The following is a 144,179-nucleotide window of genomic DNA, read 5'->3' as shown; positions in this document are numbered from 1 at the left end:
TTTTACCAAGAAGGCTCCATTTGAATTCCATCAGAATTAGGGCCAAAGAAAATAAAAAGATTACTCTCTGAGGACGTGCACCCACTAACCTCTCTCCTCACATTGCAGAGACTCAATCCTTTGCCGTTGCAGAGAAAATGAATAGGGACGGCGGTCGCAGCCAGAGAGGAGGAATCAGACGGACGAGGGCGCGTGTGACAGTTTGTAAAGAAGGAATCACAAAGATCTCTCTGAGCCTCGGAGCTTCTCGAGAGACAAAGCCCAGACATGTGATTACAATCAGGGAGAACAGTGTTGGGTGTAATAACTGGTTGGATGTCGGCTGTTCCTCACCGTGTCTGCGAGATACCACCCCCCCCGTCACTGACAGTACATCCACCACCCAGCTTGATAAGGACTGTCCACGGCGACGGGCGGAGGGGGTGGGGGTAGGTGCGGGGGGATGACTCATGACTGCTGTGCCGTCCTCTGCGTGTAAAAAGAGAAACTGGTGGAGATTGATGGTTGTTGTGGAGCCGGGTGGTGGTAATAGCAGGCTATCTCGGGGGTCCTGCCCACATTCTATTCAAACACATCCCTCCCTCTGGTCTCCAGATAAAAATCCCATCACGGGCGAAGGTGGCGACTGATAAAAACAAAGCGCGGGCCCCGGGGTCTTCAGGACGCCGGGAGTCTGCTCCACGGGGGGGCTCTGTGTGATATGAATTCAGCTTTAAGTATATGGCACACTTCTAATCATCTGCATGTAGTGCAAGAGTCCATTATGTTGTGCATGGTTCGATTGATTCTGACGATAATGGCGTATATATCGCCTCTCTTGCATTCATCCCAGCATAATTAATGTGTGTAATTAAGATTTCCATTACAACAGAGCAGCTGTTGTTAGCTTCATGCTGATAATGGACTTAGATCGGACTGAGATAAATTTGCTTTGTTGATTGGGTTAGGAAGGGCTCAGCTGTTTAGTTTTTTAACTTTGAGCTTCCTGTTTTATGTCGCGCGCGCCGCCCGGCTCCGAGCGACAGTCGTTGTCTTTGTCGAGCGCTCGACTGCTTTCGGAGGAGATGAAGTGGATGAAATATGAAATCGTTAAGCTCAGTGATCGTGTTGTTCTGTGGGAGCGGCTGCTGGATTATTAAGTGTTTGACTGCGGTGGAAATTTGGGGAGAAGGTTGTGGGGGAGATAATGGAAAAAGTGACACAGCTCTGACCTGGCCTGCACGTCTCTCTATAAACCTGTAACCCCTAAACTTTACTAGAAACACTCTGACAGCTGCAGGTTAACTGGTAAATTGTGGGTTTTTACTGGGATCTGAGAGGTTCAACTGAAATCACAGATAATCAATCAACCGTTTACAGTCAGAAACAGCCAGACCCATAATTTAGCCATGAGGGCTGATGTTAGCTGGCTAAAGATATATTGTTTTGGAACATACCATCGACTGTATATATAGTTTATATACATCACAGCTTCCCTTAAAGTGAAGCCACATCTTCTGGATCACCCCCTGGTGGCCGGCTGCTGTATAGGTGTCAAACACCCTTCCTCCATGTTAGCAGATGGGACCTGCGCCAAACAACAAAGATGTTTCCTGTCATTTAAAGTGTCTCTTATCGCACCAATATATGTTCAAGTGCTCATTTTCCAATGACTTTGGCTTTAGTGTGGTACAATATATATATATAATAGTAATTGAAGTACTTTAGAAACAGTATCTACATTACATTGTTTGTCCCGTTAGAGCACTGACTGGATTTATAAACTGTAAAATGTCCATGTTTATTTTGCCTGTGTCCTCTTGTTCAGGTAACACTGGTTACAACTGAACCAGCTCCCATCATCTCCACCACAGTCCCTCAAACGTAATTGTTTCTGAGGATCCAAATAAGATTTACTTGACAATCCAAATTTGTGCATATTCACGAGCATCCTGAATGACTTTGACTCGCTGGTGGGAAGAAAAAAATAATTTAAAAAAACCTACTAGTCATAAGCTCCAGAACGCATCATTTCCAAAATATATTTCTGTCAGATTCTGAGCCATTTGCACCGAAATACACGAGGAACTTGTGTTTAGCTGTCACGGGCTGTCAGTCCGACTGTCACGGGATTTACTGTGCAAATACAAAGATAAATATGAAACTGTACGTGTGGGGTGGATAATGACGGGTTTGCTGTGACTGTCAGACTCTCCCAGATCTCAGCGTGCACACAGGCGATTATTCCTGGGGAAGTGACATGTCAATGACATGCAAATCTGTACACAATTACTATTATACAGACTTCAAGCGGACAGTGGGAGTCAAACATCCCGAGGAACGCCGTCGCAGTGAAGAAAACAGTCGAGCGATACTCTGCTTTGTTTTATTTAAAGTTATTATCTCAAAAGAGACGAAATGTCAATAAGAAAGGAGACAAACATTATTCTAATACTGTAATAATAGTAAATGTTCACATTTCAGCTCACAGTGTAAACAGTGCTGCTGAAATTGATTCTTGAATACTATAATTTATCACCACACTACGACCTACATAGTAATAAAAGCCTATTAAATCATAGCGTTATGTCAAAATTCAGTCATCCAGTAAAAACCTGTACTGGTGACAAAGGTGCACGATTAAGGATTTGATTTTCCTTTTTTCAAAACAATATCAAACATGTCAGTGGTTTGTTAAAACGTGTTTAGCCCCATTATTTCGAGATAATGATTTAATTAACTAATCCTACTGCTTGATATAGCCGGATTTATCTTATTGTTTAATCAGCTTTAACATGATGGCACTTTTATCTTTAGGGCCTATTTATTTCATCCTCTTACAATTTTTTTTTTTCATTTGTCCCTTTTGGGACCCGGCTCTCTGATCATCAAACTAAATTAGGAGGCATTACTGCCGAGCAGAGACAATTTAATTTTAATTTCACTTGTGATCTTGAGAAAGTAATATTTAATAAGATAATGTCGTTAAATTGTTATCTCTGGATAACAGTCACTGAAAAGTCAATATCCGCTCGCGACTGGAAGACGACACAACAGAATAACGGAGGCAAAATGTCACTGAAATGCCAAGTCCTCGTAGCTAATTAAGAGAAAGTGGGATTTATTAAATTGTGCTGCTCCTTCACACCATTACACACGTTTATATGAGAAGAGTCCAAACACTGTTGATTAAAATACCACCTGATGGTGAGTTCTGATTTATAATTGCATATTTTTCTCAATAGAAAAGTAAATATCATACGGATACTACGATTACCGATTGATCTGCAAAAACTCAGATTGATCCAGTTGTGCTCATATAACAATTATGCAACTTATTCCTATTAAAGGGGAAAGACAACCTGACAGAGCGTTACAGAGCTCATTAAATTCTGAGTGATTCATTTTCTAGAAACCTGCCCAATGAAATAAGCATAAAGTACATGAATATCTTGTATATCCACATTTTCATATTTCTCCAGAATTTTAAATTAATATTTGAACATAACTAATGTATGCGTGTGTTTTATCATGACATGGTTTCTAATCGTGCTGACATTTCTCTAAATTCAGGCATCTGACCAAACAGTATTACACAAGATGTATAATGTTTCATGTAATAATCTGTGTACTCAAAGAGCCTGTTCAGTACTTCATAAGCTCATTAGTTGGGCTTGTTACAAAAAACGGATTGTACATCCATTAGATCCGACTTGGATGAATCACTGTCTAATACGGGTATATTCAAGAGTAATTACAGTGTGCAAACCCCACATAGGCAAACTACCACCATGACAACCGTAGCCAACCAGAACCATCACAGGACTGAACGAACGCTGATTAAAATGCGCCCAGAAGAACTGGGAAATTATGCTCAGGACTATAAAATTACCATTAGAAAAGTATAGTATTAAAATATGGTTAAACTGACAAGCTAACATTAAGGGACCGGTGAGGACAGCGAGCATCATCAGAGAGAGAAGACGGCTCCCGGAGATCACCTGCCTCTAGCTGCTCATTATCTCGTTCAGTGTTGGGTCCTGAGCCTATTAATGGTTTGTGGTTTATGCAAGATGAGGAAACACGTCTCTCTCTCTCCTCGTGTTTCCTGTCGTTCACCGTCGACTCTCAGATGAATCCGAAATGCAAAACAAAGATGACCACTTTCACTAGACTGTCCAATTTCCATATGTTACACCCTTAAACAGACAGGACGCTTTCAAAAAGCCAGTTTAATGACACTGGTCGTCTCCCCCGCGTGCAAGCGTTCCAGTTCCCTGGACGCTTCTTTGCACCGTTGCTGGATGCTGGACTTGTTGCTGCCCAAGATGATTGTGACTGGAATACATTCCCCTTGTAGCAGAGTGATAGTGCGTGCAGCCAGACTGTGGAGATATGTCTGCCAGACTAATACTCAGGGTCGCTGTGTGCATGACCCAGTCAGTGGGACTCCTTTTGCACTAGATTCACAAACTGGCTCCGACTGCTGCTTCAGACTGTTTCCTTCAGGAGGTGGAGCTCCCTCGGTGAAAAGTGTTATTATTTAAAACTTCACGCTCTGCTGAGCATTGCATGTTGCTGTCTTGAAATCCAAAAACCCATTTACGGGGAACAACACAGAAACCTTTAATTTTCAGAGTGAACCCCCGCTCTTAATAATCTGACGTCTCTGCCATTCCATCGCTGGCTTGAGTTATTATTCCAGTGACATTTTGCCCTTTTTTTCCTGAAGGTAAGTGCTGAGGGAAATCGAGAGGAGAGAGTTAAGTGTAACACTGAGACACGTTTGAATGAAAACTGAACGAGACCTGGAACAGTTTTTTTCTGGTGACCTTCTCTAATTGAGCGGTATGAAACTTTTGGATGGGGTTATACTATTACGCTGTAGATGACATTTACATACACACGAGGCATTAGATTGGTCTTTGGACGTTAAATGGAATCCACACTGTATGTAAAGTGGGTGGAAAGCGCGCGGGTTCCCTCTGGCCACAAAATAATGTGCCGAGGCAGAAATTACGAACGCTGCCAGGTAGATTTGGAAATGGTGCAATGCAACTGGCTTTTTCAGATCAATAACGTGAAGGCGACATCTGAAGAAGCATGTTGAACATCAACTAAATAGCATCTTTAGTTGATTTTGAAAAGTACAATCTTTCACTAAACTCGAGTTGTGTTCAGGTACCACACGTGTACTAATCGCAACTTTTAAAAACAACAAAAAATCTCCCTTCTCTCTCCCCCTTGAAATCAAGCAGAGCGGCACCAATGCTCAGTCTCATTTTTTGATTTAATAAACTGTGTCAACATTTATTTTGTGACCCAGCCAAACTGCAAAATGAAAATATTGATCGTTCGCTTGTAAACGTGCTTGTTAAGCCAATTTCGGTTTGCAGACTTGTGTGTGTGTGTGTGTGTGTGTGTGTGTGTGTGTGTGTGTGTGTGTGTGGTATATATGTTTTGATATAAAGAAATATGAGAAATGGTTTTTACCGTCACAAATACAAACAGAGTGATGGGTCTGTCTCTGGATAAACAGTTTAGCATTGACTGCCAGCGTTGAATATGGAATCCCTGTTGTACGTCACGTATTTTAATCACTTTAATCAGGGACTGGGGACATTTAGGGCCTGAGATTTACGCACACTCATCAGGGCGTTACGCACGTGGACAGTAAGGGCAGGGGACAGCAGGTCACCTCCAGCGCTGCCACGTCTTCTATTTACAAAATGCAACTCGGCAAGTTCTATACAGTCCGAGTTCTGTGGTGGGCTCTCTTTACACTCACGACACATCAATCAATCAACCAATTAAAATGTCTTCGTACAGCCCATATTTACAAATTACAATTGGCCTCATCCTCTGTTCTTAACCCTCGACTGGAGCGAGGAAAAACTATGAAAGACACAAAAGGCTGGAGCCTCAGAGAGAGAGACGCAAGGGAGATGTCGCAGATAACAGAGCACATCAGTGAAATAACAGTGTTTATGAGAAAGGACAGTAAATTGAAAGGTGTCAGTGTTTAAAGAATTCGGACAAAAGAAAATCGCTGTTAGAGATGAAGGGGGGGGGACATGGAAGGTAGAGCAGCATTGATAGTTGTCATTATAGCAGTATGGTGAGTAGTACATGTGAGTCTGTATATTGTGTATCAAAGCAATCTAGTTGTAATCATAATCTCACAAACTAACTCCACCACGATCCACAATCCTCGATCCAAGCCGCCACCGTCCTGGATCTTTAACGAAGAAGTAAAGTCGGTAACATCCGGTTGTCTACGTGAACACGAGTTCAGCTCCGGCCTTGTTACTATTCGCTGTAACATTAGCTCAGCAGCTGACGTGAGGTTGGGAGCTCGACCAGGATCAGTTAAGATATTATCCGATATCTTCAGCTTCATTTCTCTGTGTCTTTAAACCATGAATGGAAAATACTACACAGCTGTAAGCACTAAGTACAACACTACTTCTGAAATGTAATAATCAGATGAATGCAGGTTTAATGGGATATATTGGCTGAATTAGCTGGTTAACAGGTCCAGTTTGCGCTGTGTCATGGATGTAATGAATTGCTTTGACGTGAAGAACAATAATGAATGGCTCTGTGATTGAAAGGAGTATTTGTCTCTTTCTTGACAGAGCTCACGTCTCACTGGGAAATGCAAATCACACTGAATCTAAAAATACGACTCGGGTACTTGGTTCAAGCTGCTGGTCTCCAGCAACCACATGCTAAGTACCTGTATTGCCTCCTCGAGCCGTGTGTCACACCCGGTGGTTATTATCATAATTTTCTTTTTATACTTCTTCTTTCTCTTCGGATGGCGATGAGCTGAGACTTTATTCCGTCGTTCTTCTCTCCTTCCCAAGACGAAGTGTTGAGTCGGAGAGAGGCTATCAAATCTTTATTGTACCCAAACGCACCACATGCACTTCAATTTATCACGCCGTGTCGGACATGGGGAAGTTAGCGTGAGGATGCATGTGACTGTGCGTTTATCAGAATGAGGTGTTAACACAGAGTGAACACACGGAAACACGGGGACGTCTGATACCTGTCGTCCAACACAATTTGTTGTTTGGATGATGGATCATTCTCGTTTCTGGGCAGCTCGCTGAAAATACCGAAAGCTGAAATGGAAAATATGCAGCCCAGCAGTGAATCTATGATGCAATGAATAAGATGGTTATGCGCCACAACCTCACGGACTAACAACTCCAGCTTCAGTCTTCTCCTCGACTCCACAGTTTTCATTCCTCTCTGACATCTTCTCAATATCCATTTTGCCAAAATACCTTAAAGTGTCAATCTGACAAGGGAAATTCGAACAATCTGAAAAGTTGGACTGAGTGAAACAGAAGTTGTTTTTCTCTTAAGACTTGCGTACAGCTACACTTGTCTTTGGAAAGTGAGAAAAGCAACAGAATAAAGTCACTAACCCTGAACGTCTTTACCGTAAATGTCAGAATACAGACGCACTCCAGAATTTAGGGGAGTCTGGTTCGACAGCCGGACTTCGGGGAGGAAGGCTGATCAACATATACACTGATTTCTGTATATTCACCAATTTTCTGCACACAAATGAATAGAAACATCAGAACATGGGGACACCTGTGTCTCGTGTGCATGTCAAAGCATTTCAAGTTGTGTTCAGCATCGTTTTGGGTTTGTTCTGATTCTGGTGAATAAACAGAGCCTTTTTAAAAAGCACAACAATGGCCTCTTTATTCTTCTCACTTACTGTTAACAGTTAAAAGTACACTTATCTTAAATATACAAATAAGTGCAAAACTCTACAAACTCACATAACTAAATCACACAGTAAATAAAACTTAACCCAACTACTAGAATTTAACGCAGTTTCAGTGTTAAGTCGTCGTTAATCGTCTCCTCTGCCCCCACGCTGCCGACTGAGGGGTTTGTCTCGGGGTCACGGCGGCAGTCAGACTCCAAGTATCCCGCACGTCTCCAGGTGCCTCATTAAGTTTTTTCCATCTTCCTCCCTTTACACACGTTGTTTTCATTTGCTGCCCGTCCCGGTGTCGAAATCCTCTCACGTGAAATACAGCCTCGCTTGGACCGTTCAGCCTCAGACGTTTTGTTGTCGTGTCGAATAGTTTTTTGATTTTACGAGCTAACTGCAGGAGAGCGTGTTACCACCAGACGCCTGGAAGCAGGGCGACTATTTCTGAACAGATTACACTTAATTATAAATAATTACAAGCGACCTTTACATTGTGAAACTTCCTCCGATTTAAAAAAGTCCAGAATCGATTATGTTATTTCTTTTAATTTTTATTGCGCAGCACTCACTGTGTGTGTGTTTACTGCTTCCTTTGAGTTGCACAACACACAGATGGGAACATTTCAACCCTCGTTGACAACCTTTAATCATAATGACGTTATATGTGCCACATGTTTGTTTTTTTTCGCCAGAAAATGATCCCTTCACTCTGACGGTTCCTTCAATGAAAACAACTGCTGAATATTATAATCAGCTGCAGAGGTTTTGTCGTCTTAGGGTCTGTTTACTGTCACTTTTTTAAGTGAATTCAAACTGATAAAAATGAAAACTTAACCAAAATGGAAAATTATTCATGATGCACACGCCTTTTTTATTCCATTTATTTAATTCTAGGGGGGAGCGCAGCTGTTTCAGCAGGCGGCCGCCATCAGTGTCACTAGATTTAGATTTAGGGCTTTTTGTTATTTGCAAACAGAAACTGTCTGAGAGCAGGAACTGTAAATACCTCTTCTTTTCTTTTTTTGTCGAGGACCATTTGCATGTGTGAACCCCCTTGAGAGAGAGAGAGAGGAAATATATGCGGTTGTTGACTGAGCATCTGGTTTCAGTGTTAAAGGGATGTGGATACAAATCATAACCCTCAGTAAAAATAACATCGCTTTATTTTAATCAGGGTGCAGAGGGAAGGTGACATGTTTTAATTCCTCTTTTTTTTTTCGCTCATTATCTCCCTCCTCCCTCCTCCTCCCCTGCTGCAGTGTGCGGCGCCCTCCGTCGCGGTCCTTTCATTTCTCCAGCGACGGCCTCGTAAGTGTGCGCCTGCCAACATCTTGGATCACACAGGCAGACCGACGCCTTCACTTTGGCCTTGAGTTACGTTGTCACACACTGAGCGTCAGACCTGTGTGAATTTCCGCTTTGACGTAAAGAAGCCTTTTGTTACCGTGTGTTTGCATTCTGTAACTAAAAGGGACAAATGAGGCATAAATCCACTCCTGACTCCGCGTGTGACCCTCGGCTGCAGCGCGTCGCTTCAGCGCTCGCAGCCGAGTGAAATGAATGTCTTCTCTGGTGAGAGATGAAGATCAAGTGGGCAACCTCCAGCACTTTGTGAGGGGAGAAGCATCATTTGCTTTAAAGGACGTTGACAGAAATCAATCATTCACACTGTTCCCGAGAATATATAACTGTCCAAGTTCTTTAGAGTGAGCAGTAAATGGAGGTTTTCAGACGCCGTTTAACCATCAGTACTGACGTGTGTATACGTCGTTTACACATCATGGTACTGGGAGATTTGTAGTACATGGACACACTAGAGTGCATGTGTTTTACAGTTAAATGATAAAATGGTAGCAGACTGAGGGCACTAAATATATATATATATATATATATATAAATAGGGAAATGACATTTGACTTAATATTATCTGCATTTTTACCTCATACATTCAATGCTTTTTTAAAAGTTTGAGTAAATCTGCACTGGTTTCTAAATGTCATGTTGTTTATCTCTAAACACTCATATTTACAATACTACAAAAACAACAGGGCGAGACACACAAAGGTAATAATGTAATAATGTAAAATAAGTGTACTGTTTAAATTCTGCATTATTCCACCCAGCTCACAGTCAGTCAATGGGACAAAGGGGATGTGATCACATGATCCACTGGATGGAGGAAACATGATGGATCACATTTTGTGAACTGCAGCAGTTTGTTGGTCAGAGCTTTTCTTTCTTTGGATTTGTTGAATCTGTGACGGGGCAAAAAGTCATCATATGTGTTATCTCGTGTTTCTTTGGCCGATCACTGCAATTTTTTGAATATTGCCGAAAAGAGGGATGTGATTTTTTTCATTCTCCCAAGTCGTGATAAAGTCTGATTGGTGCTGTCCCAGATATTGCGTTTCTCTGAGTGACAGGCAGACGAGCCGCCGGTGCAGACTCATCGCTCTCACCTGATTTTTATCTGAAACACGGAGCTCCTGCGCGGCGGCTGCTGTCTCCCCGCCATGGTCAGCACCGTCAAATAACGAAAAACCCTTGTAGATTCACCGAGGGTGTTCTCTGTTGTTCACTGGAAGTAGATGACAAAAAAGTTAGCTGACTCCTGCGGTGGCAGACTGTCTGAAACAATGACACCGGAGCGGATGTTTTATTAGCTTCCTACTGATCTCATTTACAAAGTGATTGGTTTTCGTGTGATGCCTACGTGCCCTGCTGAGATGCGCAGGATGAGGCGCGGTGACTCCGCGCTCTCCCTCACATCCATCCTCACGCTTTGTGCACAGGAACCCGGCGATAACAAGATTCCACACCTCAATGTGTTGCTCAGAGAGCTGACGAAGTTATTCTCGCCCGACGCCCGAAGTCAGGAAGTGCCAAAGTTTCCACGAGTCTGAAGAGCAGTGAAGTGGATCAAGGCTTCAGGGGAAGGAAGTGATGAGGGTCAAGAATATCGTGTTCATTTCATAATTGCGGGATTGTCGGATGTAGTTTGTAAAATGGAAACAAAGAACATCTGAAATGCTGTGAAGCCTCTGACCACACGTTTCTGGTCCCATGTGTTTATTACCTCTACAAAGTTATATGTTCATGCTCATGTGTTACTTATTGTAATAGTCGAGCATATTGAAATACAAATTTGGATGAAAAGCAGTTTCTCATCAAAAAAACACATTGATTAGCGAGGCCTAACCTACATTTTACATTGATAGATATTTAAAGTATATTTCAAAAGTATCAAGTAGGTGATAGATTCATCAATCTGGATCGATATATAGAATCAATTAGCAACCATATACTGTATTGATGCAAAAGTGAAAACATCGATAGACATGGATTCATACTTCCCAAATGTCGATGCATCATTGTTTTTAAATGTCTGTGTGTTACCGTGACTGTGTCCACCTCCCTCGACATAGTTATGTTAATTGTTATGTTCATTTTAAATCACACACTTTAAAATGAACGTGACAACACCGGCGGTTTCCCTTAGCGACACTCGCAGAAACTATACCTGCTTCTTACTTTGGAAGAGACGACCTGAGAAATGGACAAAGAAAAAGACAAGTGGAGCCCAGAGGGAGAGAAGGAATAAAAAAGAGAGAGAGGCCCTCGCTACCATGTCTGTAATTAGAGTCAAGACTGAATTTATACTTAAGTTGCTTTTTGTGAGATGATATTACTTCATTACTTCCTGAATATCATGGAATCAAAGGTTTTGTGATATCAGAAAATATCGTATGTTTATGTTTCGTTATCTAAAGAATGAATATATCACGTTGTGATGAAACTGCTGATTTACACATGTTTAGTTATGGAAGCAGATAAAGTTTCCCACTGTTGATACTCTCAGAATAAGGTTTGATTCACTCATGCCAGATGGATGCATCATTTATAATCAGACCACGTCACGCTTTAATTACATGTGTGTGATTTTAAATGTGGTGGTGGGGGGGGTATGTGCAGGGTGAGTCAGGCTTGTGGTTCAGGTCTCATTGGCCTCGTCTCCGCGCGGAGCAGAACATTTGGAAACGTCTTTCTCGGATGTGAAGGAGAAAATAACCGAGTCCTTCTTCAACTTCCCTCTCGTCGCCTTCACTCAAAGAATCTCTCCCCGGCATCAGAACCTCGTCGGAGGAAAAAACACACGAGCTGAACAATTCCTGCGATTCCCACGTGATTTCTCTGGAGCTTCTGTAAAGTCGTGACGTGCACATCAACTGCAGAGCGAACACACGTGCACAGATAAACAGGGCTTTAAGGGATAGTTCTAACCAAAAAATGAAAATTCACTCATTATCTACTCACCACTTTGCCGATGGAGGTGTGGGTGAATGTTTGAGTCCACAGAACACTTCTGGAGTTTCAGGGGTAAACAGCGTTGCGGCCAAATCCAATACAATTAAAGTAAATAGCAGCGGTTGCAAGTGAAGGCGTCTCTCGTTAGCTTCTCCAGTATCACCAACCTGAGCTTTAAGCAAATATTTATGCGCGGGCACAAGCCAATCAACTCACATTAATACAAACACAGGTACTTCAGCATCGCACGGCCCGTTAGCACTACAGCCGGAAGCTGTGATTGGTCAACGTGGTTACCGCGCCAGCACTTAGCGTCCAGCACGCCGTTACATCGTCCTTCTGATGAATCTACCTGCACACTCTTCACTGTCGCTAATCAACTCATATCTTAATTCTGTTCATTTATTTCCTGGAGCTTTTTTAAATTACTTTTTTCCTCCTTCTCTAATGATGTGAAATTCTCCAGGTTATCATAATTATGTGTAATCACCGAACTCGCAGAGGGAAAAGAAAAGAAGACGTTTCACTCTGTTTCTGATTAATCGCCAGGAAATAAAAAAGGCGACACTGAGTTCATTTATCTGTTTTTCGTAGTTTGTGTATCGGAGTGAATTGGCTTTTTTTTTTGTTCTTCCACATCAATTTTCTATAAAAGAAGTTTGGAGCAGAGGTAGCTGCCAGTCACCGTGTCCCATCTGAGCGCAGGGTCTCTTATCTGTGACCTTTTCTCAAGGCCTTGTGCTCCCAGATTCTATCTGCTTCATGAAAAAGGGGACAAGTGGGCAGTTTAAATTTGAACTGAAATTGCCTCGATATTGTCTTACCCTCTGGATGGGTAATGCAGTCGGGGAGCGGAGTCGGATTCATTTCTCTGGGGTGTTTTTTCTTTTTTTCTCGTAGGCAATTTTTCATTTTGCCGTCACTGCCTCGGCAACTCTTTTGTTTTTCCACATCCTTGACATTTCTTTGTGCGTAAGTGACTTTGTATTTCCAATTTGTCGCACAGCCACAATCAGAGCGTCAAACAAAAAGCGAGCGAGGGAGAAATACTGGACTGACGTGTTTTGCAAAACCGCGACTAAAAATGTCATCAGTCTTCTCTCACCTCAGATAGTTTTTTGTTCTTTCTAATGTCTCCTTTTAATTCTTAAAAGCAGGAAGCGAAAAAGAGGAAGGCATGGAAAAGAGAAGCGAGAGAGAGAGAGAGAGAGAGAGAGAGAGAGAGAGAGAGAGAGAGAAAGTAAGAAACGCAGAAGCAGAAAGGGCCGTCGAGAGTAAACAGGGAAACAGCAGATGAAAGCTGAGAGATGCTGGGGGATTTTCTGGAAGTGATTGGCTTTCTTTGTGGTCTCAGGTTTTTTTATAATCCCATCCTGTGATGCTCTAATCTCCCCCTTTCTTTTGTGCCGAGTAAATACCCTCATTACAAGGGGCAAAGCTGACGACTTGGTATAAAAATGGAAATGAAGAGCGAGAGGAAACCCTTTTATTAAACGCTCTCCGTCCTATATGGGCCCACATACAGCAGCCTGTCAGGCCGGCAGCACCCACGAGATCCCCATTAACGATAAAGCTCATTCAGGAACTTTGATGCACTTGTGAACGAGCAAAGCAACGAACGGCGTCTCTCGCCCCAGCTGCCGTGTCAAGATTCGTTTGGGGGGGGCTATAAATAAATGAGAAAATTAACCGTGATTGTACATTATACGTATTTCCCCCATCTGCTCCATTTTAAGTCAAGTCATTCATATTTCTTTTTCCTCGAGAGAAAAAAACCCTTCTTTATAATAAACCGTTTCCTGATCAAAATGAAGCGTGAGCGCGAGCGGCTTCGTGGGATGAAGGTCGCAGGACCTTGCTAAAGGGAAAGACTGGCCGCATTTGCATAATGTTTCATCTCACATCTCTGGGCGTATAACATGAATTGTGAGTGTTAAAGCTCGGGCACCTGTGGCCACAAATGCAGATGAGAGCGTATAGAGGAGCATTAGCATGGTTATTGATTCTCTCTCTTTTTCCATTCGTTTGAGGCGTCGGAGCCGCGGCGCATTTCGGTTTGAGGTCAGAAGCTGCTCACGGGGTTTATTCCACAGATCTTTTCCATTCATTATCATGAAGTCCAGATGAACAATAAATTCATATAACACCGAGAGCAGAATGTGGGATTCGGTATCATGAGGAATTTAGTGAGTGTAGAATGAGACGCCTGTTAATTGAAAACCTAATTAATACTTCATTATGTAGCGTGTATACTGTATTTAAATATGTTCAACTGTATATTCTTTTATTTTGGTGCATCAACTTTATCTATGTTTTTATTTGTTATTTGTTGGGTCACAATATAAAAGTCATTACATTTTCCATTTAAAAAACACTTTAAAAATCTTATATATTTATGTTATTTATCACTTTGGCGACAGAAAACTCTGTGTTTATTTTAAATGTTGTTTTTCCCAAAGAATATTTTTGACAATTGTAAGTGTCAGTGCTCAGGGTGACATGAAAAGACTGGTGCCTGTTTCCTAATCAGACTGGTGCCTGTGGGTCAGGACATAGAGCGGGCCGCCCACTAACCAGTAAGTCAGCGGTTCAATCCCCGTGTCCATGGGCAAGATACCGAGCCCCTAATTGCCCCTGATCACATATATAAATGATCTCTATGAATGTGTGTGTGAGTGGGTGAAAGTCATCAAGTGTAGAAAAGCACTATATAGATAAAACCACCATATATATTTGTACCATAGTACAATGTACTATACAGAGTTGTGTGACTTTCTGTGTTTACATGTTCTCCTTGTGCTTTCTCCATGTTCAGTTGTCCTCCCAAGCATGTTAATTGGTTAATTGGCAGCTGTAAATTGCCCATGAGTGTGAATGTGTAAATGGTCGTTTGAGTGTCAGCCCTGTGATTGGCCGACCCTCTGAACCCTGCCTCTCATCCAGTACCAGCTGGGATTGGCTCCAGCCCTCTGCGCCACTCAGAGGAGATAAGCGGTATAGCTAACGGGTGTTTGGAAACACAGCACTGTGCAGAAGGCACTGAGGATGCACTGATTCCTATGGATCACACAACACCACCAGGGGGCGTCTGATCGGTCCAAAATCAACTCTGCAGCCGGACAACAAGACCAAACATTCAGCCGGAGTTAGAACTATCTTCAGAGACAAGAAGAACAAGGAGTCCTGCAGCAGATGGTGCGCCACCCCCACCCCCCCCACCCCCCACTGTGACTCCTGATCTCAACATCATGGAGTCGGTCTGGGATCAGACTGAAGACACTGATCTACATTTGATCTGCCAACTATTAGCCCTGTGTCTGTTTCTTGGTTTATTTGTCAGCAAGATCTTTTAAATTTCAACCAGACAATCATGGGAGGATTGTTGGGCCCTCGGCTGACGTGTGCACCATGTGTGCCAGTCCAGTTAAAACGTTTCAATCGTCTATTCAATCTCTCTGTTGAATTTGCTGCAGGTCCCTTTCACCACAGGCAAAGCTAACATGTTGAGAACGGGCTCTGCTTTAGTATTTTACAGTGCAACGCTTCCCGCATGCGACAATATTTACGATACAAAACCACTTGTTCAGGGAAAGCTCATGGATTTCTTTAAAAATTAAGAAGTCAACATGTCCTGTCTCCTGATAAAGACCATAACTCACCACAATCCTACCACAGTCCTCTGTGCGTTGCCAAAACAAACTCATATACACCTTTTCTTATTAGCTACAGTGAACATATTGCAGGTACTGCAGATTTTTTAAACTTGTCAGATACAGCAATTAAAACATTCAGAGGAAAAAAGGCAGCCGGTGCATCATTACTGTCAAAATCCAATAGAATATATAAAGTATATATAGTGTGTATGAATAATACACATGGTATATTATATAAGGGGTATTTAAGTAGTCTTTCAAATGTATATTACAATACAGCACATCATTGTTGTGATATATAATGTAATATAAGACTCTAAACGCATATATAATATAATATAATACATATAATAGATGCACTCTAAAGCACATGGTCTCTTTATGTCTGTTATTACCCTCCTTAAAACCTCTGTGCAACACTATTCTTCCAGGGGACTTTTCTCTCCTCCACATTAGCCCTGTATTCACGCTTTGCAGAATGTATTCACGGTGAAGCTGCTTCCCAAGAGAGCAAAAAAGAAACAGGTTTAAAAGGTTGCGATTGCTCCTCTCGTCTCTCGCCGCGGTAGAAATGGGAAAAAAAGATGCACTGACGCCTCCATTCATGTGCAGGAGGTTTTTATTGATTCACTCATCTGGTGGGGGTTTGTCTTATACGCTGTTTGCATGCACGCCGTCATCAGAGCCCTCTGCGTTGATCAGGAGAAGGATTCCAGCAACAGGAGTTAATATTTTCACTCAATCATCCCCACTGCGGTTTTCTAATTCAATAGATTTGACACATAATTGCTGCCCTATAGCACACGAGCCTTGCCAATCATTCCCCCCTTTTATAACATTATCACATCTTCCTCCCTCCCTGCATATTCCCCCAGAAATGATTCATCGCTGCAGGGGCCGAGGAGAGAGGGAGTTTGTGGATGTAAATACAGAGAGGGCTTGAAAAGACTCGTATGTGGTTACATCTTTACAAACTGCTCCATAAACCGCGGCGCTCGACATCGCAGTGCTGGCTGTTAATGCTCTGAATATGTTTCCTAATTGAGGCAGCATAATTAGATTAGCATGTGACGTGTGACAGCGCGGGGGTCTACCTCACCATTCTAATAATCACGTTAAACATCAAAGCGCTCGTGTAACGGCGCGTATGTGTGCAGATGTCTCCGAGGAACGCCCGCTCCTGTTGAATTGGACATATCTGTAAAAAAAAAAAAAAATGCCGAGCTTTACCTCCCACAGCCAGGTTTTCCCTCAGGCAAAGTTATTATGCAACAGAAAGTGGACGGCTGAGCGAGGCAGAGTGCGCTCTCTCTCTCTCTCTCTCTCTCTCTCTCTCTCTCTCTCTTCTCTCTCTCTCTCTTCTCTCTCTCTCTCTTTTCTCTCCTCTCTTTTCTCTCCTCTCTTTTCGGAGCTACGAGTAATCATGTGCACTCTAATTTGAGGCTTTGGCGACTGGCAGGGGGAGACAAGGCCACTTAAAGACCCTTTCACCCTCTTCTGACGGCATTTTGTTTTCTTTCCATTACTCTGAGCAGCGTAACCAGAGGCTGCAGTGACCCTGCTCCCTCCATGTGAAGTGCCATTTGTTACACACAGAGAAAAACTGTAAGAGAGAACTGAAAACATAACGGAAAAAAAAGAAATTCCCTCACCCATGAGCAGCAGCGTTTCTCTGGTTTTTTGTGCAGTTGTCTGTATATTTAGCAGGAGGAGCCACTGGTGCTTATTATTATTCCATCATGGTGTGGTCCAGTCGAGTCTGCACTGCACTGTCTAACATATTCTGTGCTATTCTGCTCTGAATTTATTAGATTATTTAAAATAACGCTTTAAATTCACTGTAAACTTAATGGTTTACTTGTTGAAATGATCTGAAATCATCTCTCAGAACATTTCATTACGTTGAACAGTTTCAAGTTTAAATGATTTTCAAATGGGATTGTTGTATTTTGCTCATTTGTATTTGTCCTCTTTGTAAAGCACTTAGTATCAGCAATTTTTTTGAAAGGGGCTATATTATTATTATTATTATTACTGTTATCATCTCAGGGTTTGGGATTTTGATTTTAAACAAAACAAGATATTCTTAAGAATTTGCACTGTGTTTAAATCTGTTTTCCAGAAGTTCATTGGTAATTACAATCTAAGTGAAACTGAAAAATATTGATCAGGAGATTCAGATTCAGTTGTGGTGCATTTTACTCCCATGCTGTTCTGTTCTATTGTGTTTTATTGCAACACAGACGATTTTGAGAGAAGTTGACTTATCAATTTGTTGATCCCCAGAAAATCCATTGACTCTGATCATTTATTATATTGATAATTCATTGTGAAATAGATTTATTATTATTATCTCTGACTGTTGATCAGACTCAACGAGCTATTTATAGACATAGATCAGATAGAAGAGGCACTTTTCACATTTTATAGCTCAAAAAACATCTTGTGAGTTAATTCAGAAAGTAATCAGCAGATTAATCATCATCATGAAGATAAACATGATTTGCACTTTGTTCTTTGGTCTGCTATTGTTCTGTAGTGCTGAGAGTATATATTTAATTTGTATTTATTCTACTGAGGCGTGGGCCAGAGTTGACTCCCTCCTGCTCTCCCCTGTTCTCGTCCTTGCTCAGGTCTGATATAGGTCAGGCTGTAATCTGGGCTGCTGCCGCGCTCCTCTGCCTGTGCGCAGTGTTTGTGTGTGTGTGGGCGTTTGTTTGTGTGACGCGGGGAGGAGGATATAAGAGAAGCTGACACTGTAAACTTGGCTGTTGTTTCCAGTAGACGTGCTGTTAATCATGCATATTTTTTGCCAGCATCTGCCAGAGCTGCACCTTCTCTTTATTTTTTGTTTGCTCATTATTCTGTGAAGCCGGTCCTGGGCTTCATCACGAGTGAACCCAGTGCTTAGATGCCGACTCTTGTGCAGCTCGTTTATTTGCTGATCACAGGATGTAGTTTCATCAAAGGCTGCTCGTTGGACCCCTCCTGCTGGAATGTGTTCCTGTCACACTCTCTGCTAACTTTTACTATAACACACACACACGGTGTAGTTCAACTTTTCATCTCAACACTTAAAACAACCTTTTTAATTATTGATCTACAGTCAATTCAGCTCGCGTGCCAGATCTTTAACCTGTATAAACACTGGCCTCACTCATGAATCATCAACCGGAAGCAAACTGGTGTTGGCTAAAGGCACCGGTGACTGTAAATAACCACGTTGAAAGGTTCCCTGTGGAGATTTTCACCTCTATACTATATATTATGTGTTATTATGGAACAAAGTGCATCAGCTGATATATCATCCCCACTTTTTATTATTTCTGAATCAGCCTCACTGATCCAGGATCAGTTAGACTCTGACTTTTTAGCGTGAACATTCAGTCGTCAGAAGAAAATAACTCAGTGGTCCACTTACCAGCTTTTTCATCACCTCGAGAGTTTCTATTATGAAAGTGTTTTTTTTTTTCTTTGAAGACTCAAATTGGATCATAAGTGGATCTTCCAATGTCAACCGTGAACTTCATTACTTACATGTTCACATTGAGTGTCAAATGCTCGGAATCTTTCATGTAGACACTCACACACACACACACACACACACACGTGCACACACACACACACACACACACCCACGTCATGATGATGTGACTCTACTGATAAGAGACAGTTAATAATGATCATCTATTGCAGTAGATGAAGTCTCTCCAACATGTACAGAGAATGTTTTCATCTGGATTTGAATGTGCATCATAATTAATGCAGTTTGAGGCAAAACAGAAAAAATCCTGGATCCAGATCTTCAACAATAAATGGATTAATTGGTCTTCACACTAAATTGCTAAACACTTTTATTAGGTATCATGAAAGGCCGAAATAAACAATACCATAAATATGATCACCTCCTTGGTGGAGGAAATCAATTTGGGGCTTGGGACATAATAGGATTACACAAAAACCAGTAAACCAAGCGATGGGGTCTGGGAAGAAGAATTGGGATAACATGTTTTAGGATTGTTAGTCTCAGCAGAGGTATGAGTTCTACTGAGAACCATTCTAATGTTGTTTGTGGTTAAAGGAAATAACATATAATATCAGATGTCCTTCACATTGGTCCCATCAGGTCCTGGTCAGGGTGAACACAACACATGTAGCAGTAACATATCCATCTGACAAGCAGCACGGTGGCTGCAAAGAAAAAGGAAAGGTGAAATGTTGCACTTCCCGTATTAAATTGATACGCAATATATTTTTTGTTATGCCCAGTTGACAGAGGCACGGTTGCAGTGATGAAATACAACAATCTCAAGCGTCGTTACAGCTACGAACACGCAGCTAAACCGGACGAGTTACAAGGACGACACTCCGAGCTGATGGCTGAGAAGCTGACGCCTCATTTGAAAAGAGAAAATCTGTGAAGGAGAAACGTTGCCACTGGACGAAATCAAATAGTCAGTTTATTTTGAGGAACCGTCGCAGAGTACATCACTGATAAAGCAGGAGATATTGAAAAAATACTGAAGCAAATAACGTATAAATAACATTTCTGTGGATGGATCTGTCTTTGCGAGCCTCGCGCGGCGGTAACCAAAGTGAGGATTTTGTTTGAGCGAGTTGTTTATGGCTAAAAATCCGCTGTGAATATCATTTTTATCATCTGACATCAGCCGCATTACGATAAAAGAAGCCGTTTCACAGTGCAATATATTTGTTCATTACTTTTGTTTTTCGGCCCTCCAGGGGATTTTTCTAAAAGATTGAAATGGCCCTTGAAATGAAAACAGAAAAAGAGTTCCTATATCACAGTGATAAATGAAAGCGTGGCTGGATGGAGGGGTGGGGGGTGGGGTGGGGGGGTCATGGCCACAGATGTCCGGGGCCAGATCCTGTGCCCAGCCTGGTGTTATTAGTAGTGGCAGAGTGTTACAGGGCCCTTTCTTAATGCCACACTGTCCCTGCTCTCTGTGTCTGGTTCCCCTCCAGTTCACTCAGTGTGTGAGGGGCCCTTCCTCCCCATTTGGCAGTGCTGTAAATTGTTTCTGTCAGCTTAGATAAACGGACCCCTGGGTTTGTCCATCTCCCCTCCACACACACACACACACACACACACACCTTTACACACAACATGCACACACACACACGCTTGCACATATAGATTATGCTGTAATCAACCAGGAGGGTGTTATTCTTTCCTCCCTTGTTTTCAAGACTTGTTTACTTGTTTCCCACACTATTAATATTCCAACCCCTTCGCTGAGGTATCAAAAGGTTTTTCCATCCTTGGAGCAGATGAGGATGGATTTTTATTTATTCTTTCCATTTATGTGTTTTTTTTTTTCAAATGATCGTGCAGTGGCTTTCAAAAAAAGCGTGAAAGACGCCGAAATGGATTCAACGTTTTGGAGTGTTGATAATTGTCTCGAAAAATCTCCTTCGCAAATGTCTTGGCTGCGAAAGTGGAGGAGATGAAGAAGGAGGAAAAAAATAGGCTCTTAACACTGAGAAAGAATCTCTCTGACACCGGGAGAGCGAGAGGGAAACAGAGAGCAGGAGGGATGGAGAATCTCTAAACTGAAAGTATCCTTCAGTTCTATCATTTTCAGCCAAAAATTGATTTTCTTTGAAACAAGGATATCATCTTGCTTCACGGTTTGTTGCCAATGAACCATTGTGCCATCTGATTCATTTCTCGTCTGATACAGTGCGATGGCAGTGATCATTCTTTCTCGTTGTGTTGTTTTTTTTTGTGGGGGGTGTGTATTTGTTTAGGGACTTTCCGATGTCATTTCTGCTGAGATGTAATTTAGTCAGACAGTTTTGTTCCCCGTTGATTCGATATAATGAGACAAGGCTCTTGTTTGTTGAAGCATTTTGCTTTTATCCCAGATGTCTCCCAAAAAAAAAATAATAATAAAGAAGAAGGAAGAAGAAGAGATAAACAATAAGAGCACTCATGCAAATCAAATCTAATCCAGAGTAAGTGAAACAACACAATTTAAGAGCGGACACGCCGTTCAGCATATTCAAAATATCTTGGGATCATAACGAGTTTTTGGGGGGGGGGGGTTTGCTCTGTACATGCATTAAAGATCGAAAAGTCAACGGGTGGTGTGAAAAAGAGAGATGAACCCATGATGAGTTGCAGCGTTGTGCAACACTCTGCCTCTCTGGGAACAACAGGAAGCAGCAGCCTCCGCACACAGATGACAGGGTTACACTTGATTGTCTCTCAAATTGCTTCGCCCATTATTTTATGACTCCACATTATAATTCCTTTTCTTCCAGGCTACGTCTTGGGGTTTTTTCGCAGGGTGAATGCGGCTCGCAGCTTATTAATTAATGCCGAGTGTGAAAACATCGCAGTTAGAATAAAATGAAAGAAAAAAACAAAACAGGGTGAGCCATAACATAATGATAGCCAGAGGCCACGAGTATTGCTAATCACCGGTCCCTCGTCAGCGCTGGTCACAGGAAGTAAATCCTTCATTAAACCTGCAGTTTCTCGCCGAGGTAGCATATCAACACGTGTTTACCGCCGGCCTGGAAGCGCTCGGTAGCAGAGGTCTTCAGCAAACAGGAAGTGCGAAGGGGCCGCTCCGTTTTCTGAGGGGAATGAAATTGGAGTTATGAAAAATGCTGTTTTGACACTGTCGCTGCCTTTGTTTCCCTCTCATGCATCGACACAGACCGACTCTATGACTACTGCTAGTGTATATACACACACATACTTCACCTGCACACACACACACACACACACACAGCCTCCAGGTATAGAAGATGAGGCAGAGAACGCCGGTTTCTCCCGGTGAACGTAGCCGGGCTAAGTCGAACTGCACAGGTGGATACGAGGCTAATAACAGCCCAAATTATGGCTGTTTTGCCTGCAGAGATATCCCAGCGCTCTCTCTCCCTCTTTTTTCTCCATGTAGTTGTTATGTTTTGTCTTGAGGGGGTAGAACCCAACGTTTTCTGTCTGTATCTCTGCCACAGTTTTCTCTCCGACGCCCCGAACACAGACTCTGTTAGAGCCGAGATGAGGAACGAATTGGAAAAGGTGTGAATATTATGTCCCGCGGCGAAGGGATCATTACTTTGAGCACGTAAAAGGATTTGAGCCACTTTTTTCCCTTCCATTGCTTTATTATACGGTTCTGCCACTTTGCTGATATGTCAGTGCCCGTCATTTTGTGTTTGCTGTATTTGCATTTCACAATCATTGTGATAAATGATCGTGCGTCTTCCCCTCAGAGGCTGATGTCAGATTTACGACCAGATCCTTTTCCCTATTTTACTGTGATTGTGTTTGTTTAATTCTTCTCGTCAAATATCCTGATACTGAGATGAAGTTTTAATTATACAACAGTACACAGAACAACCTTACAGAAAAACATCTGAGGGCTTTCCAGGAGATTATTGTAAAAACAAAAGGTTATCAATGGTAATGGTAGAAAAGATAATAAAAACTAATCAGTTAACAAAACAGTAAGATACGATAAGATAAGATAATCCTTGATTAGTCCCATACAGGACTAATAAAGGGCTAATAACATATAAACTAACCACTAATAAAGTCTCCCCATGGATAGAAATTACCATTTTAAGTTAATTTAAACTGAGCAGTATATTTTAAGTATATTTTAAACTCTCATCTGTCTGATGGGCAAACTTTGCCAGATTCTAAATGACCTCTTTGCCTCTATATTGGATATCGGTTTTAGCTTTGCAATATAATGTGTTTCTTCCCTGTTGCACATATTGATTCCAGATGCAACACTAGAACAGAAGCGTCACAGAACAGTTATCATGTCACCTAGTCTATATTTATCCACTGTTATTCAGCTCGGCAGATTATTTACTCAAGGTTTAATTGTATTTGTTGGGTTTAGAGTCTCAAGCAGGCGCCAGGTTCCATTAGCTGATAAATAAAACTAAATCTTTGATGAACGCTGTCACTGTTGTGAGATACAACGCTCACGTGCAACACAACACTCAACATGTCCGTTGGGGGGAACAGAAAAAAAGAGAAACACGCTGCCCGGCTTCAAATGGGGAAGCACTTGTGGTTTTTCAGGGGATTGAATCGAGTCAGAGGTATTGACTGGTAACTGGGAGAGTGGAGGGGAACCTGGGGGGGGGGCCACTTCTAATCCACGCTGACCTACTCTTATCACGCACAGCCAAGGTCAAGAGTCTAATGAGGATGGGACGCCATTAGAGCAATTAGACTGAACTACCTTGTTTCTGGGGCATGCAGAGCCACGGGAGAGGGATGGGAGGAAGAGGACGAAGTGGAGGAGGACAACTACAGTAAGAGACAGACGGATGATCTGCCCAGCAGCCACCTCTCTCCCTCCGCCTGTCTGTCTCTCGTCCCCCCCCTCCACCTCAGACTACAGCACAGGGCGAGCAGGGAGAGGCAACAGCTCAGTGAAGCAACAGTGACACTCGGTGGCTGCCGGCACTTTCACATGAACGACGCTCCGGCTGTTTGAGGAGACGAAACAGTGGAGTGGACATTTTTGTAACATTTCAGGGCAAATAATTCAAATTCAGATGTATTTTTTTGTGTTGAAGCTCAAACCTGGCACAATGTGAATGTATGAAAATAGACGAGTGTCTCAAAATAGCTTAGAAAATATAGATTGTAAGGCTCCTCCAATGTAGAAATGGCTTAATTCTTTAAAAATGAACAGTCATTTTAATAGTCAATGCATCATTTAGGTCATTTTTCATGCACAAATGTCAAATATTCACTGGTTCCATGGGGATTTGCTCCTTTTCTCTCATTCATGTTATTGCAAAATGAATGTTTTGGGGGGTTTAGACCGGTGGCCAAACGTATAATTGGAATTTTTCACAATAAGTCTGATATTTTCTAGACAAAAGTACTTACTGGATAACCACAAAATAAACAACAGATTAATTCTTCATGAAATTAATGAAATTAAAAATTAATCGTACCCTCAATACATCTCTAGAAACTACAAAAAAGCTCATTCTATTGAGGCTTCATGGTAAAAGAGAAACCCGCTAATGACTATTACTACAGTATCTTTGTGTGCAGTAGTGTCTCATAATGAATTATTGATTACTCAGAGTTAATTCACACTGCACGGATTTATGTTGGGGTTATTTTATTCAATGTTAATTTCCGTGGCCTTGAATAATCCCAGAAACAATCACCATCTGAGGTGTGTGTTGTTGTTGCCGCTGACAGATAAGAACAGACTCTTCTCCACGGAAGACAGGAGCTGCTCACCGCTGCAGACAAAGCCGTCCTGAGGGCATAAGAATACATTTGCGAGCTCGAAACCGGCTACAACACAGTAATTGTCACCTTTGGTGGTGGATTCCTGATGCGCAGGAGCCCCTGATTCCAGGCACCATGTGGAGGAGGTCCAATCCTCTGAGCACATGGGAAACCACGTCGGTGGAGAACTGGATCACCACCGACTCTTAAATTCATGAAATGAATGAACAGACTGTTCTCGGTGAGGTGACTTGGACACAGGCAGAGCTGCTCTTCAGGCAGAAATAATACATTTCATTGTGTTAAACCTCAGTGTGCAGAAATACACAGTTTTTGCATGAATATTTTATTACCCCAACCAACTGAAAATGGTCAATTTTGTAGAGATGGTGAGATTATTACCTATTATAACTTCTTGTGCCTATAAACTGAGATGTACACTTATTAAGTTATGTTTCCAAACCACACTGTGCAAAACCCAATAGATAATGAGTGCAGCAAGTAAACAAACAGAAATCTAGCAGCTCTGAAATGTCTCAAAGCTGCAATAGATTAAACCAGATAGAAGGCGATGCATCTTCTGTTGGGCTCCAACTAATGATTATTATCACTTCATGGAGTCAATCACTGAGATTATTATTATATTACAGAATATCAAATAATCCTTAGACCACAATTACCCAGAGTTCAAGATGATATCTTGTAAATTGCTTGTTTTGCTTGAACAACTTTCCAGAAAGCAAATATGTTTGATTTCATAAAGTGAAAAGCAGCATGTTATATTTGAGACAACAACAGTTTGAATGTTTTTAGCCACATTAGCATGTCTGCAAGCTAATATGTCCATTATCTATTGCTGTGTTCCATTAAACCTCGGAGAGCTCGGAATTTCCAACCCCCGAGTTCGGAAGCTGCAACTGAAACGTCGTCTCTTGTCGGATTTTTTCGACTTGGAAGGTTCGGAGGACTTGGAAATCCAAGATGGCCCCTCCGTATATCAACAGCAGTAAAAAGCTGTAGTCTTTACTGTTTATTAGCACTTCTCTCATTTAATGTGTCGTACACATAATACTGTTCAATTACTGTGTGTGGCCTTTTTTGTGTTATTGTGTTATTGTCCTTGTAACTACGTGAGCATGATGATATCAGCTTTTAGCTCTTAGCACCACTTTGCCTCACAGATCTGTGGGTGTAACTGCAGACTCAATTAGAAATGACTGTTTAATGAATCACTGAGAAGATTCATCATTTGTGCGATTAAATAAAAAAACAGTCGATCATTCGACCAGTTGTTTCTGCACCAGTCCTGCATCTGTCACACTGTTGTGATTTGAGTGCATCAGCGTCTCTGACAGGATTCAGTGTGTTTGTTTGCAGGATCATTCCAGGGGACACTCACTTCTGAAGCGTTGAGAGAAGCCGGTCCTGCCGGGGGGGGGGATGAACCCGACTCGCTCAGGGTATTGGTGAAGAAAACAGTGTCTGCAGTACTGCTATTACCAACAATGTCCCTCCACCCTCTCGGTGACAAAATGTCAATGGAATGGAGCACTTTGAGCCGCGGCTATTTCCACTGAGGCGTGCCAAGAAGCACTTCACGGGTTCGACTGACTGCCCTCCGCCACAATGGCTTCTCCGGCAACAACATCCACTGCTACAGCCCCTTCGTTTGCCTTTAATCTACTCGCCTGCAGTCTGTCATTTTCTGATTGTAAACACACACACACACACACACACACACACACACACACACACACACACGTAAGCGGCTTCAAGAAACATGTCCACCCCCGAACACAAACCCGTCTCTCGGACCTTGTGACGCTCTCCTTCTTTCCTTGTCCCCTTTGCTTGTTGTTTTTTCCGCAGAGTCCCTTGTGGAAGTGAACCACTCGCATAATCGTTAACGAGGCATTGACACGCGCACATCATTAGTCAGTCTGCCCCCTACTGCCCATTAGGGGGCATAGTATGATACATCTGCACACAAAACTCCCCGAACCAGCATTATTTACTCCCTGCGTCTCTTCGTTGTCCTTGTTTTTACCTGAGTTTATCGTCTATGAAGCTCTTTGTCACAGTTGCTCCTCTGGAAATTGATTTGGAAATAAACTTGACTTGACTTGATCAGTTCCCACCATTTGTCTTGTCCGGCTGGGGAGGTTGTTAAGAGCTGTTTTGTCATGTGCACCAAGCAGCTCTGTCTCTTTCTCCTCTGCCTTTCAACCAACGCTGGACGAGGAGGAGCCGAGACCCGTCAGCCTGCAACTCCAGCTGGACGTGTTTCTGCACTGTGCTGACAAATGTGTCTTTACGACAGTTAGAGTTATAAAGTCTTCATCAATCCTTCTTCCTCTTTTTCGCAGACTATTTATCTATATGTCCGTCCATCCATCTTTTCTCTCTGATCTATCTGACAAATTGTGTTGTTGAGCCCTTCAGATGCACGATCACATTGCACATGAATTATTGTGTAATGACGACAATATTATATATATATATATATTATAACTCCTTGTACGTGTACTTGGAAATAAACCACAAATCTGATATGAACAAAAAGAGCTAACAATGAAAACAAGATTACAAATTAGAATATATAGAAATGTGATACAAAGGTGTAATAATAGCAGGTAAAGGTATATAGAGTATATAGCCATGCTAGTGAGGCTGTACCTGCACATAGAGGTGCTCTGAGCTAAATGCTAATGTGAGGATGCTAACACTTTGATGTTTAACAGGTATAATATTTATCAGTTATCATGGGTTTCGGTCATGTACCAGATTTCATGGCAATCTTAGAGTTATTAAGATAGGTCAGTCATAATCACAAATATAAACCTACTGGTGCAGTAGAACTTTTAACCTGCTGGTGGCGCTAGTGGAAAAAGTCTGTGGATCCCCACATTTGGTTGCATTCATCCACTAAAGAGCAATGAATACGTGTTTTAAAATAAGTGGCGATCGAACCAACAGTTATTGAGATATTTTAGATCAACAGACAATTAAACGTGGTTAATTAAAAACCAGTGGAAAAGCAGCTTTGTGCTTTTCAACAATCACGTGAAGGAGCTGCTGCACTTGATTCTCTTACATTCATCAGGATGAGCTTTTTCAACACATCTGTTTTTCCCGTCTATGTCACACTCCATCTTTTTTAACTCTCTGTGAATATACGGCTAAATATCTGAGTGGATCTTTATTCAGTTTTAACTGTTGCGTCTCAGACAGAGCGTCGGGCCGCCGCGCCTGAAGCCGGCTCCGCAATTGGCAAATGATTGAGTGCAACCGAGTCTCAGCGATGACCAGTTTCACACAGGAGGAGGATATGCACTGATTTGCATCTCATCTGCATTAGCAATTTCTTTTTTTTGCGGCGACAATTAGTGCCAACACATGAAGCAGTGGGGTTTTCATATTTTGCAGAGAATATGTGTAGAATGTGATTTGTCGGGGTGGAAGATGGATGTGCAGACCAGAGGCTCGGGATTCAGTGCTTTGATTATTCAGTGTCGTACCAGTAGTTGTGGACATTTTCAAGTTTTAAGTTTCAAGTTTTATTTGTTTTATGCAAGTTAACACAGGATCAACAGTACAATGAAAGGTGTTGGACAAGAAGAAACCAGTCAGCTCAGCAGTGCAATACTTAAATTGAAATTTAAAAAAAAGCAAGGTAAAAAGAGCTTAACTAAAATTATATACTTTCAAAGGTGCTTGAACTTTAACTGCATGAAGTGTGTATGAATAATAATTGTTATTATGTGTAACAGTGGTCAACGTGTGCATTTAATCTGTCCTAAAACGTTTTCTCAACTTATAAACATGAAAACCTAGAATCCCCTTTTAAGATCTGATCCTTCAAACAAACCTCATAACTCACCTGTGCATGAATGGTTGTATTTTGACTATGTTTGTATTTTAGTATTTACTTTATACACTTTTATTTTATTCTCTTCATCATTTTGAAATCATCTCCCTCTAATTCATTTGCATGGGGAAGAATCCAGATCGTGGGCGGTGCCAGATGTTCCCCGGGGCGACCAGCGCTGAAACTAAACAACGTCTCAACATCTGTGGAGGTGTGCCAACTGAAAGGGGAGAATGTTCCACAATAGATGTAACATCAGCTCCACGTTGGCTGTTGTTACGTCTGCTTGTGAGACCGTTGAAGCTCTGAGCGAGTTGAGGTTGTACCAGGCAACGATAGGTGCTGTAGGTTTAGAGCAGCAGCCAGGACCGTGTGCCGGTTCAGAGCTGTAACCTGTCGATACACTGGAGAAGTCAAACATAAGAGTTGATCCCTGCCTGTCAAAGTGTGAGAGAATCTGTATTCAGTGCATGTTTTGTTGTGGCCGCCTGACCACGGGCGGCTGACCACTAGCGGCGTGTCTCTCTCCCGTTCATTGGCCTTTCTTCTTCTAAGCCCTGGCCCTGCATGTGTTGGCAGCGATTCACCCGCCGTCCCACAATGCTGCACATCTCAAATTAACTTTTTTTATGACGGCAACATAGTGTGGGTGTGTGGCAAAGCTTTGCCAGCTCAGAAATGATGCAAGCTGGCACTGAAGGCACCGCTAGCTCCCTCTTTCTTTTTTCTCTCTCTCCGTCGTTCTGTCCCACTGCAACAACCTTGAACCAGTTTGTCAGCATCCCAAATGAACAGCAACGGTGGTGAGATTTGAATAGCATAAATAAATGAACGAGCAAACAAACCGGCACAAGGCCGACGCTGCTCCAGTGGCAATCTAGGGCTTGCACTCCCTGTGTAATGATCTGCAAATAGCTGGCTGCCGAGATAAAATTCAATTGAAAGTACAAACTGCCACTGTTGGCCACATGGCAAATAGGCTGTTATGATGTCAACCAAGAGATTTGCCACGCACCTGGTAAAATCCAAACACTTCAAGTCAATAGGGCTGCTGGGGAACATTATAACAAGACCACGTGTTGCCTCCCTGCTACGGCCTCGTCAGCCGGGAAACACACATTTCCACAGATATAGGTGTGAAGGAAAAGAAGTAGGTTTTTGAAAGGAGAGATGTTTATTCTGTGGGAATTCCAAAAAACAAGCGGCTTTACATAATGAAGTGGGAATTATTGTAAATATACTTGACGTGCAACCTTCAAATTGTCTTGACAGATTCATTTGATTTACCTTTTTTCGAAACCCTGGGTTGTTTGTGTTTATTTTGATCCCCTTTGTCCACAAGATTATCATAATCACGAGGCATAACGAGCACTCGGTTTCAGATCTTAGCAATGTGGACTTTAAGAAGGGGACTGATGAGAGACAAATTAAAAATGATGGTCAAAACTGAGGCGAAATTAGCATCGTTGCACATTATAAGAATTGTTTCTACATATGATTTATAATCCGATTTAAAGGCTTTAACGATATAATCCAAACTAAAGGTCCGGAGCTTTTAATCAAAGGCTCCTTAGCTTCACTGCAGCTACACAACATGTGCATGTGTTATCTCATGTTTGTGATGCTGGGGGGGGAGATCGTTGCAACTCAAGACAACATCTGGTTCATCTCCTCGATTACACTGACACCTCAGCAAATCGGTTTCCGCTGCGAACTTCGTGCTCACGTCGACCCGCCGCTCTCTACCGCATGCGAGTGGAGCTACTGCAGCGACCGCTCAGATTAGTCTCATGTGCAGTAATGAACGAAGGTGGACCTCGCCGCTCATCACATCGCAAAATAAATTAAAGAGCGTTAACACAGTGTGTGGGCAGTATATAATTAAAGCAGGACATGGCCCCATTAAATCCTTCTAGTTATGAGATGGAGCCATAAAAAGCACACAGTCCAACAATTAATAAACCAAAGCGTCCACCTTAGGTATCTGCGTCCAGACTAAACCTCTTCAATCAAGTTTAAATGCAGCTTGAGTTGTGCTGGTTCCTGCAGAAAGTGTGTGACGTCTGGTTTGGCTGAGGATTGACTGTAGGGTCAACGGTGGATGTTTTTAAACGAGCTATGGACACAAACTTTGACTTGACTTGAAGAGTAAGATCTCATTCGTGCTGCCTTTACGTATGAAAACAGACACGTCCATTTAAAACGATGTAGAAGTCACTGGCCACATACTTCCAATGCGTCTTTTACATGGCCTCGAGCAAAACTTCCTTAGTATCCCTTGAGAAAAAAAGAAAATTAGCCGCTGTTGAAACTTCTTCTTCGTGTCCTCTGGTCATCTCGTTTAAACCCGTTAAGACGGTCATGACGATGTCGTTTCTTTCACAAAATCCATCAAATCAGGATCAAACAGTTCATCCTCTATTGATTTCCGTCCGAACCCGGAGGTGACCTTACACAAATAGGTCACATTTATTTTAATACGAGCTATTATACAACATATTACATCGTGAAAGTGACCCTGGTGGCTGCGCCTGTCTAAAATGGTTATTATTGGCTCTGAATACCTCTTTAAACGACGCGGGTCGGTCTAACCTTGTGATTCATTGAGAAGACGACACTGAGATCGCTGTGTGTGAGGATGAATGTCGTTCGCATGAGCGATGAAGGAGAAGGACCTCTCAGAAAGTCCTCTAATGATGGTCAGCACCTTACAGACGGGTTTGAAGCACAGCATCTTTCAATTATTATCATTAAAAAAAGTAAACAGCTCACATAGGAGTGCAGTTATCCCCATGTCTGGCCTTTGTACAAAAATAAAAACTCGTTATTCTTTTATTTCCACTGAGCTTTTCTTTCGCTTTTTTCCTATTAGTGTTTCACAGACAAAATAAGTAAGATTTAATTTCCGTCGGACTGAAAAAAAACAAAGAACACGCCGTTCAAAGTGATAACGAATGTTTGGCGATGGGAATCTGACTACAAATATAAATCTGTGAATTTCAGCCTCCTCGTCTCGCTCGTGACAGATTCCAAATTATCCTCCCAAATGGGCCCTGTCATTATTTGCTGCTTGTGACTCATCACTTTCCCCCCCGGTGACAGAGGGCTGTGAACGGGCTTCCCTTTTACAGCCGAGTGCTCGGGAAGATGTCTGATCGTGAAAGGCGAAACCAGCTGCAGTTTTAATGTTGACATGCATACAATATTTCGAGCACATCCGAGCTGGGTGAGTTTAGTGGAAGTTTTTTTTTCCAAGGTCACGTTATTCATGCAGAGAGTAGAAATGAGGGGAACCTTTCAAATGCTTACAGAAAATACTTATAATGTACTTTAATGTTTTTTCTTTGATAATCTGATCATAACATGACATCCACAAACTAGAATGGCTCTCAGTAGGATCTAGGCCCAACGGTCTCCTATTGACGCTGCACCAAATTGTACACATTCATTATATCAATCTCCTAAATATTTTTTCAGCAATATCCATTATACTTCCCTGGGAAATCTGTGAAAAAAAAAACTAAAAGTCCAGCAACATTTAATGGGTTCTCACCTGACCCGCAGCACATCCTCCCACCAACTTCCTTCCTTGTTTACAACCCAACCAACCAATGAATAAAAGTACAGGGGTGAAAACATAACCCACCCAACACCCCTGCAAGTTTAAATCATGTGTAAGCAGAATAACTGGGGTTTAATTTGGTTTATTCAACCTTTTGAGTTCAGCTCCGACCTGATAATTGCCTCAGGAAGACTCGACCTATGTTAAAGCTGCAAAGTTGTTCTGCAATAATAACAAAGCCAAATCATTCTGCGGGAAGAAAAAAGGAAATAACTGTATGAACTAAAGTTGAACAGTGATGTGTTCTTAATTAGCCGGATGACTCGCTGGGTCGTGTGTACTTTTCCTAAATTACCTCTGTGTGCTCGAAGTGGACTGAGAGATTAATTCTTAATAAGACGGGATAAGATTCAATTTTATTGATCTCTTCAGGGGAACTGGGAACGTTGCAGCAGAAGTGAGAGGATCCAGCCTGGAAATGAAGAAATGCCGTGGATTATAATAAGAAGTAGAAAAGACATAAGAAGCAATAATGGAACGATAAAGCAAAAATAATATACGTGTGTGTGTATAAATGTTTTATTGGATAATAATATTGAAACCTGGGGTTTTTATAGCTTTGTCATCATTCCTCTTGCATCTAATAATAAAATTGTACCCACCAAATAAATTTCTCCAAGTGGCATGAGACCATCAGACAGGTCGTAAATACACACCCTCACATTTAGACAACATGACAGTAAAACTGTCTGTAAACATTCATCACAGTTTACAGACTAAACATCTCTGCGAGCTCAGGTTCTCTGTGTTCCCACGTATCAGGAATTAATGTTGTAAGTAAAGTGTTATCATCACCGACTGTCGCAACAAACCAGAATCATCCTTTAGCATCTTCCGACCTGCCGACAGCAGATGGATCACTAACACGCCAGTTCTCGGTTCAAAAGTTTTTGCGGCCTTAAATATCTCAAGAATTACTTGATGGATTGCCGTGAAGTTTTGTTCAGACATTCTCGTTCCCTGGAAGACGAAACCCGCTGACTTTGGGCGATCCCCTGACATTTTGTCATGATGTTGGCATTTGTGCTTTCAAAAGGTCTCAACAACTACAGGGCGGATTGTTGTGTCATTCGTGAAACTTTGAAGAAGGGAAGCGTAATAACTTTGGTGATCATCTGACTTTTTTACCCAGAGCCTTCAGGCCAGGTTTGTGATCCGTCCAGTATTTAGGTTTATGAGCAAATACCTGCAAACAATCCTTCACCCTCAGCTTGTGTTAAAGCTAGGGTTGGTGATTCTGGGAAAAAAGCCTCACAAGAGCCGGCTACACTCTCGTCAAAGCCACGCCCTCAAAACACAAGAACGTGCACGGACTGGCCTTTAAGAGCTGATTGGCAATTAGCAAGCATGCTGATGTGTTAAACATTATACCAACTCATGATGGATGGTTGTTCCATTCCCTTGTCAAAACCTGAGGCCCATGTTCACGCACTTTTACATGAATTAAGCACATACCTGGGTGTTTTCATCAGGATGGAGGACGTTAGCCCAGTTCCAGCTACTGAACGCTCCTTTTAATGCAATGAACGCCACATGTTCTCATGAAAGAACGAGTAAACCTCCTGCAGCTCCAAGACCGGCTGTCTCTTTGTCCTGACAGCTAACCATTAGCATACTGACAAGTTCTGTAAGTTCTTGACTCAGGGGCAAGCAGCAGTCTGGCCAACGAGACCTTGATCGATGGACACACGCAGACCAGTGAATTCAGTGGTACAGAACAAATACTGATGTCTGCACTGGGAAAAGTATGATATCATATTTGTTATTTTATATTTTTTGACAGGACAGTGCAGGTGTGAAATGAAGATAGAGAGAACCGGGGGAAGACGCCGAGCAAAATGTCCAGGTCGAAACCGAGCCAGCCTCCGAGCAGCCTGGTTGTTTTATCAGCAGCCGATCTCGTCTTGAGCCGCTAGCCTCGAGCAGAGATGAAGATGGAGCTATAGATGTCTGCTAATCTCATTTCTTTTCAAACCGTACGAATACTTTTTCCATTTTCAAACTTGTAGTCTTGAGATGCAGCTCACATTCACATAGAGCAGTGAAGCAGATTTTGCTCACCTCCCTCCAGAGCCTGAGAAAAGCTTTATACTGTAGCCAACAACTATTTTTTACACATACGTACAACTTAGCACTGATGTGTGAAACCACTACGAGCGTGTGTGCAGTCTGTAAATTGAAAAGCCCAAGTCGCCTCAGCCTGAGGTGTTACACATTCAAATCTGACATTTCTTTCTGTCTCACTTAATCTTAATCAACATAAAGCCGCCTGTCATTAATCCTCCTTTTCTTCACTCGCTCAGATCAATGTTTCCCTTTCCAGAGCAAAGATAGTAATTAATCCCCAGTCCAACGAGCCTTCAGGCATGACTATTTGTCAAAGAGCATAATCAATGGCTCTGCCTATTCTTCTACTCTCAGAAAATGAGCCGCTATTTATTTTGGATCATGTTGTACATTCCATCGGGGGGGGGGATCAATGAATCTTATGAGAGCCAAAATAATTAATTCTGCAGCACAATCCCGCAAGAACGTCTGAACTCTTTTTTTTTTTGCTTTTAAACCTTCGATCCTGGAGCTAAAAAGGGGGTTTGAATTGATACGCTTCCCTTTTATGCCCATTAGAATTATTTCAGCAATAAATTGTCTATACTCGCGGCTTCTCACTCCATCGCTCCCTCATTGACTCGCCATTAATGTCGAATCGGAAAAGAGAAGAAGAATGAACGCTATCGCCGGTGAAACTTTATCTCAGATGAGTGGAACTTGCAGGAGCGGAGCTGGCGGACGACCGGTGATGCCACAGGAGCCTGGGCCCAAACAGATGGGCCGGGCACCGAAGGAGTTAAGGGACCACTGCCTATTTATCAAGAGTGAGGTGCATGAAATTGGCTCTTAACCTCACAGTTAGGAGGTTTAATTAGAAATCATGCTTTTGCAACAGGAAAGGGGGAGGAAGGGGGTGAGTTGTCCAAACAGGGTGATAAATGGCTTGTGGGACAGGAGGCTTCACGGGAACGGGGGTGGGGGGTGGTTGCTGGTGAGAGTGAAATGTAGGTGACAGCTCTGGTCGCAGCAGGCGGTGAGACAACGGGGTCGGAGTGAACAGAAGATTGCAGCTGAAGGTGCAAAGAACCGCACCTCGAGAGCTGTGAGGGCTCCTATCAACATGGGGGCGAGAGCTCGGGTGGTAGACGGGGTCGGGATCCGCAGAACCAACACGCCGACTGACCTCAGTGATACATGTGTGAACACGGGGTCACCGAACAACCCGCAGGGCTCCCGGGCTAGAAGCAATGGAATCGTGACTCATAAGCAGAATCTCAATAGTCTACACAACGCTTGATATTGCTGTGTTAACGGTGTCAGTGGTTTGTGAGGCGATATGTGCTGGTAAAGCAGAGTATTGAACCGTCAAGTGTTGAACGTTGGCCTCAAACGTCTGACCAGATTTGCTCTGATGGTCTTGTTTAGTTATTCATCGGCAGTAAGAGCGGGTGAAAAGTCACAAATCAACCGTGGAAAGACTCTCAGCTGATATCTGCCGAGCAGGGGAGCTACTCAGTACTGACTCAGGGGAGAAACATTTGCATAGAACTATAAATTTGAAAATTCCTATTGGTAGCAGTGAAACAACAATCGCAACTGCTGATTTGAAAGTTTCCTGGCTCTGCTGTGCTCCAACCCTAAAGATTAAATGAATATAAAAGACCGTACAAATAGCAACGCATGTCACTACACACGTCTGACCTGGAGGCACTGAGGACGAATAGAGGATAAGCAACATATATTCATTGCAGATTATCTTGGTTTTTCTGCAAATGAAATGTTTGACTGTATGTCATCGTGATAACAATAAGAAGCATATGCTCTGCCATAGTTCAGCGTAAAATATAATGTAATGTTTAGTGATATATTAATATTGGAGGGTTTGTCTTGTTAAAACAAAAATCCCGAGAATTTATTGTTTGAGAGAAACAGTAATAATGTTTAATAAATTAAAATATGAATTTGATCCTTACAGCAGCAGCAGCAGCCAGCTGCGTTTCAAATGTGGCCACATGGTTAAATGTTGTTTCCTTCTCAGGCTTTGATATATTTAGGTGGATAAATTAGTTTATCGCTGCTGTGGGATAATTATCTGAACCATTCCATCCATCCTTTGTTTCTGTTGATGGATTTCACTTGACATTTAAAACACTCGAAGGATCTTTCTGTTGACATTTAGAAGAGAATAAGTGCCAGTGTGTGTGATTTAGTGGCATCTAGTGGTAAGGTTGCAGACTGCATCAAACAGAATAACACTCCTCTCGCCCCCTTCATGTAGAACCCCATCGTGACCTTGGGTAGAAATATATTTAGTGACCCCGAGCAGTTTAAGCCCAAAATGTTACTGCACCATACAATAAAACTTGCCACTGATATAAAGAAAGTGAATAAGTGCAGTTCTTAAAGGAGCAGTGTGCAGGATTTAGTGGCATCTGGTGGTGAGGTTGCAGATTGCATCAAACATTTAGATTCGAAACCACTGTTAAAACATGGCGGTGCAACACGGCAGGCTTCATGGAAACAGACCTACTCTGGCAAAGCTCGTGAAAATTATTCATATCGGGTGATTACACAGTAATGAATATTATATTTCTGCCGATAGATCCCCCTTAGTCCTACACACTGGTTCTGCACTTGTACTTTAAACTACCAGCCTGTTCAAATCCTAGTCGGTGATTAATTCCTGCTCGGGGCTTCAAACCCTACGAGCGGAGGCAGCTTCATGTCAAATAGATCTTCGGAAAGAGTTTGAGGGATTAACAGGCCTGTTGGGAGAATACTGCTCGAAACGAGGAGAGATTTCAGACCTGATTCTGATTTCAGACATTTACATTCAATGTTCCAAGTTCGAGGAAACTTTTCTTGCTCTTACAAAAGCGTCGTAACAAATTGAGCTTCTCCACGAGAGAGACAACTCTGATCTTTGACACAATGTGTCTCATGAAAAGGTTGACGATTGCACAAAAGGGCAAAGCGGTGATACGGTTCCACAAAGGAGCGAGCGAGCGCCTGACTGACTTTTGTCTGTATTTTGATCTACAGCTCAGCAGCTAAAAGTGAAAAGGCTGAATTCAGTATGAATACAGCTCAGAAGAAAGCAGCTATTTCATTGATTTGATGACGATATCTTTGTTCTTCTTTTCATGGTCAACACTTCTTGGATCTAACCAAGAAACCAAGCAGACTAAAACGCAATTTAAGCCCAATTTAGCCGAGGACTCGTCTGTAACGACTTTACTTTTATGATCGACGGAATTTCTGACACATTGGTTGTTTTCAATTGATCCACACACTGGGATCATAAAAGCCGCAGGTTGTGGATGAGATACAGGGCAGAAGAAAACACGTAGAGTGATTTAACACAATGTGTAAGATTAAACTGTGTGTGCCCATCTTAAATAAACAGGGGAAATACTTGCTGTAATCCACAGCTAGGGTGGCACCGCAGTAATTCTCCTGCAACCTTGTCCCGTCCCTGCTTAATTTTGCCTCCACCGAATAAATGGCTTAGTCCGCCTCATCATTTAACCGAGGACGTCTCCTTGAATCAATGCCAAACACTAATCTGTGAGTTTCATATCAAACGGAGCCTCCAGGAGATAACAGCGAGGCAGCGAAGACGAAAGCCGGCGATTTTGATATAAATATCTGACTCCCTGAACCCTTGCCACGTTCTAATTATATTAGGATTAATTGGCTGGGGTCTGAGGGACCCTAGTTGCGAGTGTGGGAGTATAAACGCACACAGCACCCCTTGTTGCACGGGCCCTGGACTCTCTTGAAAAGCCTGTTAATTAGGCCTGTGGTGAGGTGTGATAAAAGGGGAGCAGTACATAAACAAGCCCCGGGCAGAGGGGTGGATGCCCGGGTCACCTGCTACCGGACTTCCGACAGCCGCTGACCTGTATCGCGCAGAGCCACATGCTGCGTCTGCGTCTCAGGGGGTCGGCTGACAGGAAAACTTTTCACACACAGGAGCCGCAGCGTCTCCTAATCTTATACCTGTCCAATTGATTTAGCTGGAGGTGTGTTTCCCCCACCTTACGCCACCTCCTTAAATATGTCCCCGCACACCGCAGAGATCTAATGTCCGTCATAACATCGACAAGCCACATGAAGATTTTTAATGAGACTTATTCCACACTCAATATCCATCCCTTTCCTTTTATCCCCTCCTCCCTCTAATGCTCCTCTTCCTCCTCTAGCCGAGAGAGAAGCTCTTACCATCAATCAGCCGTTGGCTCCTGTGGACTGAGACAGTGTCACGCTGGGCTCTGTGTGTTTCCAGATAGGACCACTGTGCCCTCAGGTTACCTCTGCACTTCCAGTCTGACACCCCTGATATTTACTGGCTGTAGAGAAAATTGAAAATTACACCAGAGTTTAAAGCGGACGCACGGGGAGTCAAAGTTTTGACTTTTTTTTTAAAAATTGGAGTGTTTTCTCTACCAGGGTTTGGAGGGAAAACGGTTGTTTCTGTCAATCAGTAATCATAGTCCTGCACAGCCAGTCGACGAGAGAGGCTGTCATACCAATAATGCTTCGTTTCCACAAAACAAGAGTTTGAGCAGAATTGGATTTGTTGTCGCTCCCTCGAGAACAGCGTCTTGTGAGTTAAGACAACTACTAGATTGTGGGATTAAAACCGTTTTCAGACGTGAACTCTGGAACATGGAGGTTGTATAGAACACAGAAGGAGATTCATGGAGTCACACATGTTCAGGTACGTCTCTGGAGTCTTCATCAGTGTCTTATGTGTATGGCTCCTCCTATTTGTAACTGTGCCCACTAACTAATTTTTAAAAAGCGATTCAAAAGACACTTCACGATTTCTGACTTTGTGTTTGGTATTTAAAACCAAGCACTGAACGAAACCCATCTTATACTTTTATGGTCTTTATTATAGTCATTTTCTTTTCTTTTTACTTTAAGAAGTTTTGGATATATGATGTATATCTTAATCTTCCACTTTTTGCATTTAACAACTGATGTTTTACAAGACAAGTTCACATGTTGAATTATTTCTGAATACTTCACCTGTAAACTCAATAATGTGTGAAATTCACAATCTCTGACCTTCAGCGCTGTGGCTGCGTTGATTTGAATACTGCAAACTCTTTGTTGTACTTTGTGTAGTACTTGTTTATAGATTTTGGACTTTTGAAATGAACTGTACCAACCAAGCTGCTGCTGAAACTCCCTGTGAGAACAGACTCTGCAACTACATTAGTTGGGACCGGAGTGCCTCAGGGCCGCGGTCTCATTCCCCTACAGCCTGCTTACACACGACTGTGTTTCCAAATGAGATAACAGCAGCATTGTAAAACACGCAGATGACCCCACAGTGATTGGACTAACAAGCCACAGTGGTGAGAGGGGCCTATAGGAGGGAAGTGGAAGAGCTAAACATATGGTGTCAAGATAACGACCTCTCCGAATGTCAATGAGACCAAAGAAAGCGTTGTCAACCACAGAAAGATCAGAGAACATCAGATTCTCATTAGTGACTCGTCAGTGGAAAGTGGAAATAGATTTGGATTCACACGTCTCAGAGACTTTCACATCGCCCCCCAGCACCATGCACATCCTCCAGCAGGCACAGCAGCGACTGTACTTTTCTGAGGCGTCTCTGGAGTTTTGGCTTGAGCCCCATAGCTCTTGTGAACTTTTATAGCTGCATCATAGAGACAGTGCTGCAGAACGGTTGTATCACAGTGTGGTTTGGCTCTTCCGCTCCAGAGGACTGAAAGAAAAACAGCAGCAAAAACTCATTGGCACAGAACTAACACAACTTCATAATATCCACACCGCTCACTGGGAAAGGAAAGCTCAAGAAATCGCTGAGGACACCGGACGCCAGCGCACTCATGTTCGGTTCTCGTGCCTAAAATGGTGAAGGATGATCGACACCTGTGACAGAAAAGGCTTCTTTCCACAGGCATCCATCCATTCAACCGTCCATCCATTCAACCATTCAACCAACCATCCATCCATCCATCCATCCATCCATCCATCCATGAATCCATCCATTCAGCCAGATTAGATGATTACGGCCAATCGCTGTTTGTCGTCTTTTATGATGTTCATTACGTCACCGAAAGCGTCCGTGTCTTTTTAACTCTCATGATTACCAACAGAGGAAACAGATTTGTTGCACAGCTCAACAAATCTGCTTCCTCTGTTCCCACCTTCCGACACTTACAACGTCATTCCTCTTTTTAATACGCCATATTTACATTTCTGCGTGGCTTCATCTCTTCTGGCTCCACAGGTGATGAAAGCCGTAGTGGAAACATGCTAATCTTCCTGCTGGGCCCCAGATGTGGCATTGGTTGATACAATACATGAGATAAAACCACTGTGGTGCCTGTTGCCCAGTTCTGAACCCACTTGACAGCACACGCGTCTTCCAGGTCGGACTATAACTGGGTCAGTATCGTGTAGTCTGACCCCTGCATAACCTCTTTACCTCTGCTGGACCCTGCAGTGTTTCCATCAGTACAAGCTCGAGCTGAGCAGCCAAACACTGTTCAAACCCAAAACATTTTTATTTTATACCTTCTACTGATGCTTCGGAAAGTTTACAGAGATGTCAGAAAGGGGAATGGTACGTACGGTGCCCCAGAATGTATTTTTTATCTGTCGAGGGTGCAGAGAATCCAAATGTTTACTTTTCTCACCTACATTTTCTCGGTGCAGTCCTATCGTTACAGGAAATACCTGCTTTCTGCGAACTGTTCATTCATTGCATTTAGTTTGTGGGGATCAATCAGTCAAATTGTATTTGTATAGCGCATATTAACACAATAGATTTAATTAAAACAGATAATAAAACGTTTATTTTCTATAATGCATTAATAATCATGTTATAGCATCAAATTACTTATTAAAATCAAAGTCAGACACACAAACGCTGCGATCGGTGCGATAAATTGACTGAAACCATCTTTGATCCCTGTCCCATCCCTTAACATGGAGGAGGCAGGTTTTACTAGCTGTACTGCAGTCGTCATCTTTATGTAAAAGCTGCATCTCAACTTATTGCTGTGGCTTAGCAACAGAGCTGCAGTTTTAATGCCCCTTGGATTTTTTACATTTGTGCCGTCCGCTGTTGAATTGAAGCTTGATACTCGTGTATGCGCCTCATACTCTTTGAAAAAGGGTTCTTCACCGAAGTGCAATGAATCCTGGGATAGGTTTGAGCCTCCAAAGGATGCAGCCCCTGATTGAGACACACCGACGGTCTATGGTTACCAACCTGTTGAGGTTCTACCATTCTGTTGCATGTAAACGCTTCATCTACGTCCTGATACACTTTAATTATTAGTTAATTATCATCCGATTAGTATCTTGTCGTTGATTTTGTGGGGTAAACGGTAGAGATCTACTGTTTCAAGTGTCCCTGCAGACACGTCCCGTCCCACTGACAGAGTTATCAGATTGACTTCAGGGCCACAGAACAGTTGGGCTTTGCCGGAGCTCCGTGAATTTCCCCCGTTTGGTAAAACCATTGCAGCTTGTTTGTCGGAGGTGCGCTCTGAAGAAATTGATTTGGCATCAGTCATTTCCAGGGGCGAACCCGAGTGGAAGTAATCAGCCCCCTGCTTATTTCCACGCAACATGTAGTCCACTGATTTATTTTTCTTGATCCGCTGCTATTTTCCATCTGTAGATTATCTGGTGCTGCTGATTTGCTTCCTCTTTCATGACTGGAGGAAAACAGTCAGCTGGATTCTTATTCCCTCAATGAGGGCCACGTCTGTCCCTTCAGGGGTCCTGTACTTTAGTACTCAAGGAACTTTTTTACTTTTGGTAATTGTTGTTTCAATCAGCCGTCCCTCTGACTCGTTCTAAATGACACGGGAGCTGTGTAACTTAACGAAGGAGCTCAGAGGGAAAAGTTAAACCGGTTATGACTGAGTGCCGATATTTTACTCCGGGCTCAGCTCAAAGTTTTTGTTCCTCCCCCCATGGGCACTTTCATACTTAGGGCCACACGAGTCTGTTCGAGAAGAAAAATGTAATAAAATATATAAAATAAAATAAAATAATACTAAAACAGTGTTCTCTCATATTACCAGCAGAGGGCGACCCCACTGTTTGCAAACAGAAGTAATTCTCTATGGAAGCCTATGAGAAAATAGTTATAATATAATAATAACTTTATTTTTATAGCACTTTTCAATACAAGTAACAAAATGCTTAACAACAAACAATATGAAATAGGAGTAAAAACTTATAAAGTTACAGATAATAAAAGTCATAGATATCATGCGATAAAATAGTATTTATAGGAATGACCCTACTTTTTAGTCAAATAGACGATAAAGGACGGCATATAATAGGGCGTGGATACTGTGTGATTGACAGCTAGTACCGTCCAATGGGTGCAGGTCGCAGGTGTAGGTGGGCGTGCAGTGTCCTCGAGCTCACCGTCAGGCTCCACCCCTTCCTCCAAATATGGTTACATCTGGTTTCATAAAAACCAAGACGGCGCCGGAGAAAATGCTAAACTCAAGGCCTCAAAACTGAAGTTCGCAAACCAATGGGAGGAGTCAGACTGAGTCAACACTTTCCACAACTTCTTTTTTAGTTGGTCCTCATGCTGGTGCAGGGTTTGTGTTTCTCAAGGATTGTGTGTGTGTGTGTGTGCACTCATATGCACTTAGGTAGATGTGTGTGTGTGTATTTATTTTGTTTACTTCTGCAGCTCAAGTAACTGCAGTCTGACCTTGAACCTGAAATATCGACTCTGACGACCACGGTATTTGTAGGAAGAACCACCGTTAGGGAACAGAACGAACTCTGCTCTGCAAAAATGTTTATACCCACGATTTCCTGCTTCCTCTGGAGAAGCCAGCGAACTGAATCAGCGAAGTCCAGCAGACAGCGTGTTTATAATCCTGATACGAGACCTGAAGGAACAAGCTTAATGCAGATGGACTGAAGCTTCATTTTGCTCGGTGTCTTGTAAAACATGTTGTGCAGACTTTGCTTCTGCTCACTCAGTTGTTTTCAGCCCCTTGTTCCATGTAAGGTCTTAATGAGTTTTACGTGGGTCGTATACACTTTCTGCACCATGAGCTCGCTGACGGATCCTGGCGCTTGTTCACCTGACACATTTTTATTTATCGTATATGATGATACATCTTATAAATGTGTCATAGAATCTGCAAAAACACACATTCACAGACACATCTACAAATCTGTGTACACGTTTACAGATATTGTTTAACACGTTTACAAATCTGGTTATGCAAACACAGTCGTTATCTATACTACTCTATATTTTTGGCTTCACTTTTGGGGAGCTGCCATGTCGTCCCTCTGTATACACACCCTCGGTTGCTTTGTGTTTTTTCCGCAGCCCAAACACATCTGTGTGTGTCCTCCATTACAATCAAATGCTTTTTATCCCCTTTTGTGAATTGCTGCATGAAAATTGGGGGTTCGGACTTTGTAGCAACACTAAAATGTCCATTACAACTTCTCCAGCCAATCATGTAATCCACTTCTCTGTCGTCCATCTGGATGCTCACCACGTTCCAAATGTTCGTTGTTGTGCCAACAAAATATGCTGCCTCCATGTCAAGCCACTGCTTTCATCAACGCTCAGAAAGTCTGCCAGGCCTTTTACCCTATAGTTTCCCATATTTTGATGAAGCCGAGAGTGTCGGCAGCATACTGAACACACAGATGGACGGCGGAGAATCGCTGCGAGTTCTGGCCGCAGCTTGTGTTGCTCGTTGTTAATGAGAACAAACTATCAACAGCCACTTTTGAAATGTAGAAAACAGTTTTCAGACGTGCAAAAGAAACACGGCGGGGGGACGTAAAGGTTAACCTCAAAGGGACACGGATGAAACCTGTGCACGTTATGTGGTCGCCTCTGAATCATCAGTGTCAAAGCGCGCTGCAGAGTTTAAACACATTTCAAGACGAGGGAACAAGGTTTGAGATAAAAAAACAAATACGCCGGCAGAATGTAAATGAGATCAATCTAAACCCCCCGACAGAAACAGCAGATATTGTTCAACAACTAGTTCTACAGACTTCCTGCTTTTAGATTCGTGGACGGTACTAAGCCCTGTGGGACACCTTCCTGCACCACACTCATCAAACAGACGAGGAATTAACCTGCATTACCACAACTGGTCCTCAAGTTTAAAAACCATGACAGTGATTAAAGCTCATTTCATCCACTGAGGGGACCGGAGCTGTGGATTAATTTGGACCTGGACTCGTCTCTTCATCTCCACGACTTCACAAACCTGCTGCTCTGCTGTCAGAGGCTTGATCTGCCGCGGTAGCGTTATTCTCTTTGAGCAGGTTGCACACGTGTACAGTCACACTCCAGTTTGTGGCTTGAAGCTTAATGTCAGGTCATGATTACATGAACTTAATCAGCTGAAAAACACGTGAAAATATATCGCGGACACAGTTTAACTCTATTCAAATAGATCACATTGATGATATTCTGCTTTGCCCTGAAGACGATCGATACCGAGTGATCTCTGACTCCACCTGACACCGTGCCAACACACGAGCAAATCAGAGAGCGGCTGTCTGAACAAGTGTGAGTGCTGAATATAAAGTTATTTCTAAGAGCAGTAACAGACGCCCCAGTTCTCTACTCTTTGTACACTCTTTGAAATTGGTGGCACGTAACCCAAAGAAAGGCCGGAGGCTCAGAATTACTGTTAAAAAACATGTTTGCTACGATAAGATGTGCAGCACAATAAGTAAAGATAACGTAACACAATAATTCAAATAGAAAACTAAAAATGAGATAATGTTCAAACTGAGATGTGGAGGAAAAACTTTCTTTAAAGAGTCTCTTTAGTACGACGGCCATAATATTCAAAAATGACGTCTTAATTTAATGATAAAAAGCCATAATATTACAAGAATAAAGAAACGAACAGGAGATAAGCAGCCGAGAGAACCCGTGCTCGTCGGAGTTCCTCTCCCTCTGCTCTCTCAACTTCATTCTCTGAAATGTACAACCTTTTTTGGTAATATTACGACTTTATTCTCGCAATATTACGACTTTATTCAAGACTTCTCAGATTTTCGTTTCCCTCTTAGAGACCCTAACAAGCCGTCGCACACGAGGCACCTTTCAGACCTGGTTTGGCCGTCGACGTGTCTCCCTGGGTTCGTCGACCTCTGCTGCTCTGTCCTTGACGTTTCAGTGGCCTCGTTGGTTTTAGTCTTTTTTGCAGATTGTGGTCGTTCTCCTCAGTGGCAGCACATTTTGGTCATTTCCCAGAGGTCCGCGCTCTGCGAGGCCTCGAGGGGAAAAGAACCAGCAGAGCCTCTGTTAGCACGGAAAACAATCGAGACTCTCCGACACCGCAGCCCCTCGCCCCCCCGTCGCCACTTCTCCTGCACACGTGTATTTAACTGCAGAAGTGCAGCGGCTGCGGTTTCAGGGAAGCATCTTGAGTAGTTCAGCTGTTTTCAGTCCCCTCCACCCCCAAAGATGTCCAATCCATAACTTTTATGAAATTGTCCTGGGGGGCATGTTGTGGAGGTTATGAGAATATGACGCACCAGGGTCCAAACAGGTCCTTGTGCAAACTGAATGAGGACAACACATTTCCCTGTGGCCACTGCCCAAGGCTGTGCTTCGTCATCCATTGTGTTTCTAATTCCACAGATTGTGAAATCAGGCTCGTATCTCAGGTTAGTGCAGAGTTTGCAGCTGTGAGGGAAACGATGAGGGTCAGTTGGAATGATCTGAGGCGATGACGTCCGGCTCGACGACCCCACCTAGTGTCTGGAAGGTGCCTCGAGTAAAGGAATTCAGTAAATTTGGGATGTAGAGTAGCCAGATGTTCGATAAATATAGTATTTGGACAATAATTTGGCGTTTTGTACGATATGTACGACAGTCATTACGATAATCAGTATCGTAAAATATGTATCCCAGTTTACACTTGCTTGTAATGATGAATGTGAAGATGGACCATATGCGTCCGTTACACTAAAGTCGCACTAGACAATCGCAAATCAGACCGATTCCTATAGTATCACAACTTTGTCAACAGGCCCAACAACATAATTAGGACACAGGAAAACATTTGAATCGAACAAAATAAAGGAATGAACGGTTAAATAAATTGCTGCAAGTAATTTTTGTAGATTGTTGTAGATTTAACAAAGAGGAGAACACAGTTGATTTTCATTTGTCGGTTAAATATAAGTTTAATTCCAGCCCCTCAGCTTCAATAGACTCTCCACATCCCTCCCACTATTTTTTAATTTCATCCTTTTTGTGCAACATGTCCTTCAAAATGAAGGGAAACATTTAATGAACGTTTTAAATTTGATAAATATTCACAGAATCTACATCCTCTATGATTCACGTACGATAAATATCCTTAAAATACGATGATTTTAAGCCTCTGGTTAATACAAGTGTGAGATCCACATCAGGATTAGTGTGTCATCAGTGGAGATGCAGGTTTCGGTCCCATGCAGGTCGAGCTCTGCTGATTGTGATTGAAGTGTCTCTTCTAACCCTCAGAAATGAAACACAAGTGTTTGTCTGTTGTGTTTAAAGCAGCTGGTTCAGGCTTGTGAGGAGTTCGGCCCCTGGACACTGCTCGGTGGGGGTTTGTCTGGACACACACAACTGGGAGAAGGACCCCGGGGCAGCGCCACAACTCAACGGAGGGCACAGCACATCCTGTCTGGACGAGGAACATCTTAGTTTCCCTGAGACGGAGCTGGAGGAGGAGGCTCTACATCGTGCATGTGGAGGTCAGTTTGTTGTTTTAAGCGTCCAAACATTACTACAATCTGATATTTTCACTTCCACACAAGCTGGACAGTGGAAAACATCCTGATCTCCCTCCACTGCTCCTTCCAGCTCACATCAATATGTATATTTTTTTGTCTCTGCCTTAGATTGAGACATTAGATTTATTTTCCCAATATTACATCACGATTTAAAAATGAATCTGTTTTGCCCGAAAGACTAAAAATGTAAATAAACCTAAATAAGCCCCGTGTGTTGTAATAATACACCATAATACTCCATCAGTGCTGTGCTGTCTTCCCCAGAGCAAACATCTGTTTGGATTACAACGTTTGTCAGGCAGGTTTTTAAATAACTCGGGTGTTTCGTATTCTCACCGAAGACAAAGCAGCTGTGGACCTGCTGGAGAACAGGCACATTTATTATTATTATAACTTTTAAAATACAATAAAGCCATTTTAGAAAGGTTACTGTATCTCACACAATTTCATAAATTCCCACTCACACCATCATCCACAGCATTTGACATTTCCTCTAAAGTTCACTTTTCAGACTTTAATACCACGTGTAATGAAATGATTTGCATTGCTGTGCATAATATAATGAAAATCATATATCCATCTTTAAGGTCACAATACCTGCAGATTATAATTCTACACTATTAGGTGAAACATGATTTCGCGTATTGCATTTTTAAGTCAAATTATCATGAATTATTCATTTCTGATCTTCCACTTCAAAATATGTTATAGCTGCACATCTATAGCATGAGTCATTTTACTCTTTAGTTTGCAGATGATTTAATAGGGGCAGTTTTAAACATGTATTAAAACTTAGAGGGATAAAATTATTATTGGGGAGTATTGGGGATTTGGGCTGAGAGAAGAAGAAGAAGAAGAAGAAGAAGAAGAAGAAGAAGAAGAAGAAGAAGAAGAAGAAGAAGACATCTCTGTCATATATATATATCGTTGTGTATTAAAGGGTTAAATTCATGTTTTTCTTGTTCTCAAAATGTTGTGGCTTCTTTACTTCATTAAATTACCACTGTGTTCTCCTTATATTATTTTTTCTTGTTAAATTTTCAATTGAATTGTTCTAATATTGTGAGTTTATTTTCATATATTTCATGTATTATACAGAAGAAAATAACTTTATTCTTGTAGTATTATGGATTTTTCATTAAATTACAGCTTTGGTTTTGCAATATTATGAATTGAATTTTTTATCTTAAAATGTCTTTATCTTGTAAAATTATTGCCTTTTTCTCATAAAGGTTTTCCTTTTCTGCATAAAATTATTCCTATTTTTCATTATAGTACAACTTTACTTTGTTTTCCTAATATTCTGACTTATTTTTTCTTGTTAAATTCCAACTTTATTTTTGAAATATTTCCACCTTACTCTCAAAATCAAAACACAGCACGTCTACAAGGAGACTCTCTCTTTTTTTTAAATTTGAGAATCATTTTTCAGGAAACCAAACTAATTTCTCGTCTCTTCACAAGCGAGTTGCCAGTGGGGGTGTGACCCGTGTGAGAATGTGTAGATCCCGAGCAGCGAAACCTTCAAATCAACAGAGTTCAGGTGTCGCTGCACGTTTGAGGAACTGTGAGGTTTCAGTGTCAGTCAGCAGAAGTGTTAAATAAGAGATGGAGGTAAAAGAATAAGAGAAAAGTCTGAACTCCCGGTTCTGTCTCGTCCTCAGTGAATTAGCTGAGAGCAGCTGGAGTCTTCTTCAGGTTGAGCTTCAGTTTGATAATTGAAAATGATTTCTGCTGTGCCTGTAAATCTGCTTTACAATAATAACACGACTGGCCCGGGGAAAAGACGGTGTCACTGACTGTTCTCTCTCTCTCTCTCTCTCTCTCTCTCTCTCTCTCTCTCTCCCTCTCCTCCTGCCTCCTCCTGCTCCTTCCTGTTCCCACGTCACCTCTTCCCTGACACCAGATAATACACCGACAGCCCAATACCTCTTATCGCCCGCTATCCTCCTGAATCAGCCATGTCACAGTCGCATCAAAAATATCTCCACTCTGCAGCCCCCTGCTCTGAGATGTGTCGCATCATTAGAACACACACACACCCCCGGGTGTCAGGTTCGGCCTGTCGCGCTCTTTGATAACACTGTTTTTCCAAACTTGTACCAACGGCATGCAAAACAACACAGACAATTTTAAAAAACTGCTGGGAGTGATACTTTCTCCACAACTTTCAATAGCACTCGCTGCTACGACAAGTATTTGTTGGTGTAACAGAGAATAAACTAAAGTAATGAAAGTTCAGTTTGAAGCAACACATTTAATTAATATAAATAAACACCCCAATCAATGCTCACTTTTTATATAAAGTAATAATGAAAGTATCATGACATGTCATTTATATGAATACTAGTGATTGGTTAATCCCACAAAACTGATGTAAATCGTGTCTCTAAACTCACTGGTTGCAAAAGTTATTTCCCTTACTATAGTATATGATGTCATTTTCTGACTTCATATTGATGATGATGTCATTCCTACCCTATGATCATAAAGTATTTTAATCTATATAAGCGTTAGGTCCTGTCTGTAATCTTAGGATCCAGAGATATCTAAAAAAAATGACATTATTTTCTTATCTCATTGTGTGTTTTCTATGACGTTACTTATCTGACATGAGATGATGGAGAATAATGAGATAATATCGTCTCTCCAGCCTGTTGTTATCTGTGGTGATTCCGAGTGTGACAATGTGTGCAAACCATATTTTAGTTGACCTTGAACTTGACCTTCCATCGATCGGTGACCTCAAGTCGAACTACACGACACCAACGTTAGTGCAGTTTATTTTAAGAGTGTAACGTCGAACTCACGGTGGCGCTAGAGGAAAAGTCAGGTGGTCGACAGAGTCTGTGGATTACGCTGCCTGAGATCAGTGAATGTAAGAAATTTGATGTCAATCCCAGATATTTCTGTCTGGATCCAGTGAAAAAATATAAATCTTACAGTCAAGAGCCTCAAAGAAATAACAGAAGCAGAGGTTTGATTATAATTTTACATTTTGGGTTGTTGCCATAGCTACACAACGGGAGGCCGATAGGGGCTGACTTATAATTTAGGGTGTAGACGAACAGTGCAGCCCATCATTTGTTTAATTAGAAAATTAAAATCTGCTAATATAATAATGATAATAGAAAATAATACATTACATTTTTCTATTATATTTGAATAATACTCATACTCAAAAATGTGGGTTTTGAGTGGTGTTTTAAAAAGTGAACGATTCAGTGCGGTCTGATAACTTCTTACTGATTTGACATGTTCTTACATTTGCTTTGTGATATTGAAAATAAAAATTGGCATAAGAAGATCGCAGCTTTTCTTTGAGCTGCACAAAGTCGTCCTCCGAGACTCGCAGCACCTGGAACACAGATATCGAGGAGACCGTTAATGTTACACCTTTATCTTTACGCCCCGGCTTCCTGATGCACATTCAAAGTGACGTGCAGACGTTACGGAGAATATACAGGGAAGGGTTTCAAATATTAGAGTTTCATTTCACACCGGTCTGTGCATCCTTTTGTGCGTGAGAGAGAGCCCCCTGTAAACTCACAGCATATCGCCCCCGGGCTCACTGCAGTGCTTAAACAAAGCTGACATGTTTATTCAGTCAGTATTCGGTAGGAGAAAGCGAGTGTACATCCGGATGAATGTTTAATAAATTGGGGTTCGTGTAAAATCTGTAGTCGGCAGAGTGACGTGATGAGTTCCTGTTGTTTTGACATCAGCGTTTCTGTAAACGAATCATTCTGAGCAAAACTCGCTGTGGCAGAAAGTGACAGCAACATGAGCGTAATTAACCAGCATTTGGATCTGATTGCCAGTTGTGACATTACACTCTGTACTATCGCGGAATCACAAGCTGTAACTGACACCAGCCTCGTAATCTGCTCCAGTTTGAAACCGTGAGTTGATATTCAAGTTTATCACAATAATATTGTTGCTCTTATCTACACAGGTACATTTCAGACTATGTGAAATGTCCATCCATCTGTTATCTGCAGCACTTATCCTGTGAGGGTCACGAGGAAGAGCAGAGACAACACAGAAAGACCCAAATCTTTAACATTATTTCAACAGCTCACATTTTTTAGTTTGTAAAAAGTTGATATAAGTGACAGTGTCATTTTCTAATGCCAGAGCACAGAGTCACCACGACCAGAAGATTTCAAATTCTGCACAGAAGGCCTTTAATCACCAGAGGATATTTCCCCACTCTTCCTCACAGAAGCCCATCGGCTACCGTCTGACGATGAATTAGCCTCTGGTAGCCTTCCAGTGGCGACAGCAGACATCCAGGCCAAGACTCTGTCTTCCATTCCCCCACTGTTTACAGTCCAACCCCATCCTTTCATCATGAAAGTCTGTTTCTCCACACAAATAAACCACATGGACTTTTTACTTGCGGGCGACATAATCCTGCTGAAAACTAGAAATGGAAACCAGAAGAAGCTTTTGGCCCCAAAGTCTTGTCCCTCGCTCCCACAGATTCCGGATATTCACATTTAGAATCTGTTTATAGAGATTAATAATTCCAAAACTTTTTATTTTTAGGGTTATGATGATGGTTTGATACGGAGACGCAGAAATAGAGACGACCTTCTCCCACCCAATTCATAATAAAATTGACCTTTGCAAGTACAGAAATACAAAATATTAATAGAGTTATTTCTAAAACCAAGAAAGGCGGTGCATCAAACTCTGTACCTCCTGAAAATCTGTCTCAGAAACATCATAAACGATGCTTATGTCATTAAGTTACATTTTTCATGTTTCCATCATAGAGAAAAGGTTGTTTTTGTCCAAGAGGTAAAGTCTGCCGGAAGCATGAATCACACACAGCAGCTTCGGAATCACTTGAACCAATCATGACAATTCAATAGAGAATGAAATGACCCTGCATCTTCATCTGAACTGCCGTCGTGCCCGTGTGAGTAATTAGCCGTCACGGCGAGCACACAGGACTATGCATCACTTTCAAAAGCAAGAGTTTCTCAGCAAATCCTCCATTTTCTTTCCCGAGCGCAGCCTGTCCGACCGCAGAACCCGCGTGTCTGTCAGCTCTGCCTCCTCCAGGACTCAGACGTGGCTGAAACTCTCCATGAACCCTCATGAATTATTCATCGGCACATATAATGTTGGCAAATTATTTTATATAGTGGGGAAAGATTCATCTTAGGAGCAGGAATTGGGTAGGGAGAAGCTAATGTGTTTATTATGCCAAGATAATGGTATGAAATAGAGGCCATGGGGGGAGAATTTGGAGGAGTGTTTATACTTTATATTCATTGGAGGGTAGCATCTGAATGCCTCGTGGTCACATGATGGCAGATGTCTTTTGAATGCAATTTGTGCGTGCGTGTGCGTGTACCCGTGCACGTGCACACACATGCGTGCCAACCTGTGCAGACGTCTCAGATGTTTTTTTTGTGTGTGCACGTGCGCTGGGTGTTTATGTAACACGGGAGATGTGCCCGGTCGAGGCTGCAGTCCGCAACCAGTGTTGTCTGCTTTCATGGCTGTTGTTGAAGATAGAATTCAATAAACATTACCCGGGCTCTTCTCCCTCTGAGTGACAGAAACCCCCATTAGAGGAGGTTGCTCTATTAGCGCTGTTTGCCTTGCTTATAGCCGAGAGAGGCCGAGATCCATCCTCACACGGCTAATATCGGCGCGGCAATGACAGCGCACTATCAAGCAGACATGCAGGAGGGCTGTGCTGAAAAGCAGGAGCTCTAAACAGATATGTCAGGAGATGGGATCTCACTGTTCAGCCGTCTGGAAATAAAAGCTTTTAGTAGAATTAGTTTCATTATATTCGGAGTCTCTTTTTTGATTTGATTGATATTTCCCTGTGATCTGCACCTGATTGTTGTCTCACTGTTGTTTCTGCGACCAGACAGACAGACAACAGAGTATTTTCATGAGCTCCCAACACTGCTTCTGTCTTATTTAAGGGACGTCCGCTCAGATTTCCACCACAATCCTTCAGTATAATTCCCCGCCGCTGAATACAGGACATTTCCACAAGATGATAATATATTCATATTGTGCTGGAGGAGTGTGTCTTTTCGGTGCCTTTCATAAATTGGGGTCAGGTGATATCTGTCACGGCAGAGAAAGTGCTTATTGCTGACAAAGTCGTGTTGACATTTCTGAAGAGGAAAGCATGGAAATAAAAAAAAAAGTAAGAAGTCTCCCAGGATGCAGGATGGAGGAGAGGAAATTAAATTGCCTCCCAACAGCCACTGTTAAGAATGAAAAACCAATCAGCCCCGCTCCTCAATTCACACTCACAGCTTTACAAAGATTGTGAGGAACTATTGATATTAGGATTTACAAATGCTCAGGCCTCCTCGGCTCTGACGTTAAAGGGGCCAGTTCCAACTGTGGTAATAAGATTTTCTTTTTTTTCTCTCACGGACAAAGCATTTGTAACTTGATGGATTCGTGGGGTATTTTACAAATACGTCTATTAGCGACGCTTCGACAGGCTGATGGATATTGTGAGACTGAATAAATAGAAATCTCAGTGCCGATAATGTATAAAGAATTATTCAAATTCGTGAATTTCATATAACCAGATTGTCTGTAAACCAAGAACTGCAGAGCTTCGGCTGCGGATTTTCTCTCAGCTCTGATGAGTCTCGTTTTCAGGGAAAAGTCTAATTTCAGCACTTTCTTACTTACACCCCCGGTGATGAGCTGTGTGCTTTTATTTGGCCTAATTTGGGAGTTATCAGGCTTATTTCCCCCTGAAAATCCCTTCCAGTAAAACCGGGCACACGTTCAAAGCAGTGGGGAAATAATGACGTGCATGGACAGGAACGCTTGAGAATATGGTATTAGTGGCTGTTATCACAGTTAATTTCACAGCGATCAGTTCAGGCAGAATTTCCGCGCGACTTAAATTGCACGGTGGTCAATATGTGGCTCATTATGTCGTGTGGAGGTTTTGTTTACAAGCGAGAACAATGAGCCAGTGTGTGAAACGCTGCTCGGCTGCGGGGTCGTGCCGTGATAAGAGAGAATCTGCAGCAAATGAAGTGAAGAGGCGTGTAAATTAAATTGAAAATGTATTACGAGGTCACAGGAGAGTCCCAATACACTGCTGCTGCAAAAAAAACACATCTTAACCTTCACTATAATTAGCAATAAGTGTTTGGGGTTAATAAAGATTAGTCACGTGTGCTGTCGCTCGCTGTTTGGCAAGATTTTTTTCAATTTTAAATCAAATGTTGGTCACACGAAGGAGCCATTCTGTTGAGAAGCTAATAGCCACATTAGCAGTAAGTGCACGGGCCAACAACGCCATGCTAACGTGCGGCTAAAAAGAAGTGAGTATGTTAGCGATGGCATCGAGATGGCGTTAGCATCGTCATTGCAATCATGTTAGTATTCTCTCTGTGATCGTGTTATTATGATCAGACCCAACATGCTCATTTATAGACAGTATTCCCATCAGGCTCAGCTACTTTAGCCTGAAAGGTGCTAGTACGTGAATCCCAAATCTAAAATACTCTAATCCCCCCCCTGTGATGTCAGATCTCTTGGTTTGGTCCTTCACACGGGCAGCTGTATAAAACCCGGCAGGTAACTTCACTCGTGTGGCTCCGTCCATCCCGTGTCTGATTCGCATGAAGAATCCAGCCTGGATGTTGTGGGGGAACCTGAAGGTTTGCACGACACTTTGTACACACACCTCGTCATCGTGCTCATTGGGGACATATTAGACAAACTGCAGGCACAGGCGACTGTTTGCACTGGAGCTTAAGGGAGATGCTGAGGATAATCCATTTTCTGGCATATTTCTGAAAACAGTCCAACAAATGCACCAGCTTCCAGGACTTTTTTAAAAATCTCACAGCTTCTGTGTAACACACGGTGAAAATAAACTTTCCTTTCCTCTTTTGACAAGTCAACATGGCTCCGTCACTTGACCTGGTCCTCTTGAGTTAACAGTCCTCAACATGTGGCAAGGACTTCAGCGAAAAGCAGCAATTCCTCAGGTACTCTGCATGATCTCAGAGTGGCTGAACGACGGGATGTGGGAGTAGGAAATTGGGAGGGGTGTTGCGGGGTTGGGAGCGAGCGGGGGGGGGGGGCTGATATCTACCCGCAGATCAAGCGGCTTAAACGAGTTCTGAACCAGAGCGCCTGTCAATCATAATTGATCGTGAGTAGCGGGGGTGGTGGGAGATGAGGATGCAGACGCGCAGAGCTGGAGGCGGAGGAGAGAGGGAGAGAGAGCGAGCATCTTCCCTGGAGGCTACAAGCAGCTTTTAGAGAAGTCGAGGCCCCGAGGACGCCTGCGCCCTTTCCCCTGCTTCAAGATCAAACCCATTTCTCCTCCATCTCTCTCGCGCCTCTGCTCGTCTTCCATTATCAGAATCCCCCTTCATTATAATCAGTGAATAGAAGCCTCCTAACAGCTGGAAGTAAGAGTCACGCATTGGGAAGCAGATGGTCAAACCTCCATTCAGAGTTCGTTTTGAAGTCACAGGGCGGCTGATAATCAATCGTCCGTATCTACATATCGGAATTCACCCTTTTCTCCGACGATAGAACGATCTATCGCACAAATGCATTAGCAGCTGCTTTTGCAAAGCTGTGGTCTGGTGGAACGACTTATTATCATAGATCCAACACTGTCCCTGTAATTATCTGTAGGAGAATCTCTGTCATCGGCTCTTTACCCCCCGGTGGTGTCGTCCCCCTGTTTATGCTCTGCTGGGCTTTTTAAATATGATTTATGAATGTCAAGCCATTGGAGGGAAACTGTCTGTGAGTTTGTCTTCTACGTTACAGACGCTGTAAATTAAAGTGTTACAGAAATTACTTTAGTTTCAACTGCGTGAATATTCGCTTCTAGGATTCATGCAACATAATTGTAATGCATTTAGCTGTTATGCTCATTTTTCGTCTAAGAACTAAATGTGATTGAGTCTTTATCTCTTTTTATGAATATGTGTCTAATGCTGAAGTATGTGAACGTCTCCTTTATGCTTTTAGCAGGAGGCTCATTGGTTTGTAGGCAGACACAAAACCAGAGAAAATCACTTTTCCCTGCAGAGAATTACACACACAACAAAACAAAAAACCCACAATTGTTCTTTCAATGCCTTGTTTTTGTGCAGATTAAAATAACTTTAGATGAACTGATAGTTGGATTTAATGGTTTGGAAAGAGCCTGTTTTCAGGCTAAGCTAAACCAGCTGCTGGCCGGAGCTTCAGATGTAATGGCTGCATGGGAGAACGATATCGATCTGCTCATTTTTATTATACAAGACCGCAAATAAGTGCCAGCTAGTCCTCTGATTCTACAGCATACGAGTATATTTTAGACAATCGCGTGCTTTAGCTTTGCAGTTTGTGTTTGGCCCCGTTTCATCGTGACATTTCCCTCGTGCACAAAGCCACGGAGGCATCTTGACCTTCCTGCTCTGATCTCAGCCCCATCAGGCACCTTAGGGATGAGCTGGAAGCAGCTTGATCTCCCAACATCAGTGGCTGATGCTTTTACTCCTGTTCCTCCGGCTTAATGGGAGCACAAATCCCTGCAGGCTGTTGTGCTGCAGCAGAGTCATCAGCTGACTTATGGGTGTAATCTTTCTGCGTCTGTTTACTTTTGTCCATAAATGTTCTGAGGATCCTTTTAACTCTGAGGTATCATTAGTTTCTCAGTCACTAGGGCTGCACATTACGGATCAAATCTACGAGTTTATGTAACTGCATGACTTGATGTTCTGAATGACGATGGAGTGCATTTGTAGCAGGCCACTCAATCGGGAAGTTGTTTATAGACAAAGAAACTGGATGAAAATGTAATACTGATTTAAGATGCATCTTTTCATCGATGTATAACGAGTCCAATATTTCCATGAAGTGGTCCTGTCATTCGTACACAATCTAATAAAGCAAGAAATATTAAAGGGACGTCCACTCACCATCGATTAGAAGTAAAGCCTTTGGCCATTCTGGATCCAATCGGGTCTGAAACTAACCAAATGCAAGTATATTTTCCTTTTGGCAAGTAAATCTCAAGACTTTCTACCAAACTGTGCAGGTACATGTTTGTACCATAGTGGTCACGTAATAAAACACTGTTCTGAGGGTGTGAACCAGACTTCAGATCTGTTTTCTGCCGGTGTCAGACTGCGACACACAGGCGTATTCCCTACAGACCACAGCTCTACCTCTGATTGTCTCTCTCTCTTTTTTGTTTGAGTCTATATCCAACCAACCTTCTGACCATAACTGTGTCCACAATAAGGACAGTTCTATGTGAGGGAACTAAAGGTTTAAAACAAAACTCTGATTTAAAGGACAATAACTTACCTGCAAAAACAAAGTTCTGTCTCCAGTAGAGCTTGTAGAGCTATTCAGTGGAAACACTGAGGTGATGAGGAGCTTTAATCTGATTTAAACGACTAAATATCCAATAGGTTTGCAAAAAATTTCATTTTCAAATGACAGGTTTACAAAGTGCTTCACTCTCTGTACCTGGAACAAGTTTGTCCCCGAAGTTCACTTCATAGTTCATTTTAGTGGAGTTTTGGGATTAGAAACTTTGAGAACGTTCTGTTTTAATAGTCTTTCAAATTCAAACTTATAAAACACTGATCAATACTTTAAAGGTTTTAAAGTTTTCTCTGGCCTTGCTGAAGTTTCTATTCAACATTAGTTGTTGTTTAAACTTATTACAAGTTAACGTGACACATAAAGGCTACTTATTGTTTTTACCTGTTAAAGCAATATGCTTCACTGTCCATATGCATGTTTTCTCCACCTACCAGTCGCTTGCACCAGTGAGTGAGAAAGTTAATTGCGGCCCCTGAACACATCATTCAGTTTTTGTTTAGTCAGACAGCTGGCTCGGTCCTTTCATGAAATTATAAACAGCAGGTTTCCGGGTAGGATGTGAATCATAGTGTGTGCCACTTTAACAATACAGCCTTCAATCGAAGCGATGCTGCTGTCGAGAGCTGTTCACTTTCATTCCACTTAAGTTTCAACTTCACACGTTTTTTCTTTTTTTTAAACAACAGATGCATGTCAAAAAAATCCTGCATATGCTCAGTCAAGGCTCTTCAGAAAGAAAAGTGGACCAAAGTAAAAAGCAGCGTTTCGTTAAACTTTCTCCGCGACGGAACGTTGTATTCAGCAGGTTGTTCCGCTGCTGATCAACGTGGGAGTTGAACTCGGGGCTTGTGAAGTCTGGCGGTGGCTGAAGTTTATTTAGCTCAGTTTGGAGGTCACTCACACATCGGTGAGCTCAACGCACTGCAAATGAAAGAAAACAACTTCATCAATTTGACGACACACGTGGGCTGCAAAAAGTCACAACACATGCAAATACAAAAAAACGCTGCTGCATAAGGCGAAAACGACACCGGAAATCTTTCCAGGGGACTAAAGAGACAAAAGAGACGAGAAGCAGACTTCATAAACTTCACAAAGCGTTGAACTACAGCCAGGTTTTTAACTTGCAGTGCATTGAGCTCTTGGCCTCCATAGTTTTGGCCCATTAGCACAAAATAAAAGATCATGAATGTTCATGTATTTTGCACGGTTGAGTCATTGAAGGTTCAAGTTGAGTCACTCTGATGAAAATGCAGCTGGAAATAAAACTTTGAGGCAAAGAGAGCCACCGGTGTGTTGCCATGGCAGAGAAGTGCATTTCATATTTATTTATTGTCCCCCCCCCCTCACACTCTTTCCCCAAATGAAATGGCCACTGGCAGCAGGGATCTCGGAGGATGTCTTTTTTTTGTGAGGGAGTAATACTGTTGCAGCATAAACAGAAAAAAAGTTCCCGTCAGTGTCACCCTGTCCCCCCCCACCTCCCTCCCCAGTCTCGCCTCCTGGTTAATTTCCTCGGAGCCTGCAGGGCCAGCCGGTAGGGGGATTTGACAGAGGACTCCTGACAATCCTGAGGAGAGCTGACACCGAGCGCGCCAGTCCCTCCATCGCTCGCGGCCAGATTGGAAGATGCTCAGCATGCAGGGAGCAGACGAGACGAGCCCGAGGAGCCAGAAGGGCTGTTCGTGCAGCGCCGGCTGAGAGGGACAGCGTGAGCACGTACCGCCGCACAGAGGCTGCAGCTCCAAACCTCTGCAACTGAATACACCTGTGATCACTGCGATTTATATGTGATTCAGGGGGATGTGATATATATCAGGATTAAGCCGCTGAATGCAAACAGGCAGGGAAACGATTTGGTATCCTGCAGCTCTGCAGGAAAACAGAAATGGATGTCACCTTCATGTGATATCAGAGGTGATATGAGCTCAGTAGGTGTGTGGCTTTGCTTTTTTTTCCAGGCCCCATTGTAAGTGCGTCACCAGTTGGCAGTCGGCAGCTCACACCTTTCAGTCGTGCCTGCGTGACCTTTCACGACGTTATAACAGAATTATAGACAACTTCACACTTTCAGCGTGATATTCTGAGGCCGAATTCACGACCCGACTCTTTTCCCCCCCACTCCACAACTCATGCAGCCATTGCCCGCTGTCAGTGTCAATTCACGGTGCTCCCTGAGTCATGAGAGCGAGAGGCAGTTTGTGGTGCAGACAGATGTACAGTAGAGGGAGAGGAGCAGAGACGGGGAAGCTCAAGCTGCAGCATCGGGAGACGCTGAGGGTCTCTCGGCAGAAAGAGGAAAACATGCCACTCAAGTTGTGCGAGTCTGATGAATTTTTAGTGCCGTGATCACAATCTACATGTAATACAAAGTGCCGGTTTGATTCTTCCTTTATGATTATCGGAAGAAATGTTTTTCTGTGTCACAAAGTTCTGCAGTTTAGCGCACGCCACCGAAAAATGAATCATCACATGATGAATAAAGAAAGACCTTGATGTGCCAGACAGTCATGAAACTCCAGTCGTTACAATCGTTGCCCGAGCCAAGGACGACTTTATCATAAACCCAGCAAGTAGCTTAAAGCCCTAAAAAGCCATAAAGTGCTCTTAGAGGGAGCAGGCAGACGGAATGAGCTTTTCATATCAAGGGTAAATATCTGGAGTCTGGAGATTTTAGGGATTTTTGTCACAAACAGAGCGTGTGGAAAAAGTGTTGTCGTTAAAAACAGATAATCTGCTCGTACTATAAAATAGGATGAAAGTAGTAGTATGCATTTGTATTTTTTTAGCTCATTTACTGTAACTTGAACTTAAACATTTGCCAAAACAACGTGTTTCATATTTTTTGTACCTTTGAGACCGTTTAAAAACGTTGCTTTGGTTCTGCACAGTAAATTGATTAACGCACAATAATACAAAACAGTAAATTCAAATCGCTGCATACACGATGTTCAGTGTAACCGACTTGACTTCTTGAGTTTGACGAGTCTTGATTTAAGAAAATTACAGAAATTCATCAGGTTGTAGCTGCGAAAACTGAAACTTCCAAAAACACTGGAATTTAAATTTGACTTTAAGTTTTACGTTTCATCACAAAGATAATCTTTTGCCTTTTGCTCTTTATGAATTTAAAAGAACAACTTTCTGTTTCGTCCTCCTGCTGAAGGAACAACCAGGTCTTCTGTGAACGTAGACCTCTAGTGGTTGGAGTAAGTATGACGGGAGCAAGGGAATCCGGTGACAAGGTTGTTTCTTTTATGGCGTTTTGTTCATTTATAATAAAATTCCAGATACTTTATCGTCTTTCAACTGAGAAACAACATTGGAACAAGTAACTAAGTAATTGCGACGGCACTCCCTGTGGTGGGATGACAGTAACCATGGTGATGAAGGTCCTCTAACCCTGTAACGAAGTATTAACGGCCTCGAACACGATTTCTTCTTAAAGCAAAACTGGGTATCGTATTAGTGACTAAATCTTGTCAGACAGTAACACAGCTATACCTGTGTTTTTATTATCGTTACCGTGACAACCCAGGTCCAGTACGCCTGCCTCTGACTGACTCATCGAAGGACGGGACAAATGATGTCTGTGATGATTTAGGTTGGAGGACTTTCACACTGAGAAACTGCTGAGAGAAAAAAAGATTCAGAAAAGAGTTCATGGTCAGGTCCCGGTTCATTAATTAGCTGTGTTCGAAAATAATTAAATAACCCTTTTGGGTTTTGAAACATTTCATGTGTCAGACTCCAAATTAACACATATAGCTGTTTGATTACGTCCCATGATGCCGCACAGACGATCGCTGCTGTTGATTCACTACGAAATTAACTGAGGTCGTTATTAACTTGATACGATACCGGGGAGGACGACACCTCATCAGAATTCGGCTGCAGTGCTCTCTAATTGTGATTTTCGTGAGGGTCAGATTGTTTCTGGTGAATAGAATAATTTCATTATCAGAATCCTCCAGGACCCCCGGCAGGTCCACACATCCCACCGGGAACCACCTGCTCTACACCCACATCACCCAGCCACTCTTATTCATATTCAAACCCGATTAGCAGCCGAGGTTGTTTCACATTCAAATAGCAGTAAGTGTTGGTAACGGCCCCCCCGAGGTCGGGAAGATGGGCGGCACCGGCCACTGTTCCTCCGACTAATGTCCACGTCCAGCCTCAGATTAATTAAACATCCCTCGGGGTCAAGAAGGGGTCATTGAAGGGGAACGTGATTCCTCATGGGGCCGATGCGTAATGGAGTGTGGCCCAGTGCAGCGTCTCTTATTAAGAGTGATAAACTCCAAGGCCACGATTCACCGAGGCACCGTCTCCTCAAGGAGCTGCTCCTGTTCGCTCCTGGAAACCAACGGAGTTTAATTGTAATCAAAGTCTTTTCCCCTTGAACTGAACGGAACAACATCAGGGTCCCTCGACCTCGGGGACTCGAGGCTTGTGAGGAATGTTTTTCCTCATGTGGCCGTTTCTGAAAGCGTTGGAATAAATAACGTATAAGCTCTAACTTTGAAGCAACTAAATCACCTTTTTCTTACGCCGCTACAAATGTGGGTCACATGAGTCTGGATGCCGGTTATAGAAACATCTGCACGTGTCAGTCAGATCTCTGCTGCTGAGGTTCAGCTGCCGAACACTTTGATGTCGGAGCTCTGTTTGTGTTTCGGCTGATTGTTCACAATTTGATCCCTTTGGAGCTAAATGTATTACTTGACTTTTCTAGATTTATAAACAATTACAATTATTTTATTTATACTTTTATTTAACAAGAAAGGTCTCATTGAGATATAATATTTCCTCTGCCAGGGAGTCCAGGTCAAGATTATAAAATAGCAGCAGGGAAAGATAACACAAAAAAACATACTTCAACATAGATTCTTGATGTTAAAGATATAATATGTGACAATTTGTATTGCTCATTGTAATGGATCAAGCACAAACACGCAGGGAACCTAGCAGATGCTACAGGAGCAGAAACGGTGATGATGACAACATCTCCCATGATCCCTAGTGGCTGAAGTCAGTTATTGTACATTTAATATACTATGTGTTCAGCTTTTCTTGGAAACTGTCACACAAGTTGCTTGATGCCTGAATTTCCCTCAGGATCAATAAAGTGTCTATTCATCTTTTCATCCATCCATCCATTCATAACCCTGCCCCACACCCATCCATCTATCTATCCTTCTATCCATCTATCCATCCAATCCCCATCCATCTATCCATAGTTCTTTCTTTCTTTCTATCTATCTATCAATCTGTCAGTCTATCTGTTTATCTATCTATCTATCTATCCATCTATTCATCTATCTATTTATCACCCACCTACCTATACCTGCCTAACCATCCATCCATCCATCTTTCTATCTATCTTAAAACAGAAAACATACAGGATCAATAGCTAAACCACATAATGTAAGATATATATAAGATATATAAGATATATAAGATATATTTCTGACAACATGGGAACAGTTAAAACAAGCTGTACATAATCTAACCTGTCAGCATGTAGTTCTGTTACTGTTAGGAATCTGTACGTGTGTTTCTTTCCACCTGCTGAGCGTTAATCCAATAATCACTCCTCTTTAGCACTTTTCAGTTTCCACTGACTCCCGAGGAAACTATGTGACTCTGTTAAATGCTTCACTGTGTTCAACAGCTAGCTGCTAACTTTGTTTTCCTGCCTTTTATTAAGTAGTTAAGTGGCTTTTTACAGCTTTTCTCACAGGAAGCAGATGCTTTCTGCAGCTAAAAAATTCGCAATGGGACAAATGTGAGTGAACCGAAACATTAACGTTAAAAATCAATTAGCTGCAATGAGAGGAACTGCAGAGTAAGCTGGTCGTTCTCCGTGGGTTCATCCGTACAAGGACCTCTTTCACTGCAGACTCTCACTTAGCCCACTGCTATTATGAGAAGATGTGATTATATCTGCTGTAAACTTGCTTTTAAACTAAAACTAAGGAGTCCAGTCATTCTATTTTGTTTCCAGCAGCTAAAAATAAAACTAAAAAAGTGTAAAGAAAAAGCAAGAGGACGGGTTTAGCCTTGCTGATTAAACATATTAACTGACCAGATAAGAAATGCATGCAGAGATAGGTCATGTGTGCTGGGTGCATGTGTGAGTCTCGCAGCACAGATGTAACTTTATAATAAATCTATCTACTAATTTCATAAATCTCTGGTCTTTCTGGCTGTGGCTCGCATCTCTGGACTCATCTTATCCGCTTCACACGTGTCATGTATGTTGTCAAGGTCCCGAAGGGGGTGCAGCGTTGGACTTGGTGCGAATTGGACCATTGATACATTCAATTAACTTTGAATCAACAGGTAACCAACATGTCTGTGGAGATTCTCAGTCCTCCAGGTCATGGTAGCTTGTTGTACACATGTGCGTCTCGCTGTGTTGTGTCGTTCTCCTTGTTTCTTCAGGTCGGTTCTGCTGTGGTATGTGTGGAGTTTTGACGTGATAACAAAAGCTGCTTTCAGACATCGTCTTAACTCCGTGTTTTCACCGGAGGAACTGCATGTGTGAGCACAAATGTCTGAGTGAGACCTTGGCCTCGCTGTGTTGTGATGACTGGGCCTTTTTAAAACTGGATACTTTCTGCAGATCTCACCGGGAAGAAGAGATGAAAGTTCTCCATGTATCTGGTCGGCCTTGGTTTTGAGATTTTTGAAGTGTGTCTGCATTCCAGGAGATATCTAAAAATGTTAACTTTTGCATATTAAGCTATATTTGACTCTCTAAGTTTTGTTATAAGAGTTCAAGGCTTGTACACGGGCCAGTTTTTGCACTTTTTGAATATCAATATGATGCTGTTCCCGTAGCATCTCACTGAATACATTTCAAAATCTAAAACATTTCTAAGTTCATTTTGTTGATTCAACCTTGTCTTTATCTAGAGTTTCTCTCGGGGGTTTAAGGCACAACTTGAAGCGCAAAGCCTTTATTTTATTTCTTAAACAATGTAAAACAGATTTATGTTTTTCTACAGGAGAAACACACTGGGACTAATGATGTGCAGTTTTTTGAGATCTCAATGGGGTAATGAGATTACTGCTCACATGCATCACAGCGTTCTGCTGGGGTGAGCACACTTAAAAACAATCTTACACGAGGGTTATTGCTTACTGACTGATAAGAATGGGCTTTATATCTGCCAGGTTTTTGAATTTCAGAACACTAACCTCATAGTTGTTCACATTTATGAATATAACTCTATAGCTAACAATAATCATATATTTAGTGAAGTGGAAAACAGAATTCTCCATTGGCTAACTCAATTTCCCAATGCTTATATTTCTTATAGGTGGTGATTTCAACACTGCCTCGGACACCTCCATCCCAAAATAATGTCAACTCTGTGGTTAATTTCTAACACTCTCCAAGATAATGCTCACGTTGAAATTCTTTCTATTCCTCTAACTGGTCACAAAGCTACTAGATTCACATTTCTTTACATCCATCTTATAATTGTTCACATAATTCATACTGGAAAGTTAATAGTTCTGTTTTATGTCGTGAAGCAGTTCGAATTAGGATTAAATAAATAATACAAATCTTCTGGAATGAGGCTGAGACTGAAAGAACACATCAGAACGATCTGAGGAGGAAAAGGGGATTTCTACCGTTACTGCGTTATCCTCCATATGTCCAGATAATATGTCTCTAGAAGAAAAATAAACACTTGTAGAACATCAAAACAAATTAGACTTAGCATTATCAATCTTAAGGAAGTAGTGGAATCAATCAATAGCTCAAAGATCAACAAATCTCCTGGAGTAGACGGTATTACATCTGAGTTCTATAAATCCTTTTCCAAAGAGCTGGCTCCCTTCTTACTGAAAGTATTGATAAAGCTGTTCTCCCTCCAACGTTAACACAAGGCCTTATATCCCTTATTCCTAAACCAAACAAAGATTTGCTACTCATTGATAATTGGCGCCCAATTAGCCTTCTAAATAATGACTTTAAACGTTTAGCCATTATTTTTGCTAAACGTTTAAAACTTGTTGCACTTTCATACATATTCACCGATTGGTTGGTTTGAACACGTGGGTGGAGTCTACAGTAAGTCAGCTCCATGGACCGCCCCCGACTGACGGCAGCAACGTCCACTCTAGTGGGCGGGGCCAAATTAATAAGATTCAATTAAAAGCTTTAATAACAACACATCACCTGGACGAGGCTGATAATTGAATTGTGCGTGTCAGAGTATTGATAGTGGACTGGGACGTTGATCAGACCCCAGGTAAACTGTTCATCTTCTATTGCTCAAAGATGAACTGGTTGGATTTCATCCTGCGTGACTGAAACTGAACTGGGTGGTTTGGTTATATTCATTTATCTGCTCTGGTGTTTTAGAGAAACGACACAGACAAACTTACAAATAAACTAGACCAAATAGAAAAGGACTCAATTACTTTCAGTTATTTAACTGCCCCAAAAAAATGTAAATAAATGTTGCCATGGTAACAGACGCAGTTTCAATCTTTTCTTCTTCCTGTAATTTCATTCAGAGGGGGATGAATGATGCTGATTACTACAGTGCTTTCACACAACTGCTAGAACCTGTTGCCCGAGAGGTAACACACACACACACACACACACACACACGCACACACACACACACACACACACACACACACACACACACACAACACAACACAAACTCTGTGTAGGGAGGTTACAACCTGCAGTCGAGGGGAAGACCCCCTGATTTTATGCTATGTGGCGATGTGGAAGTGCAGAAAGCTGCAGTTCACTGGCCACTTGACGCTGGCTCCATGTTCAAAAGCCTGAGTTTTTACACAGTTTCAATGTTTAGCTGTTAAATAAATGTCCCAAACATAAATGATTGCAATACTGCCTGTGCACATTTCAAAATAAGAGCACACCAGCCTTTCTGTATACCAATCTATTCATTTGTTTTTACATGTTTTTTATTGTGAAATATTTGCAGGAGCAGGAGACGCATGGCTTCATACCGTATAGTGTGCAGGACTAGTTTTATACAAGGAAATATAGTAGTCATAGCAGAAACTTCCGAAATATTATTTCAAATGGTGATGTATAATGACATCATTATGAAAGTTATATTTATGGCCACTTTAAAATATAATATATATTAATATATAGTATTAATATTAATACTATATTATAATATATATAATATTATCTTAATATAAATATATATACACACACATACAAATATAGCAAGGCGTTATGCCTGGGGACACAGTAGTGTGTGTGTGAGAGTATGATGGTACATGTGAGAGAGTACTAGCATGTAAGAGTAGTGTTTGTGAGAGATATTCTAGTATTAATTTTCTCTCATAGGGCCTCTCATACTCGTCCACACTTTAACTCTTTGATACAGAAGCTATGCAAACCCCTTCTAATGCACAACATGGGTCAAACACGACCCATATTTATTTCCTGTGTTATTTCATGCATGGCTGGGTGTTTCATTGCCATATTTGTTCATAACTTATTCTTCCTTCTTCATTTAGGAGAAGGCTCCTTTGATAACATAAAAGGAGCCTTTTTTTTCGGGAGAAAGCTCCTTTGATCAGATAAAAGACTCATCTTCTATCTCATCAAAGGAGCCTTTTCATTTAGGAGAGCTGCATTCCAAGACACACCCACAACTCCAGCTTGATCCTGCTGTGGAACATATTCTACTGTAGGTCATCAGCATCAGAGATTTCAGACTCAGAATCAAGACTAAGTATTTCCTCCTCATTTTCCTCATCCTGCTCTTCTTGCAGCATCTTTATGACCATGTCAACCGTAAGTCTGAAATGATTGCAACCAGCCATGCTAACACTCTGGAGAAAGAAAATCAAAAGGATATTTTCAAATGCATATCAATCAGTCTATTAAGTATATACTGCTATATTTCGAGTTTTATTTTGTTGATCTAGCTATGGTTAGCTTAGCTGAAAAGATGCTAGCCAGCTGACAGCTAGTTAATATTGTATATATTTCTCTTTCTCAGTAGTAATGGATTGTAAAATAAGACTCACATGCATCAGATGTGCAAAAGCAGCTGTGTGAAATGGATGGTATGTGTTCCGTAGTGAATACATACTGTCTGGGTCGTTTTTGACTCAAGTGATGTAGAATTACTAATTTATTTCAACAAGACCTTCAGTTAATCACAACACTTCAGACACAGGCGCTTTGTGAACATGACGAATCTGCGACCGAGTCTGCAACCGACCAACAACATCTGGAATAAAGACAAATATCACCAGTTGCCATGATCCCCAGTTAAACTGGAACACCGGTCCTCTGTGGACATGACTGTGGACAGTGGTTGTGGACCGTGAGTGTGGACATGACTGTGGACAGTGGTTGTGGACCGTGAGTGTGGACATGACTGTGGACAGTGGTTGTGGACATGACTGTGGACAGTGGTTGTGTCTTGTTGTCCTCTGACATTCATCTTCGTCGCTAGATGTGGATCTGGAATTTAACCTGACGTCTCAGAGTGGACACAGACACAGACACACTTCCTCTTCGTCCGTCTTAATTTCAGCTGCTTGTGTTTGAATGTTGGTGTGTTTGGTTTCAGAATGAAGGAACGAAGACAAGTAGAGGAGGAGAGAGTCGCAAGGAGATGAAGAGGAGAGGAAAGATGAAGGGAAGCATTGATGAGATGGTGGACCAGCTAAACAACAGACTGCTGAAACTGGTAAACACAACCTGTCTGTCTGTAACTGTGTGTGTGTGTCTGTCTGTCTGTATGTGTGTGCGTGTGTAGGACGTGTCCAGAAGATTAGTAGCCACTGGTACTGGTCTTGTTTACTCTGACATCTTCACTCATCTTCAGAACCTGTGGGAACCAATGAATGAAGGAAAGAAGACAAGGAGAGGAGGAGAGAGTCGCAAGGAGATGAAGAGGAGAGGAAAGATGAAGGGAAGCAGCGAGGAGATGGTGGACGAGCTAAGCAACAGACTGCAGAAACTGGTAAACACAACCTGCCTATCTGTAACTGTGTGTGTGTCTGTGTGTGTGTCCGGGTCAGACTCGTTCACGACAACAGACAAATGTCCAGAGCAACTGACTCGGACATTTGTGTCACATACAGCAACTCTGGGACATTTCAGAAAAATGTCTGGACTTGATTGAATATCTGAAAACAGTTTGAGTGTCCTAACAGCTATACAGACACAAGTGTGTGTGAGTACTTTGATATCTGTGTGTGTGTGTGTGTGTGTGTGTGTGTGTGTGTGTGTGTGTGTGTGTGTAGGACCTGTCCAGAAGATTAGGAGCCACTGGTACTGGTCTTGTTTACTCTGACATCTTCACTCATCATCAGCACCCGTGGCGACCAAGGTAACCAAGCCCCCAGTCTGTGTGTTATACAACATATGAAACGTAACATGTAAAATGTCTCAGTCACTTGACAACGATCAGCTTTTGTTGTTGTCAGTCATAAAGAGAGTCCACTCAGAGTGACGTTCATCATGAAGGAGCTGGAGACGCTAGGCCTGCTGTCTCACTGCATCAGAGTGGAGGTTAGACTGTCTGCCTGTCTGTCTGTCTGTCTGTCTGTCTCTCCGACTGTCTCTGTGTCTCTGACTGTCTCTCTGTCTCTCTGACTGTCTGTCTTTCTAACACCTGTCTTGTTGTTTCAGCCAAGAGAAGCAACAGGAGACGAGCTGCTTCTCATTCACACGTGAGTCCAAAAACAATAATATAATAAACAATCCTGAATACTGTCCTCTGACTGACTCTACTGTCCTCTGACTGACTCTACTCTCCTCTAACTGACTCTACTCTCCTCTAACTGTCCTCTACTGTCCACTGACTGACTCAACTGTCCTCTGACTGTCCTCTACTGTCTTGTTTTTAGGAAACCTTACGTAGACATCATGAAATCAACTCAGACGATGTCAGAAAGTGAACTAGAAACTCTGTCTATCGACTACACCTATGTTTACCTGCATCCTGTAAGAACACACACACACACACACACACACACACACACACCAGCAGTTAAATAAGACACTATTGAGATCCCTATAGAACCCCGTGAAACTGTGTGTGTGTGTGTGTGTGTGTGTGTGTGTGTGTGTGTGTAGGAGTCCTTCAAGGTGTCTTCGTCGGCGGTGGGTGCGCTGCTACAGCTGATTGATCGGGTGATGACCTCTGAACTCAGGAATGGATTCTCTGTCATCAGGTAAAGCAGCAGCTCATCGTGCTGCGTTCAGGTGCAGCCGGTCCCTGAACACATCACCAGTAACACTCCTGTCCTCCTCAGACCTCCAGGTCTTCACGCTGAGGCCAACGGGGAAAGCAGCTTCTGTGTGTTCAACAGCGTCGCCATTGCTGCTCGCTACGCTCAGGTCCAACACTCAGTCAGCAGGTGTGTAGGGGTGTGTGTGTGTGTGTGTGTGTGTGTGTGTGCGTGCGATCGATCAAGTCAGTAATTTAAAGGAAGTAAAACCAGAGAATTAAAATGAAGAGGATGTGACAGTCTGAGATGTGCCGATCAATATATCAATAACTTGTATAAGATTCAATTAAAAGCTTTAATAACAACACATCAGCTGGACGAGGCTGATAATTGAATTGTGTGTGTGTCAGAGTGTTGATAGTGGACTGGGACGTTGATCATGGTTTCGGGACCCAGAGGATATTCCAGGAAGACCCCAGGTAAACTGTTCATCTTCTATTTGTGTTTCAAACTTTACAAACTTTATTTTTCACTAACAAAACATCACAACCACCCCCCCTCCTCCCCCTCCTCCCCCCAGTGTCCTCTACTTCAGGATCCACAGTTCAACCTGGGATCAACGGGACGAGTCCGACAGGATGTTCTCGAGCAGTAGACGAGCTGAAGGACGAACCATAAACGTGGCCTGGAACAAGGTGAGAGACGTGTCCCACAACTGAGTGTCCTCATCTGAGGCCACAGACACACTCCTGCTCAAAGATGAACTGGTTGGATTTCATCCTGCGTGACTGACACTGAACTGGGTGGTGGAGACAAACTGGTTTTATTTGTCCTTCATCTTTGGTTATATTCATTTATCTGCTCTGGTGTTTAGAGAAACGACACTGACAAAGTTACAAATAAACTAGACCAAATAGAAAAGGACTCAATTACTTTGTTATTTAACTGCCCCAAAAAAATTGTAATAAATGTTGCCATGGTAACAGACGCAGTTTCCATCTTTTCTTCTTCCTGTAATTTCATTCAGAGGGGGATGAATGATGCTGATTACTACAGTGCTTTCACACAACTGCTAGAACCTGTCGCCCGAGAGGTAACACACACACACACACACACACACACACACACACACAAACACACACACACACACACACAACACACACACACACACACACACACACACACACACACACACGTCTCATTCATATATTATTATAATGGAAATAATCATTTTGTGTGTGTGTGTGTGTTCAGTTTCAACCTGAGCTGGTTCTGGTCTCTTCTGGATTCAAAACTGTTCTCGGAGATCCACAGGTTTGTTATTGATCTGTGATTATTTTTATTACTGTGTTTACACTGATCCAACTCTGTGTGTGTGTGTGTGTGTGTCTGTGTGTGTGTGGGGGGTGTGTTCAGGGGGAGTATGTGAATACTCAGGCTTTCGATACTCTGACTAGAAGTTTGATGGGTTTGGCTGAAGGTCGACTCATTCTCGCTGTCGAGGTAAAAATATGATGCATAACTCAGTCACACACACGCACACACACACACACACACACACACTCAGTCGAGACATTTTTTTCATTTACCATTTTCGATCTGAGCAAAAAGTCCAAACTACGAAAAACAAACCGTTATGCATTTTTTTGGAATCAGATTCAAAAAACGAATAACGAAATAATGACTTGTTTTTTTAATTTTCCCGATTTTGGTTTTATAATTGAATATGAAAAGAACGCATGAGGCACGGATCTCTCTCTCTCTCTCTCTCTCTCTCTCTCTCTCTCTCTGTGTAGGGAGGTTACAACCTGCAGTCCACAGCATGGGGCGTTGCAGCCTGTGTCGAGGCTCTGATCGGGAGACCCACTGATTTCATGCCTTGCTATGTTCAAAAATAAAAGGTGAGTCACATGACCAGCCTCGGTCTCTGTATCCTGTATCTCTCTGTGCAGATGAACGCCACTGAGCGCGCCCGACGACCTCTCTCTCTCTCTCTCTCTCTCTCTCTCTCTCTCTCTCTCTCTCTCTCTCTCAGTGCCTTGGAGTCGATCTCTGAAACCATTATTCCTCAGTTTGCATACTGGTAGTGTCTGCTGCTGCCCACCAAGATGTAAGAAAGAAGGCGACGCGGAAGTGCAAAGAAGCTGCTTGAGGCTGGCTCCATGTTCCAAAGTCTGATTAAACCTGGTGCAAAAAAGAGTTTAAGTCTCAACTGCTAAGTTCTTCCTTCATGACAACTCACCTGTTGAGATGATATAGAGGTTTGAAATTATGAATAATTATCACATGATGGCCGTCATGTGTAGTCACCGTTAGCTCGTCGCTTCACCTGAGCTACCAGGCGAATCCCTGTCACTGAACACGACCTGTTATTATTATTATTTTTTTACTTATAAATGACCCAAAGTGCTCCAGACAAACACCAAACCGCACGACTAGATGCCAAATAACAACAGATACAACACCACACATTGACAAATCTTACCTAAGTCGCGGCACAAACGGGGAAAAAGGACGGACAAGCACCCAATTTGTCCCTGCCCGGAGATACGGAGATGGACACAATGGATGACGGAAGTTTAAAGTGTTTATTATAAATAAAAACCACCAAGAGTTAACGATAAAGGTGGAGTGTGTACGTCAGTAGCATCATGTAGATGTGACGTTCTGCAAATTAGTACAGTCTGTGATCGCTTCCTCCCTCTCGCCCTTGTTGGTAAATGCGATAACCCGATGAGCACGTTTGCTCGCGTGCCCGCCATTTTCCCCGGCTTCCCCTGCCGAGCTGCGTGGGCGTGGCTCAAGCCCGCGAGGCGGCGAGCAGCCCCGAGGCCGAGCAGCTACAGCCCTGCTGCAATATCAGAGCATCTGTCCCCCCCCTGCGGCTCGTCCTTTCAAACGGCACAAGGCCATCTTCTCCCAGCACCGGCATTTTTCAAAGGCAGAGCCAAACGCTCGGGGAATATATTATCATCACTTCTCAAGTCCATCTGGTGGCACAACACCTGGGAGGGTGTTTTAACCGATTCTCAAGCCAGCATCAGGAGGAGGGAAGAAAAAAAACTCTTGGCCCGGCAACGCTCATAAAGAATCCCTCTGTCATCATGAGTTGTTAATCGTTAAAATTAATTTTCACACACCTTCCTTTTCAGCGTCTTCCAGAGGTGAAGAGTGAAGGTGACATCCGATAAGAAAATGGGCTTTTTTGCTTCTTCTATCTGATATCAGATATAAAAGTGAATGAAAGGAACCAAGAGTCATTTTCTTTTGGGCCAATGCAAAAAAAAAAGAATCACAAAGGTGCAGCGATGAATACGATGCCGGGTCATAATGCATCGGAAGATCCAGCAAATTTTCATTTAGAATAGATGACAATCATTCGCAATAAAAGCTGTGAAGTTCCAATATTTCCTTAAAATGAAATCCTCCTTTCTTCCGTCCTGAAGGATGTTTTCTTGGCAGGATTCGCTGATTACATGGTTCACGTGGCTCCGACAAAAGAGGAAATTGGGTTTTTCATTACTCTATTCTGCCGGGACACAACAGGTCTCAAGTGGACAAAGATGGTCTTGACCCGACCTTCGTAAATATTCAGATGTTGTGCATCTCTAATGAGGGACAGGAAACAAAGAGGGAGAGCGGCAGAAATCTCCTCGGCACATCCTGCCTTTCTGCACGGGGAATAAATTGGCTTCCTCGTCTACTGCACCTTCTTCGCCAAGGTGTGTGTGTGTGTGTGTGTGTGTGTTAATTACAAGGCGATGCAGCCTGCACGCGAACACAGACACACACATTTGTTCATAAACGGGGACACGAGAACACTTGATTGCGTATTGATTACGTGAACCCGAATCAAAATTGTTTGTTTTTATAAAGCCCATTGATGTGTTTCTGCTCTGTGTGCAGGAACGCTGTGAATTCAGTGTCGGAATACTAAGTGAAATGTCAGGAAGCCAAACGTTCAATCCCGAGGGGCCACTTTGTCCCCCTCACGCATGTTATACGTTCTCACTAAATCCGTTGCCGCTGCACGTCAGATTTGAAAACGTCTGTGTCTGTCGGTGGCAGCTCTGTCCCTGTAGCTACGTGACCCACCTCATCACGAGCAGCGTGGCGTACGGAGCTCGTGGCGCCGCTCAACATGCTCGTCAGGAAGTCCTGCTCCGGGTCTGCTCAGCCTCTCAATTGGAGATCAACACCGGTGTGTTCGGTCGCCGTCGGGTCACCGGTGCGCTCAGCCCTGCAGGATGGGAACAGAGGAATATTCTCCCTCTGTTCTCTTTTCATTGTTTGCTGATTATTCCCCCAACGCGCTTGGTTCAGGTGCTTTTGAAGCTATTGTTGCATCTTTGTCTCTTGTTTGTTCTCCTCATCGCACGACACAAGTTTAATCTCACGGGCAACACTTCCACCATGTTTGTGGTTTGAAAAGAAGCAAATGTGCACTTAGAGAATAGCGCAGGCCCCTGGGACTGGCACAGGAGGTTCTCAGTCCTTGAAGCCATATGCTCCTCTTCCTCACCGCCACTGTGTGAGTTCCACTGGGATGAGATCAGTAATTCTCCATCAGGTCCGATCACTGAAGAGTATCTCGAGTCTCTGTCTCTGTATTAATGACACAGATCGCTGGGTTCCACAACTCTCGTCTTCTACTGTTTACTGTGTCCTTCTGATGTGAAGCTAATCTGAATGAACAGGTTCGTTCAAATCAAACAAAACGTAACGCTCGTGCGTCTGAGGTGTTACGGTACCGGTGACGTTCTTCCTCCTGTGGCGCTCGACTCATACCATCACACCCCCAAGCGTCTCACTTTAAATGGCGGCCGACTTTTTTAACAAACGACAGCTCACTCGACTCACACATCAATGACTTGACTGCAGGAAATAACTCTGCTTGTTCCATCATCACATTTTATTACACAGAACAAACAAGTTTATTTCTACATTTAAATATGGTCATTCAACGTGATTTTAACCTACAAGTGTGAATTAAACATTTATTTTGTGATATTCCGCCGGCCGACGTTGTTGTTGTTGTTGTTTTACGTCTTAATCCTGCGACAATGCAGCGTCTTATTCAGACTAGTTTCTTAATTCGGGTTAATATCAGACTATTTAATCAGTCATTGTCGATCATTGGATGGAATGAAGAGAACACGTACTTTGAGGCGTCTGTGTTGGTTTAGGTTGCCTTTTCAAATACAAGTGAGAAATGTCATCTTCTTCTTAATACCTCTGCATTTATCACCGGGCGACAGACTGAATGAATATTGACTGTGCCTGGAATAACGGCTTACAAAGCACAAAGTCTGGCCTATTCAAATATTGCTCCTGTGCAAATGCAGAGTCATGAGCTCCACTGAATCCTCCTCCTCCTCCTCCTCCTCTCAGTAATTTAATTTCCCTCCTCCTCCTCTTCCTCCTCGTGCGTCCTCTCTTCTCCGACCCTCTTTCCTCGTCTGCGGAGAGTTGGGATCCCGCTGTTCCTTCCCCGAGGATCTCCCGCCATATGCCGCTCCATCCCGCCCTACCTCCAGCTTCCCACTTTCTCTGCGATTGGAATTAATATTTCACACGCAGCTCCTCTGCCATTTTTTTCTTGCTGACGAATGGGGGGGAGGGGGGTAGGAAAGTTTCCGACCGGCCACAGAACAATAAATATTAAAGCGTTTCCCCTCGCAAGGTTCTCCAACCCGGCGCTCCTTACGTACACTGTCAAACATGTGCTCTCGTGCCATTTCCCCCCCTCGCTCCCTTACTCGCTCTCTCACTCCTTATCCATCCATCCATCCCTCCCATCTCATCTGCTGCACCATCTGTGCAGCTGTAATAAGCAGGACTCCTCGTGTGCTCTCTTTCACTCCCTTGCTTTCTCTCCCCTCCTGATTCCGGCTCATCCCTCTCTCCAGGCATGGCCTCCCCTGCCTGGCTGTTTGACTGACTTGTTTGCATCCCACGGCGGAAGCTCGCCACGCAGTCACACACTCGCTGCGTTGCAAGTTTTGTCCCACGATACGATCCTGCCATCATCACTGCAAGGCCCCGGCAGTTAACACAACACCGCTTTCATCTCTGGGTGAAAGCATTCTGCGAGCGTAGATGTCATAACCTCGCACGTGCTCCCTCTGTGGCGTCTGCACGACGCGTGATCGCTCTCAATTTCTCAGACACAACGAAAAACCGTCTGCCTCTCGTACGGCGAAGAGCCCGGGAATCTAACAATTCCAGTCCCCACCACCAGCACACTATTGATCTGAATCAGTCATCACACTGACATCCCACTCAGCTGGATAATAGAAAAATCAGTGTGACATATTGTGTGTGATTCTCGGGGCTCGTGGTTCAAACAACAACAACTAAACCGCCTTTCAACACCCAAGTCCCAGTAGATGATTCGTCTTTTCTTTAACGATGCAAAGTGTCGGGTGAAAACCTTCCATCAGCAGCAAGGACACTGTGCCACAGTGCAAACACTGATGGGCTGCTGTGTTGTGCATATTGATCGTGGGCCCGGCGGAACGAAAAGGCATGACGGAGGAAAACAAAGCAGATCGTCCAGCACAACAAAGAGCTCTGCTGCCTCACTGTGGCACGTCCGGGCAACAGTCCCACATATTTGGGATAAAAGCAGAGATGTGACGAAATCAGCTGAAACACACACACACATATATGTATTTATATATGTGTGTATTTTTAAAGTACATATCAATTTACATTTCCTATTTTTAGGTGTATTGACTGAATTTTTAAAAGTGAGATGGTGGCTTTTCCTTCTCTGACATGGACACTACTTTCTGCCCAAGTTAGAAAAGTCGTATCCACTTGCTTTGATTGTGTTTGTGTGATCTTTTTCTCGTTGGTTTAAAGTTTCAAACTTCTGTTCTGAAACTAGATTGACACTCAGGACAGCTCATACATCCACCAAGGCCCAACACGTCCCTTCTGAAATCACATTTAAACTCACAAGATCCAGATTTTTTATTCATATTCATTAAAATCAGCCTCAAGATCCATGAATTATTCTCTGAGAAATCAACGAAAATGTTGAAAAACTCCCAAATCGAGCAATTTTAAAGAAAGTAGAAAAAAACTAACTGGATCTGCTCCCTGTTCTGGATCCGAACCAACATTTAATAAGTTCTACTCTGACTCCTAACACATCCTTCATGGTAATTTGTCCCTCAGCTTTTGCGTAATCCTTCAAACTAACAAAACAAACGCAGATGAACACATAACTGAATGAAGATGTCAGGGTTGTTTGCTTGTGTTTCCAGCTCGAACAACTAAACTGGATCAAACCACGTCCACAGAATCTCAAAGAAGCAGCTTTTCCATTGGTAAAAGTCATAATAACGCAGTAAACTGTTTTTTACTAAGTTTAATTGCTGCAGTTGAACTCAGAAGTGATTTTCTATTACGTTGAGTATTTAAACAGGAGCGTTCAGGGTCTTTGTCATTTCAAATACAGACAGAATGAGAAAGTTCAGGACATTTATTTAAAACAAGGTCGGAACGTATCCGCGGCCGCACTCGACAACTCCACAAAGAAAAGAGTTGAAATGTGTGAACTGCACGAGCAAAGTAAATTGGTTTTTGATGCATTTTTTCAAAGAGGGTCCTCAAAGTTCAAGTGTGCACATCAGCTGAGACAATATTTCATTTTTCTCTCACTCTTCCCTCCTTTAGATTGGATTTTTAAACTCCTCTTAAGCACAAGAAATTCTATAGGAACGATTCCTCAAGAGCGATCGATTATTTCAAAAGAGCCTGATATCTCTGGACGGCGCAGAATCAATACGGCTAAGCTTCCTCAGATCCATCTGTATGAACCCTTCCAGTTTAGAGGTCAAGGAGTTTCCCCGACCTCCGAACATTTAGCCGCTAATCCAGAGACAAACCAGTTTTCGAGGAGGCCGCTCTCATAATTAGGGGAACGCATTACACAGGAAGCCAGGCATGATCCCTCACTGAGTTATTGATCAGAGCGTATTGAGTGGGAGTGTTTGGTAGCTGAGGAACCGTCTGATTCCCCCCCGTCAGAGCGGAGACAGCCTCCCTGCACGTCCCCACTGTGGGTCCTCCAGTCTGCAGGGGAGCTGGGGCGAGTGGGGAGGGGGGGTTACCCCGGCGGCGCGGAGCAGGGGCTCCTGCAGCACCGGGTGGGGCCGAGCGGCACCGCGAGGACTCAGTGGATAATGAGCAGCCTTTATGATGTGTGCTGCAGGGGCCGGCTGGAGCCAGGCAGCAGTAATGAAGCACAGGCCTTCGTCTGAAGCCACACACACGCTCAGAGATGTGAATCCAACGCTTGTGTCCTCAACTCCTCCTTTTATTTCACCACTTTCACTGCTGCTTCAGAAGATTCCACTCGTTTCTGCATCGCACTCATTATCTTACTCAGGGAAAGTAGAGGAGAGAATTGTATGTTTGTAAAAAAAAATATGTGAGGCCAGAGGAACACGTCTTTTAAGTTTAAAAGACTCATATAAATGAAATGGTGTCTTGAATGAATATAACTCGGCTGTCTTTAAACACAGACACAGATGTTTGGGGGCCAATGCTGATACCAAGGAGGTAAAAAGATTTTTGACTATAAACTTTATAATAAATAACTAGAATGTCGAACAGTAAATCTCTGTCAAGACCCAACACATCCCCTCATGAACCCACATTTAAATTCACTGAATTCACTTCAACATCCATTAATTATGGACCATGGACCTCATGCATATAAAGTATCCTGTGACAATCAAACACTCGGCATCATCGCACTATTTCTCGATTTCATTCTCATACAGTTCATACTTTTACATATATATTCATACTTGTACATAGTAGTTAAATGTTTGCTTAACCTTGTTCTGCTTTGTTGTCCTTGGAGTCAAATTCCTTGTATGTGTACGCATACATGGCCAATAAAGCTGATTCTGATGTTAGTGTGTGTATGTATGTGTGTGCGTTAGTTTGTGTGCAGTGACGGTTACTGACACACTGACCTTTGCCTCCACAACATCATGTAACACACTCGTCACTGCTGCTTTACAGTTTATGGCTCAGTCGTGGATCGTGTTTCTCATAAAGACACAAACACACACAGATTGTACAGATCCAATCTCATTAAGCGAACACGAGATTCGTGTTCGCATTAAACACGAATCTCGTGTTTTCTGCACATTAAACAGCAGTTTAATGTGCGACTTGTCAGAAGAAGCAGGGTTTTTTTACGCGAGATATCACTGACGGAGCTGAAAACATGATGCTGCCGTCTGCTGCTTCAACTTCTAAACACACACACACACACACACACTGCTACTGTAAAGGTGTCACAGTTGTGTGTGTGGTTGTGTGTGTGTGGGGGGGGATAAATGCCAGTGGTAGGTATTATAAATGGAGGCTCACATGCAGAACACATCAGCAGAGAGCGATGTGCAGGGCTGCATGCGCTGCTGCACCTGAGGCCTCGTGTCCATTGAAGTTGCACAGTCAATCTGTTTTTTGTGCGCTCGTGCTAAAGAGTCAGACGCGATCCCGGCTCCGGCCGCAAATCTTCAAAGCCAAGACGGATCCAATTTCTTCTTTAAGAAGCGACTCTCTCATCACGTTTATTTCTGACAGCCATTTGAATATCTCTCCCCGGGCTTCATTTCATGCTCGACCTGCGGATCAGCTCAGACGCGAGAGGAGGCGACAAAGAACGAATGACTTCTGAGGAACGATCGGAAAGAAAATGTTCACTCGTCTTTGTTCCTTTTCAAACGTTTGTGTGTGAATTACAATCAAACTAGTTTCTAATGACTTAATACAGGTTTCTGTCTGTATTCAAACTGACGTAAAGAAAGGTTATTGGTCAACAAAACACAATAACCCTCAACGTGTGTCGACCAGGGGCCACTGAAGGGCCCCTGTCCTGCCAGTGCTCTGTGAACTAACAATAACAATAAATATGAAACTCATATTTTCTAATCTCTTTTGAAGAACACTGTGCTTGAACAGGAACAATGTGCAATATATTCGACAGTACAGAAGGAAATGACTGGATCAGGAGTTGCATGTTGTAAACTGTGGCCCCTGATTCAGAAAGACCCTCGCTCTGCCACTGCTGTTGACTTGTTCCACTCTGGAGACATTCAGACACAAAACTGAACATGTTTGCACGATGACACAAAAACAAGTCGCTGATCATCATTGTTAAACAAAATTTCTGAACTCAAATTGCATTTTTTTTAAAAATCATTTTATTGTCGTCGTTCTTTGAGCAACAATTGCATTCAGTCGTCTCCTCTCTTTAATCGTTAGTGACACCACAAAACAACATATGTTTGTAATCCAGTGTAATTTCCTCTCATTGATATCAGTCTCACTGTTTATTGAACTCTCTCTCTCCGCACCGTGTCAGAGCTGTTTTAATTTACCGAACATCCTACAGCTCGTAGGACTAAAGGCTCACAGCCGGGAGACTATGGGATGGCTTTTTATTTTTCAAGCAGCTACAAGAAACCGAATGTATGTGTCGCGGCAGTTTGAATTGTTTTCTGTTTCGCACACAAAAGCTGCCACCACATGCAACGCTCTGTTCTGTGTCTTCTTCTACAACGTTTCTGCAAGTTTCAATTTGTTAAATTTCAGATTTTTAACACTTTTTATGAGACAGAGTGGGGAGTGCGACAGATATGAAGGAATATCAGAGTCCCAGGATAAACGTGCACTTCCCCATAATTAAAGAAAAGGTGAAGCATCGTGGAAAATAGTGAAATGAGAAATTCTGACCATGACGATCAGTTCCATGTTGGTTTTGTTTGTGGTTTAAATACATACATATCTGTGTATATGAGAAAAAACTACAACACACACAGACATCAAACTCTGCTGCCACAACATTTCTCTTAAAATAGAAGAAACTGTGTGACACAATTAGCGTTAAATCAACTTAAACATAATTAAATATATTTTTATAAACTCTGAATGATCTGCATCTTCTTAAAACAATGGGGATCTCTTTCCTTTCTGTAGAAAATTCTCTGTTACAAATCAAATCCTGCAAATAAAAGTGACTCTTTTCCTGGAGGAGTGATGTAGCAGCAGTGGAACCAGAGAATAATAAAAATCCAGCGTCCAGTCCGACCCGGCTGCCACCTGTGAGTCACTGGAGCACGAGAGCGGCGGCGATGACCAGAGGCAGCAGGACGCCAGCTGACACCTGCCGGCTTCCTGAGGTGAGCGCTGCCCCGTACTGCTCCAGGAGCTGCAGGGCCACGCCGTTGGTCCAACCGAAACCCAGCTACACGACGGGGCGACACGGGGGAGGGTGAGGAAGGGTTTTCATTTTAGTAAGGCATGATGGAAAATGAGAAAATAAGTGATTGAAAACACTGAGAAAGGTGATTTCACATCCATGAATTCTTCCCCCCAAATAAAAGAAATGCCAGCATCCGCCCCCTGATTTGGTTCCGCACCTAAATTGAATGAGTTATTTATTTATCCTTCCACCAAGTTTGAATCTGTCCAGAAGTTTTTACGTAATTCTGCTGATTAACAAACGCAGACAAAGACACAATCACCTTCGGTGGAAGCAACTCGAATGAAGAGCGCTCGTAGATTAGTGTTTTATTCCCTGAGCAATCTGTGCATCCATCCATTAACATGTACTTCTTATCGTTGAGTTTTCCAGTTTTCAGAGTCATAAACACTGACTTTCATTTAACTGATCAGCGACTGAAGAGACAGTGACTGGTTCAAATCTGGAGGTGACGGGAGATGCATGTTTCAAGGTGAAACAACATATTTAATAGCTCAAACAGCTAACATTAGCATTAGCACCTACAGGGAAAACGGACGCAGACACAATGAGAACATGCAAACTACACACAGAAAGTCTGGCCCAGCTGGGATTTGAACCAGGGACCTCCAGGGATCTGGGGCAAGAGGAAAAAAACCCGCCAAAATGATCAACGCCTTTGTTCGGATCTGTGCCAAAATGTAACGGTTTCTTTTCTTGGCTCGTGTCCCATCGTTGCTCTCAGAACTTTTTGTGTAATGTTGGTGACAAACAAACCAACAATAGGACAAGGAATGCAGAAAGATAACCTGCTTGGCGGAGGTAAAAAGTGAATTAAGTAAATAAAGTAAATACCTGAACTTCATATTCTCCTCCACTGCCGGGTTTGCCATCTCCGTTCACGTCGTACTGTCGGGAGGAAGAAGAATAAGATCCTGAGCCGGCTGTGTTATCACCGAGCAACAGCAGCCGGGAAACACCTTCAACAGACTCACCTTTTCAAACATGGCGTTGTGCTTCGTGTACGCCATCCAGTTAGTCCTGATCCAGCGCTGGGCCAAATCAAACGCCAGCTGTTGAGCGTCGTCTGACGGCAGTTTGGACAAACCTGGAGAGACGAGAGGATTAATGTAGATTAACTTCATTTTCATTGTGTCGGCTCTGTACTCCAGCAGACTGGATACGAGATAGAGCGCCTGTTGCTTCCTGCCGCCTTTAAGACGCCCTGTGCAGATTTTAGACCGTGGGGGTCGTGGGTCTCCGTTGTGCACAAATCCAAAAACACACAAACATTCATCATAAAGTAATAAATAGCAAATAAATATCTTCTCTTGTGGCACAGGAGGTAGAGCGGGTAGTCCATTAAACAGGCCCGTTGGTGGTTCGATCACCGGTGAAATACTGAACTGTTCAGTGCTGGGGGCCATAAATGGGCCATGATTTACACAGAGGGGTCACACGTGTTTGTGTACAAAACTAGTGAAATCAATCAAAAAAATCTATCAATAAATAAACAATTTTCATAACATATTAGTCACAGACAACCGAGCAACTTGCTCAACAGTCGGGGAATCATCACGAAGGGGAATTCTCCAGGGAGCAGATCATTCCTGACGACCTACCACTGATGAGCATGTGCTGCAGCGGCGGCCACGCGTTGGGAAAGTCCCACTGCTGCCCGGAGTCTCTCAGGGACGTGGGGACTCCGTTGGGGAACCGAAGAGCATCACTCCCCTGAACACACAGGAACCACAACGTGAACCACAACGTGGACCACAACATGGAGAGCATGCATGGCTGAAACCTGTGTGTAGAGTGTGTGCGCCATCTGCTGGAGCAAGTGAGCAGTGTTCAGAAAGCAGAGGTGTGCAGAGGTGGATATGTGCAACCACATCTGGATAAATCAAGGTTAAAGGCTTCTTTTGCACAAATAGCCTAAATACACATTTTTATTTTGATGTATTTCACTGGCACCACCTTCATGTGATGAACTAGTCCCTAAATTTCTATTTTTGGGCTGGAGAGTGAAGAGCAGAGACTATAAATGAAGATGGACGACACGTCTCCACTTGACGTTGTCATTTGGAGTCTGTGCAGCAGTGATCTTGACGTGAAGTTGGGGGATCCAGGTCCTACAGATTCACCTCAGTCTCAGCTGTCAATCATGACGTCTCATCCTGTTTCTATCAGCGTCAAATAACTCATTCAAACAAAACGTACTTGGGAACATGAACATTTGAACGCACGTCAGTGTAAAATGACAGAAAAACATCTTTGAAATAAATTATTTAACAGGTACTTTGACTTTTAAGTTTGGTCCAGGTTCCATCCACTAACCTGGAGGAGGCGAGGATTTATATCCTATACTGCCGACAGCCACGCTTCACATTTAAGGGAGATGTCATATTGTCCATCTTCATGTACAGGGTTTTTTTTGGGGATGAATGAATTCAATGTTTCTGAACAACCAGAAAACATTAGAAATTATCTTTTGTTATCTGGGTGATCTGGACCCTCTGATGATTAATATTCCTCCACATTTCTTTAAGATCTGACTTCACAGTGAAGCCTGGACCGACCTTCAGATACTGTACCGACCTTCAGATACTGTACCGACCTTCAGATACTGCACCGCCCTCTCCCCCATCTCGGGCCGAGAATAGCACTGTGCCCAAACAGGTGCCAGGTTGGAGGGGTGAAACTCGACGTGTCTGGAGTGCATCAGCAGGCTGTAGTCGAACCAGGCTCCCTTCTCAGCATCCCACAGCACGGCCTCCATCGCCCCCTGTCTGCGGGCCGCGGCCTGGTCGTACCGAGCGGCTGAGTCACCGTCACCTGTCAGGAACCGGCACATCAACGGTTGCGTAACGCCGGTTTGGGAGCTAAATGCAGCGTGAGGGACCAGAGTTACAGTTTCAAGGTCAGCGGCCGCTCCGACACTCACCCAGGATCCTGTGGAATGAAGCCAGAGTTTTCTCGTTGAGGCACAGCAGAGCGTTGAGGTCAACGGGCAGGATGCGGCTGGTGCGCGTGTCTCGGAGGCCGTCACCACCAATGTACCAGCGGGAGGAGAAGTCCCAACCAGACTCTGCTCCGGCTTTCAGATCCATCCACAGCTGCTCTTTATCACCTGAGGGCAAGAGAGAGACAGGAACTCACTGGGAGAGACGCAACAAACCAGCATCTACTCTGTGTTCACTCTTCACTATGTCTTGTTCCTTCACTGGGAGTGAACAAGTGAAACCATGACGCCTCTGAATAACATGTTTGTGTCTAAATATCTAAATGACCTTGACTATTGTTTGATAAAATAATTTCCTACACAAAGGGAACGGTAATAAGAGAAATATTCAACATCTCAGCTCAGCATTTTCCCCTCAAACAGCTTTTTATTAAACCTGGTCGATGTGTTCAGAGGTGATGTGAACGAACGACGGTGTTTAACATTAAATATTCATTACAACACGGTGCTGAGGTATTTTCAGAGCAAATTTGTTTTGCTCAGACGATCCGTGAATCCAGGGTAATTTATTCCTCTTTTCTGCTGAGGCCTGATTATAAAACACATTACTTTCATTCCAGGTGTGAGGGACCCACGGCCTCGTTTCGTTTTTCACTGAATGAAATGGCTGTCGGGGGGTAATACTCCTCACGAGGGGAGGGGGGGTGTGAACACTAATAAGACATTACCGTCGCTGAGTCCTTCAGCTAATTCCAGGTCGTCTGTGTACGACTCGGGTCTGGAAAGAACAAAAGAAACGTTAGAGCTCCAACTTCTAACATTTCATCTGAAATCTGCCCTCATTACAAGATGGATGGATTGATATCTACGAGCAGTGGTGGGATGTAACACATTTACTTTGATAGTATACTATTTACTTTTAGATTTACTTTCAGGTACATACAAATAAAACTCCAAATATCAGCAAATATCTGTCCTTTCTACTCCATTACTCCAAAGCACATGTTCACGTTGCTTTTGTTATATTTTGGTGTACCACAAGGCTCTACACTGGGTCCTCTGTCAATTAGCCTTTTATAACACTGATCAATAATAAGAAGGGTATTGGTCCAGTGATCCAATCAGAGGGGGCAGGTAACCTTAGACCCCGCCTCCTGCAGCAGCGGCATTAGGGCCCGGTCACACATCCGCTTCTCGTTTACTTACAATTCACTTCAATCTATTCTTTTATTCTGAATTTAACCCTTTTAATTTCCTTTAAAATGTACTTGTGCTACTTTTACAATTTGTCATGATGCCTTTTGTATTTTATGTAAAACACTTTGACATGGGCTGTACAAATAATCCCTTTAAATATGTAAAACGTCCTTGGGTCCCTTGAAGGGCAGTATATAAAATTAAGTCATTATTGTCATTCTCATTATTATTATTGCTGTATTTGTCTATTTACTTGTACTTTTACTTCAGTAAAATGTGAATTGAAGAGGACTATTGGCGGAGGTCTTTGCTCCACTGATCTTCATCCTGGTTATTTAGTTGAGACGCACCTGGGCCGGCCCACCTGCACGTGGTACCGGTTCAGCAGGTGCTCGGCCCCGTCGACCTTCACGGCCACAGAACGGTTCTGCATCCAGAAGCCGTACTCCTGCTCCAGAGCCGGTAAAGCTTCTCTGAGAAAGTTTGCACAAACAACAGGAGGCAACTTTTCAACCTTTAAATATAATTTAACACAAAAGATAAGGTGTGGAGGGGGGGGGGAGCATGATGGGAAAAACAAAAGCACTGCAGGCAGAGAGGGAAGCTCAGGTTGAATATGGCTCCTGTTTCTTCTTCTTCTTCTCTGCGAGGCAGCAGAGGAATGATAATGTGTCTGGCAGGACATCAGCTCAGGCCTAAATATCACCTGAGGAAATCTTTATCCTTGGTTGTTTGATAGTAGCTCTCCACCATTAGAGTGAGGAATGGAGGCTGACTGCGCTTTTCATAGTAAATCCGCCCACCATTTGGAACAAAGCCATATCTGGAGGAGAGAGAGAGGGGGAGAAATGAAAAAAAAAGAAATCACATATTCCCCAAATCCTCAAATCCGCTCCGCTTAAGTGCTCCGTCTCCAACGTGTAAATGACTTATTATTCAAAATGGGTGAGCTTATACCTGTCATGTGCTGTAAGAGATGAAAGATGCTTTAAGGCTCACCTGTTAACAAGGTAGAGGAAGTTTCGAATCATCCCGGAGGCCGTGTCTGTCATCTCCGACAGCAGGAGGCCGTTGACGACCCAGTAGGAGTCCCTGTCGGGGCACAGAGCGGCACACGTCACTGTGTGCACACGGCGTCTCGCCGGGCTCTCTGGGTCGGGGCTGTGATCTCTCGTCACCGCAGAGACTCGCCTTTCATCCGAGAGACAGCCGACTGACAGGCCTCATCGTTCACTCACCAGTAGTAGAGTTCCCTGAAGCGCCCTCCAGGCACAACAAAGGGATGTGGGAGGTGAATCAGCGAGTAGAGCTCGGGGTGATCTTTAACACCGGACGAGATCTGGGGGAGGAATCATTTTTAAATTTATAATCCCCTGGACTCGGGATGCATGTTGGCGGATGCTGGAAAGTGCTGCAACAGGAATGTTGATTTGAAAACTCTGCAACAACTGATATGTTTTTTATTATTAATTCAAGGTGGTTCAATGTTTTCGTCCCCGTCTATTTGCTCTTTGGTTGGTTTGCATGGTTGATTAAGAAGATAACGTAAAAAGCTGTTGATAGATTGATGTGTGCAAGTTGATCTGGATCCAAATAGAAAATCCAGATCCAGGGAATTTAAATTTGTATTCCCTGGTTTTCCCAGATAATAACAAGTCATGTTATTTAAGAACTGATTTCTGTGTGAAAGTTGGTGCAGCTTAATATGGATTTAAGGAAACTGTTGGGCCTTGGCGGGGGTGTGTGCTTTATGGAGTGACATTTAAGTTTGATTAATCTTTTGCTCTAAAAAATATCACAACACAGTAAAGAATGTCCATGAATTATTGTCCAATCAAAAGCACCGAGACATGTTCAGTTGTCAGTCACAGAAAATCACAGATGAAATGTGAAACTTCAATTAGTTTTAGTTTTCAGGTAATTTCGTCAATCTCTGTCAGAACTCTTCATCATCTTCACCTTTCTGCCCAGAGACTTCCACAGATGATGAATCTTTTCTGCCCACTCGCGTAGTTTCAGGTCGGCGATTCCTTCCAGGAACTTTGGCCTGCGTGTTAGAAAAGAGTCACATTATCAAACAATCAATTAAAAACACAAGCTGAGCAGGAGTCCTGAAATAAACCGGGTCTCACTTGTCGTGCCAGTCCGGCAGCGTCCACGGCTCGAACTCTGACCCCGGTTTCTCAAAGTTCACAGCGAGGAACTCCCGCAGCCTGGCGGGCGGCACGATCCCGTTTGGCATTTCGTTTGAAAGGTTGTGAAAAGTCGACAAAACAACATCTGCAGGGAACAGACGCAACCGCACACAGGGCTCGTGAAGGAAATCAAATAAAAATGTACAAAAGAAATAAGATTACCAAACTTTACTCACCAGGTTTTGCCTTCAGCTTCATGTCAACAAAGTATTTGTCGTCATCGAACAGTTTAGCTTTCTGGACTTGATGCAAAATGGGCCCAGTGCAATATATTTCACTGAAATCAATTTGTAAGAGTTGTGAATTATTAAACTGGTTTTATCTTGAAAGGCCAAGAGCCCGTTAGTGCAACACTCTGCAGAGAAGCAATAAAACCACATCAACGTCTCGAAGAACCTGCAGCCGAGGGCAAAGGTCGGCTGACGGCTTCATATCTGCTTATAGGAGAATTATTATACAACAGAAATATTAAAAAGAAAATCTGTTTACAGGCTGCAGCAGGTGGAGGATTCAAAGTCTCTTAAAATAAAATAACCTACAGAAACACATTTTCTGCATTTCTGACAGTAAATAACTATTTCTTACAGCTTTCAAACGCACAGAAATGAAAGGTTTGTAAATAAATAAAAATCCTTTAACTTTACTATGAGTCCATTATATTATTGATTGCTATGACTTACATTCATAGTATTTTTTATATTCCAGACAATTTATGGTGGAGAATATGAAATAAAAAAGGAAAGACAAAGAATATGACATGTTCAAGTGGTAGTGGTCGATTTTACAGCCATGAAGCAACAATAACTTTCCACTGATTATGTAGCTGGCAAACTTATTTTATCTTTTAAAAAAAAAAAAAAGGTTTTTAGACAGGCTCTTGTTGAGACATTAAAAAAATCGTTTTATTTCAATCCTACCTGTCACATGGTGGAGGAGAAACACTCTTCACCGAGGCAAGAAGAGCAGCTGAGGACAAACAAAACACCAATCTGTTCATCATGAGCTGAAACCTGAAGTGACACCGGAGAAGGAGTGTGACGCCGGAGAAGGAGTGTGACTCCGGGTTCACACCGGACGCGGAAGGAAAAAAAATCCTGTGCTATTATTTTGAAGGGGAGTGCCCTATATTCACACTCAACAGTATTTGTTAAGGAGTGTGAATAGGATCAGTTCTGTTGGTTGTCTCAGATTCAGTGAGTATTCTCAGCTAAAGCGACATAATTTGGGTCTTTTTGAAACTACTTCTCAGTAGTTGGACTTTTTTTATGTCAAGTTTGTGCATGAAAGCAGTTGAGTGTTAAAAAGGCTGAAGTTACTGAACAGTTATGTATGTTGTTTTACCTTGTGTCCTTAAGATGCACTTCTTGGTTTTTAATTAAAACGCAGCTAATTGAATGTAAAAGGGAAAATTTCCCTCTCTAGCATCGCCACCTGCTGGTCGTTTTGGTTTATCATGAATTTTTTTTTTTTGTGTTGGTATACTGTGATATTCTGTACTATCTCAGGTTCAAACTGCACCATCTTTTTATTAAATCAATTTGAGAAGTTGAACATTTTCCTCCATTTGGGTCACAGCTTGTCTCCAAGGGGTGATGTGGGTCCCGAAGCCAGACCAGTTGAGAACCACTGATTTATATCATAAAATATATGATCGCGTCCGGTGTGAACCCGGCGTGAGACTGATCTGAGAGCAGATCTGATACGAGCCTCCGGGTCACAGTTCATGATCAGAAGAGAGAAAAATCAACACTTCAGCAGCAAAGACAAAGAAAAACACGACACATGATAAATTTCAGTGAGCTTTTATTTTTCAACTAAACGTGCCCGATGATTTTCACGACATCCTCTGAACTGAAGTCCACCATAAAATTAGCTCCACTGAAAAAATAAATCTGCCAATTACGTAAATGACCAAATTTCCAACAAATAATAAAAATAAAAAAATGAACTCAGGCTTTAAACTCTTCACTTAAATTTGGATACTTTTTTTGAAATAAGGTGAACTCCACTTGAACATTTCCTTGGAAAAACAAACAAAAAGAATCCAAATCTAAGGGCAACTTTTTTTTTTTCTTCAAAACATTTTTATACCCATTGTCTTAACTTTGGATCGTTCCATTGAGTTGTTTTTTTGTGAAGCACCAGAGGCTCCTCCCTCCCCATGTTTTTTACTGATGCAATCCGTTTTGAGAGAAGCCCCCCCCCAGAGGGACTCCTCTCAGATCCTCCTCCACAGATTAGAGTTTTCAATTTGTACGCAGCGAGCTGCGTTTTCCGTAGAATGTGCAGAGGGAGGACCGACGGCTGCATCAGGGCAGCGAGTGCACGAATTTAACCACCCCGCAATTTAAAAAAAAAGAAATATTACCTTAAAGAATGAGACAATTTTTGGTTACACAAACTTTCCAATTAGTCACCCGATCCAGGGCAAGATGCTCCTGTCTCAGTCTTTAAGGCAGCGATGTCAGCCCGCGGCAGTAAAGCGGCGTCTCGTCAAAAGGTGGCGAGGGATTGTTGCTCTGCTGCTTCGAAAGCAGCCGCTGGGGCGTTTACTACCAGTGGGTTGACAACAAACAGACAGCTGCCAAGTGCCTGCAAAATTAGATCCCTGTTCACTCAACTAATGCCTTCATTAATTTGGATTTTTGTTTTTTTAAAGAAACAGACCCCCCCACACCCACCCACCAAAAAAAAAAAAAAATTCTAAACAGCCAAATTAGATGTTCAAGTATCTTGGGGACAAGAAGAGAATTGAGCGAACAAGGATCACAGTCCTAACCAATGAGAAATAAAAGGGTAAATCTTAAACTAATCAACATTATCACACTTGTTATCCTTTTTAAAAAAGAGCTTGAATTGAACGTGCAATAACACTTCTCATTGATTGGACCGGTCGAGAGAGCATCTCACCATCATTAAGGGGAATCTCACTTTGCAAGAAAAGCTTCCGACGAACGAACGGTCGGAAGATTTTAACGCAAACTGAGGTTGTTCTGTTGCATGAAAATGCAAAAAAACGTGAACCCAAAACATCAAAGCAAAAAAGAGGGCAGGAAAATAAGCCATAAATTGAGGCGCCCATGTTTTTTTTCTCCTCTTTAAACAAGCAGTCTGACGAATAGGGCATTTGTAATCCTTCGTGCCCGTTACCCCTCCATTTCTTTTTACATCTTCTGCACCAACATACACTTCTCTCTGCTTTGGGCATCATGTGTACAAAAAGCAGTGACGTCAGTGTTATTGCCTGAACCCATTTCTGTGCGTTTAAGTGCAGCTCAACCTGCTCAGGTCGGTTTCTAGAAAAGCATCTTTTGTTAGCTGGTCTTTTTTTAGCGAACGCCAGCTAAACCTGCAATGCACAGAGAACGAATTCCTGCTACATCTTAGGGCCCGATAGTTCATTTTGATGCATTGGGCAGACATTGTTCCCGAAAATAAAATAAAAACAAATAATAAAGGGGGGATAAAACCACAGCATCCTACCCGACATTTGTTAAGTACTGCAGCTGTGCTTACAGAGCACAGATCAACGTAACAGCTAACACCTCCTCCAGAAAACGAATTCTCTGCCAATTCAGCTGCACTGCAGCGAGTAGTACGACTACATGATAGAATAATATTTTCTCTTTCCAACGAGACTCACTGTAACTGGAGATCTTCAAGTGCGTCTCGTCACTTTCACAAGTTAAGGCTGGTGACAACAAAAGATTTCATTACTCAAATGCACAGGCTTCACACAAAGTCATCTGCCTAGACCAAGCACTTGTCAACACTGGTAGCAGGAGAATGAGGGCAACAGTTTGAAACCATCGTTAGTATAAGTGCAGCTTTGAGGGATTGCACTAGCCATTACATTTGGAGGGGCTAAAAAGATTATCAGTGATGAACTCTGCCTCCGAAAACATTTCGCGCGCACACGGGTCATTTAAATGTTTTAGATTCTAATAAATTCTGCAATTTTTTAAAATTATAAATAAAGTCACAGGCCAATATTGCAGATCAAACAAACTGGCAGTTAAGGAAAGTCTCCAGTGCTAACAAGAGGAGAAGTAAGGGGAGAAACAGAAAAGAAGCTTTGCAGCTCGTCAGCCAGCCTTTTGAACTTGTTTAAAACAATCTTAAAATGAAGGTATATACAAAAGGTGTGTGTTGCACCCCACGTCTACTGCACGTCTTGCAGAATTAAGTATGGCCATCCATAGGGAGGTGAAACACAGGACAAGAAGAGAAAAGAAAAAGGGCGTTCCCTCCGATTAAACTCCACCGAAAACAGGAATCCTCGTGTCTCATGGTGTTAAGAGGCTGCTTGTTCATTTTTAGTGTTCTGATACTGAAGACGGAGGAAAGGGTCCGGGTCTTTTAGGAGCACAAGCTCCTTCACAAGCAACTGGACAGTCTGGCTGTCTCTTGGAAAAAATCCAGCATCTCTGTCCATGGAAAATCCAAGTTTGTCCTCATTTATCAGCCAGACTCAAGTGCAGCCAAGCCAACAGAGAGACCATTCAGACCAGGCTCCCCTCAGAAGTTTTTCCATTCCTTGCAAACGGATGAACCAACGAAAAAACATTTGACGCTTTCATCTGTGTGGTCAGACATTAGTGTGACGACTTGTCAATTGGGCGAAGTGTGGTATGAAGTGAGCAAGATGGAGGACTATGAAGAGTTATTACTTTAGAACGACTTGAACTGCTTGTTAAGGCACTTGATACAAATTGTTTAAAACTTCCTAAATTAAAAGTGGAGAATGGGAGGGAGTCGGTTTTTTAGAGGGGGGAGGGGGGGTCTGTCGGTGCTGGCTTTGTGGTGGATATGAATCTTCACGATGTGCATCGATATATTTTCAACTTTGTCCCGTGCTTTCCTCCGCGCTGCTCACGTCTTCAGATGTGGTGGGTGCAGCACTTACGCCCTACGAAAAGGCAAATGAGTTCCTCTGAAAGGCTTCCAGCAAAATACACATTCCTTATGGTGGCATCCAAAAAGGAAGACAGACAAAAACTGTACATAAAAAGAATGAAAAAAAAAAAACACTCCAAGATGGGGCGTGGGGTTGGCTGGGGGGTGAAAAAGGTATGCAGGGGAAGGGGGGATGGACTGATCTGGAAAGAGAGAGAGAAGAGTAAAATTCAGTTAGAATATACTTTGGCCTTGAAGAAACAATTAACAATTAGGCATAGTAAGCTGTGGATGAAGGTGTGGACATTTTTGCCCAAGGTAATAAACTCAGGATTAATAATTAAACCAGAAACTGTGTGGCCAGCAGGGAAGTTATGTAATCTGTGTCTGCCTGAACGACCGCTGCAACAACCCCTCGTCTAGTCTATTTTAAGTGTAGATGAATGCACGTGTTACTTTACACTACGGCAAAGTGAAATCAGTCTCTCCACCACTTTTATCTTTATAGATTACATGATACTCTACAACTACTGAAAAATAAACCCAAACAAACACCGACACCCTCTTCAGTTTCGTCCACCTCAGCTCGTCGGGTGTTGCTCTTCTTTACGAGCGCCCACAAACAAGCACTTCAGTCGCACATGTATTGAAAATGATGACTTAATAATAAACAACTCTTCTGTGGGGTTTGAGCTCTGAAACCTTTATCTGTACTCGGCCAAAGACTACGTCAATATCACTGAACGACTGTGTGCAACTGAGGTTTCCAGAAATCCAACAGTGACTCTGGGAAAATGCCTGAATTGATCATGTCAATTCATTTGTGTACAAATTTAAACTATTGATATAAATATCTAAAATTAAACAAGCTACACCCTTTATTTCAACATACATGTTTGCCGTCAGATATAGTATCAGCAAATAAACATGAAGATCTAAGATCAGGCACATCCACTAACAAGTGAAATGATAACACTGTGTAGTCTAGTTTTAGTCTGATCACCCCGACATTATCTAAATGTACTTGTGTGAATTCAGTCAGTGTGTGCGAGTGTGTGTACTCACTGGCTCATGGCTTGACTTCTTCGCCACTCTCGCTGTGGTACTCTGCCACGTATAAGCTCTTGTCGATGATGCCAGGGATGGGCTTGATCTCTGTTCCGAGCTGCTCCTCGATCCCTTTCAGGTTGAAGCGATCATCGTAAGTGATGAGGTTGATGGCGAGACCCAAGTGTCCAAAGCGGCCTGGATGGTGACATTGTTGTATTATAATAAATTGCTGATGAATAATTCTTCAAACAAAAGAAATATAGACCAGTATGGACTCTTACCAGATCTACCAATGCGATGAAGGTACGTTTCTCCCAGCTTGGGAAAGTCAAAATTGATCACAACATTCACAGCTTGAATGTCAATTCCTCTTGTGAAGAGGTCTAAAGGAAACAAACCCAGAAATCAAAACCTGCATCCACATACCATACATCTTATCCAAAATATTACTGACAAGCAGGAACATTTTCATATGAAATAAGCAGCAATTCATCACAACCCACATAAGTCACTACAAACTGAAAATAAAAAGATGTTAACACAAGTCTGTTGCCACCACCATGACTGATAAGAGTGGAAAAACCCGTGGAGTGAATTAACCAACCAAAGAGGCGACAGGGAAACGTATCGTCACAACTATACAGAGGCCGAGTCCCACTTTGGTTTTACTTCCTAGGAAACGCTAACAATCACAATGGAAGTAAAACAAAACCAAGGCCATAAAAACACTCCAAGCAAGGTGACCATGTGTTTTGTTCATGTGGGTACGTAAACGCTTTAATGAGTATTTCCATTTTTTGCAACCAATGAGCTGCGCCTGTTACGTTTGGGTTCGTTTGAGTCGCTCTAAAGTTTAGCAGACAAATTTTAGTTCACACACACAACACAAGACTTAACGTGAAGCACAAAGCCAGGACATCAGGGTCAAAGTGACGGGAAGGATCTGGATTCATGATCCAACTACATAGATTAATAACTTAATAAATGACACATGCAGGAGTGTCTAAAAATAATCGCGGTAAAGGTTTGAAATAATCGTGATATTGATTTGAAGTCACAATCACCCAGCCCTATTCTCGAGTGTGAAACGATTCAGTTTGTGAACATCAATGCAGAGCTACCACTTACCAGTGCAGACAAGATTCCGACACAGGCCGTTTCTGAAGTCGTGGAACACACGGTTGCGGTGCTCCTGGAGAGCGGAGAGGAGAATGTGGATTTAGAGAACCAGATTTAACTTTTGAATCCGCTTCCTCATCACATTAAGGCCCTGTTCATACTACTCATAAACATCTGTCTCAGGTGATCTGACGACAAATATACAGCATTGGGAATTAAGATTCTAGATTAAGGTAACAGTTAGATGAACTGGGCCACCTCCCCCTCAACTGATAATCAACCAAAAACACTTCCACACACACACACACACACCTCAGCGATTCCCACACACTCTTTTCTGGCAGCTCGCCACGATGAAAACATTCACAGCAACAAATTGATTATTATTGTTTTTACCAGTTGGAATGATTTCAATTTAATTTCACTGTAGAGCTGTTTATAGCACATTGATTCCCTCGCCCTCTCTGTGCCTGCTCTCGCTCTCCCCCCCATCTGTCACGCACATTAACAACAGATGTCTCAAAATGCACTGAGTAAAAACAACAATGTATTTGCACTTTACAAACAACTCCTTGCACCAATATTTGCATAAAATGTGAGGAAGTGGGAACTCTGGACACATGTTGAGATATTGTATAAACAGTTCCATGTGTAAAACTGACGTACTTTGATCTGTCCACTTAAGATTGCATCACAAGTTCAAACATATGTTAGTGCCAGGTATGAAAAGAGCCAAAAATAAACACCATGTAATTTAAACCTCATATGAAGGGGAACTGCACAGTACTGCTCATGTGTGGCTCCATTTTAATTGTTTAAAATCTTATATTCTGCAAGACGAAGCTGTAAGATGAATACATTTGACTTCTATGCAATCTGTAATTGATGTCAAAGAGCACAGGACAGTCCAAAAGCTGATGTTTGCACATGTTCAATAACTCAGGGGTCAACATGGCCGTTTCTCATTAGGAGAAAAACAAAAACAGTGGCAGCAGCACGACAGAAATAGAGTACTGGTGCGAACGGTAGCCGTGCACACACACAGACATCTACGTGATGCATCTCAGGGACGAACATTGACAGTAATAGTAGCTGCTGTTCTAACTTCCATCGCCACCTGAGTATTTTGGCCTGAAGCTGGTAAACAAGTATTTCAGAGGCGGTGCTGGGAGCTGACCTGTCGCATCTTGGCATGAATGTAGAAACATGAATAACCGAGCTGGGAGATCTTCTTGGCAAGGAGCTCCACTCTCTGAGAGGAGTTGCAGAAGATTATAGACTGGTTGATCTGGAGCTGGAAAAAAGAATAGGAGCAAATCCTTGATTTAACTGAGGTTTTTAGCTGTGTTGCAAGTATAAGAATGATAAATAATTATATACTTTACTTACTACATACTTACTATAATCTTAGAACATGTCACCCATGCTCTGAGTTTGCTTGGTTTTACAGTGACACAGCCGAGTTAGTTTAATAAAACACAAAAGCAACTTACCCTGGAGAACAAGGTGTTAAGGCAGTGGACTTTTTGCCTTTCAGTTACATAAGCGTAATACTGAGTCACACCCTTCAGTGTCAGCTCCTCCATTAGGTTGATCTCATAAGGTTTCTGCAAGTAGGCATTCTACAACATACAAAAAAAAAACAAGAGTTGTTGTGGTCTGGTTAGAAAGGAAGGTTTTCTCATCCACTATTGGGAAAACTATGACTTGTGCCATAATAAAAATAAGACAATGTACCATAAACTTCTGCACACTGAGAGGGAAGGTTGCAGAATAAAGAAGAATCTGCCTCTGTTTGGACAGGAAGCCCAGAATCTCCTCCATCATGGCCATAAAGTCCTGAGACAAGAGTTTGTCAGCCTGTTGAGCAGAGGGACACGAGGGGAGAGGAATATTATTGAGTTAAAGTTGTCTCCAAGTTACATTTTTAAAAATCAGAAGAAAGCAATACAGGTCAAACAGAAGAAAAAAAAAAACAATAAACCATTTAACTCACTTCATCCAGAACTATCATCTGCACTTGATTGACTTTGGCCACTCCTTTCTTGATGAGGTCTAAAATCCTCCCGGGAGTCGCAATGATCACATGTACTGTAAAAAAATAATAAAGACAGGGTTTGAATAACAGAACGACAGTATTATTTTCAGTGTAGCATTACGAATGTCAAGGATCCTGTATCGTATTGGCGATAACTGACAACAGTACACCAAGTATTATTAATATCAATTCTGCCAGAGCATGTGTATTTATTGGCTGCCATACTTAAAACATCACAAAAACTTGGCTAATAAAACTGTAGCTGTACAACCACCAGAGATATTATTTAAAAACAAACATGTATGCATGTGTAGGACCTTAATCCTGTGCCCACAGTACAGAGCCCGGAGAAAAAAAACCTTTGGCAGTAAGCAAGAAAAATATTTCTATTGAAGAGAAGAGATTGGCAGTGACTATTATATACCAATAAAGAAATGCAGACACATTCAGTGTTAATATTTGTCTTTAATCAATATTCAATGTAGAAATTAACAGACGTATCTCAACATTAGGCGGAATCCTGTTTACCTGTTTCATCGAGTCTCAAAATGTCGTCGCGCAAGTTGGTTCCACCTGTGGTTGCCATCACCTTCACTCCGCCCATACGTTTGCTGACCTGGATACATATTTGGCTGACTTGCAGAGCCAGTTCTCTGGTGGGCACTATGACCACAGCTGAAACAACAAGAGACACAATCACACATTTATTAAAACGTGAGCCAACTTATTCTGAATTTAACCACACGAACAAACCTTTCCCAAACCATTAAAAAACAATCTAGACAACAACAATTAGGATGTAAAAACTAAACTGAGGGTTCAAATGCAATCCTACAGATGGAGCTTTGCTTAGTGTTGTGCCTCTAATTAGGTTTTACATGCACTACAAACAGAACGGTCATTTATGTTCAATTAACCATACAAATGGTTCTACAACTAACAATTACTTTCATTGTAGTCCATTTTAAAGCTCAGTTCAGTCTGCTACAACAGAAGGCAAAATAAAAATTGCAAATACTGAAATTTGAGGCAGGAAACTGGGAAATTTGGCATTTTTGCAAGATTACAATTATTTAAGTGTCAGCTGTGAACTGAACCAAAAACCCAGCATGACTGATGTGTAGGGTTGCAAAGGGGCGGAAAATTTCCGGTAAATTTCCGGAAACTTTCCATGGGAAGTTAAGCTCGGGAATTTGGGGAATTTTGAAAAAAAAAAAATTACCGCAAATTAAACGCTGAGCAATAAAAACGTCATTCAAAACTCTATTTTAAAGATGTATGGAATGCAGCACACGCTGCACGTTGAATTTCAACCATGCGCAGTGCATTCTTCCATCACATGCACAGATACTTCCCAGTATCCTGCACACTACAGCAGGGCTATTGAGGCCACACTACTGCATTAGCCCAAGGACTAGTCAGGGAAGTTTTGATGATATTACTGGGGAAAATATATTAGCATGCTGATTGAGGATTGTTCATCTAGCCTATTTCTATTCATTTATCCATCAATTGTAAAATATTTTTAAAGACGATTCCAATTGTTTAGCTAACTATTTATATCCCTGGCATTGCATTGGTGTTTTTTACAAGCTTTTTTCTCATCTTATTCTACAGAACAATGCTACGTGCACTATCTCATGTGTGGAGACATTTCACCCCAGCCAATGTAGAAGGAAAGGCTGTGGACATTTGCAAATACTGTGCAAAGACCTATGTTAAGAATGCCACAAAGATGCAGAAGCATATAGTCAAGTGCCCAAAGTTTCCTCAGGGCTCAAATCAGCTTATGACAAAACAAAATGTTTATATTTATGTCTGTATATGACAAGGTAAATACAGTTAGTATAAATTACCCACAAAATTTCCAGTTTATTCCCGTTAATTCCCATGGAAAGTTTCCAACTTTGAATATTCCCGGAATTTTGCAACCCTACTGATGTGTCCCAAAAAGGCTGTGAATGACCAGCAGCTAGGTTTGGTCACTTCTGATCTGTTTCTCTTTGACAGACTGATCGAAATTAGTTGAGAATCAAGTTGAATGTCTCTGACCTTTACAGAGAGTAAACTGTGGCAGAAAGTCTCTGCGCTCTCACCTTGTATGTGGTCCCTCTTCAGGTCAATGCGTTCAAGTAAGGGAATGAGGTAGGCTCCACTCTTCCCTGTGCCATTCTTGGCTCTGGCCAAAATATCCCTTCCTGACAGTGCAATGGGAATGCTTTCCTCCTGTACAAAAACAAAGTTGTTATAACATTAATACACAACAACACAGAGTACACTCAGTACATTCTTTGGCACCTACACATTATGTCTGCCCTAACAAAGCACGTTGTAAGATTCCATGCAGAGGTGTGGTCACGTAAATAAAATGTAGAGTGACAGGATGAAAGTATTTCCCACGACCATCATCGGCAAAGCAAATGTAATTGAGGCTGTGCTTTGGCCTTGAAGCTAATGTTAGCGCGTGAAAAATGCTCGATGATGATGCTGCTATTTTCAGCAGGTTTCATGTTTACCATGTTCACAAGCTTTGTTCAACATTAGATCATTTGTCATGAGCCTGAAAATACAGCCAACACCGTTAGTTTTGCATTACAAAGTTGGTTATAAACCAAAGTAGAAGGTAGTTTATTAATCTAGTTTATTAATAAGTTAATTCTCATTGAGCTGTCAGAGGGGATACAAACTGAGTTGTGTCTGGGTCTACCTGAATTGGAGATGGCTTTTCCCAGCCCATCTCGAAGATTCCCATGAGCAGCTCCCTCTTGAGGCAGTAATCTTCAAACTCGTTACCTTTTGTTGCAGTCACATCCTGTAACAGTCGGAAGAAAAGAAAGTGGATTAATCAACATTTGGATCATAGGATTTAAAATGGATAACTTGCCTGTAAAATGAAAGGGGAGAAAGTTATTTTTAAAAAGTGTCAACAATTCCACTATATTAAAGGCTTTTCTTCAAACTAATCCACAATTAGAAGCCAACAGCTGCACAACGAATATAGAAATAGCACTTTTCTGAAAACTAAAATATCTAAATTGAATATAAGAGTTGCAAGTTTCTCTTATACATTGAGTCGAAGCAATGTTGACACCAATCTGACCATTGCAAAAAAAAAGTGAAAATGTTAATTACTGAATGAGAAACAGCAGTGGCACTATTCTTACTGTGCTGCCAGTATGTGCTTAATTAAAATAATCACACACCAATAGTCAAGCAACCATAATCATAATAAAGCCTTGAGCAAGCATTTAGTTTTTAGGAGAATACTTAATGCATTGATATTGCCACAGATTCTTTGCAAAATAAAAACACAAAATCATTGTTTATGATAACAGTACATTGAAATTGATTTGACGTGGCGGAGAGATCTGCAGAAACACAAAGCTGCAACTTCAACTTCCAAACTGAACGGACTCCAGATCGATGACAGGAAGTGCGTCTTGTACCTACCGAAGTTTTCATCCTCGTGTCTCTTGGGGGCAATTTCAAATTCTTCTTCCAGTCATCTCCAGGCCTGTGGGGGTGGAGGAAGGGGGGGGAAAGTTCTCATGAACAAAAAAGTAGAGACAAGTATTGACAACACAATCATGGACGTCCAGTATCAGATAACTTACTTGATGACAGCGTTTGTCGTCGGGGCCGACTGGGAGCTGCCATTGTTGATTGTGCCTTTCACCTGGTTTAGCTGCAGCTGCTGCAGCTGGGGGCCTCCTCCACCTCCGCCCGGGGCTCCAGCCGGTTTCACCGAGCCCCTGAGCTGCCCGTTCTGGTTCGACAAGCCCAGAATCATCGGGTTCTCCGTCCTGGCCGTGCTCATGTTTGCCGTTTTCTGCTCCAGTAGCAAACGAAAAACCTCTTCAAGCAGTCTCTGGATTGGCGAGTCCGCTCCCCTGGGACCCCGCAGGAAAACTCAAAGATGTGTCCGTCCTCTCTTGAGACTTGTGATTATTATCTGTACTGGTTAAAGTGTCCAAAAATCTTCGGTCTCAGCAGGTTTCCTCAGTGATGTTTGTTTGTGTGTCTGTCACCGAGAGTCAAGAACCACGATCCTCCCTCCAGTTGTTGAGAGGACCCCCCGGGGCATCGGTTCCTTTTAGAAGATAAGAGTTTAGCATAGATGGGGAAAAACACCAGGAGGACTCAACTATCTGTCAAACGTTAGCCGACTGCTCAGCTAGCCACATCCGATTCAGCTTCCCCCCCGAGCCGCCGCGTCCTTACTCCGCTTCTACCAACCCTGGGAACAGGAGGAGGGAGAGAGACAGTTGGTTAATGAAGCAGCAGAAACACGGACACTTGATACAAAATGAAAGGGGGGAGGAGAAGGTGGGGTGACACCTGTCGGGTCAACACGTAGCTGCCCCGCGGCTAACACCGGCCTAACTACGGAGGTAGCGGTTAGCTTCACCTTTGCTAGCATAATGTTCCAACGGCGCAGATACGCGGACACTACGCAGCACAGCCGCCGTTAGCTGCGCGACCACCTCGGCCTGTGTCGCAGGGGGAGTGTAAAGCCCGGACACCCGAACGTGGAGCCAACCGGCGACACGTCGTGTGAATTTAACCCGAATAACCAGAGGACAACCACCGCCGAGGATACCCCCTCTGCTAGCCGCCGACATCTGACAGGCTAGCACACGACTGCTAGCGTTAGCATCGCGGCTACACGGTCGTTCCCGTCAACGGACGCCGCGACAGCCGCTTCAACGCATTTGAATCCGCGTGTCTTTTTCCAGAAACATCCGCCGACAGTCACAGATGCAACACGTTCAAATGTTAACTTTTTTTTTAAAATGGGGATTAAATACGAAACCACCAATTAACACGGGTCACTCCGTGGCTGCCCCCCCGGTGCTAGGTCCTGCTAGCATGCTAACAAGCTGGCTAACGACGGTGGATGGCTCAGCAGCCGGCAGTTCCCCGGTACTCGTGGAAGGTGACCCCGGCTACAGGAGCGGGTCGACCCCCCGCTGCTGAACCGACACTAATTCACCAGTTTTACCTTCAGATTCGACACGAGTTCTGTTCGCGGGAGAGAAAAGTGACATCGATTTGGAGCCGACTGCGAGAAACTCACGTCCACCAGCCGGATCAAGATGGCTTCCACCCGTATTTGAATCCGCCCCCCGTGCACACGATCAGCTGATTTCATTTCAAATCAACGCTGCCGACTCGCGAATGTGAAAATAATCTATTTAAATAAAAACATCAGAAGAGTTTATAAGTGGATTCAACGCGATGCTTCCTCCCTAAAAGTCCTTATTTCCTCTTTTAAATCCACACGAAAGACGCATATTCACAGGTGCTCTTTTAGATCAGATTTTTACTTGTAATGTTTTATTTTATCTTTTCTCTTTGCTAGTTTCCTATTGTTTGCCTTCAATATTAATTTTTTTAATTTACAAAGCACCCTGTTACTGTGTTTTGAAAGCTGCTATATAAATAAAGTCTATTATTCTTATCATTTTCATTAAAGTAGAACAGGAGCTCCTTCAAATTTTTTGAAATTAATTATTACGACACAATTTATGCTTTATATATATGTTTTTATTATAATGTTAGGTCTGTATACATTTCCATTCTTTGTTGGTGCAACTGTAACGCAAAACCCAATTTCCCTGGTGATCAATAAAGTATTTCTGATCCTGATTTCTATTATTTCAAGCCCCCCATCCCCCGTCTCTTGTACATACATATCATTTAAAAAGCTTAGGTTGTATTTGTGTAGATACAATTACAGAAGTAACATGTGTCCATATACCTATATAGCTTATTTCTCATATCTTTTGCTCAAACTTCAGTGTCTTTAAGGGACATTTTGCACAAATACATAGGCGGCCTGTATAGAATGAGTCTGTATTGCATATTATTACTGTATTTATTATTTTTGTATGCTTATTTCATCTTTATACAGTTTACCCTTGCACTTTTTTTGCACTGCTGTTTCAATAAAGTTGATCTAATCTTATCTTATTTCCCATCTAACCAACTAGCGACTGTAGATAATTAAACCCTCTGGTCAACATGCCTGGATGTTGTATTCAAATGTGATTTGTAAGGTGATTGTCATCAGAAATAACAAAAATAAACCTGACCAGTTCAGTATAATTGTCTCTTGTATATGAAAGCTAGAATATTGTGAAGTTACTTGTACTCGTATTATGGTTCTTGATGTGTACTTTTTTTAAAAAGTACATAAAATGACTGAAACTATCGTTGTTAAACTTTATTCAACATTCAACGGCCGCAGTAAACACCAGAACATGTGCAAACTGCATCATCATTATAACATCTGTCAAAACCACGCATGTTCACAGTAAGACAAGCTGGAGGGTTTTACTTTACATTTCTTCTTCACCCCTTTAAAAGTTGTGATGGAAATTCATCTTGAGATTTGAAATAATGAAATTCTCAGACTGGAGTTGCCTTTGAGTCTTTATAATAGTAAACTCTGCAGAGGTTACACAACAAGCACGGGTGCTCAAAATGGAACTGGCCGCAAGTTCACAAAAGCCAGAACTTATACAAAGAGGCATTTCATAAAACATAAAATGAAAAAAGACATGAAAGACATGAGATCATCTGTGTCTGTCCGTCCACTGTAGCAGTTGGAAGAAAAACATCACCATATAAGGGCATGCACCCTGTTGATCAAGGTCATAGCAGTGAGACACCACCATAAGGGTTCCATCCTGTCAGGTAGACAGTATCACAGCAGTGAGACACTGGTCAGGGGTAGACACTGGTCAGTTGAATTTTCCACTACACTTCCCCCTTTGATCAATAAAAATATGATCACTAACGAAAAATAATCAAGAAACATCATAATCAACATCATAATCATAGAAGAATATCGAAGAGTCTTCAACCCACGCACTTTGCGTACGTACAGGACACATCCACCATGGAGAGGTTCTAGAACATCGATGCATGGTGGGGAGGTGCAAAAGGTAGCCGCTGCTGTTTTTGGGAAAGAAAAAGTTATTTTCCTGTAATTGAGCAAGCATTTAAAATGAAAATGGAAGGAAATCAGGTCAAACAACATCATCATCTCATTAACCATTATCAAAATTTAACATACTGTATTGATTGGCAAAAGTAACTTATATTAAAATGTAATAAAACGTTAAATGTCAACATACAGTATATCTAAGGTTGAAAATATGCAGTAAAAACTTTTTAAATTCTTGCTAGGAAGTAAAAATTGATTAAGTATGTACAAACTTCATAAAGTAACTCACATCAACCTTAAAAATTCACAGAGATTCAAATTAAAGCATCATAAAATATGAAGTTGAAAGGATAATTGCAGTAGCTGTTTTTGTCTAGTGAAATCATTAAGAAAACACATAAGCAAGCTGGGGGGAGAAAATAACATAAAAAACCTAAAATTGAGTATCGTCATCAGAACCATCTGTGCTGTCAGTGTCCAGGTAGGGAGGGATGGGGAATAAGTTACGGATCTAGGGGACCTGAATCACTTTATCTTGTGTCTAGTCAAATTTGCATGTGCTGGATGGTTCTGAGAGGACACCGTAGGAAAAGAGGAGTTCGTTAGATCATCAGAGACTTTTATAGGAGTGCGTCTAGACAGAATAATGTGCAAAATAATAGTAGAGGAGATCATGGATAACACGTATAGCGAGCCTCTCAGGCCACACAACCCTGGATGTCGAAATGGATGCCATGGCCTGTCCATGGTCTCAGTTGTCAGGCAGATTTCTTCTGTGTTGTGGCAGAACGCTCGTGTGGTTAATCATACAACACTCTCGGTGCTTCTCAACCTGTGGAAGTATCAGTGTGTGTGCTTTGAGTTGAAGGCGTCAGCTGGTCAGATGGAGCTGGTACTCATTTGCAGTGGCTGGCGTGGATCCAGGTGGCTCTTTCAGCAACTTTCACTGCTGTGTGGGTTGTGAGCAGTACCTGGTAGGGCCCTTGCCACCTGTTTCCTGATGTCTGAAAGAGAAGAAGTCAGGTTAGAGCAACAGGACAACATATCATGATCACACAAGTCTGTGGATGGAAGCGGAGAAGACGGAGGATCCACACCAATGTGGGGTTCGTTTTCTCATCCTCATGTACATCAGCACCAGAGGCAGGACTTTTGTCGATGCAAGACCTGTACCTTCACAGCACTTTGCAAGTTTAGTTTTGAGTGTGCCGTTCTCTCATTCCACAGTTCCACCACTGGCTGGATGATATGCACAGTGTGTTCGCACATCCATAGTTAGATGAGAACCGAGTTGTTTGACAGCTTCGTTTACGTGTCTGCCGTTGTCTCTGGAAATTCTGCTAGGAATTCCCCATCGTGGAATAATGTCTCTTAACAATGCAAAATGGCAGACAGAAGATCTGTGATGAGACCGTGGTGTGCTATCTTTTTACCAGAAGATGTGAGGAAGTTTCTGTGTTGCCAAAGGGCGCCAAAATCATGAGTTACACCGAACGCATATCTGGAGTCAGTGTAGACTGTGAGTGTTTTACCAGTAGCCAATTTGCATGCTTCCGTGAGTGCGATGAGCTCTACTGCCTGGGCTGAGAGGTGATGAGGAAGAGAACTCGAGAGGAGCACTTCGTTATCTGAACAAACAGAAAAACCAACACAGTTAGTACCAGAGACAGGGTCACGTGAGGCGGACCCATCGACATACAGAATCAAGTCAGAGTTAGAAAGAGGTTTGTCAGAGAGGTCAGGTCGTGGGGAACACTGGACTTGAAGTTCAGCCACACAGTTGTGTTCTTCCCCGTCATCCGGAAGCGGAAGAAGCGTGGCTGGGTTCAAAGTTGAACAGCGTTTCACTGTGATGTTGGGCATGTCAAGAAGAACAGTGTGATACCTCAACCAGCGAGCAGCAGAAAGATGTGAGGTCTTCTGTTCTGTAAGAATGAGAGACACAGCATGAGGAACAAGGAGTGTCAAGTCAGAGTAACCTACTATGTCTCGTGAGGCAAGGACAGCTTTTCACAGGCGGCCACTGCACGCAAACAACGTGGAAGGCCAGCTGCCACCGGATCAAGTTCGGCGGAGAAGTAGGCGACAGGGCGATATTTGTCACCATGAGACTGAAGGAAGACGGAAGTCATGCAGCGGTCTCTCTCATCCACAGCCTGAACAAAAGGTTTGTCAGGGTTAGGGAGAGCAAGAGTGGGAGATTGCTGCAGCGTCTTCTTCAGTGTGACAAATGCCTCGTCTGCCTCTGGAGTCCAAACCACACGTTCGTGAGGAGTGAGTGATTTGCCATGGTACAGAGCACCTAAGGGGCTTCAAGAAGAGCAAAGTCAGGAATGAAGCTTCACGATGAATGACATGAGTTGTTTCTTCGTCAAGGGTTTAGGTATGTTAACAATAGCTTCTGATCTCTTATCAGACAGGGATTTGCCATCTTTGGTGACGACATGACCCAGAAACGTGACAGTTTGTTGTACAAACTGTAGTTTGCTGAGGCTGACTTTATGGCCCTCATGAACCAGATGTGTCAGCAAAGTGATCGTATCTGTTTCACATTGCTCCTGTGTGGGACTGGCAACTAGTAGATCATCAACATACTGCAAGAGAACTGAACCCGGAGTGAGGATGAGGGGTTCAAGACTGTTCCTGAGAGCCTGATTGTATAATGATGGAGATTCACAGTAGCCTTGACATAGGCATGTGAACGTGTAGGCCTTGTTTTCAAAATTAAAAGCTAACCAGTACTGGCTGTCCCTGTGGACAGGAACACACAAAAAAAAGCATTGGATAAGTCTACAACCGAAAACCACGCTGCATTAGGGGGAATTTGGGAAAGCAGCGTGTATGGGTTGGGAACAATAGGCGATCGAGAAATTACGGCATCATTCACAGCCTTCAGATCCTGCACAAACCGCCACTCAGTAGGTTGACCTTTGTCTCTGATCTTCTTAACTGGGAACAGTGGAGTGCGGACCGCTGAATCAGGGCAGGGGACAATTACACCAGCCTGCAAAAATGATTCAAAAACAGGACGTATCCCCTCCACTGCATTCTGTCTGAGTGGATATTGTTGTTTACATGGCCTATAATCAGATTTTGGAGTGATTTTGACTGGATCACAGTTTCTGATGAGGCCCACATCCTATTTGTCCTTTGCCCACAGTGTTTCAGGCAGATCTGAAAGTAAAGGAGAAACATCAGAGGGCTGGACAACATTGCATAAGAATGAAGGTGATTTTCAGTGAACACAACAAATGAGCGTGTGGCTGGAGAACAGAAGGTTGGAGACATTTTAGATCAAATGCACTCAGACTGGGTGAATACATTACGTCAGGCGTGGTTGTGGGTTGCCAATCAACGGCAGCCTGGCATGATCTGACAAATGGGCCTAAGTCTTGCCACTGGTCATCATGGGACTTGGAGAGCGAGATGTGAGGGCTGGAATTCTTTTTAAATTTTTTTATTCTTCCTCTTTCTCGAGGAGTTTCTCTCTTAAAAGTTTAATTTTTCGACAATAAATGACCCGTTATGAGGAAAAGCAAAGACTCTGGACCACACTGGAAGAAAAATGTCACACTTTCCCGTCCTCACTCTTGCAACCATAAAGCCCACCATTTGGACTTTCTGGGTTCTGAAGTCCCTGACTTCCCTTGTTACCCATCCTTATCAATTAAGTGTATGAAATCGTGTACATCTACAATTTCCCTTGAACACTCAATTTAAGACGTGGACGTCTCCACGAATCCTTGTTTCTTTCTCCGGCAAAACAGGAAAAAGCCTTCAACAAGGATGATTGCCACAAGGACGAGTCAGATTAACACCATTAATCCACAATAATCCAGAGAGAATGACTAATACAACCTGCTCAAATAAAACCCTTTAAATGTATTATTTCTTATGTTTGATTTTGTATTTGAGAAATCATCTAAACAGTCATGAAAATCAGAATTTCAACATCTCACCAGATATAAGATGACCAAAGAGAGGTCTTTGGATCCCTGTGAAGAAGGTCCGAACCCAAGTTATTTCGGCCTCTTCTCTTAACTGTTGGAGGTAGAGGCAGAAGATTTTCTCTCCTGGGTGATCAGCCACCGAAGACTTCTCGGTCCAGACGATCTTTCAAGGGATCCTGTTCGTGACGCCAAATTTGTGATGGAAATTCATCTTGAGATTTGAAATAATGAAATTCTCAGACTGGAGTTGCCTTTGAGTCTTTATAATAGTAAACTCTGCAGAGGTTACACAACAAGCACGGGTGCTCAAAATGGAACTGGCCGCAAGTTCACAAAAGCCAGAACTTATACAAAGAGGCGTTTCATAAAACATAATATGAAAAAAGACATGAAAGACATGAGATCATCTGTGTCTGTCCGTCCGCTGTAGCAGTTGGAAGAAAAACATCACCATATAAGGGCATGCACCCTGTTGATCAAGGTCATAGCAGTGAGACACCACCAAATAAGGGTTCCATCCTGTCAGGTAGACAGTATCACAGCAGTTAGACACCTGGTCAGGGGGATTTCCAATACCTTAGACACTGGTCAGTTGAATTTTCCACTACAAAGTCCTCTCATAATTTGTCATTAGGGTACAGATTTTATTGCTGCAGCCGGAGGAACTGTACTGTGATCACTCTGCAAGGACTCGGCAAGGAGCTGCCTTTGGGCAATCAAAAACACACATTCATTTTTTAACATCTGCTGTGGAGAAAGAGTCACTTTGCTGAAAATCTTTGTTCAAAAGCCTTCAAATGTCGCAGGCAACGACAATTAAAATGGAAATGGGAATCTGTGGGGGACTAAAGACTAAAACTTATCCAAGTTACACACTTTCATTCTGGTAATCTGGTAACAAGATTCTTGATTAAAAAGGTTTGGAGAAGGCGTTGCACAGTCTGGAGAAGAACCTGCTGATGGCGCTGGATCTTGATGGTGGTGTCACAAGCAGATCTTTGACGACAGAGACAATATATTTGTCCAGTGTTGGGTCTTCCATTTCCAATTCTAACAGCACACTTACAACCCCGTGCCACTTTTTGCAGATTTTTTTGAAAACGGCTTTGTCAAGTTGTTTCATCATTTTTGGGGTGATCTCAAAATCTTCATCCTTGATTTCGACCCATATGTTTTCGAGTAGACGCTCGATGATGGTGTTTGGTGATCTGAGAGTGTTCGACAACTTTGCTTTAGCAAAGATCCTCGAAACCAGCTTCAGAACAATTATCCTGATGGGTAATTTCCTTCCTTCCACTGTTGGTTCTTGCTCTTCTCTGTATTCTTCACTGAATTCAGGAGTGGTCACCTTGCTTTCTGAGCCAGACCCGTTACCAGGTGCTGAAGGCAGACTGGCCCCACCGATCGGGCCCTCTGACACTGCTTTTTCTAAACTATGTGTTATCACCGTGGAAGTGAGAGTTTCTGACTGTGTGTGAAGCCACCACCTCATTACTCCAAGGAAACACCACACAATGGCAAGGATGTCAGCTGATATTATAGCACGTGGCGGACAAACCGTTATGCTTGTGCACCGTGGTTGTGAGGCTTTTGGTCGTGAGGTCATCTTAAATCTCATCCTATCTATGTGATTGTTTAGGATATTATTCAGCTCGTTGGTTAACTCGAGGGTTTCACCACTGAAAATATCATCCATCCATTGAGACCCATTCTGCCCCTGCTGTATCTCACCAACTGCTGTTGGAAGCAGAGCGTCAATATCACTCGTAACAGATTGCATTGACTGCCTACCCAAAACCTTGTCAAAGGCCGGGTTGTAAAGGCTGTCAAAGTACTTGTTATTCAGTCTGCCCACAATACGACAAATGGACGCTTGGGCAAACTGCTTTGCAGCGATTGTCCTAATCCTTTCAGACACTTTCTTCAGAGAGGGTGTGCTCTGGGCTGTTTCTGGATCATCTTTGTTTTGCGACATGATTTCATCCACAATCACCTCAGCAACGTCATCTGCAACATTCTTAATCTCCAGAGTGGAGCCAGATTCCAACTGATCATAATCATAGTCGGATATTTCATCGTTAGTAGATTCTGTGTATTGAGAGACCTCCTCCTTAATGATCTCCTGGACAGTTGTGGATGTTGCAGACAGAAGACTTTCCCTGTCTTCTGAGATTGTCTTCTGGGATGAGGATGATGACTGACTGTCATCTTCATTGACCAGTTGGTAGACCTTCTTTTGCTCTTAGAAGGTGCACACATACGTTTCAGATTCCTCATGAGTCCCTTGATCATTTTGCCGGCCTGTTGAATCATACCTTGTAGTCTTTTTGGAGGTGTGACACGAGGAGTAGTTGCCTTCACACTGTCCACACCCATGGAAAGGACAGAGTTGACACACTCTGCAATCTCTTTAGCAGTCAACTGGGTCAAATTCTCTGAACTTACAAGATTGATTTCATCTGGAACGTCAAGAGCCTGAGCAAAAACCTGAGGAAGTGTGTTGCCCAAAGAGCAAATCACACTCTTCTCAGACACAGGCACAGCTGTGCTCTCAAGATCCTTTAGGATGGATTGTGTCATCAAAATGACAATTTCCAGCAGTTTCTCTCCTATGGTCATTGTGGCCACATCAGGTTTGCCTTTTTAAAGATTCCATTGTTCTGATGTCATGCCTTGGAAAAGGGATCACAATGGGCAGAATGCTGTCGATGTCCATCTTCATGTTTCTGATATTGTTTTTCAATACTTCTCTTATTGGCTTAGTTTTTAAAAATCGTACTATTCCTGTCGGAAGTGCTCTCTCTGTTCTCCGTGTACTACCCCTACCATACACTGACAACTAGGACAAAGGAGATATCAGAGATGAGATTATAGCACACACCAAAGGGAACACACACACCAAAGGGAACACACACACCAAAGAGAACTTGGTGCTAAAGCCTGGTGCTATGATGTCAGACTAGCTGCTTAGTTCTCTTTGATGTGTGTGTACACACCATAGACTGTATATATAATGGACGTAGGGTCCGTGACGTCACCCGTTGGTTTATGAAGAGTGAAAATTAGGCTAGTAGTAGGCGTTCACCCGGCGCCATCTTGCCGGTGCTGACTCCTCCTAGTTCCTGGCTAACCAATAAATGGGCAAAGAGGAGGCGCAGTGAAGACTGACAGCTGAGCCACGCCCCGCAGAGCTCAACGTTACCTGGTTAGCTCAGGCTAAGGAGCTAGGCTACATGCTAACCGGCTGAAGCCAGCGCTGCGGTGTTGTTGCTTCAGGATGGTCGCGATCTTTAACACGAACTCACTAGAGGTAAGTAACCTTGAAACTACACAACAACAAAACCTATTGCTTTATCTATTATCATAATCATTTGCTTACATGCCTCAAGTGGTTTTTAATATGTAATTGTTATAAAAGGTACCGTTTATTTAACACGTGTAATGAACAGATTGAAGCAAATTAACTACACTACTACAGTCGTGTTTGGTTGTGACTTGATTTTAATTTTAATAAGTTAATAAGTTAATATGAATACGCTACATGTGTAAGTTGCATGTGATAGTAACTATGTTTCACAAATGTTGTGATACAGGCTGGTATAACCACCATTACTATTGCCACCTTGTTTATTTAGCCTGTTATGGAATTTACAGTGAATTAGACAGTTTAGATATGATTATAATCTCCACACACCACTGTTGGTTCTCATATTTATTATATAATTATGTTTTCACACTGAGAGAAGTGGAGAGACTTGATGTGGACTGTTATCAACAGCTCTGTGGGAGATTATCACCTTGAATATTACAGATGAGGTAGAAAGACATTTTATCTATTCGTACAATGTTTTATTTCTTTCAGTACATTTCATTTAGCTGATGCTTTATCCAAAGCGACTTACAATATGTGCATTTAACCATGAGGGTACAAACCCAGAGCCCAGTACATCGGTTCTGTCTGAAATCTGTGGAGCTTCCACCTGCTGAACACAGAATAAACTGTAAGAACCAGTCTTTGCTGGAACATACACAACATAAAACATCCTTTTATAGTGAGTTTCTTCTTTTCATTAGATGAAGCACTGCAGCACCTGATGTCCTCAGCCTCCACTGTGGCAGCAGCAACATGGTGGAGATCGGCAGCTTCAGGCTGGTCAACATGAGGACGACCTGCACCAGCTTCATCTGCACAACACTTCATGTTTTCCTCCCTTAACTAAAGATGGCCTGCAACTGTTAGAGTAGCAGTCATTGCTAAGTGTCATGGATAATAGAGTTAATTTCTATATTCATTATGGTTGGTTAAAAAAATGAACACTTATCAGAACAATGTTTATCTTTTACTTTCTGATTTGATACACTTTAGATAAAAACCCAGTGTTTTATTTTTCTTCTTTGCCATAAGAGACAGAACACGGTCAGCACAGCTGTGTCCTTCAGGCTCGTCTGTCCCTAATAAAATGACAGGAAACATAAAAGTATGGCATTATTGTAGAGGAAGTGTTGCTTATGAACAAAGTTTGTATCCTTATTTTCTGTGGATATTCAACTATGTATTTGAATATGGTTTTGGATTAAACAGTGCACTACCAAGACAATGAATGTACAGTATGGAGTTCTTCCACATTAATAGTATTGCATTTATAATTTAATGCATTATGTATTATGTGCAATACTTTGCTTTGATTGTTTGTAAGTTATGAAAACAAGTCTGTACCTGGAGTCAGTGTTGAAGTGATGACTCAGTGTTCAGTCTGGTTGGATTCCAGTTGTGTCTCATGTTGGACATCCACAGGTGCAGGCTGTCTGAGTCACCCAGAGGAACATTCAACACAAATACACAGATACATAAAGTCATACATGTGCCAGGTTAACTCCTTAACAGACTTTTACATGGTAAAAAAGTTATTACTTCAAAGTTCATCAGATCATAATCATTTCAGCTTAGGAAATAGGTGGTGGACATCAGCCTCAGGTTCTCTATGTGAATGTCTATTCTAGTAAAGTTACACTTCCTATAATTTATTTATGTGACAAAAAAATACATTATTCTGCATGTCCACTTATTTAACACAATAATTCAGTAAAGTCTGCCTAAGATTAACGATGTAAAAACAATGTAAAATAAAATAAACTGTACTTACCACAGAAACGGGAGCGCAGACGTCTTTAAGTTCTCCGTCCGGGGAACAAGCCGAACATCAAACCGTGTTATTCATCCGATATGTGAGTGAAACCTCTCCACAGACTCTCCTGTCCATCAAGTGATACTTATTCATAATATCAAACCTCTATATAATTTAAACGAGTGAGTTAGAAAAAAAGTCACCCCCCTCAGAGTTGTCACGGAGGAAGAACTAAGTGATTGAGACTAAAACCGTTTTTTGAACCAGGCTGTAAACATGTTTAATTCTGCTCTAAAGTCCCATGTTAAAAGCTTTTTAACATGGGAGTCAATGGGAATGGACTCCTTCTTGGAGCCAGCCTCGAGTGGCCACCCAGTGAACTGCAGCTCTTTGCACTTCCGTATTGGCCTCATCGCTCGGCCCGGGATGTTGCCCCTCGCTAAACCCCCAGAGAAGAAATACATAAGAACCAGCATTAACAGGAAGTTCAGCCCATTTCACTACGGCAGCGAGAGATAAACATTCCAGTGACCAAGATTTATCGACATGGCAGTGACAATGACTTTTACAGATTTCACGGTAAGACACGACTAATAATTGATCAAATTAATGGTACGTTTCTCTAGAGCTATAAGGATTTTTTTTTTTGGGGGAATTGTCACATCTGCTGTAGATTAAAATTTGGATATTCAAACACAGCATGTGTGCATGTTCATTGTTTGGATTCCCCAAAACATAAAAGGACGAGTGTCAAAGTCAGCCTCGGGTCTGGTAAAGCAAAAGTTTTTTTTTTAGGTAACGAGCTAAAGGAAGCTTCTTCTTTTAATTGTCACAAAGCTGAGGAACAAACCCCACAAACAACTGGCTTGAATTACTGAAGCGTAGAAGAATAAACGCACATCAACAGATGTGTTCAGCTTCTTTCCTGTCAACTCTCCAGGGAAATAAGTGAGATGAAATTCGATGTAATACATATATACTGTAGGTTTGTCCTGAGAGGAGAGAAGGGTAATACAGTATTTTTAAATGTTCTTATCTCTAATGATATATATATATATATATATATATCGATTACAATGTGAATCCAATGTATACATTTCCTTATTGTAGAAGACATTACATGATTAAAATGTTGTTTAAAATGTCTGATATCGTTAAAATGAAGCAGTCATCAACTTTACGTGCTACATATTATTTGACATGCACCAACTGCAACTGTAATTCAATTCTAATTAATTCATAAGGTTTTAAAATGTAAAAATGTGCTTATCGGAATGTACATTTTTATTTTGTTCTCTTAAAAGATGATAAACTGTTTTACAAATATATCTTAATATCATATTCACTGATTTGTCTTATTCTAAAGCATTCGTTTATCTAGAAGTCGCATGGCAATACAGGTGGAAAAAGTTCATTATTTTATTACATTACATTGGAATGCAATTAAGTTTATGAGGGTGCATTCAATTTAACATATAGGTTTTGGGTGTTTTTTTACACCTTTGTCACGTATGGAAAAATGTAGTTTAAAATTGTTTAGACCTTCAAGTAACTAAAACAATTTTTTTTTGCATCATCTCATTCTTCATTTATCAAGTTGAAGGTTTAATCTCCATCTGACATAATATTAATTATGATTATGATTTTATTTATTTTAGAAAATAGCACAAGACTGCAAATGTTACTTCTATGGAAAACAAAGTCATAAGTATTAATTAATTAATTAATTAATTAATATGCAGCCAAAATAGGATGTTTTGTTGCATTTTCTCTCGTGGTTACTGTGAAAGGGGAAGTGAAAAAAATCTGGCCTATTCAGTGTTTCCTGAACAATTTGACTATGATCACTGCAAAGACAAAAACTATTTAAAGCATGTTTGTCTACCGTTTAAAGTAAGCATATTTTTTTATTTCGTTATCAAAACTACTTATTAGAATTTAGCCAATATCAATCAAATTGTGTAATTAACCCACAGCACACAAAGTAATTATCTGTGTGATGAGATCATTAAAACTAACACCCTCCCTCTCCCTCATTTTAAAGCAGGACCTTGGAGAAAATGACAATGACACAGACTACGTTTATCATAACTTCTCCGGCTTCGTAGACTACACCTGTGAGGAAGAAGAGCAGGGCCTGCAGACCCTCGGTGCTGCGTTCCAGCCGGTGTTGTACAGCCTGATCTTCCTGCTGGGTGTGGTGGGGAACGGCCTGATGATCACGGTCCTCCTGAGACGTTGGCGCTTACTGCGCATCACTGAGATCTACCTACTTCACCTCGCCCTGGCGGACCTCATGCTCCTCTTAACGTTTCCTTTCGATGTGGTCGACCTCGTCACTGGTTGGGTGTTCGGGGAGTTCCTCTGCAAGCTGGTGGGCCTGATGAAACATCTCAATCTCCTCTGTGGGAGTTTCCTTCTAGCTTGCATTGGGTTTGATCGGTACTTGGCAATCGTTCATGCCATTCCCAGTATGCGAAATCGGCGTCCGAGAGCAGTGCATGTAACTTGCATTTCACTGTGGCTTGTCTGTCTGGGTTTATCAGTACCAAATGTTGTGTTTCTCACTGTGAGAAAGGACGACACTAACACCTCCAGCCTCTCCTGTTTCTATTATCATCACGATATCCATGGACACAACTGGGTTTTGACCGCCAGAGTCTTTGATCATGTTTCCTTCTTCCTACCTCTGACTGTCATGAGCTACTGCTACACAGCAGTGGTGGTTACTTTGTGCAAGAGTCAGAAAAGCCAAGCAAAGCAAGGAGCCATACGACTGGCTATAGTTATCACTCTTGTCTTTTGCTTCTGCTGGCTCCCATATAACATCACCTTACTGATAGAAACTCTGGTAGACCTGGAGGTCATCTACTATGAAAGCTGTCAACCTTATATCGCGCTGAAAGCCGCCCACGAGGTGACCAAGGGTCTGGGTTTCTCCCACTGTTGCCTGAACCCCTTCCTTTATGCCTTCGTTGGGGTGCAGTTTCGAAAAGAGTTAAATCGGTTACTGCGTCAACTTGGCTGCGGCCTGGTTTGTCTGCCGTTCATCGGAAGTCAGGGTCAAAGTCGACCGTCCACCTCTGATGGAGCAACAACCATGAGCATGACAATCTAAACGGAAAATAAATCTAAATAAACTCTTGTACAATGCTTCTGTTCTGTTACATTTCACGTGTGGTGATAAATCATGTTCAAATCTTTCCAGATGTGCTGATAATACAGTACCCATTGTATTTTACAGATGTTTTATTTTCCCAGGTTATTGATGGCTGAATCTGTATTTGCTTGTATTTTAGCAGCTGCAAATTGAATTTAATAAAGATTTAATATGTTATACAACCACTTTGCCCCTCGTCAGTGTTATCAAACAACAGTAATCGACAACACAATAACGGAAACTAAAACCACCTTAGAGATCAGTATTATTCTATTTTTTAGACTTCTATTAAAACACAGCTTTACAGACCAACTGCAAACATTCACAAATTGCATCTTATATACAGCAAGTATATATTATATGTGTGTGTAAATGTGTATGTATGTATACATATTTATATATACATACATACACATAAACATATATACATATATAACTCCTTTGCACGACAGTTTGGTAGTTGGAGAAAATAAATCAATGATATTAAAACAAATATAAATTTGAGGCACTCCTCTCCTGACCGCCATTCTGTTCCCACAACAAATACACACATCTTATAAATATACATATGTTACAGTATTTTAGAAAATGGCTTCAGATTTGTGACTAAACCATAATACAGTGCTTTTAAAGATTCAATTTTTTTTATCAGCTGTAATCCAAAATTTTAAGATTATCACTGATACCTTGTTTTTACATTCCTCTTTTCAAACAGCCGCAAGAATAACATTAATGAAAACATTTGGACACGATGGGGGACGTAACCTGTGGACACTTTCTTCTTTTTTTTTTTTTAACAGCTCATGTGAGTTGGATCAGAATGGCATATTGGCCATGCCTCCAGGGCCGTAGGCAAGAGGACTGTCCAGAGACATTCCCCGCTGTCTTAGAGACTGGGGTCCCATCATACCTGACTGCGGATGGGGAGGGGCCATCATGGGACCCTGAGGGGACATCAGAGGACCCTGGGGGCCGAACGGATCCCCTGGAATTGACATGCTTCGCTGCTTAGCCTGCATCATCATAATGTTTTGCTGTGCCATCAGATTGTGTGGGTGCTGCTGGGAGGACATCATGCCAGGATATGGATTGGAAGGATGGTGGAGGAGACTGTTGGCCATCATGGCTTGCTGTTGCTGGAGTTGCTGCTGTGGTACCATGCCTGTCCTTCCCATCATATGTCCAGGGGGGCACATGGGGCCCATGCCCATGCCACCGCCCGAAACCATAACCCTAGAGCCCCCTTGATGAATACCCATGCTTTGGCGTATCCCACTATGTGAAGGGTGAAGTGGCAGCTGCTGTTCGGCCATCATATTCTGTAGGTTTGCTAAGTGGGGGTTAGATGAAGGACCAGAAGACGAAAGCTGTTTGAGGAGCTGCTGGGGAGTAGGTTGCTGGGATGGTGGCCCCTGATGTGGATTCTGATGTTGCTCGCTCTTGGGGAAGTACTGAAGAGTGCTACTGGGCTTATCAGAAGGAATGATGCGGGACAGATCAAATTCAGGGATCCCCATATGAGTGGGACGTATGACTTCACTTAGATCCGGGCCTTCCCCCATGGGCAGAGAGGCAAATGATTCTGAGGGGTGAGAGGGTCGTTGGTGAGGATGGCCTTTGCTCAACAGGTGTAACTGCTGGGGCGGCAGACTGTCCTCATTAGATTGAGAGAAATTATGTGACATTCCCCCAATAGGTGAGTGCATGGGCCCATGAGATGGCGGCTGCATGCGAGGAAAACCTGCCATCTGGTTCTGAGATATGGGGGAAACATTGCAAGGCCCCATTCCATCAGGTCCGCCTCCTCCCATCATGGCAGGATTCATGGCAGGTAGAACCATTTGGTTTGGAGAAGAGAGAACAGGTCCTGAAGCATCGTGGGACAGGTGCTGCTGACCTTGATTGACAATACCCATGGGGCTTTGTGGATCACTGTGCGGGCCAATGGAGCCTTGGGAGACAAGTATCTGGGAGGTCTGGAGATTTCCAATGTTTCCTGTTGATAAAACAATGCAAGCATGTGAAAAATGATTAGAAATATAAGCGAAACAATACAGATCAAAGAATTAACACAACATATTTTCAAATGACACAATGACCCAGGGCTTGTTTTCTTACCTCCAATGCTAACACCGGACAGAAGAGGGCGATCAGGCATCATCTCGTCATCGGAAGTGGCAATTGTTTTGATTGCTTCATGGTAGAGAGGAGTAGAACTGGGCATGGCATACTTGGACATCTGAGACATGATGAGGGACAAAGGATTTTGAGATGGAGGTGCGTCGGGAGAGGAAGTAAATGGCATACTAGGATTCATAGAGCTTGGCTGGCTAATGGGGGTAGAGTTGGAACTCCTGGGGTGAAGTGGTTGCCCTGCAAAGGAAACATAAAAAAAAACAATGAATATCACAGCAATAGTAATATGAGGAACAGCACGAATGATGATCAGATGTCAGTGCTGGGAACTCAGATGTGTGTTTTGACTGTCATCGATTCTAAACATACCTGTCTCAGTAGAACTACTTCCTCCATTGCCCACGACTTTCCCACTGGTTGGACCACCTGGACTTGGAAGAGCTGTTTTAGGAGATGACCACCCTGGCGAACCCACAGCCATAGCTGGGGACTTCAGTCGTCCAGGGGAGGCAGACGGAGAGTGCAAGCCGAGGTTGGAAGAACCCATTACCTGGGGAGACTTCATGGAAGAAGAGGACGGAGTCCCAGCACCAGATGCAGGGGGAAGAGGGGGGTGGTGGCCTGCAGAGGAGATCTGTGAGGGTGACTTCAGACCTGGAGCAGAGGGGGAAGGTAGAAGAGGAGATGGCTCTTGATTGAGGGATGGTGACTTAAGCTGATGAGGAGGAGGCACTGAAGGAGATGTCAGAGGGTTGATGTTGATTGATAGGTCAGAGGGATGCCGAGGACCGAGGTCTGCTCCCCTGAGGCCTCCAGTCATCGGCATGTGACTGAGCCGCGAGGTACACCCCATTTGATTAGGTCCTTGATGGTCCGATCCAAACATTGCAGGGCCGGGTTGTTGAAGATAGGGTCCTTCCACCTGTCCTCCAGAAAAGGGACCTTGATTGTGAAACTGGAAGGGACCATCAGGTCCTGGGATCATTACTTTATTTCCTCCTCTTCCATTCTGTGAAGCCCTGATTCGTGCAATCTCTCCAGGACTAAACATCTCACCTAAAGCCCCCCCTCCTGCAGGACCTCCTCTGAGCTTCTGAGATAGCATCATCTGATGTTGTTGCTGAACATTCATTTGTGGGTTCATGTTCATTGAGAGGTTGTTCCCCAGAGGAGAATCCACCATGTCTCTCATCTGAGGACCCACACCAGGAGAGCCCATAATCTCCCGGGAGCCAGGAAAGTCCATTGGATCTCCCCGTGTGGAGGGTGGGCCTCGACCCATTGCCAAATTGGAAAAGTCTGGGCCCCCAGGATTGTCCATAATTCTTGAGCCCAGGTTGTCCTGGTGCTGCTGTTTTGCTAATCGGTCAAGTTCGAACCTGGGTAGCCCCTGCATTTGCCGTTTCTCCATAATGCGAAACATTTCCTCACGTGTTAACAGATGCTCTGGCTCTCCCTGTAAGTGCTGAGGAGGCCCACCAGGATAGCAGCCATGAAAAGGGCCTCCTCCACCTATGTCATCTATCCAAATCATCCCTGGCCTGGTGGGCCTTTGGTGTCCTAGACCCTCCATTGATAAAACTCCCCCTGGACTACCAGGAAAGGCCCCTCCCCCAGGTGGCCCTCTCTGCATCTGTCCCAAGAACCTCGGGCCACGTGGTCCTTCTTGGTGCATGTCTATCATTCGTGCATTTCCGCCCATTCCTCCTCCCATCATATTGCCGGGACCCCACTGCTGGTCTCCAGGCTTGCTGTGGTAGGGAGGAGGGGGTCCTCTCATCATCATGGGACCTCCATGTACGCCCATCTCAGTCACCATTCTAAAGTGCTGCGGATGTGTGGGGGGTTGCATTTCCTGTTGTCGTCTCTTCTCTTGGTAGTATTCTTCTTGAAGTTTCCTCCACGCCATTTGCTCTGGGGTCAGCCCTTCGGGTCCAAGTAAGGGACCCATATCAATCCCAGGTGAAGACATCTGGTGGTGGGGGTGTTGTGGTAGGTTGTGGTGAGAGTCCATTTGAGGGCTGTCAAGGCCAGGTCCACCAAGGGAGTGTGTTTGAGAAATTATGGACTGGAGGGGTTCTTCATATTTCTTTATCCCTCCCATCGGAGCCAAGGCTGACGATAGCATATTACCGCTGCTGCAATTTCCAGGGTTATTAGTACCATTATCACTATGCTCAAGAATAGCACTTCTGTCAGTATTGTTGTTATTATTTAGATTGGAAGAGTTATTAGTAGCATTGTTGTTGGAGCCACCTGTCTCTCCAGGGACTCCACTGGCTCCACTGCGCAGTAGCAGTCTCTCTATGTCTCTCAGCGTCTGCAAAGAGCGCTCCCTATGTTCCAGCTGCTCTTTAGAGAGGCCATCTTGGTTCCCCGGGCCGCCCCTCTGGCCCATATCACCCTGTAAGTGTGCAGATAGGATGGAGGGATTCTCTGAGGGATAAACCGTAGCAACAGGAAGAGGCATACCCCCTGCGCTCTCCCCATCTCCAGTACCTGGAACCGGGCCTGCTGGTGTGGCCGAGTTCCCTCCTTCTGACCTATGGGCGACGATGCTGTTATTGCTGGAGGCACCGCCTGATCTGGTCTGAGAGGATTCATTATCAGAATGTCCTGCTGATGACGGTGTCCCCGCACGGTGCAACGGGCCTCCAACTCCTGCGGAGGCTGGTCGCGGAGTTCCACTTTGGGATTTTGGGGTGCCTGTGGGTGGAGAGCTGTTGGAGTTCCCCTTCTCAGACATGTTGGGAAGCTTTGCTAATGGGTGGCCCTGTAGCAAACAAAAGAAAAGGAAGAAACAAGTTATTATCAAGCTACTGAAATGCTACTGCTACTCTTCTAATTACATTATTATTTTTTAGTAGTAGAGTTAATGATATTATATATATATTATACTTAAACAAAACAGTGCATTTCACTTGCTAATGGAAACAGGAACAAAGAGTTAGCTGAGACCAACATAGCTAAATAAATTAACCGTATCAAATACTTTCCCCCTGTGGTGTTTATTGTGGAAAAATACTTTTAATCCCCTGTGGTTCAACAGGTTTAACACAAACTTCACATTTTGTTTAATTTGCCACTAAGCTGTAGAAGTCTGACCTGCTCCAACTTGGTGCGTGGAACATTTTGCTGGTGAAACAGAAGAATGGAATCAGTCTGTCCTTTAATTACAGCCTCTGCAGCGCTGTCAAAGATACAGAGGAAAAACACAAACTAAATGACGACTGATGTTGCATCATTCAATGTTAAATATCGAACAAACAAATCCAATCACGAAAAATCTAGATATTTCCCACTGCATGTCAGGTCTGCAGGCAGCTCTCACCTGTTGGCTAGGTTGGTTGTGAAAACATACACCACTTGCTGTGAAGACTGAGGTGGTTCTGCTTTTAGCCCTGGTCCCAGTCCACATCCCATTACAGGACCCCCAGGTTCAGGCATGGGCCCTGCAGACAGGCGGTCAGAGAGGCCCTGGATAGGACCTGCCAGCCCGCGCTCCCCTGAAGGAAAACCAGCAGCACATTTGTTTGGTTCATCTTAAGAGGTCTTGTTGCAGCAGTGCATCATCTTAACACTAGATGGAGCTAAGACACATGTAAAGTCAACTTAGTACAGCATTCAAGGCTGACTTCCCCTGTCTTTCACTGTCTGTGCAGGATCTGAACACAGCGATGGATAATTTATGGCCTTAACCTGTTGTTTTCAGAACAAATAAAAGTGAGACATGCCAGGGGATTTCTACATGTAACTCATCCTGCCCTCACAGTTGTGGCCACAATGACACCCATTGTTTGTGAGCCCTGCGGATCATTCAGATAACGGCAAATGGCCCTGTTGTTCCTCTCCAGTGGAGGTGGACAGACTCACGGTGGGTCGTGGTGTGCGGTTTGTCTTCATCCTCCTCTGTGTCAGGTCCAGAGCACCATTCATCTCCACTGTATGGCTGCTTCTTCTCCAGGACACAGCGCCGCTTACTGCGCATAACACCCTCTGGAGAATAATACACACACACACACACACACACACACACACACATCAACACTTGTATAACAACTGTCACAGTACTGTCCCTTTAAGGGGTTTTTAACCAGTATTGTTTTTACTTTTACCACTAATGGTCTTGACCACTGTATTTCCCAGAGCCAGAAGCTAATGTACTACTATCTATTCTAATGCAGATGGCCCTGATGTAATCTATAGGACCATTGTTCTCTAGCATCAAAAACTCAAGTTCGTAAAACGTTCCACGGTCATGTCATAAAAATAATGTGTTGCGTTATCAGAGTTACTGATATTTGTCTGCGTGACAAATTCTAAAAGGTGTTTGTACACCAGGGCTTGAACATAAGTACGCTCATATTTTCTGCATTCTCATTCTTGAACTGTCATAGGACATGAAACAGCAATGATTTACTTGTAAAGTTGATCTTTCCGGCTGATACACACAAACAGTGTTGACTTGAAAAATCGATTTTCTTAATGTGTAATGCATGCTTATCCCATCTGCAGAGAACAGTGTGCTGAGCCCTCTCATGTTGAGCGACAATCAGGGTTCTCAAACCTTCCTTAACGTCGAATTCAAGAACCCAATTCACTTAACTTCAAGGAGCAATTTTTTTCAATGACATCCAGCAGGCTTCACAGAGGCTCCGAGGCAACAATTACAAAGAGAGACGGGTTTGAATGTGTGAATGTGTTGAAGTGAGGAGCTGAGAGACAGCGAGAGGAGACACATGAAGCCAGCGGCACAGAGACTATTTTCCTAAGGTAAAAAATATACAGAAAGAACCTCAATCTCTGTATTTTTCCACAAAACAATGTTAGCATTTGCTATTTTATCTCTATTTTCATGTCTAAGGCCTTGATTTGTCATTTCTCAAATTCACAAACTTTCAAGGAAGTGAAGGGGCCCTTGGGAACCCTGAGTAATAAACTTTGTGGATATACAAGCTGTTGTGTGTCAGTGGGTGCAAACAGCTGCAGGAAGCATTCTGCAGCCCGAAAAACATTTCCACAAGGTATCCTGCAGCGAGAGAGACATCAAGTTCTGACGGGAAACACAACGGTGGCTTTAAACTCCACTATCCCAGATTAGTGTCACATAGTTAGAGGAAAACTAGGTGACGAGTTTTCAGGTTCAACACGTTATAAACTGTGAATGTACAGTAGAATGAGGAAGGAAGGAAGTTTGCAGTGACAGTACAGAGAAGATGACAGCAGTGGGAGGGCTGCGGCCTCGACACAGAGCCACCTCTTGTTTTCTGTTTTGTGATACCACAAGTTACTGGTTTATTTGAATAAGTAAATTGGCTATTGAACCATGTTTTCTAACCTGTCTCTCTACAGGTTTCCAGGTTTGGCAGCAGAGTAGTTTGAAGTGAAGAGGAGGGAGGCTTGTATTTCATTTGAAAGCACTTTTGTTTTTCAACACACAGAAATAAGATCTCAGGGAACGTGTGCGCGTGTGTGTGTGTGTGTGTTTGTGTGTGTGTGTGTGTGTAAGGGGAGGTCAGTAAAGATATGCCTTCAAATGATCCACCCTCTCTTTCAACCTGTGTCGTTCTTTGTGTTGGTGCCACACCTCCCCCTGTGTGTGTGTGTGTGTCAAATGAGTGTGTGCGTGCGTATGTGTTTTGTCAGCGTGAGCATTTTTGTGTGTGACTTTTAACAGTCGTGTCCAGCGAGTTCAGATGAGTTTCACGAAGATAGAATTAATCTCATCTGCAGTTCAACCCTCAGGTGAGCACGTGTCTAATGAGCAGCAGCAAAGAAATGCAAATTAAACACTTTGTACTGAGCCACGTGAACACAAATATTTACCCTAACGCACACTCAAAAAAGGAGCTTCATGTCCTTCCCACCCACGCGTCATCTCTTACTTTAATAACAACCTCTCTGGGCTTGCTACATTTTCACAACCTCGTGACCTGTCTCTCCCTCGGAGCACTACAGAAAGCCATCTGATGCACGTCACTGCACCGCACACATGGCATAAACTATCAAAAGCCAGGGGGAAATTCTGATGCTTCGCTGAAAGGTCAGGGCATTTCAGTGAGAGAGAAAACAAGCGCCTGTGTCCTCGCAGTCCTTATATTCACTTCCTGCTGTGGAGGCGGTGAATTCAAGTAATCTGGTGTTTCGGTTAAAGATTCTGCTGATAAAGAATGTAAAGGAAGTGAACGTCTGCATTCTCAGAACAGAAACACACTGTCTATACATCCCAGACGTTGACACAGTTCCTTCTGTGCGAGGCATGCCTTACCTCCTTTGGCGTCCGTCTCCAGGGCTGGGGGAATGGCATTTCTCGAGTCGCCGGAGTCCATGGAGACGCTCCGCTCCCGCTTGGATTTGGTTTTCAGCATCCCTCCGACGCCGCTCGCCGATTGGCTGGCAGCCTTCAGCACGGGGTTGCCGGAGGAGATCTGGTTGGTTTTGACTCCATGGCTCCCGGCGCCAACGCCCTTTGAACCCAGGTGGCCGGCAGCTCCCTGCTGCTGAGCCTGCGGGTTTACGCCCGGGATCTGGGATCGGGTGTCACTGGTGACCTGCTTGCCATGATTGGCCAGTTTACTGTCTTGGAGCATTTGATTAGCTGGAGGTCCGGTGTGGAGAATAGCTGTGCCCGTTTGTCAGTGGAGCTCACATTGCTTACAGGCAACACTGGTGGAGAAAAGAAAAACATTATGATCAGAATTCCATAATAAAACTCACTGTTATTTTTCCTTGGTCTCGTTTAGGGGTTCGAATCTGACCACTGTCGGAGCAGCACTTCGGAAAATGTCAAGTAATTGCTCGTAAAATTGTTGTTGTACTGGACAGATTTTGTCAAAACATATTATAATAAAGTATTTAGCTTATTCTGTCCTTTAAAATAAAGCTTAAATCTTGACCCTGTACAAAGTTGGCGTTTGGCAACACTCCAGTTTCAGGTCAGGGCTCTAATCTTTAACCTTTCCAGCCCGTGCACTCACCTCATCTCACCCAGATGTTCAGCTGACACACTGCCATGCTGCACTCCAGGACACCTCACTTTCAACACATGGACCTGAGGGACAACGAGAGAGTAACGTCATCAGTGGAGGCAGATAGCAACCTTTACAGTCGGTGCTATCTGTCAGCTCGTGTGTCTTCGGCCCACGGGTCAATATCAACGTCATGGGCAGAGACAGGAGAGAGAGAAGAAGCCATGAGATTGTCGGGAGAGGAGTAGTGTGAGAGGCCGCGGAGACACTGTGAGGTAACTGTCCCTTTAAGCGACAGAGAGCAAAAGACAGAGGGAGTGACTTGAAACTCAGAAGTAGCTCAGCAGCGTTTCAAGGTCCCTCCCCCAGCCAAACACTTAACAAACCACAAAGACACCACACATTCCACAACACTGTCTGTAGCAATACCTGTCTCTCCCTCCCGCCCAGGCACCCACACACACACACACACACACTCTGTTGCACACTTTGAGTTCAAGCACGAACACGCAAAACCTCATTAGCTGCCTATTACAGACTTTAGTTTTCACAGTTAGTTAGTGACACCATAAACTTAAGACTTCATGAGAATTGGACGCTTTTTTAAAAACCTGTTTTAATGTGACCTGAAAGCACAGACGGTAAGGCCTTCACCTCGAGCCTCTGCTATCTGCTTCATGGTTTACTGGTGAAAACAGCTTTCAGCCGAGCAGGATTCCAGCTCAGCATTCAGAACGAAGGACACTCTTCAGCGTGCGAAGGCTTCACTCTCGAGTTCAAGTCCGTAGCTGCAAGCTGACGCCCTCCTGACACCACATGCCTGTGTCCTTAACCCCAAGTAACTGGGGTGTGCTTTCTCTCTGTGCCGGAGAATTTGTGTGCAATCTACAAACACAAGTCGTACACAACCTTTCTTGACGCCTATCCCTTCAGAGCTGCTTGTGCTCAGTGCATTTAACAGTTCTCAGTAATCGCAGGTCTCAACACGACTCCCCCACACCTGTTGCTGGTGAACAATAGTTGGTCAAAACAGTCATCGCAGCCTGCTCAAAGACATCGAGCCCAGATATTTGGCTGACGTGAAGCAGCAGATCTCATGTAAATATTTCCATCGAGGTTCCATTTTTGGCCGATGACACAACCCCTGCACTGCACACGGCCCAGTCAGTCAGGTCAGCTGTCGCGCTCCTACAGAACCATGTGTACCGCTCACTCACCTTGACAGGTAATGGTAAACACACTGCTGCAATTAGTCATTAACTAACGCCGGCTCAAGTCAGAACAGAAAGGCGCCTTGTTCGCTGGCAGAGGACCTCATCACTCATTAACTCAAACAGGGACAGTCAGGCATCACTCCTGTTGACAAAGTGTGACTCACTGGCTTTGTGCAACACAAAGAGGAGGCAGATTAATGGTACGGTGAGACGCTGACCTTTGAGTGGACGGTTAAGAAAAGATAGGTCTATACAAAGGGAATACCAATCTGGGAGATATCAAGGAGACTCCCAATCATTACCTCTGCCAAGGAGGTTGGTTTCACCCGGCCGTTTGTTGGCTTGTCAGCAGGATTATGCAACAAACGACTACACAGATTTCCATGAAACTTGGCAGAAGGAGGGGACCTTGACAGACAATAGAACCGATTAAATTTAGTTTAAATTTTTTAATCACTTTAACATTGCAACGATAGGGCATTTTCAGACAATTTCCCAGGAAATCTAGAAAAATCTTGCTTGGCCTTAGCGGAGGTATCCGTTCTGCTGAGGGCCGTTCTACTTCCTGCCGTGTTCGACATAATCAACGTGGTGAAAAGGGAAAAGTGAAATGAACTTTGCAGTAGGTAGAAGTCACTGAAGGATCTAGTTAAGGCTTTGTCTTACTGCACCAGGGGTTACAGGCGTCACGCCACCATTATCCACACTCCTCGCCACAAGGAACATTACATATAAAGCAACTTGAGTACAGAGATCATGGAAAAAGAGAACAGGATGAGGTTTATAGTGGATTTCCTGTCCGATAAAAGTGGTCGAACCAATCTGCCCTAATGAATATGTAATATAAGATGTTGTTGTTCGACCTTCTGCAGCAGTAGCGTGATGGGAAGCTGTTGTGACTAGCCATTTTTAGTTGGAATATTAATGTTTAACAGAACTGTTTTGCGGTCACAGGTCTGAGAAAAGCAGGTTTTCGCCGTTCAAGCCAAGAAATAACTGTATTTGCGCGGTGCTGTTTGCCGACTTCAAACATTATCTTGTTTGGAAAAAGTCCCAGTGTGTGTTTCAACATCTGGAGAAAAGTGCCTCGGGCGTTACAGACAGGAGAACACAATTAAAAACCATAAACCGTAATGTTTTCCAACAGCTCATTTTAGATTAAAGCTGGTGACATGGAAGGTCTGGTTTACAAACAATTAATTTATGATGGTGAAAAATTATTCATTTGAGGAATATTAACCCTAAACTATCTTGTCACACCTTGATTACACACATATCTGATCTCCATTCTATGTAACATGCAACCTGTGACAACAACTGGGTGGACCAGTGATGACTGAGGTGTGTCAAAGTGACGAGTGACAACTTCTTGTACTTTATATTGTATGTTTGTTTTTCACTCAAATCAATATGGGACTATTTGGTTTCACTTTTTTCCGTTGAGGTTTTTTTTTGAGGGTTAATCACTTTGATTCAATTCTGTAAAAAAAAGGTCATTAAATACTTTTAAATGTTTGGTACAATATAAACCGAACAGCAGCACAGATGCAAGTAGAGTCTGTTTTGTATGTGGTGCAATCGGTTTTTATTTTTGCTGAGAAAAAGCCATCAATGAATCCGGCAGAGCTGCAGCGCCATGACTAAACTTAATTGATGTCATCTGCATTCATTACATCCTGACCCCAGCACATGAACACAACAAGACATTTAACAGCTAATCTTGAAAAATGATTAGTACTTAATTATGATGACATTTGAATGATGAATTAAATCAAGTCACCCCGGCTGCTGTGGCATTAATCTGCAATAAAATCAAGGTTGTAAAATCAAAGTTAATGTCCCTTAGGGGAAGCGCGCTCCCTTTCCCCTCCCCCATTATCTATTCAAACGGTTTCTGCAAAAGCAGGTTTCAACATTTCTTTTCAGGTCTAGCTTTTTGTTGTCACGTTGACAAGGTTGCAGCTCTCTTTGTGCAGCTCTCCTCTTCTTTTCATGCGTTTTACATCATATTTATCAATGGGAAATTTGTTGCTCTAATATGTTTGCAGGGTCCAAAAAAGCCAATTTCCAGGAGCAAAATGACAAACATCTGGGACCAGGCTTTAGAGTCTTTCTCACCAAGGTTGAGCTGAACATCCAGGGCCCCAAAAAGCCTGAAAAGCAAGCAGGGAGGGGTAATGGATGGACGGATGGATCAATAGATGAAACCTGATTAAGACCCAAGTCTTACGGTGCGATAGAGCATGCTGACACATTTGGAAACGCTCGAACACCAGTTTAGATTGTTAAGTAAAGGGCGCTGGCTCCGGTGATTAATCCCACATACCTGGTGTTTACAGAGTCTGAGTAATCAAGGCTATGACGTCACTCACACTGACAAGCAGCTGACCAGTTACTGACCAGTTACTGACGAAACACAGTCAAAACAAACCGTGTTAATATTAATTTCCACACACTTTTGCTAAAAGCTTGAAAAACAGCTAAAGTACGGTGATATTCGACTCTTGGATTAACTCGATGACCAGTGCTCAGTAAATAACACAAGCCTGCACGTTTACAGGAGCTGGATACAAATGAGCACATTATAATAAGGTGTGAACAGACGGCTGCAGGACTGTGAAGTACCTTTGTTGGTTCATTATAACAAGTGTAACAAGGAGAGGAGAGTCCGGACAGGAACAGACCAGAGAGTCCACTGTGGTGTTTGCACATGGAGATACAGGCAGAGATACAGTACCTGGCAACAGCGGCTATAACACCGCTATGTGTACGGCTACTGTACAAGGTGATTGTGTATTTGACTAAATTTGCACAGATCTCCTGATATTTGGAACCTGATGACTAACATAACTATGGGTTTTCAATGGAGCCACATGGGGTAGTTTGTAAGACGGAACCAGATCAGTCATCTGTACCCTCATATCAATAATTTATGGAAATAAAAATACCAGAAACAATTTGTTGTCATGTCAAACATGTGTTAGTGATATAAAAGATCACACAGTGGGTGTGTTACAGCCGTTAACCTTCATGTATCCATGGAACAATGCCAAATTTAAACTGTATTTAATCCATTTAGATTGCCAATGACTTGACAGCTTTCACTGTTATTGCGCCGCATTATACAGCTGCACGTGTTCACCCTGCAGCCAGAACCGGAAAACCAAAAGTAAACAATGTTAAAACGTCTTGTGCAACATTAAAAGAAAGTGTGGCACCACACAGGCAACGGGAGCGAATGGAATTAAAGTAAAATAATACAAATATAGAAATTCAAAGGTGTCACTCAACTGCCTGTCACTCAACCCGGACTGTCCACACAACCCACAACTACCAGTAGCTTCAGTGTAAAATACAAAATATACAAAATACAAATAAATATGAATTTAAATTATTTTTACAGTTATTTAGTGGGAAAATAGTATTTTGTTGTCAGTCAGGCTTCTGCTCAGTCACCTGAGAATATCAACTGACACGATATGTAAACTGAGAGCGACTAACTGGGTGTCTCAATTAAAAATACTGCACGTTAGACTACTGTGAAAATAACATTACAACAATATTATCCCAGTATTATGACGGATTTACTGTTAACATCTCTCAGCTTCGGTTCACCTGCAAATATTTGAAGTGGACACAGTTATCAGAATCACTAACTCTGACTAAAAAACAGCTTGAAGTCTTATGATCCATAGCAGCCAAGAAAAGATACAGGGAAAAAAAAAAACTGTTGCCAGGTAACTTATATTTCCATCTTGTCGTTTCACAAAATAGAGAGATAATGGAGGTTTGCAACTGGATCAAGTAGAATCAAGGAAGCTTTTTCGTGGTAAGCAAACCAGGCACAGTTCACAGAAACACACCCACCATTAAGGAAAATCTGATTCAGGACACAATGCTGCCAACGTCCATGATGTAAACGACATTTATAAAGTTACTAGAACATAGAATCCAGTCCAACAGACACTTGCTGTTTGTGTAGGACTTTTTCTAAAAGGTTCAAACGTGCAACACTTCTGTGATGGTCCATAATCTCCTGGGTCTCAGTCACTAAACATATCTCGTTGACGTACGGCACTGTGGCTCCGCTGCTTTGCTTTGATTTGTAAGTCAGAAGTTAAGAAAAGCTAAACTTTGTAAGTGCTGGTGCCATATTCAAGCTATTGAATACGGCTATTATACAAGCTGTGATTGGCTGTTGTTACGGCGATCGCACCAGCATCAAGCATCAGAACACACACAGCTTTGAGAATTAAAGAAATACGCAGTGCTACATTTAAGGCTCTATACTAACTCTATATTTGTGTTGGTATGATTTTGTAACTCGGCATATCCACCAGTCCCTGTGTTTTTCAGACTTACAGCAGCCGCAGCCCATTTATTTGCTCAATCTGTTCAGCATTGTGTCGTATTTCATGAAAAATGTTTCTGGCCTTTGGACAAATTAACATGTTGTCCAGTACTGGCCGTTCTCCTGCTTGTGGTCTGTTCTGTGCCAGGCAGGGGCAAAGTGCCTGTTATGTGTTTATCTTCCCTCCTGCCTTACTCTCGTCTCCCCACCCCCTCACCCCCTCCTCCCATCTCTCTCCAGGTGCTAACAATCTGATTGGTTTCTGCTCATGTCTGGTTTCCCCTGACTTCCAAGCTGGCCTACATCATCATTATGGGCCCTCGGTGAAGGAGCACATCTGAAGAGTTGATGCTGTGATTCAGTCGGATCTCAGCCTTGTTCGAGCCGATGCTGCACTTCTACAGAAGCCTTGTTAAGAATAATAGTAAAAGATCTGTGATGATAGGACAGAAGGTGAGTAGGGGTCTGTGTTATGGAGCCGGGGCCACACCGCCTGTAATGTGAGGTTTCTGGTATGGCTTCTGTGTTTCCTAGAATTAAAGTACAGCTATATACGCAAATAAATGCAAGGACTCTACGGTATGAAGCTGTGCCTCTTCCGTTCCTGCAATAACAATCAAAACCTTGTTAAAACAAATGTAGATTTGATTTAAGATGAGCCGAAATCAAACCACATTAATTTTCACTTTGGTTTTTGGGTTATTGTCTCAATTTGTTTCACCAAGGGGACACAATGTGTTTGGAGTTATTGTTACAAATAACATTAAATTCTAGGATTGTTTTTCCACCATATATTCTGAAGGACTCACAAACAGCAAGGGATCCAGCGGTAAAAGAGAAAAAACAAATACGTGGGCTGGCAGTTTTCTTTTTTTCTTGTGGACTTCAATTAGGTATGTGAGACTCTTATTAATCCTTTAATGAAATATGCTGCAGGAGACGCTCCTGTTAAAGCAGACGAGCGTATGTCTATGCTAATGTTAGCTATTATCCAATCAACAAATGCAATACGGCCTAAAATGTTCTCCGTCTCCCTTTTTCTCATTTGACATTTTCACAGGTTGTTTGGGAAACAAATTCAATTTGGCGGTTGGACGTCGTCCAGATGCATCCAATCACTGCTCCAAACAAATTAGGGAAATAATTCAATGAGTTTTAAAATCCATAGCACATGCTCTTTATATATATATATAACGCCAATAAAGTGAGGGCCATAAGTCCGTATGCACACACAAAAGCAAGCCAACACACACAAACACACACACCCTCACATTCCTTCAACATCGCTGGAAACAAACATCGCTGTTCTGAGCTACGGCCTCGGGGTCTGATGCATGATCAAGCTACTAAAAGGTATTTGCCTTTAAGTGTGGAAAATTCTGTTCTGTTATTTCTTTTTTCAGATGACCAAACAGGGATGTTGTTTTTCTAGGATTCAGTACAATAACAGTACAGCCACTGTAGTACAGGTCAGAATTTATAACTTTGTGTGTCCGTAAGCGTGTGTGTGTGTGTGTGTGTGTGTGTGTGTGTGTGTGTGTGTGTGTGTGTGTGAGTTTACGGTAAGAGGTTGCGCTCCTATTTAGTCCCAGTGGGTCACACAGTACTCTGTATTTTTAGAGCGAGTTGGTATTAATAGACCCAGAAAGCCTGGGAAGTCGGGGGCCAACGGTGAGAACAAAATACGAACGCTAGTCCAAAAACACAAATGCCACAGTGCTGCTCTGTGGATCAACACCAGTAAACACTGAGGGCAAAGTGTTTAACAGTATTGATGAATGAGTAATGTGTGTGACGCAGGAGAGTGCACGGTTACACAGAGGTGCACAGTTGAAACTTTTTTTGACGTCGGCTATTTAACAAACTGCATTTGCACATGGCGCCAGTCGAAATGTAGCCCAAGGAAAATGACTTAAATTCGCTCAGTTCCCCCGCAGCGCCCGAACCTAGCACAAGACCTCGGATAACACAACATGTAGGACTAACACAACATGTAGGACTGACACAACATGTAGGACTGACACAACATGTAGGACTAACACAACTTGTAGGACTGTTAACAAAATAAAGGACAAATTACGGTCCTCACGGGATCTTACCACGTTCTTCAGCATTTATTTCTGATCACGGGGAATCTGGCACAGAAACAACAGGAATGTCCACGTCAGGTTCATCAGAGGACATTTCACTTATTAAAGTGGGCTCTGTAAATGAGAAACAAATAAAGTGACTCCCACTATTCCAGCCACTTAGCAACAGGGAGCATTGGTTCTTGTGCACGGGGCTCGAGGGAAAGAGGAGAAGTGGGAGGAAGAGACAGTAAAATCTATGTTTTATGTGTCAGGTAACATTAAATTACTTGACCGATGACATTCAGCTTACTCTAGTTTGCCAACATGCTGCTGCTGGTGTTAGCATGAGAGTTGTGAGTACAGATCACAGACCATATATAAAGATGGATGACGTGCGGGGGCCACAATCTTGCACTTTTGATGGGATTCGGGGCCAGAGTTCACAGTTTGTGATGGTGTGGAGCCACAGTATCAAAGTCCTGATGACATACATGTCACTGTGGGTCATTGTTACCTCAGAACCCATTATATTTTTGGCATGGATCAGTTTCCCAGGGGATAATAACCTTGATTAAAAAGAAAAAAAATCTATGAGTGGGTGCGAATCCAAATAAAATGCAGGATCTAGCGGATTTAAAAGTGGTTTTATAAAAGGGACTGCATGTTGGGTCACTCTTGTTTACTCATAAATACTGAATGAGAGCTTTATAACCGTGTGTCAAGGTGGCCAACATTTCCAAATGCCACAAATAAACACCAATAAATTAACTCTATTTGTCTTATTTTTTTAAATCACAACCTGCTCAAGATGAAAAACACAAAACACCTCTGATGGGTGTTTGCTCGCCTGCTTGTGTGCGACTCTGTAATGTGGCCGGTGTGGCTGGTGAAACGACTCCCTTCATGTCCACACAGAGGTTTCAAACAAGCCCAAAATTGCCACTCTTATCACCGCTGACCACTTTCCACGGAGTTCCTTCCCTGCATATTTCACAGAGTTTCTGCTGCCGAATCTACCTGTGGGCCTGCTCCTGATAAATGATTCAACTCCAAAGTGGGCCGTGATAAAATTTTACGAAATGTGATGTGACAACGCTACATCACGTGATCACATTAGGCTGCGGCAAAGAGAAACTGTTTCAATCGGGCCGCACCATCAAAAACGTGGAATATGGTGTCGTAAGATTTGTGGGAATTTAGGATTTTGTCATTTTTACAAACTTGGTAACTGGAAATTTCCAAAAGTACAATCTGCAGCAGATAAACACATAGAAGCTGAACATGCACTCCTTCATCGTGCACAACTGAAACTTCTCAGTTTCTCTGCAGGGCCGAAGACAACAAAGCTAAGACTAGACAATTTTAGATTTTACATGTGAACTGTAAATACAGCAGAGTACAGTCATTGTCTCCTGTAGTGCAAATCCCATCCTTATAAATGAATGCTATAATATAACGTGTAATAAAAACATCCGCAAGCAATAATTACCATAAAGCTCCACATCTGTGATTTGAAATCTGAAGTGAACTGGGTTTTGGGGGCTGAATTTAAAATCATGTTTTCGGGGGAAAAAAACAAAGTTGAGAATTAAAACCTCTAAACTGTTCCGTCAGCTTTTCTTCTGCCGTCGGAGCCGAATTGATTTGCGAGCCACCCAACTTTAGAAAAATCAACAAACATGATGACGATCGAGTGCTGCTCGCTTTGAAGATGTTGAATCAGCCATCAAGCCCACTGCCAACTTTTCCCTCTAGGAAATCCAACTGGGACCAATAATGTGAGACTGTCTCCAATTATCGAAGCCGCCGCTGCACTGTCACGAAAAAAAATTCAGTGAAGTGCTTTTATATTGAAACAAGGAAGTGGAGTCACGTGATGATACAGCCAAGGCATGCACATGGGGAGAGGCAGACGGGAATAAGAGAGAGAGAGAAGTCAGAAAAAGATTAAACTAGCCAACATTAGGATTATACATTAGGAATAGATTTGTATTATGATATTCACTCTGACCCCCCGCCCCCCCCACCCCCCACTGAACCAGCCAGACATTTCCAGTGATTATTGGTGCCGGCACCCAATAAATTACAGCCTGTAGACTCTCTCTGATGAATTGAGTTTCTGATTTTCCATGGCCCCCTCGCTTAGAATCAAAACCAATGTCTAAGAAAAATATTTCAATCACAGGTCCCTTGTGACCACTGAAAGGTCACTTAATTGGAAAGCAGGAACCATCTGTGTCTGATAATGGAGCAACTGATTCCAGATTAGGAACTGAGAAACTACTACTAGTGTTGGACAAATGACTTGGTATCGATGCAGCCGGTGTGTGAAGGCTTCCTGGCAGGGGGAATTCAGAGCTCTGTGTTGGAGAAGACTGCGTTTAGCCGTCCGGGCTGGAGGGAAGGAAAGGACACAACTGGAACTTGTTCAAAAATCTCGGAGGAGGAAAAGAAAAAAAAAATAGAAAGTGGACTGCGTGTTTGGCATTTTTTGGTCGGAGCACTCGGCACAGTGGGCCGGCGAAGAGTGTAACAGACACGGATTAGTGACCACATTCAACCCTATAGCCATATCTTCCGCTTGCTCCTCGTAATCCTTGCCATAACATTTTGGAGTTACTGTGCTTCCTTCTATCATTTGCTTGTTTTGTTTTTTTTTCTCCCAGCGTCAAGTTTGTTTTTCCGCAGCCTGGTGCTGTGGGAATGTATTACTCTGCACGAGGTTACTGCAGGTCAACATCTATTTGAACAAACATCCAAAAAATTCAAGTGGCTTCAATCAGTCCAAAAAATCTATTATGTGAAGCCTTGATTTTAAAAAAATAAAATAAAATAAAGAAGGTATTTTTTTACTTTTGGGATAATTTAATACAAACTCTGTTTACAAGGCCGTGATCTGTTTAGCTTTCTACTTCCCAGTCTCCTCGTAGTACTTGTTGGGAGTAAACTGCAGTGCATTGTGGGACGTTACACAGGTGACAGCCAAATAATAAAATCTGCACACAACAGTGGGGGTTGTGGCAGGTTGCTGTGGCAACAAAACATGTCACGGGGCTGCGTAAATATAGTCTAACCAGTAGGCAATGTGCAGAGAGAGAGAGAGAGAGAGAGAGAGAGAGAGAGAGAGAGAGAGAGAGAGAGAGAGAGGCCTGCCACAGAGGAAAGGCCACGCACAGAAAAAAATGAAAACGGAGACATCTGTGAAGATCTCAGAGCACCACTGTCGTTTGATGTCACTGGCCTCTCTAAACGGTGTCAACAGAGGAGATGACCTAAGATGCACTTTCCTCTCCACACCGAGGGGGAAGTATCATGAATGGTACACAAAGTGTAGGGAGTTAAACAGGAGGAGGAAAAGAGATACTCAGCTGAAAGATTAACTGGTTCACTTGAGGCGAAAAGGGTTATGTTTTCTGAACCCTGTCCATTTGTTTGTTGATTTGTTTGTTAGCAGGATTATGCAAAAACTCCTCGGCAGATTTCCACAGAACTCGGTGGAAGGGTGGGGCATGGGACAAGAAAGAAGCCATTCAATTGTGGTTTGGATTAGAATTATCACTTTCTTTTATTTTGTGATAAAGGGTGTGACATATTCAGGGGACTGAATTCGGGGGAACTGTTGGGCTTTGACAGAGTTATGAACTCTTTCCTTTGCACATGTTCGAGACACATGTCTTCTCGATTAGTGGATTATTTGCTGAAGTCATGGATCTTTGGCCGTTGTTGGCTGTTCCAGACAAAAGACAAATGACGATCTCCACAACGGGTTGGAAATGAAGTGGTAAGAAGTCTGTAGGCACCTAGATCGTGGCTTTGCCTCCACTCAGCGAAGGAGAAGCACTGGGCTCATTTCGTACAGAGGGTCAAGGGTTGTATCCTCTCCAGCACATTCTGGGATGAAAGCCAACTGGAACAAGGAAGAAGATCAAACTGCAACTTTAGCACGGACAGAAATCAGGCGTTACGGCACAGAGGCAAGACGGAATAAAGAAAAGCTGATGGACAGAAGCCATTTGGTGTCGAGCTGAATCTGGAGACACAACTCCCAGTCTGCTCAGGAGAGGACGATCGGTCCGTCCAACCAGATTTTGTGTCTCTGTGTTTTCCTCATAGTTTAAAGATCCTCATCATTACAGATATGTGTAAGAATGCATTCCACACATAGTTTATCATACAAACCATTTTCACATCTCACCCTGTATCAGTACAGTCGAGGTGAAGTGTAACTGGTGTTCGTCTGGGGAGCATTCGGGGTTAAACACAGCATTTTCTTCCAAAACCAACATGAACATGGGCCAGAACTGTAGCCTGAGCTGGACTGAAATATTTAGCCTAAAATTGTGGGAAAGGACAAAAATGAGACCTCCCAAAATGTAACAATACAAGGAGTTAACACTGATCATAACTGAGATCATCATCAAGTGCTGTAGACTGGAGCCGTGATGCAAGATGAGAAAAGCTAGAGATGAAAAGGAGATGAATGAATGCCAGGAAGAAGTTGCACCTGGATTATTGGACAGGAAAAGAACTTGTAATTACTGAAATTGATATAAACAAGCTGGGAAATTACCTCCAGATCATCAGTGTTTGCACTCGTTAAGCTAAAGCACATTTGTTCGGTAAAATAGTAAGTGTCTTCAAAATGTCATTACAACATACCCACTGTAAATAATCGTATAATTTAAAAAAGAAACCGGCACACGAAAGCCAAAGGGGATAGAGGTGCTGACAGATGCAGCACTCAGATGGAGAATCCCAGTTAGAGCCTGTTTCTGCATTCGAATGTATTTGCAATACACGCTGCGAAGGGAGAACAATGGAATACACTGTTAAAGCCGCACTGTGCCACATGAGACCCTCACAAAGACAAAATACTACTGTGCATTCACATAGCGGGCATTAAGAAGTCAAACCGAGATCTGCAGCCACACGCCAGCGAGTCATTTGGCAACTTTCTGATTCTCCAACATACTTCGGCTCCCGCAGGTCTACGGTGATGCGGCAAAGAATTCAAATCTGAGCTGGCGTCTAACACAAATGATACAAAACCTACTCCTTCACCTAGAAAGGATGTTCCCTTTGTTTTCACAGTTTTCAAACATATTTGAGACAAAAAGAATTGTCCTTAAAAGTACAATATGTAACTTTGGCTGCTGGGGGTCTCTCAATCAAACAATAAGAAAAGACTACCCGACGCAACTCAGGTGCAAATCATGTTCCAGATGAGGTAATATATTTAAGTTTTATTCACGTTATGCACCAAACAGCAAAGAATAATCCTGATCCATTACAAGTGACCAGTAAAATTTAGTTTTCTGTCAAAACATGGATGGAATGAGTTCTATCGACGTAGTATCGACCACATCTTATATTTCTACAGAGGAAAACTTATTTCACGCTAATTATCTTGATCGTTTTATCACCCGGCCCTAACCTACGCCTACTTAATAACAAAAATAGACATGAAAATCTCACTTCTACAATATGGGGTTCCCTTTAAAGTCATTTCTAAAAGGACCCGTAGCCCTGTGGTGAGAAATATGCTAAAATATGCAAAAGAAAAGCACGTAGGAAGAAACAGAACCACAACTGACACTGTGACATTTATGTGAACCATAATGCGAGTGTTGTAAAAAAAAAATAATAAAAGAAATGCTTAGCTCAAACACTTTCTATTCAGGGATTAGACTGGGGCCTTGCTTTGCTCACTAGTCCCGTACTTAAATGTCTTAGTGTATTCTGTCAGGTGGAAACGTTCTCAGTATCACATTATTCTTTCATAGCTCACCTTAGGAGTGCTCCCTGTAACTCACCCACAAAGTTCTCAGATCACCTAGCCAGATAAGAAACACTTTGTCAGCAGCTCACCAAATCTGTCTCTGCTTGCACTCGAGCCGTCTGCGTGGACATGCGGCGGCTGCAGCGCATGTACTCGTTCAAATCGGATGTCGACGGAGCAGAGTGGGCAGGAAATAAGACTTTTCATTCACACCTAGGAGACGTCAATATAAAAAGATTTGCCTGATGCACTTGTCGTCTTGTTGCAGGAAAGGCTGCTTCATCCTCACCCCACGTCTGTCACTTGTTTTATCCCAGCCACATGTAGAATACAGTCCAAGATAATATTGTGTGTTTACAGCCCTGACATAGTAGATCGATTGCTTTGCACAAAGCTTCCATCATTATCCACGACAATCTAATTTACAGGAGCCCCCTGAGGACAAGACAGACAAAACACACAAAATAGAACAGGCTTGCACAAAAGGGCCAACAGGGAGCGAGAGACACGTCCTTTTTAAAACAAAAAAGCAAGAGGGGAAAGACGAGGGAGATATTTCCCTTCCAGTGGAGAGCAATGCACAGTGTACTGTAGCCCTGAAAGACAATTCAGATCAAGTTGCAAACTCTGTTAGGTGCTATATATAGCTCACCAGGATATTATAGATACACACACAGCATGGAGTGCACACACACACACACACACACACACACACACACACACAGGCTGAGTGTGTACCAACCGAGAGAAGCTGCAGTATCTCTTCCTGTGGTTTTAAGAGCAGCATTATCACACCCTATGCAACAGGCTGAACTAGCAGGGTCGTGGGTTGTCATGAGCTTACTGGACCGAGACCACACACCCACACACCCACACACACACCCACACACACACCCACACACACCCCACACACACACACACACACACACACACACACACACACACACACACACACACACACACACTCTACAGTTAAACTTCACAGCTGATGCCGATACTCATATTAGGGAGTAAAAAAAATTCCGATCCCGTTATATTGGCCAATATACTGATATATACATTTATTTTTTAATCTGTCAATGATTCCTACGATGTTTATTCTCTAGAATAAATATTGTCGTATGTGTGAGAGGTTTATATTCAACAAACCGATATATGGGTCGAGCTCTGGTATTTAGCTATAAAATCATCTACAATATGAATACTGGTTACTAATATATTAAATTTGACAACTAACTAACTTTACATAACATCACATTATATTTGTCATAGCCTGACGTCTGTCACCGTTATGGTGCGAGAGCTTTTGTATTCAGCGATATTAACGGCCAAACCAACGAGATTTCATAATTAGATATTCAAATATATTAAACTACATGTTGGTCCTGACAGGAACACACACTGAGTCTCACACACTCTGACACCTAAATGTTACCTCATCTGTTCTGCAACGCTTATTTGTAAAAGAAATCAAACTTAAAATTTACGTAAACGCCCATACTGAGTTAGTAATTAGATATTAAATTGAATAGCAGTGACAGATATATCCAATTTGTGTCATTAACTTAATTGACAGCACAGTTCAGCTGTCGCAGCCCGACGTCTCAGTGAAGTGGGACAGGAAATGTCTGTGAAAGTAAAACGTCCTGACATGACATCTTCTCTTATTCTGTAGAAGAAGATGTTTTCATTTGGGTAAACGCTGACACCGATGAACGTGTTTACATCAAGAGATATTAACGACCAACCGGTAAATTGATATATGTCGAGTTCAAGTAGTCAGCGATCAAATTATACAAAACTACAATTTGAATAGATGTTGACGATATGTTAAATGTTAAAGTTAGTAGACGTCTGTTACCTACATGTGTATGAGAGGTTTATATTAAGCGATATTGTCGGCCAACAGATATATATCGGCTGAGATTTAGAAATTAGATATTAAAATGTATTAAATGTGACAGTTAAACTTTATTTGACAGGTTAGTTGATGTGTGAGTGGGACAGTGACATGTGTGTGAGAGGGAAACATCCTGACAGCACATGCATGTACACTTTGTTTACATCGAGCCGCAGCTGTCAAAACATGTGGGGATCCTGACACGTGAACACGCGCCGAGTCCCGCGTGGAAGTGACAGGTGTCACTCACGCTTCAGGTGGGGGGGGAACAACACACAGTCTGACACATTAGCTGTAGCAGCTGTAGCCGTGCAGCTAACTTCCCCACATCTGGACGCGGGCGGGCGGGGGCTTGATGCGGAGCGGGGTCTGAACGCACAGTGGAGCCGAAGCACCGCACAGTTAGCTAGGGGGGGGATTTGAGGACACATGCCCCTGACGTGAACCTCAGGAGCGGGGAGACTCGCTGCGCCAGCTCCGGTGTTCTCCACGGGGGAGCTAACTTAGCATGCTAATTCATGTCTGCGCTAGCCTGGTAGGCTTGTGAGCCGACGCAACACGCACGCACACGCACACGCACGCACCGACACACACAGCAGCGGTGCTAGCTAACGGGATTCGAACTTTGTTGGTGGCTCTGCTAGCGACCTCCGTGATAAAAAAACAAGGCGGTGAAAGTTAGACGAGTCCCCGCGTAGAGATGAGGCAGCTGTGGGGAGGTGGAGGAGGGTGGTGGTGGTGGGGGGGGTGGACAGCTAGCATGGTTCGGTGGTGACAGTGTTTTGAAAATGAGTGTGTGTCTCTGTGTGTGTGTGTATGTGCGTGCGTGTGTGTGTACTCTACCCCATTTGGCTGAGATCAGAAGAGGCCGATGTCAGGACTGACGGCCGGTCCACATTCCCCGGAGTGGCCGCTGCCGCCGCCGCCGCCGCCGCCGCTCCTCGCTCCTCGCTCCGCTTGCTCCGCTCCGCTCCCCGCGACCCCGCTGCGCAACACGGTCCCGATCCTGTGTCCTCGATCCCCCCCCTCCCTCCTCCTCCCTCCTCGGCTGGGGCTTCGAGCTTCCCTGGAGACCGATAAATCACCGCGGCCCGCGTTCTAGGTTGCAAGTTCTAGGAGGTGGAGATCCGGGGACGTGTCACCTTGCAGCGGCTCCTGACTCCCACTGGTCGAGACGCAGCCGCTTCTCTCCGCGCGTCCATTCACTCCCTGCCGCCGACAATCATGAGTGTGGCCACACGGGCATCCGTATGTCACTGAGCCGATCTGTCACCGTCTGACTGTCACTGCCCCCCCCCCCCACCACTGCTCTGTCTCTACATGATCAACTTCAATTTTTTTTACTGCTGCAGTTTAAAAAGTAAAGCTGCGTTTTTCCCTTTTTAGAATGGAACCAAGAATCAATCAATCAATCAATCAATCAATCAAATAGAAGCTTTGAAATTATAATCCCCATCCCTTGATTGACAGGCTGTCATCCTACAACACACGAGGGCTGAGTGATGATACTTTCAAATCAGAAGTCATCGTAATGTGGATAATGATTTAAACTTTGAAGTGCTTCACGTGCAATAAAGAGGAAAACGTGTTAAAATTATTTTTATGAAACATAAGAACATGTGAAAATGACATTTTCAAAGAAAAGTAAATTAAAAAATAAATAATACAATTTTTAAAAAAAGGCATAAGAATAGAAAAGATTGAAAATGATTTCAAAAAATAAATATATAAGAGCGCTTTTATATATTTCTTTTTAAAGACTGAAGCTTCTCTGATATCGAGTCTGTTCCTAAAACTTTGGAGCGAAGTTTACCAAAAGTGAAGAAGCAACTGAGAACTGAGCCCAGGAACTGTACTGAAGTAAAGTGAGGATCCAGTTGTTGCTCAGCTCAACCTGCTCTTGTTTGTTCAGATGAATACTCCCTCTGGTGGTGTGGCTACAGCAGAGGTAACGGCTCGGAAACATGCTTTACCCTCAAGTGAACTCTGGTTGTGGGCTTTTATTGGCTAGTATACCAGCTGTGTTTTTTAACTGGAGACAGGATTTTAAGTTGTGTTTCATGTAATTTGTCTGTAAAGCTGCTTTCAGATCTGCATTGAACTCCAGAGAGCCTCCAGATGTTCTCCGGAGGGGATGGATGTGAGAACGCAAATGTCCAAATGAGAACCTCCGGACTTTCTGCGGACTTTATACCAAGGGGCCGGTTGGAGAAGGAGATCCTCGGCAGGACTCGCCACAAGCAAGTTGATGATGTTTGTGAGCCACACATATGAACAATAATAAAGCAATATCAGTTTCATTTGATTAAAAACATTGACGAAATAAAATTTGATTGCGGACAAACCAGGTGGGATGAACACAGAGATATCTAAGCACCACATACCGTTTATAAAAAAGCTCTGCACACACAAACAGTAGAGAAGTGACAGTATATTGTAGAAGTGTAATTACAAGGAAATAATTGTGAAGTAGCTCCAGAGCATCAACACAGACCAAGAAATCAGCTCATTCAAAACATGCAGGTTAACAACGGGCACCGCACTGGTCTGGGAAAAGCTGAGAGAGCCCAACATGTGTTTTACCCCTCGAATTAAAAATACAGTGATCATCCTGACTGTGGAGTTGGAGCAGTAACAGATATTCACACCGTTAAGGTGCTGGCTCCCATTTAGACCGACTAAAGTAATTGCCATAATCAAGGGGAACAGGAGACATCGTTCACTTTTTACACACGTTCCTTGTCCAGATGTTTCTGGAGCAAGAATTTAAAACTGCACCAGTTGCTTCTTCAACTTTAGATGTAGGTTTCTAGGCCACCCACGAGATTCCATGTGAACAGAGGGTGAATACGAAGCCCCTGCTCCGATGTCTCTCTATGAGACGACCAGTCGTGTGTTGAGAGCAGTGATTTAAAGTGGAGGAATAAATCAGGAATCTGCAGCGGATCAGGGTCAGAAAGGAGCAGAGAAAATAATCACAACCCACCGGGGGTGATTTCTCTGCGACTCTCCAGCCTGCAGACGTGCGGGAGACGGACCACCTTCTGCATGACCTTCTGCTTCCAGACACACAGACAGAGAGGCCTGGCATTAATCAGCCGGAGAAGCACCATCACACCTGTTGGCATCGGACATTTTTAATTATTGGGCAATTAAATAGCTTGAGATTTTAATCACGCCATTTGGTAGAGAGCTGCACAACACATTATTCTGTCATTATTTGCCAGATCATCATGGAAATAAGGTCAGACAGGGATCACTTTTAATTTAAATAACTCAAATGAAGGATAAGCAAACATATATCCGGTCATTTGATGGACACCTCCTGTGTTCTTCTTTGTGAATGTGATTGTGTGGGGGATATTATTCCCCGAACAAGTGTACTTTTTAATCAAAGAACAGGATTCTCTGCTGCACATTGTTTTGATTCAGTAATTTTGGACTCCAGGCATCAATCCTGCCAAACAGCTCGGGGATATTTAGGAGTAAATAAAATCATCCGCAGAGCATTGTGCGTTTGTATATTAGGATAAAAATGGGAAAAGATGCTGTGAATTCTATCCCCCGAGATCTGGCATGTTTCAGTCCATTATTCTCTGTGCCTGTACACGGTAAAGCGGAGGAATGAGCTCGGTTTGAGGTGAGGAAATGAGAGGAGAGGAATTTGGACGCCGCTATTTGGAGAGAAAGAAAATGAAACATTGGAGGAAGGTCAAAAAGAACACAAGAAAGGAGCAGTGGGGAATGAGAGAGCAGGAGACGGAGAGAGGAGGGAGATAGAGAGAGTGAGACAGAGAGGATGAGAAAGTGAAACTATGTTGTCATGGAAACTGGCATGGATCTGAAGAGCAAAACAAGAATGTAAATTGGTTTACCCTCAGGGAATGTGATGGTGCTACAGGGGAGAAATGAGCAGGGAGATGTATTTAAGGGAGGCTCTTCCATTAAAATGAAGAGATTTGAAACAAAAATACATTTATAATAGAAACG

The 144,179-nt window shown here is 42.9% G+C and overlaps 4 protein-coding genes across 7 annotated transcripts; 1 reads left to right on the top strand and 3 right to left on the bottom strand.

Moving 5' to 3' along the window:
- Positions 1 to 80,061: 80,061 nt before the first annotated feature.
- Positions 80,062 to 89,130, bottom strand: treh (trehalase (brush-border membrane glycoprotein)). The gene is made up of 15 exons (XM_035153774.2): positions 88,396 to 89,130; positions 87,655 to 87,755; positions 87,416 to 87,563; positions 87,243 to 87,330; positions 86,522 to 86,622; positions 86,283 to 86,375; positions 85,990 to 86,106; positions 85,634 to 85,756; positions 84,815 to 84,864; positions 84,069 to 84,254; positions 83,742 to 83,959; positions 82,747 to 82,858; positions 82,120 to 82,232; positions 81,980 to 82,033; positions 80,062 to 81,127 (listed from the first exon to the last, which is right to left on the bottom strand). Exons 1-15 carry the CDS (start codon positions 88,476 to 88,478, stop codon positions 80,990 to 80,992), a joined length of 1,725 nt encoding a protein of 574 aa, XP_035009665.2. The 5' UTR covers positions 88,479 to 89,130; the 3' UTR covers positions 80,062 to 80,989.
- Positions 89,131 to 89,264: 134 nt separating this feature from the next.
- Positions 89,265 to 101,755, bottom strand: ddx6 (DEAD (Asp-Glu-Ala-Asp) box helicase 6). 2 transcript variants are annotated; one of them, XM_035153776.2, is made up of 14 exons: positions 101,659 to 101,755; positions 100,196 to 100,818; positions 100,032 to 100,095; positions 99,289 to 99,393; positions 98,678 to 98,807; positions 97,110 to 97,256; positions 96,540 to 96,634; positions 96,281 to 96,403; positions 96,037 to 96,165; positions 95,721 to 95,837; positions 94,553 to 94,616; positions 93,706 to 93,807; positions 93,440 to 93,619; positions 89,265 to 92,577 (listed from the first exon to the last, which is right to left on the bottom strand). In XM_035153776.2, exons 2-13 carry the CDS (start codon positions 100,396 to 100,398, stop codon positions 93,444 to 93,446), a joined length of 1,455 nt encoding a protein of 484 aa, XP_035009667.1. In that variant the 5' UTR covers positions 100,399 to 100,818; positions 101,659 to 101,755; the 3' UTR covers positions 89,265 to 92,577; positions 93,440 to 93,443. The 2 variants fall into 2 exon arrangements, with proteins under 2 accessions (XP_035009667.1, XP_035009666.1); XM_035153775.2 differs by having other exon boundaries at positions 101,584 to 101,709.
- An 11,249-nt stretch (positions 101,756 to 113,004) lies between these two features.
- Positions 113,005 to 115,951, top strand: LOC118105928 (C-X-C chemokine receptor type 5). Of its 2 annotated transcripts, none has more exons than XM_035153979.1 (2): positions 113,005 to 113,188; positions 114,657 to 115,951. In XM_035153979.1, exons 1-2 carry the CDS (start codon positions 113,156 to 113,158, stop codon positions 115,725 to 115,727), a joined length of 1,104 nt encoding a protein of 367 aa, XP_035009870.1. In that variant the 5' UTR covers positions 113,005 to 113,155; the 3' UTR covers positions 115,728 to 115,951. The 2 variants fall into 2 exon arrangements, with proteins under 2 accessions (XP_035009870.1, XP_035009869.1); XM_035153978.1 differs by having other exon boundaries at positions 114,654 to 115,951.
- A 70-nt stretch (positions 115,952 to 116,021) lies between these two features.
- Positions 116,022 to 141,422, bottom strand: bcl9l (bcl9 like). Of its 2 annotated transcripts, XM_047339532.1 has the most exons (10): positions 141,033 to 141,422; positions 132,538 to 132,642; positions 124,883 to 124,956; positions 124,174 to 124,571; positions 121,779 to 121,901; positions 121,237 to 121,411; positions 121,011 to 121,095; positions 118,275 to 120,678; positions 117,888 to 118,142; positions 116,022 to 117,765 (listed from the first exon to the last, which is right to left on the bottom strand). In XM_047339532.1, the coding sequence occupies exons 4-10, from the start codon at positions 124,493 to 124,495 to the stop codon at positions 116,585 to 116,587; spliced, it is 4,545 nt and encodes a 1,514-aa protein (XP_047195488.1). In that variant the 5' UTR covers positions 124,496 to 124,571; positions 124,883 to 124,956; positions 132,538 to 132,642; positions 141,033 to 141,422; the 3' UTR covers positions 116,022 to 116,584. The 2 variants fall into 2 exon arrangements, with proteins under 2 accessions (XP_047195488.1, XP_035009867.2); XM_035153976.2 differs by lacking the exon at positions 132,538 to 132,642.
- Between the last annotated feature and the right edge of the window lie 2,757 nt (positions 141,423 to 144,179).

Source organism: Hippoglossus stenolepis, chromosome 4, assembly GCF_022539355.2.
Source record: "Hippoglossus stenolepis isolate QCI-W04-F060 chromosome 4, HSTE1.2, whole genome shotgun sequence".
Classification (NCBI taxonomy): Eukaryota; Metazoa; Chordata; class Actinopteri; order Pleuronectiformes; family Pleuronectidae; genus Hippoglossus; species Hippoglossus stenolepis.
Note: the sequence above shows the minus strand (reverse complement) of the source record. Positions and strands in the feature narration are given on the sequence as shown.

What these genes read in the sequence shown, in the direction of transcription:
- treh (XM_035153774.2), bottom strand. Translation starts at nt 88,478, where the DNA reads ATGATGAACAGATTGGTGTTTTGTTTGTCCTCAGCTGCTCTTCTTGCC. An exon ending in GAAGCTGAAGGCAAAACCTG is followed by an intron (nt 87,564 to 87,654) that starts GTGAGTAAAGTT and finishes TGTTCCCTGCAG; the next exon opens with ATGTTGTTTTGTCGACTTTT. An exon ending in GCAGCACATGCTCATCAGTG is followed by an intron (nt 82,233 to 82,746) that starts GTAGGTCGTCAG and finishes TCGTCTCTCCAG; the next exon opens with GTTTGTCCAAACTGCCGTCA.
- ddx6 (XM_035153776.2), bottom strand. Translation starts at nt 100,398, where the DNA reads ATGAGCACGGCCAGGACGGAGAACCCGATGATTCTGGGCTTGTCGAAC. An exon ending in ACACGAGGATGAAAACTTCG is followed by an intron (nt 99,394 to 100,031) that starts GTAGGTACAAGA and finishes CGACTGTTACAG; the next exon opens with GATGTGACTGCAACAAAAGG. An exon ending in AGATGATAGTTCTGGATGAA is followed by an intron (nt 96,404 to 96,539) that starts GTGAGTTAAATG and finishes TCTGCTCAACAG; the next exon opens with GCTGACAAACTCTTGTCTCA.
- LOC118105928 (XM_035153978.1), top strand. Translation starts at nt 113,156, where the DNA reads ATGGCAGTGACAATGACTTTTACAGATTTCACG. An exon ending in TGACTTTTACAGATTTCACG is followed by an intron (nt 113,189 to 114,653) that starts GTAAGACACGAC and finishes CTCATTTTAAAG; the next exon opens with CAGGACCTTGGAGAAAATGA.
- bcl9l (XM_047339532.1), bottom strand. Translation starts at nt 124,495, where the DNA reads ATGCTCCAAGACAGTAAACTGGCCAATCATGGCAAGCAGGTCACCAGT. An exon ending in AAGTAGTTCTACTGAGACAG is followed by an intron (nt 118,143 to 118,274) that starts GTATGTTTAGAA and finishes TTTCCTTTGCAG; the next exon opens with GGCAACCACTTCACCCCAGG. An exon ending in GTCCGGTGTTAGCATTGGAG is followed by an intron (nt 117,766 to 117,887) that starts GTAAGAAAACAA and finishes TTTTATCAACAG; the next exon opens with GAAACATTGGAAATCTCCAG.